The sequence below is a fragment of the Solanum dulcamara genome, chromosome 3 (assembly GCF_947179165.1).
Source record: "Solanum dulcamara chromosome 3, daSolDulc1.2, whole genome shotgun sequence".
NCBI classification, from domain to species: domain Eukaryota; kingdom Viridiplantae; phylum Streptophyta; class Magnoliopsida; order Solanales; family Solanaceae; genus Solanum; species Solanum dulcamara.
Window position 1 is genome coordinate 62,717,258 of NC_077239.1, and position 144,179 is coordinate 62,861,436.

Genomic DNA, 144,179 nt, shown 5'->3' on the forward strand with positions numbered 1-144,179 from the left:
CAACATGCATAGATGTAGACAAAGAAAAGGAAAGAAGAAATATATTCAAGTAACTAAAGGATACGAAATTAATATATATGCTATACTAACTCAAATTTTAAAGAAAGAATTAAATCAATTAGGCCATGAAAGTTCTAATTAAATAATAACTTAAGAATATTTTTGTGATCTAAATCATGTTAAACAAAGAAATTGAAAACACAAAAATCTATATTGTCGAAGAAAACTAATTGAAAAAATAATGAACAAAATTAATAGTTTTCATGAAATAATCATAACATATGCTAGCTAATTAATCATAACATATGCTAACTATAAGAAATTTCTATCATTAATCTAATTATTTTTAATACATGCTAACTAAAAAAAAGATTACAAATCAAATAAATAAAAAAAATATGAAATAATTAAATAAAATAAAGCTAAGAAAATATTTTACCTCTTTTTGGGCAGCGAGACTGAAGACAACGAACATGAGATGACTTCACCACCACCCAAGAGCTCGACGGAACTCCAATCACCAAAAAGAAAAAATTAAAAATTTAGACTCGAACCTTCGTGGGTTCGACGTTATAAGAACTTTGTTCTTAGCTTAAATTTCGATTTCAACCTCCTATTTTCCTCAAAGAAAAATATAGGTTGAAACCTAAAACTTTTCACAACTTTTAGGCTGAGGACAAGAGTCCAAAATTTTAGCCAAGTAAGAAAAATTTCTAACTTTGGGGTGGCCAAAAAACCTCCCATCTCCTACTCTCTTCTTAATGAGAATATGAGTCTTTATATAGGCGCTCCAAAAACCCCAAATCCTTCATGAATTTTCAACGTGGAAGAAGTGCCTTTTTTTAGTCACAAACCAATTAATTTGAAAATACAAACTATAATTAAACTAACCTAATTAACATAACATTTAGTTAAAAATAAAATCTTTTTTTGAGATGATTTTGGAACAATCACATAAGTAGTAATTAAAGATATAGTTATATAAAATATGTATATTATCCTAATATTATATAAAAAGACAAAAATAGTTATGAATAACATGAAAATATTTAATTTTTGTAAACGTTAATTATTTAAAAAAGATTAGAAATTTAAAGAAACTCAATAGGTAATTTACGTTGTGGAGGTTCAAAATTGGGTGTCAACAGTTTTTCCTTTCTTTGGATAGGATCGATAAAAGAGATCTTGGACAAAGAAAATTGAAAAATCCACTTTTGACCGACTCCATCTTCATCTTTCTTAAAAGGGGTCGGTACAAATTTTGAATTATGGTCGGACCCCAAAATACCCATACGCCTTCCGATAGGAATGTGGTTTATTGTGGTGGAAGTCGTTCTCAGCTCGTGTCCTATGAGTTTGATATTCCTCTTCGGACTATTTCCTAGTTCGTTGTTAAAAAAAGGTTCCACATTGTGTTGTATCCTCTTTGATGTCGCTCGTACTTTTTTTCATCCTCTTTGCATGTTGAAAATCTTCATTGATCCATTGGTAGGATAATATTGCTCTATTAGTAGGATGGTGATCCATTGATAGGATACTTGGCAAAATAAATGCATGTCCATCGGTAGGATAAATAAAGATACTCCATCTGTAGGGTAATGTTGCTCTATAGGTAGGATGATGATCCATTGGTAGGATATATGCTGCTCCATCGGTAGGATGATGATCCATTGATAGGATACTTGGCAAAATAAATGCATATCCATCGGTAGGACAAATAAAAATGATTTTCTATCGGAAGGATAATGCTACTCCATTGGTAGGATGGTGATCCATTGGTAGGATATATGCTGCTTCATCGGTAGGATATATGTTGATCTATCGGTAGGATAATGATCCATTGGCAAGTTGCACTTCAAATATTCCCTTCAGGCATTTATAACGTTGAAAAATATTGATGTTTCGCTTCAACGAGATCAACATACAATAGCCCTCTCGGTTAATAAATGTGCAAATATCATCCTCTTGGATGATTTGAATGATGCATGACCTTTTTGGCAATGCAATGTAATGAAATGTCCTTCTTGGAACATAAATATGCAAATTTCATCCTCTTGGATAATTTTGATGATGCACGACCCTCTTGGAAATACAATGTAATGAAATGACCCTCTCGACAAATAAATATGCAAATTTCATCCTTTTGGATGATTTAAATGATGCACGACCCTCTTGGCAATGCAATGTAATGAAATAGCCCTATCGGCAAATAAAAATTCAAATGTCATCTTCTTGGATGATTTGAATGATACACAACTCTCTTGGCAATGCAATGTAATGAAATTGCCCTCTCGGTAAATAAATATGTAAATGTTATCCTCTTTGATGATTTGAATGATGCACGACCCTCTTTGGCAATGCAATGTAATGAAATGGACCTCTTGGCAAATAAATATGCAAATGTCATCCTCTTGAATGATTTATATGATGCACGACCCTCTTGGCAATGCAATATAATAAAATGGCCCTATCGTCAAATAAATATGCAAATTTCATCCTCTTGGATTATTTGAATGATGCACGACCCTCTTGGCAATGCAATGAAATGAAGTGGCCCTCTCGATAAATAAATATGCAAATGTCATTCTCTTGGATGATTTGAATGATGCACGACCCTCTTGGCAATGCAATGTAATGAAATGGCCCTCTCGGCAAATAAATATGCATATGTCACCCTCTTGGATGATTTGAATGATGCATGACCCTCTTGGTAATGCAATGAAAGGAAATGACCCTCTCGGCAAATAAATATGCAAATGTCATTCTCTTGGATGATTTGCATGATGCACGACCCTCTTGGCAATGCAATGTAATGAAATGGCCCTCTCGACAAATAAATATGCATATGTCACCCTCTTGGATGATTTGAATGATGCATGACCCTCTTGGTAATGCAATGAAAATGAAAAGGACCTCTTGGAAAATGAAAATGCAAATGTCATCCTCTTGGATGATTTGAATGATGCACGATCATCTTGGTAATGAAATGAAATGAAATTTCCCTCTTGGCAAATAAATAACTAAATGTCACCCTCTTGGATGATTTGAATGATGCACGACCCTCTTGGCAATGCAATGTAATGAAATGGCCCTCTAGGCAAATAAATATGCATATGTCATCCTCTTAGATGATTTGAATGATGCACGACCCTCTTGGTAATGCAATGATAACAACATGTCCCTCTTGGCAAATGAAAATGCAAATATCATCCTCTTGGATGATTTGAATGATGCGCGACCCTCTTGGCAATGCAACGTAATGAAATGGCCCTCTACGCAAATAAATATGCATATGTCATCCTCTTGGATGATTTGAATGATGCATGACCCTCTTGGTAATGCAATGAAAATGAAATGGACCTCTTGGAAAATGAAAATGCAAATGTCATCCTCTTGGATGATTTGAATGATTATCCATTGTAATAAGGTGGATGGCTCGATGTTTGTCCACTGTAACGAGGTGGATGGCTTGATGATTGTGAAAGTGTCATCCTCTCGATGCTTTCACACGTTCCTTCATTTTTTCTCTTGAACAATTTGTGTTCTTTGGAACTCATATCTTTGATGGAAGTTTATACGAGGCATCAGTGGCTTGTATCTTGAATTTGTGTTCGCTCCATTCTAGCAATGTTGGAGATCATTTGAAGTTGACTTCGAACTTCTGATGATTCTTGATGAAATTTTTGAGATCTTCCTTAAAAATTTTGTCCTAGTTAGATCTCTTGACAAATCTCGAGCTGCTGAAAAATAATTTTGACATTCTTGTGGATTTTTTGAGATCTTCTCAAAAATTCTGTTCCAGGTTCATATACTAACATGATTTCCAATCTTAACTAGATGGAGATAATATTTTCTTGTGAATTTTTGAGATCTTCTCAAAAATTCTGTCCCTATTTTCATTGTAAGGGAGAAACAAAAATCTTATGGGGAACATGACCAAGCCATTGTGGCGCCTACATATCTTGTTAGTGCAGGAATCAGGTCAAATATAGTTCCAATCTTGTGGATGATGAATACTGCAAAATCTGAGACAAGATCATTAGTAGACACATGTGTAATATGAGCATAATGAAATAAAAAAATATATTCCATGCCATCCATTTGATATGAACTATCCAATGAAGTAAAATAGGCATCTCACACCAATGGGATTAGCCTAATGTCACATTCTTTAGAGCAAATCATTCAATTTCAAAGGAAAAATATAATTTTAAAAACAAATGATCCCGAAGTTTCTTAAAATGTATTAAAAAACATGGGTGCTTGTATTTTTTTTTAATGTAAGGAGATAGTCAAATCTTGACTATAATTGGTATCGACAATTAGGATTGCATAGAAATTTCTTTCATTTCCTTTCTTATAGCTTCAAGCGGTACCTCAAATTATTACGGTGGACCTACTAGCAGTGGTTAACTCCTTCTTCTATGGTCATGCTATGCCTAAATTCTTTTCTTGCTTGTTTGGTCTTACTCCCAAAGGTAGACCATCCGATTACACTTTCTGACTGTAGACCCATTAGCCTCAGTAGCTTCACCAACAAGATCATATCAAAGCTTATTTGCCTCAAGTTTGCTCCTATTTTTCTTGGTCTTATTTCTCCTAATCATTCAGGGTTTGTAAAGGAAGAAGCATCTCAGAAAATATCATGCCAGCACAGGAGATTTTACATGATATCAGGAAGCCTACTATTGGAGAGAATGTGGTTATCAAGTTAAATATGGCTAAAACATATGATAGAGTTTTGTGGTCCTATACTTGTCTGGTACTAAGAAGAATGGGGTTCGGTGAGACCATCATTGATATGATTTAGAGAATCATGGCTAATAATTGGTCCTCTGTCATTGTTAATGGGTCTAGACATGACTTTTTTCACTCGACCAAAGGGCTCAAACAGGGTGATCCATTTGCTCCTGCCCTATTTATTTTAGGTGCGGAAGTGCTGTCCCGAATGCTAAATAGTCTTCATAATTTTCATTTCTACCATGGTTTTTATTTGAAGGAAAGAGGCACACAAATTAATCACTTGAGCTTTGTGGATGACATTATTATCTTCTCCCCTGGTAGAAAATGAAATTCTTCAGATTATCATGAAGACCTTTGACTCTATATGAACAGGCTTCGGGGCAACTTATAAACAAGAACAAGAGCCACTTCATAATGATTTCTAATGCACTCCAAGACAATGTGAATATAGTCAAACAGTCCACAGGTTTCACTCAGAAGCATAGTCCCATTACTTACTTAGGATGCCCTCTTTACATTAGCTGATAGAGAGTTATGTATCACACGAACATGGTCTCAAAGGTTGTTAGCAGAATTAGAGGGTGGCATTCTAAAATACTCATTTACGGTGGTAGAGCTACACTTGTGAGATATATTCTTCAGTCGCTACCTATTCATCTTCTATCGGCTATTACTCCCCCCAACACTATTCTTAAACAGATTGAGAGAACTACTACTGATTTTTTCTGGGGTTGGAAGGATAACAAGAAAAAATATCACTGGTCTTCATGGAAAAATCTTTGCTACCCTTATGACGAAGGTAGTATTAGGATGATGCGAATTACAGATGTGTACAAATCTCTCTAAGTCAAGCAATGGTGGATCTTTAGAGCTAAATCGACTTTGTGAGGTGATTTCCTTTGAGCCAAATACTATCAAAGAGCCAACCCCATCATAAAAATATTTCATATCGGACAGTCTCTTGTGTGGAAACACATGATGCACAACAAACATATTGTTGAACCTTATATTCAATGGAGGCTACTCTCGGGTTCCTGTTGTTTTTGGTAGGATGATTGGCTTGGAATTGGCCCCTTAGATAACTATAGACAGGAGTTGGGAAGAGAAAATAATGCGCGAGTGGCTGATTTTCTTATAGATAGGCAATGGAACATTGATATCATTAATCAGTTGGCTCCAGCGCAGCTCATTCCTTTTATAGTTTGTACCAGAATTCAGCTTCAAGAAAACACACCAGCTCAGCCCATTTGGAAGCTGAATACTAATGGAAACTTCACTTGTTCTTCGGCATGGCAGCTTGTGAGAAATCACAGGACCAAGTCTCTTTCCGATCACTACACTTGGCACAAATACATCCCATTTAAATGCTCTTTTTTACTATGGAGAGATTTTAGAGGCAAGCTACTAACGGAGGAAAAAATCACCGCATTCGGCCATAATTCCACTTCTTGTTATTGCCGCCATAGTCCAAGTTCGGACACCATTGAACATATTTTTAGCATGGGGCATTTTGCTAGAAACATTTGGCGCTACTTCTCAGATCCTCTTGGCATAAGGCACGAAACCACACCCCTCAAGCCTCTTATTATGGGTTGGTGGCTATGCAAGTATCTCACAGAAGCTCACAAACTTATTCCTCACTCCACCCCAATATTTATATATTAGAATTTATGGAAGAATAGGTGCGCGAGCAAATATGGAGGAAAGAGCTCCAACTTGACTAGAGTAAAATTTGCAGTGTTCAAGGATATCTCTAATCTTATCAGAGTTGCTTTCCCCTATATTCTTTGGCCTTCAAACTGGACTCACACTATTTCTTGCATTAATAAGTGTACTCATAAGATGAAAATTACCCAAGTCTTGTGGATTAAGCCAAAACTTTGATTTTTAAGCTAAATACTGACGGTAGCGCTTTGGGTAATCCTGATGTCATTGGAGGGGGAGGCATATTAAGAGACTATATTTGTAAATTCATATTCGATTATGCTATACCACTAGGGGATGGAACCAACAATCAAGCGGAACTAGAGGTGGCCATTTATGGACTAAGATGGTGTATTCAGCAGGGCTTCCAACATGTTATTCTAGAAGTTGACTCAAAGTTTCTCACTAAATAGATTAATTAACATACTAAACCTCCATGGACTTTTCACCAGGTAACTCATGACCTTGTTAATATATCTAAATTATTTCACTTATTTTCTTGTAGGCATGACTACAGGGAAGCTAACTACACTACGGATGCTCTTTCCAAGCATAGTTACACCATCACCACTCCAGGTCACTACACTACTCTCCAGCAGCTACCACATGGTGCTCGAGGATACTACATGCTAGATAGATTTGGCCTAGCTAGTTTCAGATAGAGGAAGACCAAATGAAATAAGAAGCCTCCATGATCTGCTATTTGTGTTTCATCCTTAGATTGAACACCCAGTTACAGCGTATGCAGTTCTCATCCAATTTTTGTTTGGGTTACTTGGTACTCCTCATTCTAGCTATTCTTGTTTGTAATTATAGCATTTATGAGATTTACCCCCGGTTTATGAGATTTACCCCCGGTTTTTTGTTTAGATTTTCCTTTATGATATAAAGGGAGAGTCTCCCTTATTTATGCTTTCCAAGTCTCTTTGTATCGAGAGGAGTCCTCTCCTTTAGGTGCATAGTTTCTAGGTTTCATTTGCTAGTATTAGGGATGAGTCGGCTGCCTTTAGTAGGACGGTCGACTTATGAACCACCATAAGATTGGAGGTTATGTTTATGTCCCTCTTCTTGTATTTTTCTATTTTATTTATGATAAGGCTTGGGGGTGTGTGGCTCAACCCCTAACTGTCACGAGGGGTGAGATCCTTGGGTTAGGTCAGTTTATAAAAAAAACATACTTAGGTATCGATAAGATTTATTCATCTTGATTCAAACAAAGGTTATAAATTATGCCAATTATCATGTTTCAAGTACTCTCATAATAAAGAAATTCCTATTTCACACATATTTGAAGTATTTGATTTGAGGACATTTTGCAAAGTGCACTCACACTCTCAAGAATGTTCAATGCATGCAACTGTGATATCATATGCTTGGCCTGCATGTAAGTCTCTACTAATGTGAGAATATTTGAAATGAGATCATGTAGGGCTTGTTATTGTCTTGTGATGTAGGCTTAAGGATGGGTATGATATTTATTTGGGATAAAAATGAATTAATCTCTCGTTGAGCGTCACACTAAATTTGTGCTTTTGATGATTGATACATCTTTTGGTTCCTGATCCTCTTTGTTATTCCCTTCTTTGATTTTGACTTCTTTTTGAGTCTTTATTTTTGGAGCTTTTTCTCTTTTCACCCCTTCCTTTTGAGGTTTCTCTTCTTTTGTTGAAGTATTTTCCTTTTTGTCTTACATCAACCTTGTAGGAGTATTTTTTTTATTTCAACCCCTTTTTTTAAAGTCGTCTTTGCTTTCTTGACTTTAGAGACTTTACATATTTTGTTTTTGGTAATTTCAAAATTGGATCTTCTTTTATAATTTACACATCTTTGGTGCGATCAAGAAGGTTTGGCCAAGAGAGGGATTAATGCATGTAAGCTCTCAGAGGGAAAGGGCTAAGATATGTCCAAGGAAAAGGATTTAGGCTCAAAGTGGGGGAAAATAGGGATTAATGTTATTTGATAGGCTTTGAAAGGCACAATCCGGTCAAAAAAGGCCTACAATCCTTTCTCAAATCAAACATTACTCAGGATTTCGCCTCAACAAACATTCAGGCTAAGTTCTAGATCAACAGTGCGATGCAATTGAATTTTAATCTAAAGCTCACCACACAATGCACATGAATTCATGAGGTTAGTTTTATTCTTACCTTAAAAGCCTGCAAGAGATTTTTCAATCATCACAAAAGTAGAAATGAAAGATACCAACAAAAGCTATGGTTTGCCACAAAGCGAATCATTTTCATCATACTGAATATTTCGCATGCTCCTAACTGTATTCATCCTAATTTTCACGCCCCGAGAGGGTACCCTAGATGTGACCGGCACTCAGGAACCATTTCTAGCTTCCAAGCGAACTACATAGCCTGATCACACATTCGTTCATTCGTTCAATCAGTAGAAGACTTAAAATAAAGAGAATATTGGCTGGACAAATCCCAAATCAACAATCTAACTCAAGAAAGAAAGGCCATGGACCAACAAGTCAAACTTCAATCTTTGTCATTAAAATAGTTTTGACAAGAATAATTCAAGGAGAGAAAATACTCAATCGACCCATCACTATCTAGTCTATGAAGCTTCTATCACTACTATCTAATTGGTGCCAATGACATGCTCATGGCTACCTCAAATAAAAAAATGAAAAGGGCTCACTCGATGCAAGAATAACATAAGCTGTGTCCTTCGAATGTAGGGGAGGACTCACCAATATGCTGAGTGTGAATAAATCCTCAATGGTGCTCCTATTGATGATCTCTTAAACCTGTCGCTGCATCATAAAATGATGCAGGTCCAAATGGGCGTCAGTACATGAAATGTACGAGTATGTAATATGGTAGAATGAAACATACCTCAAGAAAGAGTAACGTTGGTTCAAATACCTCAATTCAGAAAGATAAGAGAGACTCAATCAAAGTGTCATAAGTCTAAAGTAAGGATACAGTTTTAGACGAAGACCAATCATATACCATACAACCCATTCCAATCATGTATAATATAGTTCAATCAAACTATTTACAATTCGATCCCATCCAATCATATACCGCTCTATTCAACCCAATCCAATCGTACACTATCTGATCACATATCATTTAATCCAATCCACCACATATCACCTACTCCAATCCAATCATACACAATCCAATCATATATCATCCAATCCAATTCAATCATATACAATCAACTCAACAAACAACTCAACAATCAAGTCAAAGGACTCAACTCAATAAATATGCAACTTAGAACTTAGAAATGTTATACAATCCAACTCATTCATCAAACAATCTCAATCAAACCAATCATATAATGCACAAACCACTCAATTTGAGAGTTTCTCTAACCAATAACAATCCCACCACCTATATATAGATGATGCACAATGAGTCACATCATTGCCACGTACGTTCATACTTGCCAGGGTATGAACGACTCAAACCGATAATGGATCCGTCAATCAATCAAGACCTATCATTTTAGGATAATGAAATAGGAAAATATCTGACATGGTACAATCCCTTCCTACATTGGTGGCGTAGTTTATGAGATTCGAGTATGGAATATACTCTTACCCAATTCGGTGCTCAATACTCCTCCCAAGACTCAATATGCACATATCTATCAAGTGAGTAAAATATTCAAAATACTCATTTAGTCTCTTAGGACTTAATTTCAAATCAACTCATTTAGTCTCATTGGACTCTTTTCAAAACTCAATCAATCTGGTCTCATTGGACCTTCTTTCAAATCAACTCATCTCAATCATCAAACCCTTCTCTTCAAATTTGATACCATTTCAACTCAATGGATGTAGAAAAATATTAGATGCATTTAGAACATAATTTCAACTCCTCAACTCAAACTCAAAATAAACCTTTTTGTAAAAGAAATACTTAACTCGTTTATACTCAAAATACTCATGTTCAAAAATAATTAAAAGACTTCTCGAACTCAACTAATGCTTAAACTATTTTTAAATCATAGATGAAAAATAATCATTCTTTAATCTCAAAAATAGTGTATAAATAGTTTATGCAAAATGTTCACAAATCATTTATTTAAAACTCCTTCTCAAAAGATCATTTATTTTCAAAATGTTCATAAGACTCCAATCAAATCAATTTATGCAATTCACATGTCACATAATCACATTAGACTCCAATATACTTCATCACACAACATCCTCATCAACAAAACATCTTCATTCACGTCATCGTCAAACATCATCATCGTATCATCATCAAATATCATCATCACATCATAATAATTCCATTTAATTCTTTTTATTCTAATCAATACACATACACAAACCACCCATCTCAAACTCAAGACAAATTATGACCAAAAGAAATCTCACCTTAGGTTCATGTGAATGAGTACATGAATCCACACTCTCAATAAAACTCAACTCAAGAACACCATCAATACATATGAATTTATATACCAAAAATTCATTAGTAGTCAACAATATGAAATATAACTATTTAGTCAATCAAGTCATGAAAATCATCATTCAATTAATAATAAAAAAATATTCTATAGTTTAGGAAGTTCAAGAAAATCTTCATAGAAGTTTCAAACCTTTCACAATCTTCATCCAACACATCTATGGGGCATATGGAAGAACTCAATCCATATTTTAGGTTAGACTTACATACCTTAGAGTAGATTTTGAAGAAACTTTGTTGTTGGGTCTTCAATGGAAAGCTTGAATCTTTGAATTTTTAGGGGCAAATCTTGTTGGAGATGTTTGGAAGAGAAAAGTATGGAGATTAGGATTTTTAGAGGGAGGCACAAGGCTGAAAATATGGTCCAAATCGTCCAAGGCTAGAGTATATATAATTAGGGAAAAAGTCCAGTTTGCCCTTCCTCAAAATCTGGAAAACTGGGCAAAATTTCCTGCTGGCGCTATAGTGGCGCATCGCCAAGCCAAAATAGGCTTAAAACCTGCACATCTGATAGTGGCGTGTCGCACTAAGGACCAAATTACTGAGGCTATTTTATGGCGCTATAGTGGCGCATCGCGCCCTAACAACGCCAAGCCTAAGTTTTCTGGGTTCTGGAAAATAGGCTTAAAAACCCTACAAGCCTAATAGTGGCGCGCCGCGCCAGGGACCAAACTACTGAGGCTTGTTCCCAGTGTGATAGTGGTGCATCGCGCCACTGCGGCGCCAAGCCCAGGCTTCCAGCAGTCACAACCCAGGCCTGAAACTCTGGTAGTACTAGTCCATCTTAGGATAGTTATAACTTTTGACTCCTAACTCCAAAATTTACAATCTTGGCGGCGTTGGAAAGAAGACTCAAAGACCTTTAATTTGATAGGTATGGGTCACCCAATTCATCCTATTGTAGGAGACATAGTCATTAGAAGTCGACCCCTTATATGAACCCATCCGAAAACTTAATCGATTGGGATTCTTTGGACTCGACTAGGTGTTAGAGATCCTTATGACCCCTAAACACATTTATCACACTTCAAATACTTAGGAATTAATCCTAACTCATATATAAAATTACAAGTCGTACGGTTCGAGTCTACACACACGTGGAGAAAACTTTGAGTCTTTGCGAAAAGTTTTCCGGGGTGTTACACTAATCAAAAAGATATGACTCTTAAAATATGTACATAATTTATTATTTTACTTTTTTGTTAAAAAAGAAATACCGAAACCAAGAAGGGCTGCCTACGTATCTCATCGAGATGAGAATTATGCGTGTGTAGTTCCTGTAGATATGATATATAAAATAATTCAACTATTTAAACAAACTCAGAGTGACATTTCCTACGTCTAGTGCTTGTTGACAACTTTAGGTTAAGAGTGTCTTTTCACTATTTGCACCAATATGTTTTGTGTCCTCTCAACTATCGGTGAGGACACCTATCATTGTATTGCTTTTATGATATTCTTCAGACATTATGCATTGATGTGGTCTTCTAATTTTCTGCAGGAATCACTTGTTATTGTGTTCTTCTTGGGGATTGTCTCTTATGACTTGAGTTTTTCTAAATATTCACGAGAACCATACATTGTTATTATTGTTGGGGATGGTTTTCCTACAAAGATATTAGGAAAGTGTAAAAGCGGGGCCATTATAAAATATAAGTAAAAAAATATAAGAGTAAGACTTCATATTCAAAGACTCCACCAATTTATCATTCAGGCTGTGTATTGGTATCTTGTGAAATTTAAGGTCATCGTTATTTCCCATGAACCCTTTGTCCCTGCATGATCCATAAGAGAAAGGGTTATGATTTATCTTAGATTAAAGAATTGAAAGAGATTAGAGTTAAAGTTTGTGGTTGAATGTTGCAGTCGATTTGGGATTGCCGTGATTCTCCCTCTTAAAATAATATCGTCTCTCCTGTGTACAAAGAAAACTTCTTAGTTAGGAAGAGGGTATTGACCTCTCAAAATTGAGATTCAATCATTTATCTCATGATGTCCTTTGATAACAGCCTCTGCAAAGGAAATAAGAATCAATTTTGGTTGAACCCTCAATCTTTGAGAAGCAAGCAAGTTTGATTTCCAACACAAATCAGTCTCTCTCTAAAAAAGAAGAATAACTCAAAAGTCAAAATATAAGTTCGTATTTGTGATAATTAATGCAAAATATCATAGGAAGAACTAAACATATAAATGTTACTTTGTTTGAAGAAAAAGTAATCCATAGGTGAAGAAATACTAAACGGATAGAAATTGACTCATTTTAATTTTAGAATTGATGTGTGAGAAAGGTTGACTTGAGTTGAATCATGGATTTCTTACGCTTTAAATTTTGTACCCTCATTTTTCTTAAATGCACAAGAAGTTCTTGATTTCTTTGAAAGAATGAGGACAAACTAAAAACTTCGAAAATAGGGACCGAGCCTTGAAAGGCTACCTACGTATCTCACAAAGGAGAATTCAGGTCCTACGTAGTTTGATTAGCTTGAATATTTTTTTAATGAAACATCAACCCTTTTTTTGAGATGAGAGAGCAATGTTTATGATTTGAGAGTAAAGTTTGAATTTTTTTGGGAAACTAAAGAGTCATGGAGTACTTTGATGCACTTTCGATAGTGACTCTATATTTATGCCTATGAGGCTCTAGAAAAATTTTGAAAAAGAGTGGACTAGTATGTCTCCAAATGAAGTAACATATTCACAAAAACGGTTATAGCATATAACACATAAACAGTTATTGCGCATCCTAAACAGATATGTGACATTTTTGCCAAGGATAGGCCTAATGATTTGAAGGATGTATAACGTCATTTGAAATATTCCATTTCCCCCCAAAATCATATTTATACAAGATTTATGAATAAACTGAATACGAATACATAATAGGGAAATTGAGATATAAACAATCAGTTCCACGTAGGGGTACAATCCTAAACTAAGGCTTCGTGGAAAATCTTTCATTTTGGACTTCTTGGCATCTCCGAACACTAACAGCTTTTGGATAAATCAACAGCTTATGAAGATCCTTTTTCGTTAAGACTAAGCTATTAAAATCCAACCTCGAGGGACAATGGTTTATCAAACGGCATATACAACCTTCAAATTTAGACACATAGGTATGATCGTCCATTTAGGCCGAGGGCCGTTTTGGACTCAAGGTGGTGTTTCTAATGGACCCAATACGACTTGGGTATTGGGTCGTCTTGGGCCAATGCACTAAATAAGAATTTTGGTAACGCTTTTGGCTTGGTTGACTAAGAGTGGCTTTTTCAAGATTGGTAACCCTGGCGGACACTCAGACTGGAACTTACAACAACAATTGGACGCGTGACATATCAATAAATTATCGATCGCTCCAAAAAAGGGTCAAGTATAAAAAAGCTCGGTTGTGGTTCCGCAAAAACATTCTTTAATATACTATACATTCAATCGAAAGATGCCATAAAATGCAAATAATATTTAAATATATAAATTAAACACACAATTGCACTGTTAAGGAAAGCAAGAGTTACTAATTATTACAAATCCAAACAGTTAGTCAAATAAACAATCAAATCTACTGGTCAAAACCTAATTAAATCCCAACGGAGTCGCCATTTCTGTTATGTTGGAAAAAGATGATTTAAAATTAATTTAAACTTTTAGAGAAAAAAATCAATTTTAGAAAAAAGACTTGACACTTAATCTTTAAGGAAAATAAAGAAACCTTAATTTTAAAGAAACTAACAAATTTTAGTCTTAAAATTAGACTAAATGGATAAGGGTTCAATTTTCCACTTTGAGAAGGTGTTAGCACTCAAAGTGGCCGCTAACATGCGGTTATCTGACGATTTAAAAATTATTTAACTAATTTTTTAAAAATATTAATTTAAAAGGAAATAAAGACTTTAAAACTATTTTTGAAAAAATGATCAAGCTTATACATTGGAAATAATATGAAAAGAAAGTAAAATTTATCAAAATGGCTAAATAAAAGGTAGAAAATTATTTTAAAAGTAAATTAACATGAAATGGTTTAATTTTATGGGAATCTAACTAAATTAAGATAAATTAAAATTAATATCTAAGCAAGCATAAATAACATAAGTAAATAAATTATTACAACTCGAATCAATATAAATAAATAATAAATAACACCTGAAAATATGGCCCGACACTTAGTTTCTGTACGCCTAGACTAAGCTACTGGGTCATCTGCATTTTGGGCCTTAAGCCCAATTCTACTATATATTGCATCTGTATATACACTGTATATCAAACTTTATATACACTGTATATAACATTATATTTGTATACCGAACTGTATACACATTGCATACCACTTGTTTGTTCCCTGAGACTGTATATATACTATATATTAGTGTATACAACATTGTTTTCTTGAGTATCGAACTGTATATACACTGTATATCAGTATATACAAAACTATTTTCTATCTATATTCCATGTATATAGCACAATATCAATGTTCAAACCATGAATATTAGCTTCCTTTCCATGTATCAACTTTCCAACAATTCAAATAAGATGATGGGAGACTCAAAACTCAACGATATGCAAGGATAGAGTCCAAAGATGGACTCAGATTGATATCACATGCACCAAAAAAAATTACGTAAACATCTACTCATTTGAAGCTGAACTAAGAAATATATCATGATATTTTAAGGTAACAAATTGATGAGCATTCTGGAGGTGACTAACAACATGTATATATGTAGACAAAGAAAAGAAAAGAAGAAATATATTCAAGTAACTAAATGATACGAAATTAATATATATATATATATATATATATATATATATATATATATATATATATATATATATGCTATACTAACTCAAATTTTAAAGAAAGAATTAAATCAATTAGGCCATGAAAGTTCTAATTAAATAATAACTTAAGAATATTTTTGTGATCTAAATCATGTTAAACAAAGAAATTGAAAACACAAAAATCTATATTGTCGAAGAAAACTACTTGAAAAAATAATGGACAAAATTAATAGTTTTAATGAAATAATCCTAACATATGCTAGCTAATTAATCATAACATATGCTAACTATAAGAAATTTCTATCATTAATCTAATTATTTTTAATACATGCTAACTAAAAAAAAGATTACGAATCAAATAAATAAAAAATTATGAAATAATTAAATAAAATAAAGCTAAGAAAAGATTTTACTTCATTTTGGGCAGTGATATTGAAGACAACGAGCAGGAGATGACTTCACCACCACCCAAGAGCTTGACGGAACTCAATCACCAAAAAGAAAAAATTAAAATTTTATACGCGAACCTTCGTGGGTTCGACGTTATAAGAACACTGTTCTTAGCCTAAATTTCGATTTCAACCTCCTATTTTCCTCGAAGAAAAATGTAGATTGAAAACTAGAAAATTTTACACCTTTTAGGTTGGGGATAAGAGTCCAAAATCCTACCCAAGTAAGAAAAATTTCTAATTTTGGGTGGCCAAAACCTTCTACATCCTCCTCTCTTGTTAATAAGAATATAAGCATTTATATAGGCTCCAAAACCCCAAATCCTTCATAGATTTTTGATGTGGGAGAAGTACCTTTTTTAGTCATAAACCAATTAATTTGAAAATACAAACTATAACTAAACTAACCTGATTAACATAATATTTAGTTAAAAATAAAATCTTTTTTGAGATAATTTTGGAATAATCACATGAGTAATAATTAAAGATATAGTTATATAAAATATGTATATTATCCTAAAATTATATAAAAAAGACAAAAATTGTTAGGAATAGCATGAAAATATTTAATTTTTATAAAAGTTAACTATTTCAAAAAATTTCTAAATTTAAAGAAACTCGATAGCTAATTTGCATTGTGGAGGGTGAAAATTGGGTGTCAACAACACCGATACATATTATTATTGAAACGGATACTACGCCGATACACTAACAATGGAAACGGGTACCATGCCGATAAACTAACAGTTGTGTATGGTTTCCATGAGAGGATCGGGTTAGTTGGTTGTTATATTGTGATTGTTCATGTTCATTGTATATATCCATTCAGAGTAAGGATGGAAAGTCCAGATTCACACCAATTGTGATGTTAATTGTATATTATATGTTTTACTAAGTTGAGGTTGCTTGTTCATAATTCATATTCTGGAACTAGTTGTATGATCCTACCAGTACACGATGGTTGTGTATTGATACTGCACTTGCTCTTTCTCTGTTGTATATAGGGAATATTCAGACAGCTGCTGAGAGACCTCAACTATGAGACTTGAACTATCTGAATTCAAGAGTGAGCTATTTCGTTCAGGCTACCGTGGATTCCTCGTAGTTTCTTTGTCCATATTTCGGACTTAGACATTCGTAGACTATTTTATTATTTTCTTATTTGGCGTTACATTCCTTTATTTCTAGACTTAGTTAGATTTTGGCTAAAATGACTTTCAGATTTTATAGGTTTATTTCTGCACTACTTTTATAATATTAATTGAGTTTATAGAAACTCAGACTTTTACCTATTTTAAACTGTCTTTATAGTTGTAATGACCCTAAAGGTCATTTTTGAATTTTTTCTAAAATGGCCATTTTATTCCTCCCTATAATTACCCCGTGATCTTTTTTATTGGTACCGGGTGTGGGTTTTGGGGAATCCTATGAAAAGTTGACTCTTTGGAAAATTTGAATTTTCATAAGCTTTAAGTTTTTAAAAGTGGTATTTGGGACCAACCGAAGCTACGGGTCTCGGAACAAAATTTTGTCAATTACAACTGCTTTAAAATGTGGAAATTCATTTGGAAGAGTTTACGAAATCAGTTTTGGAGTTGTAACAAAGATTTGAGGTCTTGAGTTAGGAATTTTAGGCCAAAGTTTGACTTTAGTCAATTTTCAGAGTCCTGATGCTCGAAATTAAATTTCAATGACACTGTTGGATTCAGGGAATGATTTTTTGTCTAGACGAAGCGTTGGTTGAGTTTTTAGAGGTCCCGAGCCCATTTTGGTATTTTGAAGGCCTAAGTTGGTTTAGTTGCGACTTTATGAATTTTGGGTCAAGGACGAATTCTGGTGGTTTCATCAGCTTCGAAATGGCCAAATATGATTAGTAGCATTTTTTGCACTAGTATCGAGGCAATCGCTCCGAATTTGAGGCCATTTGACTCTTTTGACTTTGAAAGTTAACTTATGATTGACTTTGATCAACATTCTTGAAAAACGCATTTAGATAAAAATTCTGATAGCGTGGTTAGTTCTAAAATGTTGAATTTGGTCTAGCACGACCCTTCATTTGCTTCTCGAGGATTTTGGTATAATCTTGAGGCCCGTTATGGAATGTGGCTTAAAATGATACTTGGGTGTGGGACCCACTTTTTTGTTTAAATGACCTCATATGATAATTTTGAATGTGCCATTGAGTTTGAAATGTCGAATTTAGTGGGGTAACATAGCTGGTTTATTTTTATCGGGTTCAGAAGGAATTCTGAGGGTCCGTTCGGACGCCTTAATATAGCCAAAACCCAGAAAAATCTGGTGTAGTGCAGATCTTTTTTCAATTTTTTCTCTCAACTTTGAACCTCGATTTCTTGAGATTTTCAAGTCCAAATCTAGTGAATCAAGAGTCTATCTTGAAGAGAATTTTGCAAGGAATCCGTTGGTGAGCTTATAATCTTGAGGGGAGGGTTTGTTTAAGGTAAAATCTCAAATTTATCCATTGTTCTTCTTATTTTTGAGCAAGATTTCCTACGAAATTTGAAATCCAATTTTATGGTCGTTTTGACTTCATTTTCAGCGATTCTTGGGGATAATTTGTGGGGTTTTTCAGAAGGAGAATCGTGGTGTGATTATTTTTGTCCGTTGAAGTGCCGTTTGAGGTAAATTCTGTCCCTATGGGACTATCCTCTCTCTTGAATTCTCCGTTAATGGTGAAAATTATGCATAGGCTGTTTTCCTTGATTTTGAACATTGAAATGTGTTGTAATTTGGAACACAAGTTTATTAAGCTCAAATGCACCTTTTCACAGAGTCATTTTTGGGATTCCTGTTGTGAGTCCCACAGTTTCGTTTTAGACCCAATTTTGGATCCGTCTCCAAAAAATATAATTTTAGTGTTCAAATGTTCGTATTGACGAGGTGATCAATATTTTGATAGCGTGGAGGAATTTGGAGTCATTTTTTGAGCGAAAAGCTATCGGAAAGTAAACTTAGAGAGCGCGTGTTCGGCTTCGAGGTAGGCTACGGTCTCCCCTTTTTGACTGAACTCTATTAGATATTATGTAGTATATTTTACATGTGACTTAGGTGAGTATTTACCTAGATTAGCATTCTCCTCATCCGATTCCATTTTCTTGTTTCCGGGTGAGCTTTAGGCTAGAATAGTCCTATAATATCCTTAGATTAGATTGTGGATCTTGGTTTTGGTGTTGACTTAGCATTATTATCTTGTTTAAGGATGATATTGATGGTCTTAGGCTAGGTTTGAACCTTAGGTGCTTTATCAGGTGTTTATTTCCCTCTTAGTTAGGCGTAGCTTCATATAGGGCTTATTATGGATAGGATAACCTTTATGCTAGTGTCTAAAACCTCTGGGGCTCGTCATAGCTGTAGGTTTGGATTAGCTATGCTCGTTGGGAGCTGAGGTGGCATATTTTGGGGTAAGGCATCGACCCTAGAGATATTTCTCCCCATGCTGATTTTGAGCTATTTCTCGATTGTTCACTTTTCTTTAGCGGTAGGCTTAGGTTACCTCTTTGTCTATTACCTTTTGATTGGGCCCGAGGCCATGCTCGAGGAGTGACTGGATCCCAGGTTAGTCTTTTTTTGTCCTGACAATGTGGTTTAGCTCTATGTTACTGTTTGTATTGTGTGTTTCTTGTTTGGATGTTGGTGATGTCATGCTTGCATTGATTGAGCATATTCACTCGTTTTGTGGTACGATCCTAGTATTTCATTGGTTTTTAACTACTATTTTTTAGAAAGATTCCTCACACTTTTACTACTTTTAAACTGGTTTTAAAGGGAGTCGTACCACCTAGGATATTGGATACTAGTTTTGAGATCTACGAGGCATCGAAGATGTGCTCCTTTATACTGACAGTTTCAGAGGCATCAAGGATGCGCTCCGTTTTATTGATTATCCGGCACTGCATCGCCCCTTTATACATTGGCTGCATCCAGGATGCCTTAGCCTGTACTTGATTTTTCGTGCGGCGTCACCCTTTCTACATCGGCTTGGCTGCTCGCTCTTTGGTACCACTACAGAGATTCTATATGTCTATGTAAGACCTGGTTGGGGCCCAGGCAGTGTATACGAACTTCCTGTGTCTCCTATGGGCCCCTCTAGCCAGTGCACCACTGAACTAGATGAGGGAGTCGCATGGGTCCTACCTAGCAAGCTGAGGGCAAGGTGGGTCTGTGCACTTGTTGTTGTTGATTAGGAGATTTGGTGAGCTTGTGGCGTTCAGAGTTGCCTATTTCCATTCATGTCAGAGTAGGACTAGTCTTTACTTGCTTTCAAAGACTTTCTGTACTCGTATTGTATTTTCAAAAGCATTATACTCCTATTTTGATTTAGATGCTTAATTACTGACTAATGCTAGTTCTTGGGGTGGTTTCGTGTGTTTGTTCAGTTGTTCTCTTTCTTCTCATTAGTATTTACTTTCTACTTTACTTACTCATCTTCCGCATTGATAGCCCGTTGCCTCTGGTTCCGGACTAAGGGTTAAGGGTTAGGCTTACCTGCCAGTGGGGGTTAGCAGGTGTCATCACGGCCTGAGCAATTGGGTCGTGACAATAGTATTGTATATAAGGTCTTTCATTTCGTGAATGATTTTATGGATTAATAATTGGTTCTCCAATCGGAGGATTAGTGTGGGTGCCACTTGCTGCAGATCAGAGTCATGACAATTTTTCATCGAACTAATCGTAAGACTTTGATCCAAAACAACGACATTTATAGAATCAACGTCCACCATTCTCAAAAACCATAGAACTAAAATATCTTGCAATCAATTCGTACCACATGTGCGGGATTGATGTTATTGAGGAAAAGAGATAGAAGAAGATGTCGACATTTTTAACCAATAAAATAGTGATTGATGTGAAGAAAACTATGAAGAACACCGTTTTTTTAAAATCGCAAAAAACTTACTTTGGAGAAGAAGTGAAGATGAGTGTATTGTGTAAGGAAGGGAGAATTTACTTGGGTTAAATTGTTGAAAACTTTTACGAGTCGATAAAGTTTCTCAAAACAGACTTGCGTGATCGAATGGATAATGACATTTTGAGGCGATTTCATAGTACTTGTATACATAAATAATAAAATGAAAAAGGCAAGTCTATATAAAAATATTTCAAGAGATAAAACCAGTAGAAGATTATTATTTTTTAGAAAAAGGGTCTGATATATTTCTCAATTTTGTGATTTAGAGTTGATTTACCCCTAGTTATAATAGTGACTCATATATACCCTTTCATTCACACAAATGGCCCAAATATACCTTTTTGGTCTAATGAAAGTGAAAAAAATAATAATTTTAAACTTATTTGTTTGATGTTTTAATTTTCAAAAAAATGAATTTATTATTTTGATGATCAAATTATTTTTTCACTCATTTTCCTGTAAATTTTATTATAGATGTCCCAATTATTATTTTTACATGTACAAGAAATAAAATACAATATAGCCACAAAAAAATAGTTTTAAATTATTTTTTAAATTATTTTTGTCTTTTTCCATTCACACTTTTTTCTTTTATTTCTCTTATTTTTACATTACAAATGAAAAAAAAAGAATAATAAACTCAAATAATAATAAGCAAATAGATATTTATAATTCAAATTAACCGGTGAATCAAAAAAGTCAATAAAAAAATTCACAATCAATTGCTAGGAAATCTCTTTTATAAATTGCATCGGCAGCTGGGCGGCCAATTGCAATCGATAAAGAAACTCAAGTTCGATCAAGACCTAGTACAGCAAGAGTAAAAGTTGAACTTGATCCGTTGGACAAGCACCCTAAACGAATTAAACTCTAGTATTTGGATGAGGAATCTGCCAAGATTTTGGAGCACTTTCAAGGGATTGTTTATGATAATCTTCCTCAGTATTCTACTAATTGCAAGCATCAAGGTCATGCAGAAATTAATCGTCGTCTAATCTTGAAAAAGAGCATAGTCCATGATCAAGAAGTGGATGTGAGAGAAGAAGTTGCGCATGGTATCGAGAAATATAAGGGTGACGCAAGGGAAATTTTGAATGAGAAGAGGGGACTAGAAGAAGTTATTCAAAGAGTCGTTGATAAAAATCCCAGTACGTGCACCAAAAACAATGTATTGGCAATAACTGAATCATCAAAATCTGATCCTGCAATGCACAATGATTCCAGTCCTATTTTGGTTCAAAATAATCCTCAAGCTCAAGCAGACTTGAATTATGATTTGTTGGTGGAAAAAACATCTGATAAAGATGCACAAGGTGTTGTTAAGGTCCAAAATAATCTAGTTAATATCAAAACAACGGTTGGAAATCAAATCGTTCATACAGACAATGTTCAAATAGGTAATGCTACTGTAGGATTTGATCCTAATGGCAAGGAGAAATCTTCAGGTGCTATAGGTATTGAACACGGATCTGATGAGGCTTTGGAGGGTGCCAGGGTGTCCGTCGAAAAACAGGGGCATGTCTTAACGTTGGCAACTGTTGAGACATCACAATCGGTGGTCGTTGAGGATAATCAAAATGTGGGAAAAATTGGTTCTTCGACATCTACAACTGCTATTTTGAAAGTACATCATGGTGTATCTCAAAGGTTGGAGAATACAAATTCAAGAGTTGTGACTGATGCATCACTAATTGATTCTCGGCAGCAATTAGGTGATGTTAATGCACATGAAGCAGATGAATACCATAGGCAGCATTTAGTTGTTTGACAGGGTAAACATGCTATAGAGACTGAACATGAGGCAACACAACGAGTTGAAAAATCCAATGGTAAGAACTCTGCTCAACATGGCAGTAAGGATTGGAATGTGGTAGCTTCGAAAAAAGTTGTAGCTACTTTGACAAATAGTTTGCTGACTTCTAGCGGGGGAAAATGTGTTACAAGTGAGAGTCGATGGGCGAATATGGTAGAAGAAGAGGATGAGCATGTCACACTTAATAGCAAATTGAGCCCCGGAGCACCAGCCTTTGTGCCTAAGGGTAGTAGCATTGCCCATGTTTCATCTCCGTTACATCTTGGGCGACAATTAATTTTAATAGGTTCTAATGCTCAAAAAATTTCTGTTAGTGACAAGGAGCTTATTGATGCATTGGGAAGTTCTAATGTTGACAGGTTGAATTCTCTTACACTTATTAACACTAACAATTAACAAATACACGTTGGTGGTAGTAGTACATTCTCCCCAAATCGGTTTTCTAACCTACAAGATGAGGACATATTTGAGGAAGGTGTTATACCCCGTACATTTGTACCTTGGAAGCTTCTTAAGTTCCTTAAGCTTCTTAAGCTTTTTAAGCTTTTTAAGTTTCTTGAAAGGTTCGTAGGCCTCGTAGAAGTCACCATGTGAGCCGGATGATCTATAACGCTACCAAACAACCCTAAGGAAGGGAGAATGTGACACCCCATAGTAGGGAAGATTGGAAATATGGTTATGCGAATCCGGAAGAAGTTGGAGGCCAAGTAATGAGTCGTAGCACTCGACTTAATTACGTAAGCTACCAACTTGAAAATCTTACCTTCTTAAGCTACTTGAGTTCATACCAAGCTTACGTAGAAAGTATTACATAGGTTCATAAAATAAGACGAGATTATGAACCCACGAGGAGGAAAAGAGAGTGAAATGTGGCAGCAGCTGGAAGTGCCATGTGGAAGCAGCTGGAGCAAGGGGTGGACCCCACCTGCCACGTGGCAGCCCATGGTTGGAGTAGGGGGTGCATTGGCCAATGAGGGCTTGACACGTGTCACCATGTTTGATGACTCATTAAAAGTCATTCTTATCCCATAAGATTCATTCTTCATCCAAAGAAAATTCTAGAAAAGAGAAGAGAAGAGAAACCTTAAGCTATAGAGAGAGAGAGATCTACGAATTTGGGAGAAAAAAAAGGTAAGTTCTCCGATTTCATTCCGTGAATTAATTATCTAGGATATAACATGAGGGTATGAAGGTGTTAGTAATGTAAATTTATGGTTTGGAGCAGCACCAAAAGGATAACAAACAACCACGAAGTTTTAGTCGCGCTAAAGGAGCTTCCGAGGCGAGTTTTGGTGAGTTTCGGACAAGGTAAGGCTTTCCCTTTCAAATATAAGTTTATGGTGTTGTTATGAGGTATATTACATGTCTTAAATAAGGTTGGAAGTGGAAAAATTGCATAAGGATGATTGACATTAGAAACAAACTAAATTGAAGTGGTTATAGCTAAATCGAAGTCGAGAAGTGGGTTGTCGTTGTGGTGCTGCGGGTGCAGATGGTTGGGTTGCGTGTTGCAGGGATTTAAAGTGTTCTAAAAAGAGTATGGTTTCTTCTGGTCGCAGCCACATGACCCTCCGTTTCTTATGGTTAAAGGTTTTACGAAACAAAGATTAAAAACTCTATTTTGGTATCGTAGTTTTGGGCGAGTTGTGTAGAATTGTTATTTCATCATATTGGGATGATTTGATTGTGTATAGCTTCTGGTTGTTGTTGGGAATATGGATGCGAAGATTAGAATTTGGATAGGGCAAGTTATAGGGGAGATGCTGCCCGATTTCTGGTAACTTCGGAACTAGTAATAAACTAGTCGAGGGAAATGGATACTTGGTTGTAGATTTGGAAATTGGAAAGTGAAAGGTTATTAACCTTAATATTACTTTCGTGTTAAATAGGTTAAAGGAGTAACAAAGAGATCCTGGATGCAATTAACCCATAACAGGTATGTAAGGTTACTAAAAATATGGATTGAATTCACCATGTGCCCTACATCTTCTTTGAGATTGAATGTTCATAGGAATTGGGTTTTCTTGATAGATTTATGTCCTAATGAGTTTATACATCTATTAACTTGATTTTTTATGTTGATATTGATAAGTTTAGAAATTGATAAATGCTTCATGTTTGATATGATTTGTTATACATATTTTGTTATGTCTAAAAGTTGATTGATATGACTTGTTATACATATTTTGTTATGTCTAAGAGTTGATTGATATGAGTTGTTAAACATATTTTTTTATAAACTTAAATATTTGAGTATCCTAAATTTTTGAGATAGAGTCTTGGTAAGTCATGATTTAGCCCCAAAAGATTGGCTAAATGAATGGAGAAATGATTGGATAGAATTAAATGTTGTCATAAATGCATATCTAAACTACTCTTGGAAAAATATGATTAAGCTCGATTGGATAATATGATTGGTCAAGAGGCTTGATTGTGATAGAATTGATGAATTGATAAGGGTCCAAATGTGACTTGTTGAAATGACTAGATTGAAGGGATTGGATAGAGTTTTATGAGCATTGAGTCTTGGGAGGAGTATCGAGCACCGAATTGGGTAAGAGTAAGTAATAACTCAAATCTAATAACTACGTCTCCAAACGTAGGAGGGGATTGGACCGTTAAAGTCGGATATTTCCCAAATTACTGTCCTGATATGATAGGACTTGATTGGTTATACATCCATGATTTGTTGATTCGTTCTTACCCTGGCAAGGTATGAACGGACGTGGTAACAACGTCAGCTTGTTGTGCTATCACTGATTCATAAGTGATGGTTGTCGGATAAGAAAAACTCCCATATAGGTCTTGATAGTAATCTGAGTCGGACTGGGATGGATTGGGTTGAATTATATGGGATTGGTCTTGTCTAAATCATATATTCTTGCTTAGACTCACGACATCTTGATTGAGTTGTTTCTTCTTCTGAGTTGAGGTTCCAAGTTGATTTGATTCTACCTTGATGTCTGTTTCATTCGGCCATTTTATATGCTCGTACATTCTATGTATTGACGCCATTTGGCCTGCATCATTTTATGATGCAGAGACAGGTACTAGAGATCATCAACAAGCGCACCGTTGAGGATCTATTCACTTCCAGCTAGTTGGTGAGTCCTTATTTTCGGAGGATACTGCAGTTATCTTTTCAGCTTTGAGTTAGTTTTCCTTTATTTTGATTTATGGTAGCCATGAACCTATCATTGGCACCTCTTATATTGTTGATAGAGGCTTTATAGACTAGAGTGTGGATGATGCTGAATTGTTTCGTTGTGACTAGTTTTATTTTTACTAGTTGTTGAATCGAGATGTGGTTGGCCTTTGTCCTTATTATGAATAGTATTCTTATGATTTGAGCCTTCCGCTGATAGAATATAACTGAATGAAAGTGTGATTGGACCAAGAAGTTCGCTTGAAGGCCAAAAATAATATTTGAGTGTCGGCCACGTCTAAGGGTACCCTCCCGGGGCATGACAGAAGGTGACGAAGAGGATTCATTGGATCAATGTTTTGTGAATGCAGCTAGGGATGCAGATATTTCTCCTAGGCAACAACACAATAACAAAAAGAAGCATGAAAGAAAGAATAGTTGGGATGGCAAGGTGACTGGAGAGTTTGTTCCAAAGAATAGTATTCTTATGATTTGAGCCTTCCGCTGATAGAATATAACTGAATGAAAGTGTGATTGGACCAAGAAGTTCGCTTGAAGGCCAAAAATAATATTTGAGTGTCGGCCACGTCTAAGGGTACCCTCCCGGGGCATGACAGAAGGTGACGAAGAGGATTCATTGGATCAATGTTTTGTGAATGCAGCTAGGGATGCAGATATTTCTCCTAGGCAACAACGCAATAACAAAAAGAAGCATGAAAGAAAGAATAGTTGGGATGGCAAGGTGACTGGAGAGTTTGTTCCAAGGAACCTACCGATGCGACTAGCAAATCAGATTCATATGACAAATGTCAACAAATTCAACAAGATCCAATAATTCTAAGAAGTGATGAAATATCAAGTGTTGTTGGAGAGATTTGAAGAAGAAGACAAGAGAAAAATACTTCAGGTTACTTTAGATGGGCAATCAATCTTTTTTAATTTATGCATCTTTAAAAGAAAGTTTGAGGTCGATAACTCAACCTTCTTCTTGGTTGATATAATTTTGGACTATTTAAGCATCTTCATTTGTAATATCATCATAGGGTGTAGTATAAACTCTATGGTGATTACAAGATACCTAATTCTTTCTAGCTCTTATTTTCTTCATGCTTGTTAGTTAATAGAGGTTTGTTACCTCATTAGGATTGATAAGGTAAGGCCTAGCCCCCCTTGCTTGTACTTATCCCTTTTGAGATTTTCTTATTTCTAATAAAAGGCTGCTAGACATCCTATCTAGTGGTAAATTTTCTCCCAATATATATATATATATATATATATATATTAGTTTTAATAGTATTATAAATATTCCTCCATTATAAGTCATATCTAATTCTGTTAGTTTTAATCGATTTAACAGAATTAGATATGACTAATAATGGAGGAATATTTTATAATAGCCCAAATTTCTTAATAAATCTGAAAGAATATTAAAATAGGAATTCAGACTAAGGGCTATGAAGAAATGAATAATGGAAATAATTTATTAATGTGTATAGGTTTTATAGGAAAAATGACTCTAAGTAGTAATACAAAGTTCAAACTCCAAGTAAATGATGTAGTCGAAGTAATGGAAAACAAAGGAATAAAATTAATAAAACCAATAAAAATAAATCCAGAAGAATATGCAGGACTCGAATGGAATCTAGACACACTTAGCAAACCAAAGGTTTTTGCACCTGAAGCTCATTTAATGTATACTAGTTCAAAGGGAGATACATCAATTAGATTTACCGACTATACTTATACCAGACAAAAAGAATTAGATGATAATGAAACAAAAATCACTATAGAAACAAAACAAGAATTAATGAATATAGAAATAATACAAGAAGGCTATGAAGTAGATAATGCCATAGAAGAGGCAAAGAGACTATCTGACAAAACCTGTTATATAGTTTTTAAATGTAAAGGATTTAAACAAGGCAATATGAAAATAACAAAAGCTATAAAACATTTTAAGATATGTAAAGAGAGAAACGACAATTTAGCATATAGAATAGAATGTTCAGAATCTTTATATACAATTTCTGATAACGAAGAAAACAAAGATATAACATCTATAACAAGTTATAAAGAATTGATGAAAGCAACTAGCTCTACTAGTGCAAGTCCTTTCCAAAAGACTGTTTTACAAGGAGGAAGTAAATGAAAAATACTAAATATAGCGGCCCATGATCCATAAATATGGAATACAATCATTGATTTATGAAAAGGAATAGTAGTAGCAGACTTTATAAAAACTTATAGCAAAAAAGATACAGCAACAATGTATAAATACTTAGAAACCTTTTTAGAAGAATCTGCGAAAGCAGTATGGATAGCATTTAAACAGAACTTCCCTCAAGAATTTCAGGTTTTAATAAGCTTAGGGCCAAACCCTTATAATTTTACAAACAAAATACATAGTTTAATTACAGGAGAAGACCCGAACACTGGGTAAGTAGCATTACAAAGAAACGCTCTAATCAAGTTAGAACAGCTAAGTATCTCAAATTGGGTACATACAAAACATTTTCTAAAAGACTATTTTTACTATTGTACCATTAGTGGAAATACTTTTGATGAAGAATTAGGAAAAAAATTATTTAATAAATTACCAGGAGCTTTAGGAAGAGGAATAGAAGATAGATGGTATAAAAGAGAAGGAGTAGTTCAGAACCCCACAACTTTATGGTTTATAGGACAAAAAATACAACATGTAATGGAAGTATTACACAAAAAATTACAAATATACAAATACAAAAACAATTAAAACAAAATGAAATGAATTTATGTAAAATAATGATATATACAATACAAAGTTATGATAAAGAACCACGTAAACCAAAAAGATATAAAAGACGATCTACTTATAATCAGAGACCATATACCCATAAAAAATACTACTTATGTAAATCTTCTGCTAAAAAAATATACTTAAATAAAGACAGGCATGTTACAAAATATAGAAATGATACAAATTATAAGAATAAATTAGAATGTTATACTTGTGGAAGTACAGAACACTTAGAAAACATATGTCCAAAAAGAAATAACACTAGAACTAGAAATTCTCAATTGATAGAAGATTTTCAAGAAACTTTATTAAATGTAGACGAATATATTTCCGATACTAAAAGTATGTATTCTATTATGAGTGTAAAAGTAGAAGACAGAACCCAATCAGATTCATCTGGTTCTGAAAAAGATGAGTTAATAAATGAAATAGGATTTGAAATAAATGAGTTAAACTTAGATAATTTACAAATTAATACTATGATGAATATTACACGGGAATGTAATCATGACTTTGAAAGACACAAAGAAATAGATAGTAATTAATGTAGTATATGTAAATAGTACCCTAGTAAAACGAATAGGGCTTAGTGTTATATGGAATCTTGCATTAGTTGTATAGAAGACAAACTAAAAGTAAACGTAAATAGAAAACAAGAAAATACACAGACATGTAATCAAACTACTAATCTAAGATTACTAACTTTAGAAACAAGGTCAAATGAACTAGAATAAAGTTTGACTTTATTAGAAAAGGAAAAAGACAAGATAGAAATATATAATATATCTACACAAGGAACTGTACATTTAGAACAATTCGAAACAGAACTTATGAATATGGAAGAAACTAACACAAGTTTAATATGTAATGAAGATAAAGTTTGAAACAATAAAAGTACTAGATCGAATAAGAATAAAGGATATAGAAATAGAAACTTTGACTTTAGTAGATATAGGATGTACATGCTTCCTTATAAATAAAAGAGTAGTACCACAAAATTTATTAAAAATTTTAAACAAACCAATTTCAGCAATGCAAATGAATGGGATTTATAATACTTATGATCATTAAATAGCACAAGTAAGTTTTATAAATATCTGCAATGAGTTTTACAAACCAACATACAATATGTATAAAATACTAGTCACAGACTTAGATATAAAAACTGATTTAGTAATAGGATTATAATTTCTTCTACAAAACAATGAAAGTTGCTTATTTTCCAAAGATGGGATAATTCTATTTAAGAAAACAACTTATACTCCAGTACAAACTATACAATTTCAAACGAAAGGAAGATCTTAGATAAAAGACATAGAAGCTCCAAAATCAGCCAAAAGATCGCAACCATGTTGTGACAGCTGTGGAGACAATAGTAAATGTTCTTCGAAGAATCTATATGAAGAAAAAGAAAGTCTAAGAGATTTAGAAAAAAGATGATTATTTAGAAGATATAGCATACCTAGAGAACATAGAAAAAGATTATACATTAATAAATATTGAAACAAAATTTTATAATTTTTCAAAAAGGAATAAATAAGATAGGTATGATAAAAAGTCCAAAAGACTTAGACAATATAGTAGCAATATTAGATGAAATGAAAATAATTGGAGAGAAACCACTTGTACATTGGGGTGCGAAAAAATTATGCATAAATTAGATATTATTAACCCTGAATATACAATAAAAACAGCAGCCATAGAAGCAAATAATGAAGATACGGAAGAGTTTGGTAGACAAATTCAAACTATTAAAATTAGAAGTAATCAGAAGATTCACCTCTAAACATAGATCTGCAGCATTCATGGTAAGAAATCATAGTGAACAAGTAAGAGATAAAGCTCGTACAGTAATAAATTATAAAAGATTAAATGATAATACTAGAATAGATGCATATAAATTACCAGATAAAAATGAATTAACTAATAGGATACAAGGTAAAAAACTATTTAGTAAATTTGATTGTAAATCAGGATATTGGCAAGTTAAAATGCACCTAGAAAGTATAGAATGGACAGCATTCACATGTCCTGAAGGACATTTTGAATGGTTAGCTATGCCTTTTGGTTTAAAAACTGCGCCTCCTATATTTCAGAGAAAAAAGGAAGATATTTCGGAGACTATGAAAACTTTGTATTAGTATACGTAGATGATATTTTAGTATTTAGTCAAAACATTCAAGAACATTTAGGACATTTACAAATAATATTTAGACTATTTGTTAAGTATGGAATAATAATTAGTAAAAAGAAGATGGAAAATATAAAACGTATATAAACTTCTTAGGAGTGACTTTAGGAAATAGAAAGATAAAACTTCAACCACACATAGCAAAAAATGTATTAGATATGCCAGATAAATTAAATAATACAAAAGATTTACAAAAAATTTAGGCCTTGTTAATTATGTAAGAAGTTTTATTCAAGATCTAGGAAAGATAGCATGATCTTTATATGCAAAAATAGAAAGTAAAGGGCAGAAACATTTTAGTATGGAGGATGTCAAAATAATCCAATAAATTAAAGAAAAGGTTAAGAATATACTTGATTTAAAAATACCATTAGAATCAGATTATTTAATTGTCCAAACAAATGGGAGTAAGTTAGGATAGGGAACCATTTTAAAAGCCAGACCTAATAAATATAGCAATAAAAATGAAGAAAATATTTGTGCATACCAAAATGGTCAATACAAAGAAAAAGGAAATATGAGTAGTATAGATGCAGAGGTATTAGCAATTATATACGGACTGAATAGTTTTAAACTATATATTTTGAATAAAAATGAAGTATTCGTTAGAACAGACTGTGAAACTATAATTAAGTTTCACCAAAACATAAATGATAAAGCTAGTAGTAAGAGATGGTGGCTTAATTTTATGGACATTATATCTATATATAATAATATAGTTTTTGAATATGTAAAAGGAAAAGATAATGATCTAGCAGATCAATTAAGTAGATTAAAAATTAAAACTAATTAATATAACATTTGTTTCAGCATGAAACTAACTGGCCAACCACCAGTAGACAAATGTAAGGGCATAGCCCCAGCTCCAGACTCATACGCTCAGACTTTACTAGGTAATATAAACTTTAGACCGCAAATTTTTGTAGAAATGATGGAATGCATTTATTTTGCTAATTACAATTTAATATCTTATACTCAATGTAACCTATAATTAAGAATACTACCAGATTGTACTTTAGATAAACCCCAAAAATGCTTAATAGATAATTTATGGATAGCCTACACCAAAAAAGACACTAAATATTTTATAGCTGCAACAAATGCATTATGCCAATATTTTTCAGACAGAAGTAGAGAAAATAAATTTAAATACTATGTAGTTATACATGGCAAAACTAATGACGTTTTTCAAACATGGATTAAAGTAGTATACTCTAAAAATGAGGTGAAAACCCCACTTTTTAAAGGATTTAATAATTTAATCAAGCTTTAGATTATGCCAGAGTAATCCTTGGGCAAAATTACTATATCTCTCTAGCCCTTAGACAAAGTCCAAATCAAACCCCAATACAATATCCAAGAGGATACAGACAAAATAATTTTCTGTAATCACTGTTCGTCCATTACTGAGGCTTTCAAAAGACTTAATGTTAGAAATAAATTCCTCCTTAAAGAGAATGCCAAGATAATAGAATAGGTAAAGACACTCAAAAGCAAGTTTGCCTCTTCCCAGATGGATGCCAGTACTCTGTCACACCCCGAGAGGGTACCTTAGGCGTGGACGACACTAAAAAGCCATTACTGGCTCCTAAGTGAACCACTTGGCCTGATATCACGTTCATTAATTCAGTGGAAGACTTAGTTTAAGAGAAAAACAAATCTTAGTGGGCTAGCTCAATCATCAATCTCCATCATTCAAATCAAAAACATAGTTTGAAAGAAAACTAATCAAGAGTTAAAGACATCAAAATAAATCCATCACGATCTAATCTGTGAAGCCTCTATCTCTACTACCTCAATGGTACCAACGACAAGTTCATGGCTACCTCAAAAAAACTACTCATAAGTAATGGAAATAATGAGTATGATCCCTCCGAAGGCAAGGAGGTCTCACCACTATCAGGAAAGAAAAAGATCTTCAATGAAACGCATGTTGATGATCTCTAACATCTACCATGCATCATAAAATGATGCAAGCCCAACTGAACATCAGTACGTAGAATGTACGAGTATGTAATATAGAAGAATGAAATAATAATACATCAAAGGAACTCAAGATAGAATGAAAATCACCCAACTCAGTATGATAAAGCAAGTATAAAATATAACAATGCTTTAAGAAGGACTCAGTAATATACAACTTGTACAAAATATGTCATATACTTCCATGTACAATCTGGGAGTCTCTCTTAACCAACAATAATCCAACCACCTATAAGTAGGTGATGTACAACGAACCAACTTCGTTTCCACATCCGTCCAATACTTTTCAAGGTAAAGGATGAATCTACCAATCTGGATCCACCAATCAATTAATTCCTATCTTTTTAGGACAATGAAATAGGGAAATATCCGACTTTAATGGTTTAATTCTCTCATACGCTGGTTATGTAGTTATTGAGTTTTACTCTCACTCAATTCGGTGCTCGATACTACTCTCAAAACTCAATATGCTCATGAAATTTAAACAATTCGGTTCAATCAAAACTTTTGGCTAGTCTCATTGGACTCCCATAGAAACTCAATCTCATCTCAATCATTATGCTTTTTCAAATCAACTCAACCCAATCCACTCATTGGGATTAAATGCTCAACTCTTTTAAATCCTTTTAAAACATGCAATTTTGACTCAAAATAATGCATAGAAAAATCAATATCAAAATGGTTAAAAATCTTAAAGACTCTTTCAATTCAACTCGGTCTCGACTCATGCGCAACTCATCAAGTTCTTTCAGAAATAAATTTTTGAAAATCAATCATAACTCATTAAAACTTTGTCTCAAAATCATCATTTATGCCCAATATATCCATGTTCAAAATAATGAAAAAAAATCAACTTATGTAAGAACTCAAACTCTTGTATAATCAATGCTTAAAATCAAATATAATCTTCAATTAGGGTTCACGTGAATAAAGACATGAACATGCATCCAAATCAAATACTCACCTATGAAAAACATCAATACGTATTTTAAATATGTACAAGGAACCCAAAAGACAATAGATAACTCAAGAATTCAATTTAAGAAACTCGAAAACTCCAACTCAACTCAACTTGAATCAATGAAGATGAAGGGGCGCGTGGATGAACTCGGTCCAATATTGTATTAGCCTTACATACTTGAATCTTAGGAGTTATTGGATAAAAGTGTTGGGTTTGGAACCTTGTAGATTGAAGTTGAGAAACAAATTTATGGATTTGTGAAGGAGATCTTGAATTTGGAGTCTTTAGATCTCCAATATTGGAGAAATCCCTTTCTTGAAGTTCTTGATCTTTGGGAGAAAGAGGACTTGGAATTTTTAGAGTATCTCTATGTATAATAATATTATTAGGTTGAAAGATTGAGAAAAATTACCTTTTAATAAATCCCGTTGGCAATTTCGGTGAGTTGGAGGTCTCCTCGCCGAACCATTCGGCGAGTCACCAAAGGGTGTTTGAGCTCACCTAAAATAACCATTTATGGATGATTTCAGATCCATTCGGTGAGCTAAATCATCTTGTCGCTGAACCATTCAGCGAGTCGCCAAATTGGCAAGTGAGCTCTGACCGAATTATCCTGTCTGGACATGCTTCAGTAAAACGATCATAACTTTCTACTCCAAACTCTAAAAAATTAAATCTTTATTGTGTTGGAAATAAGACTCAAATACCTTTAATTTAATAGGGTTCGTTTGCGCTGCGCATTCCCGCTGGACTGGACACATGTTAGCTATCATTTTCCATCCAATTCATTATATATTCTAGGAGATATGGTCGTTTGAAGTTGACCCTTATACGAACTCATTCAGAAACTTAGACGATAGAAATTCTTTGGTCTTGGCTTGGTTTTAGGAATCCCTTATGACCCTAAATCACATCTAATACACTTTAAATACTTATGAATTGATCGTAGATCATATATGCAATTTGAAGTTTTTCATTTCAAGTCTATACGCATACGAAGAACGGTCCAAATCTTAGTGTAGAAATTTTGAGGTGTAACATAAACCACATCTAATACCCTTCAAATACTTAAGATTTATCCTAACTCATATATAAAATTACAAGTCATTCAGTTCGATTCTACACACATATGAAGAATGGTTCGAGACTTAACAAAAAATATTTGGGGTGTTACATACTCATACTCCACAATCGAGTTTTCCAACTCAAGACAAAATGGATGAGAAGGGTGTGCATTCCTCCTTGAATGCTAAGAAATCTACTACATCGAATGTAGATACTATTAGTCCGGCTCAAATGGTAGCTGGTAAAGACTTATCAAATCCGTTAATGACTGTCACTTTGCCAAAAAGTGAAGATGAAGAAGGGTGTTCTTCACGAAGAAGACTACCCAAATCTTTCCGAAAGGATTTTTCTAGAAAAAGTATAGTTTTAAAAAAGAAAAAAATGATAAAATAGAATCCATAATTAAAAAGACTTTAGTGTAACTTTTTCAGAATCAACGACAAGATAAACATGTTATTAGTAAAGACTGTCCAAGTCCCAGTACAGATACACTAGTTCCAAACACAGACGAAGTTAATAGTCCAAACAGAACCCCAAGTTCGGGAGAAGATGAGCACTATGGAGACAATTCTTATTATCAAGACGCTCAGGATCCTTATGAAAACAATGACTCAAGAATGCGTTTTGATTCCATTGATTTACACAATTTGGATACCTAAAATAGATGGAAAAATAAAAGAACAAAGATATGAAGATGATAAGAAGATAAGATCGAATAATAGGACCAGGAAGATGATAAGAATATGGCAGCAATATTACCAAAGATTATGTAGTGTGTAGTGTGGTATGTGGATATGCCCACAATTGTCCTGTAAGTGTGTGCTTACTTTATCACTATCCTCCAAAGAGGAAAAAATTCTTTAAGCATGCATCTGTCAGTCCGTCTGTCGGTCAAAAAAGACATTTAATAATGCATGTGACGATTAGGTCCCTTGCGCACCCAACTTGCATTATTAAAGAATCTTATCTTAGTTTTTCGGTCATCAACATTTGGGCCACGTTGCTTGTTTTACACCATTCGTTCTTTTCGTTTATGCCTATATAAGAGATAATATTAGAGTAGAGAGAACAACATCTAAGAGAGAACCAACCTAAAACATCCAACAATCCCCTTTCCCTCAATGTTAACCACTCTTACCCAGAAACCAACTACCTTTGGTGTGTAATAAAGCTTGTATAATAGTAAGTGTGTGTTTCATAAATCTCAAGTTTTTGCTAGTTCTTCAGGGGTTCTCGAAAGGAAAACCTCTCTCGGTTATATCATGTAAGTCTTTATGATGTTTTATACCCGAATTTCCCCCAAAAATATATTTTATTGCTTTCATATGTGTAAATTACTAGTTCCATATGTATGTAAATTTCCGTGTGATTCTAATAATTTACCCTTAGTATATGGTTAACCTCTTAATTTCTTAATAACAATGATAGATTAACATGTAAATTCCTAGGACTCCTAACCTTGAAAGTCTGCTTAATGAACAAAGGATGTATTTGTTGCCAGGCACATATCCAGGGTGTGGTTAAAGAAGAAGTTATTAAGAACATAGGTTAAGAGACTAATGAACAGGGTAAGATTAAAAAAAAGAGTATAAAATGGGGAAATTTAGGATTTACATCACGGACAAACATGATAAGACTGAACGAGAGAGGGAGTACTGAGTAAGATTTACAACATATTTGATCAACAATCATATTTTCAGAAAAATTTATCAACATTATCTTAAATCTATCAACATTATCTTTAATTATTTTAAATCATTTTATATTGATATCATATATATATATATATATATATATATATATATATATATATATATATATATATATATATACACACACACACTCCTTAACTTTGCTAGAAGGATCATACACTACATGAATTTTATTTTTTTAAAATAATTTGCATTAATCTTTCACTTCCATTTGCTGAAAAGGGTATATATGAGCCACTTTCGTAACGACAAGGGCATGTGTTAGCCATTTTTGTAACGGTAAGGGTATATGTGAACCAGTTTTGTAGCGAGGTGTATATCAGTTCTAAATCACAAAGTTGAGATCTGGGGCGAATCTACATGGGAGGCAGGAGTTCATCTGAATTCCCTTCACCAAAAAATTACATTGTATATAAAGTCAAATTTTTATTTTGCGAATATATACTATATATTGAACCCTTGATTACAAGCATGGAGCTTGGCCTAGTCATCAAGCGGGGTCAACTTTTTCGAAAGGTTGGTGGTTTGACTGTCAGTTACTGCACGCTAAATTTTTTACACTTGCAAAAATGTTCTTTCAGTCTGTCAATTCAGTTGCATTTCTACGCATAGACAGTTGCAAATTCGAAACTCTGCAAGCGTCTATTATCTCTTATCTTAATAATTAAGAAGTTTAGAGCTTCATCTACTTTTTAATTATCTGTACTACCTTAAAAACATGAATCCCTGAACTAAAATACCCTTCCCAACTTAAAAAACCTAATAAATCTATTTGTTAAAAATGTCGGAGTAAACTACTCCAACCGACGCCCATTGATGTGCTTATATTTATTCAATAGAAACACTACTTTAGACGTATCTTTTCAATCATGCACTGGAGATTGATGCTAACTAGCAGTTTTTGTATATTCCTTTGACTAAAAATGTCAGATAAGTCTTCTTCTCCAATCTCAACTATGATTGTCGTAAGTTGTTCCCATGAGTAACAACTTTTTAAATTCCACAAATCAGTGGATTTTGTGTATTGATGCAAACTAGCAGTTTTTGGTTAAAAACGATTTTCTTGGTTGCTCCAACAATGCTGGCAGATACAAAGAATGTCCACATTAATTTTGTAACCACTGCAAAGTTTGTCTACATAACAATTGTTGGAAAAACTTTATTTGGATAGTAATGGGTTAGGTTTCATTTCTTATGTGTTTTGTTTTATTAATGTTATTTGATCCATATATAGGAATATTTAAGAACATGGGCTATCTCTTGTAAATTTCAGTACCATCTTTATCAAAAATAGATATAACAACATAAACATTTTGGTTTGTGTCTATGTTTACTTATTCATTACTCCTTCGTTTTAATTTGTTTGGCCTACTTTGATTTAATTTAATAAGGAGTTTAAAAAACTAAAGAAGATTTTTGTAATTTGTTGTCTAAAACTAAAGATACACCAAATGTACCCAAATGACTTTAAATCTTGTTGTTTTAAATATGCTACGTGAAAAGTTGAAATTAAAAAGTTGCTAAAAAAGGAAAAGATTATTCTTTTTTAAACAAACTAAAAAAAAGCCGGTTAATAAAATTAAAATGTATGGAGTAATTATCTTTGTCCTTTGATTTCTCCCCTTTTAATTGATAGTTAAATTGATTGCTAATTACTTGCAGATGACGATGAGTGTTGTTTATCAATTTTGGAATAGATATATACTACGTTTCAGTACTGGAATGAAGTGGGTTAAACACTATATATAAGCTATATTTTTTAAAAAAATTATCTAACTACACTTCATTATTTACTATATTTACTATTATTCCCTACCATTCTAAAATATTTCAAAAATTTATATTTTTCTTTCAAACCCACCTTCATCCGGATACATCACTTATGAAACCCCTAAGACACAATTTTCTCTCCCTATTTTCAATATGTATTTTCCTATTTTCACTCTCTCAAATCACAATAGTTAATTAGGATTTTGAATTTCAAAAAATGTTCTCTCTCTCCACTCAATCTCAACTTCCTTTACCTCGAAAGGTAATTTTCGTTCTTCATTTTTATATTCCATTTTTTTTTTATATTCGAACTTCTTATATTTGGGTGGTTAATACATAACTGTGCTCATGAAATTGTTCCAATGATACCCATAAGAGCTAATCAAATTCCAAAAAACGCTTACTTTCATCAAATGTAGCCTCAGATCACAAGGACGAACTTGATTACCAATGCAGGCCATAAGACAAAAATTGAATATTGAAACAACAAATCTGCCGCAACTTGCTTCTTCTAAGATTTTTTTAAAATTTTTTTTAAGTTTTTTTCAATTGGTGATTCTAGTAAGGACTTTGGATTGAGATTCATGGGTGACGTCATTATTGACAATGAAAAGAAGATACTGGAGTTGATATAGAGCAAAGGAGAAAGTGTAGGAGGCTTTCTTCGTCATTTTTATTGCTTTCAGCGGATCAGATTATTGATTTTTTTTATTTTTTGTTATTCATCTTTTTTGATACATATGGTGTCACGATTCAATTTCTCAGACCGTGATGGCAAGGGCGGACCCAAGGCATGTTGAGGGGGTTCATCCGAACCCCCTTCGTTAAAAAATTACACTGTATATATAAAATAAAATTTTTAATTTATGTGTATATATTTAATATTGAACCCCCTGAGCATAAGCCAAAGGACTAGCTCAGTGGCAAATGGGGTTCAATATTTTGCTTTAGCTTGTCTCAGCTCGCGAGTTTGAATCCAAATAAACACTTTTTTTTTCGATTAGCGTGTTTAATTTTTTTGAACCCCTTCATGAAATTTCTGGGTCCGTCACTGCGTGATGGCACCTGCTAACTCCCACCAACAACCTAACTCTTAACCCTAAGCCTGAAACCAGAGGCAACGAGCTATCAAGCAGGAGATTTATAAATAAAGTGGAGAGTGAGTGCTAATGAGAAAAGAAAGAACAACTGAAACAAACATAAGAATTCACCCCAAGACCAAGACCAGGCATCAGTCAGTAATCGAGCATCTAAACCAAAACAGAAGCACAAGGTTGTTACAAATACAATATGAGTACAGAAAGTCTTCGAAAGCAAATAAAGACTAGTCCTAATTTGACATGGATGGAAATCGGCAATTCTAAACGCTAGGAGCTCACCAAATCTCTGAATCTGAAGCTGCTTCGCACTAGTCCAAGTCAATGGCGATAACCTGTACTATGTACTATGATCTGCAGGGGACAGAAGTGTAGTATGAGTACCAAATGAATGGTACACAGTAGGCATAGGCAGACTGAGCTCCATAGATAAAGAAAGTATAATTAACATATAATCAGGTAAATATTAGACAAGTAACTAATCAAGGATTCTCACAATAATGATAGAAAATAAGGCAAGAAGACTGGAAATATAGATAAAGGAACAGAGTCAAAGAATGCACTTGAAACGTAATCCAACAACCTATTAACAGGAAGAAGATATCGTAGGAGTGTACTAATAAAAATATAGTGCTAACTGGCAACTCTAACCACATAATCACCTAGGAACTATTCCGCCTGAGCATAACAGAAAGGACCAACCCATCCAACTCAAATACCACATAGACCTACTACAAATATAACCCAAAGGTACCAATTACAATCATAACAAGAGATAAGAACAAGTATAATCATACAATAACCAACTGGATGCCCATACCCCCAGAAGGTACAAACAAGGACAAGCATACCCCTGACCCCCATAAAATAGGGGGACCACACCATACAAGTATGCTGGTGATAGGCGATTCTAATTAATGCAAGTCTATACTAAAAATCAGTGATATCATCGATGGCTCTAAGAGATCAACAACAACAAGTGTATAGACTCACTCCAGCCCCCGGCCTGCCAGGTGAGGCCCATGTGTCTCCCTCATCCAGTTTAGTGGTGCACTGACCAGAGGGCCCCATAGGAGACACAAAAAATCTGTATACACTGCCTGGGCCTGAACCAGGTCTTACATTGACAAATAGTATCCCCGAAATGGTACTGGAGAGTGAGCAACCAAGGCGATCTAGAAAAGGTGATGTCGTGCCAAATATCAGTAAACCAATAACCACAACCGTGAGCACCCTGAAAAGGGGCCGTCCACCGAGCCAATAAACTCCCAAGAGAATGGCCTAGCTAGCAAGAGTAAACCTGAGGGCATCGGTGGCCAAGAAAGGGTGTCAACACGTCAAACAGCCGAGTAAAACTTAGCACGTCCCCGACCCCTCATAAGTTTCCAAAAATAGTGACTAAGTATCCATGTGGTCGACTCCTATTAAAATCAGTTTAAAATAGTAAAAATGTGAGAAAGACTTCTCCAAAGTAATAGTCAAAATTCCAATGTCAATACCAGGATTGTACCACAAAACGAGTGAATATGCTCAAACAATGCAAGTATGTTATCACTAGCATCCAAACAAGATACATGTATCCATAAGAAAATACCCGATCCTAGCACACAAACAAGTGAAGGGACTAACCTAGGATCCATTTGCTCTTTGGATACGGCCTCGGGCCCAACAATAGATAACTGATGAGATGACATTATAAGCCTACCATTAAACAAAAGAAATGTAATTGAGACGTGGCTCAGAATCGGGTAGGGGGAGAAATATCTCTAGGATGGATGCCTTACCCAAAAATATTCCACCTCATCTCCCAACAAGAACAGCTAATCCAAACCAATGGCTATGACAAGCCCTAGAGGCCATAGGCACTAGCATAAAGAGTATCCTATCCATAATAAGCCCTATCGGAAGCTACGCCTAGCTAAGAGGGAAATAAACACCTGATAAAGCACCTAAGGCTCAAACCTAGCCTAAGTCCATCAATAAAAATACTAAACAAGATAATAATGCTAAGTCAACACCACAACCAAGGCCCATAACCTAATCTAAGGATTTCACGGGGAGCCTAAACCTCACTCGAGAAAACGAAAATGGAATCGGATGAGGAGAATGCTAATCTCGATAATTACTCACCTAGGTCATATGTAAAATATACTACACGATATCTAATAGAGTTCAATCAAAAGGGAAACACCGTAGCCTATCCCAAAGCCAATCACGTGCGCTCCAAATCCACCACGATGAAACTCTCGTCCTCTAAATCATATCCAATTGCCGCCAAGCTAACAAAATGTTAATCACGTCACAAATACGATCATTTTGATACTAAAATTATTGTTTTCGGAGATAAGCTAATTTTAGGTCTAAAATAGAAAATGTGGGACCTGCATCTGGAATCGACCCAAAAATAGGTTTTTAAATAGCACCTCATACTCAAGTATCAAAATTATAACACATTTCAGGGTGGAAAAAGACGCAAAATGATCATGCAACAACATTCCCATAATTTAAGCTAACGAGGATGAAAATGACAGCTTCTTTACACAGCTGTTTCTCACAAACGACACCCTCCCAATCCAAACAAATTATACCATGACGTTCCTTACAAAAAAACACAATCTAACTGAAAAATTACTAAAAATGGAGTTCATATGATCAAGATACAATCACCACAAATTCAACAAAATCCCACTTCGAAAATAACTAGAACAATAGCTAATTATGAGATATTATATCACACAAAACTTCTCCTCAAGATTCTGAACTTAGACCTTTGAATCACCTAATTTGAGCTTGTCATGAAGGAGATATCGAGGTTCAAAATTTGGGAGTGAAGCTGAAAATTCATCCATGGTCTTTTGAAAAAAGATCAGGACTTTGCCTTTGCGAACGCGGCTACAGTGCTCTACGAATGCGGCCAAGGCTTCGTAAATGTAGAGAGAAATTTCCAGGACCTCCACGAACATGGAAAAGTTCTCGCGATCTCGGAGAGTAATTTTGACTGCACCAGATATCAGCTAAAAAGCTGATATTTCTCAAGTTCAAATATTTTGATGGGGTTCTCGAAATTCGTTCGAAATTTTGTGCGTGCAAATGAGATATGCTACCCTACCAAATTCAATATTCTGGACTCAATGGAACAGTCAAAATTTCCATACAGAGTTGTTTTAACTTAAAGTGGGTCCCACACCCAAGTGTCATTTTGAACCAAAATCCACAATGGGCCTTAGAATTTGATCAAAAGCCTTGGGAAGTGAACCAAGGGTCGTTCTAGACCAAAATTGACCTTCTAGAGCTAAACGCACTATTAGAATTTTCATCCAATTATATTTTCCAAGAATGTTGACCAAAGTCAACTATAGGTCAAATTTGAAAGACAAAAACGCCAACTGGTCCTAAGCTCGTATCGATTGATTTGATACTCGTGCCGACTATGCTATTAGCCTAATTTTGTCATTCTGGAGCTGATGGAATCACTGGATTTCCATTGTGAGGTCATTTTCCTGAAGTTATGATCGAAGTCAACTTTTTGAGTTATAAAAGTTGCAAAACAGGGAAAATGGCATAAAACCCAAACGAATGACTAGGCGACCGAACTGTCAGTATCAGCAAGTCATAAATGACTTGGGATCGCTATAGGAAAGTTCTAAATGTTGAAAATATTAGAGAATAAATAAAATCACCTGGAGGATCATTACATATGTGTTCAGATTTTTAATGTATCTAGTTGATTTTTTTCTTAAATTAATGTATAATGTCTTCATTTAAATATTATGATACATTACAATTTTATCATGCACAAGATATCATGTTTAAATATTAGTTTTGATGCTTAACCTTAATTAGTTTTGATACTTGGTACAAAAATTCTACCAAATGTATCATTTATCATGTATCAGGTGTTGATATGTATCTTCTACCTTATTCAAATTTAAAGGATATGTATCCGAACAAAGTACCAAATCATATTCGTGATACATAAATCTTACTATTTTCATATCTAAACATGTATGTCTCATGCCTTTAATTATTTATCTGATAGCTAATTATTATAAATTGTATAATCTACTATGTATCAGTTGTCGTTATGTACTTTAACTTTTGCTCAGACTTATTCAACTTAAAAGATTATGTGTCTATATATACACATTACCCAAGAAATTCTCTTGATACATAAACCCTAATGTTCCATTAGCTAAATCATTGTATATCAAATTAATTGATATATACATAATATATAACAATTTTAAATTTGATTAATTCACTATGTATCAGATATTATATACTACTAATTTAGTTGTCGTTTATATTTTTGTAACAACCTAGACCATCGTTACTTAAAAATATCTGCAGTAAAAGTATATGAATCTCAATCATCATAAGGTTAGGATCAATAACTTGGTACATGAGTGCATAAGTTGTGAATTAAGGTCGATCTATGCTCCTATCTTAAAGTTGAGTTGAAAGTGTCTTTCCGATTTAGTTTTGGACTTGAGTTTAAACTAAGATCTACTTCGAATGACCATATCTCTCAGTCTATAATATATTAGGTGGCCCATCCTATAAATTAAAGGTATATGAGTCTTCTTTCCAACGCCACTAAATTTGTCTCATTTAGAGTTCGGAGTAAGAAGTTATGCCTTTTTAACTAAGCATTATCTGTGCTGAAGCTGCTGTGGCATTAATTAGGCCTCTATGGCGGGAATTAGGCAATTGTGGTGGGATCGCCAGAGTGGAATGGTCCCACTGTGATAGGACAGACAGAATTTAAGGTCAAGAAAAACCCTAGAATGGTATATTTTATTCCCACTTCGTTCTGAAAAGACCAGAAGCGACCTAGGGAGATTTTCTATCGATTTCCACACCAATTTTTGCCAAAGGTAAGTAATTTACTCCATAAACTTATAATTCAAATCCTAGAACCCATAATTATTGGTGGGTGATCATTAAAGGAGGGTTTTGGCTTGAAGATAATGGTAGAAAAACCCTAGTTTGGGTGGGAAAATCATGGGATTGGTCTAGGATTTGGGAGATGCATATAATCTAGAAGTATATAGGCCATTTGTGATTGATTTTATATTATTCTATTATTTTATACCAAGAACAAGCTAAGTTTTACTACAGGAGTCAAGGTTCGCAATCAGACTTTTACAGTAGTTTCTTGGCGCCAAAGTAGGCTAGGTTTCTTAACTGAGTAGTTATAAATCTTCTCCCATTGTATAATATATCATAGGTTGATGGAAGATTTTATGCTTAGACCTTCAGGCATGAAGGCTGAATGGCTGAATGTGTTGTTATTATTATTTATGGTAGAAATGTACTAGGTGGGTTGTGATTATGCTGTGACTAGTGATGATAGTCTAGTTCTTGATTGTTGACCTTAATACTTCTTGTGGATATGGTTGGTGGTTCTTGTAAAGTTAATGTGTAAGGAAATTGCTGGTTTAGAGTGAGATCCTAAGACTTGTGATAATCAAGGAGTGGTCCAGTATGGGGCTATTGATCCATATAGATCTATGAGATATATATATATATATATATATATATATATATGTGTGTGTGTGTTCATAGTGAAAGTTTCATGTGAAATGCTTGAGTAATGCACATTCATGCAATAAATAAAAATAAAACTAATGAAATGATTATTTGTGAAAAATTACATACAATGAGCCTTATTACTTGATTGTACAAGTATGCGAACTATTCATTGTGGACTGTGATTATGCATTGTGATTGTGATATTAGATCAGGTGTTATATTCCGACACATATATTAGATGAGGTATCATATTTCAATATACATATTGGATCGGGTATTATGTTCTGACACATACTAAGTATTGGATCGGGTATCACACCGACACACTAATAGTTTGGGTATTAGTTCCATGAGAGAACCATTGTATCTCTATCATTTGTAAATTGATCTTGACTATATGTGTGAGAATAGAGAAACTGACTTGATAATAATTGAGCATGCCCATTCTATGTAATAAGTGATATGAAAGGACTAAAGGTCCAAGTGTTATCATGTAAGCAATTATAATCTGAGATTTACATGGTGAAACTGTATATTGCTCTTAGAATGGTAAATTGGTAATGTACTTCTATAAATATGCATGTTCAGACTATGTTATGGTGGCTAGATGCATCTGTATCATAGGTGTGAGGTCGTGGTAAATAAGTGAAGAGAAGTTGATGTGTGGTTTAATAAGATTAGTGACTTAGAGTTAGATATTGATGGTGTCCTGTTGGTAGATGTTCAAAAAGGGGATGGGAGCAGAAGTCAGTCTCTGGCCAGGCTGCTCTGGCAAGATGAATCCCGCTGTGGCGTGGCTGCAACAGTGGGCCAGTACGGACCAGAGAGGAGCTTAGGTCCCTTGAATGTTTACCTCCTTCAAGTGAGATGTTCATTATTCTAGGGCCAGTTGTTGGTGTGAAACCTAAAGGTAATAGAATTGTTATACAGAGTTATTAGTGGCCTATAGTTTGGAAACTCCTCTATGTGATAGAAGGGTTAGTCCTTGATTTGTATTAGAGTTGGCAGCGGACCAACTTGAAGGGATAAAAGTTAGGCTTGAACTACTTTAATGAGATTAATGGGAATTATAACTGCTTATGCATAAAGTTTTAGCGAGTATATTTTCTTAAGAGCATGTCTTCTTCTTGTTAATTATTTTATATTATGCTATGGATATCTGGTTGACCGATGATACCTATTAGAAAATGTTATTTGTACTGTAACTACTCTTGTTATTCCACTTGGCATAGTCAGTGATGTTTCTTAGGTAAAGACGAAGATAATTCTCCGACAACTTCTACTTTTCCTTCCTTATGGTGGGAGCTGTGTCATTACTTTATTTATACTATGTATCTTTAGAAGCTCTTGTACCTATTTAGACTAGTATCCTTGGGGGTGTTAGATTGTTCCTTGTAATAAACCAACAGAGTTTTTTTAGTTGATATTTTGAAAGGTTTCTCTTATCTAGGTTTTAGAGTAGGTTCTCGCATGGCCCAGTGGGTTGGATTGTGACAAGTGGGTATCAGAACCGAGATTACCGGTCTCCTAGTACAAGAACACATATGGAATAGAATCTTGTGGATTTGTGTATTGACGTCCACATCTAATCTTCAGGAAGCTATGAAGCATTATAGAAAGTCATTTCATTTCTTCTCTTGTTTCATGCAATTTGTCTCCTGTGGTAGGGGTTGAGTCTAATTGGTATCTTTGGATTTCAAGTGGTATCTTAACAAAGTAAACTTGATGACATTGTTGTGGCTGAAGGGACATAAGCAAGAGAAATTGGAACCAAGAAGGTTCCAATTGGTATCTGGCCTTACAAGCTATGTAAGTGCATCGATGACTAATTAAAGATCATCCATAAAGTGAATTAATTAAATAAAGTGACTTGCTTATGTAAAGTCACCTTGAATTTTGATTATATGCAGAGTGTTGCCTGAATATCTACCAGTATGTGAAGTGTAGTTGCCTGAATGCTTGAAATTATATGAGATATGATTTCTTGGATTTATGTAAACTTATGGTTAGAAAGAGAGTCATAATTTGATTATATGCAATGGTCTAGTGATAAACCAGAATACGATTAATAAATTAATTTCTAACGTGTTTAATAATATACTTATGTGAGGGAATACAACTCTTAATTATAGATGTACTTACCGATCATGAAAATGGTAAGGGAAAAAGAATGATTTATAATTGTGGAGAAACTCTGATTTCAAGATAGTTTGGTTGGGAACCATGAAGAAAGAGGGTTATTGTTGCATAATATCAAAATTGGTGTTATAAAGATTTTCTAAAGGTATTTCATAACTGGTTTTCAATAATATGATACTGAGTTCCTGAATATGCAGTGTTTGGTTAAGTCTTGGAACTATGTTATAGGCTAAGCTTAATGCGATGTCAGGTGCTTATTATGTCAAGACTTCAGATTGAGAGTTTGGGTTATGTTTACTTATGATCATCATTATTCTAACTATTAAATTGAGTTTATGGGGACTCAATGATTTAGTTGTTGCTAAATTATGTGTCTATTTGTCATGATGGTTTTGACTATAGGATTGAGTTTATGGGGACTCAATGCTTTAGTTGTTGTTAAATTGTATCTCTAGCTTACATAATTATTTTGACTAGGTCATTGAGTTTATGGGAACTCAATGGTTTAGTCATTTCTAAAATGGTGTCTAATTATCATGAGGTTATTGGTTTAAAGTGGATGATGAATAGATCTTTCTGGTGTGCATGTTTGTTTATGCTAATATAATGGGGAGAAATTCTTATGTGTATAATGTTGGGTTCGATCTTGGAGTGAATTCTGCCGAACCTATCTAAAAGAGAGTTAATCTCTAGATTAATTGTCACCCCGAAAGTCAACAGTGATCTCAAGAAGCAGGGAAGTAGAGAAGAATGGAAAAAGGCCTTTAGGAAATTATTTCTTAAAGATTGATCTCGTAAGGGCCGCCACAGCGGGATGATCACACCATAATGGGACCGCTATGGTGGGATTTCTCCCGCCATGGCGGGATAGGGTGAGATAGAATCTCAGCCCTATCTCCCTTGTTTTGCCCTATTCTACCTCTCTACTCCGAAATAGATAATGGTTAATTCTCGCTTTCAGACCAGAGCACAGTAATAGAGAACTGGTTGTTGTCAAGTTAGACAGATGACTAGGCGTCTTATGTATGGTTAAATATGTGATTGGTCATGGTTGTCTAATGTTTCTAGAAACTATTTGCCAATGGACATAAAGGTTATTGATTTGACATGGGTAATATTGTTGGGTTGAGGTGATTGGTTAGGTATTTATATGAATTGATCTTAATAAATGAACAGGGAAGAACAAAATGATCTATGTGAAATGACTACTTGTTATCCATGACCTGTGATGAAGTTGTTCTTGGTAGATATATAAATGTGACTATTCATTGTGATTTTTGCTTAATTGTGTGCTTGGATTAGGTGTCACGTTCTAACACATATTTGGATCAGGTGTCACATTCCAACACAAACCTTGAATTGGTTATCACATTTCGACACATACTAAGTACTTGTAGGTCCTATAAGAGGACCCTTATGTAAAAATGCTTGATGTTTGCATTGATGTGAATCTTACTATAAGCCTTGAATGTCCCATTGTGATTGTGAATTGCTTGAATTTGTCATTTCTTCATTATTGTGTGAACATGACAAATTGCATTTTATTCCTAAACACTGTGATGAGATAGAAAGTGTGCTGCCGCGGTCATTATCAGTGAATGTAAATGATGCTTGATTATTGATTTTAAATGAGCATCCTTGCAAACTTTTTTTGGGGAATTTTGATTCTTGTATTTGGTTCAAGGGACTCTTTGTGTTTATTGCTCTTTGAGTGGGGAGGATGTGCTCGTTATAGCATTGGTTAGGGTGTAATTATCCGAGTAAAGTTCCCCCTAGTATGAGAGTTGACAAGATTTCAATGAGAATAGATTCTAATGAAATTTATGAATTGTGGGGTTTAGAAATATTTAGTGTCTCAAGGTATAGTGTTTGAGAAAATTTAAGGTAGTATCATAATATGTGAGGGACATAGTACCCATGGAAACTTCCAGAAGGGATTTCGGGTTAGTAGAACTTTGCATATAACGATTGATGTAAAAAGGGTTAGTTTGGGATGTGATTTTCCCTAAGTTGTAATGTTTTCTCATTTTTCCTTTTGAAAAACTCTTATATCGGCTCGTTCCCTCTACTCTTATCGTTCGAGGATGAACGAGGGGAAAATTGATATCTATTGTAACAACCTAGCCCGTTGTTACCTAAAAATATCTGTGGTAAAGGTATACAAATCTCATTATCATAAGGTTAGGATAAATACCTTGGTATGTGAGTGCATTAGTTGTGAATTAAGGTTTTGCTATGCTCCTATCTCAAAGTTGAGATGAACGTGTCTTTCAAATTTAGTTTTGGATTTGAGTTCAAACTAAGGTCTACTTCAAACGACCATATATCTCAGCCTATAATGAATTCGGTGGCCCATGACCTATCAAATTAAAAGTATATGAGCCTTCTTTCTAATGCCACAAAATTTGTTATTACTAAGAACTGTATGTGCTGAAGCTACTCTGGTGGGAATTAGGCCGCTATGGCGGGACCGCCAGAGTGGAATGGTCCCGCTGTGGTGGGACAGACAGAATTTAAAGTTGGCAAAAATACTAGAATGGTTTATTTCATTCCCACTTCTTTCTTAAAAGATCATAAGCAACCTAGGGAAATTTTCTATTGTTTTCCACTCCAATTTGTGCTTAAAGTAAGTAATTTACTCCCAAAACTTGTAATTCGAATTTTAGAACCCGCAATTATTGGTGGGTGATCATTGAGAGAGGGTTTTGTCTTGAAACTAATGGTAGAAAAACCCTAGTTTGGGTGGGGAAATCATGGGACTAGCCTGAGATTTAGGATTTGCATATAATCTGGAAGTATAGAGGCTATTTGTGATTGATTTTGTATTATGCTATTATTTTAGACCAAGAACAAGCTAAGTTTCGCTAAAGGATTCAAGGTTCACAATTAGACTTCTGCAACAGTTGCTTTGCACCCAAGTAAGCTAGGTTTCTCAATTGAATAGTTATAAATTTATTCCCCTTGCATAATATATCATTGATTGATGGGAGATTTTATGTTTTGGCCTTCAGACACGGAGTCTTAATGGTTGAATATGTTGTTATTATTTTTATGGTAGGAATGTACAAGGTGGGTTATGATTATTCTGTGAGTAATGATAATAGTCTAGTTCTTGACTGTTAACCCTAATCCTTCTTGTTGATATGGTTGATGGTCCTTGTAAAGTTAATGTGTAAGGAAACTGTTGAGTTAGAGTGAGATCCTAAGACTTGTGATAATCAAAGGGTGGTCCAGTATGGGGCTATTGATCCATATAAATATAGGGAATATATATATTTATATGTATGTGTTCATAGTGATAGTTCCATGTGAAATGGTTGAGTAATACGCGTTTATCCAATAAATTAAAATAAAACTAATAAAATGACAATTTGTGAACAATTATATGCAATGAGCCTGATTACTTGATTGTGCAAATATGTGAACTATTCATTGTGGACTGTGATTATGTATTATGATTGTGCTATTGGATCAGGTGTCTTTCTTTCGACACATATATTGGATCGGGTGTCACATTTCAATATATATATTCAAGCGGATATTGCATTTTGATAAATATATTGGATCGGATGTCATGTTCTGACACATACTAAATATTGGATCGGGTGTTACACTGACATACTAATAGTTTAGGTATGGGTTCAATGAGAGAACTATTTAGTGGCTATCACCTGTAAATTGATCTTGACTATATGTGTGATAATAGAGAAACTGACTTGATGATAATTGAGCATGCCCATTCTGTGTAATAAATGATATGAAAGGACCAAAGGTCCAAGTGTTACCATGTTAGCAATTGTAATATGAGATTTACATGGTGAAGTTGTATATTGCTCTTAAAATTATAAATTGGTAATGTGGTTTTATATATGCATGTTCAGATTATGTTACGGTGGCTAGATGCATCTGTATCGTAGGTGTGAGGCCATGGTAAACAAGCGAAAAGAAGTTGATATATGGTTTAATAAGATTAGTGACTTAGAGTCAGATATTGACAGTATCCTATTGGTATATATGAAAAAAAGAGGATGGGGGAGAAGTCAGGGTTACTATCTCCGGCAGGCCACTCTGGCGGGAGGAATCCCATTGTGATGAGGCCTCCACAGCGGGTTTGGTCCCACCACAACGGTCCAGAGAGGAGCTTAGGTCCCTTAATTTTTTATCTATTTCAAGTTAGATGTTAATTATTCTAGGGCTAGGTGTTGGTGTGAAAGCGAAAGATAATAGACTTGTTAGACAGAGTTATTAGTGGCCTGACGAGTATATTTTCTTAAGAGCATGTCTTCTTCTTGTTAATTTTTTTATATTATTCATTGGGTATCGGATTGACCGATCATACCTACTAGTACATGTTATTTGTACTGATACTACTCTTGTTATGCCATTTGGCATAATCTAGTTGCGGGGTTAGTGATGTTTCTTAGGTGAAGACGAAGATAATTCTCCGACAGCTTCTACTCTTCCTTCCTTATGGTTGGAGTTGTGCCATTACTTTATTTATACTCTATATATTTAGAAGCTCTTGTACCTATTTATACTAGTATCCTTGAAGGTTTTATATTTTTCCTTGTAATAAACCAACAGAGTTTTTTAGTTGATATTTTAAAAGGGTTCTCCTATCTAGGTGTTTAAGTAGGTACCCGCACGGTCCGGTGGGTTGGGTCGTGAAAGTATCAAGATTACATAATGTATCAAATTTAGATATGATCAATTTATTTGTATAGATATCTATCTTGTTTTTAAATTTGAATATATTATGCTAGTCACTCCATGATATTGCATGTAATTTTGTCGATACTGTCCTTTTCTATTATAGATAGATGACTAAGAAAATGATACATAACAGTATGTTATGACTACATAACAGTGGTGTTGACACATAACAATTCATTTGATATTTATTAACAATAGGACCCCGTAAGTCAGAAAGATGGAATCAAGGAGAAAAGTTTTAAAATTTCAAACCCATTCATGTGAATGAGTCCCTCTACTGCTCTTAGAGCTTTCCAAAGCTCGTAAGGTTGGGTCGTAGATTAACCCTTCGAGCAAAGTTTGATGTTTCCCTCAGGAGAGGTTCTATGGTTTGATATGACGGGTCATTCTTAAGATGATAGGTCATAGAAAGCCCTCGTAAACCAAGTTCAGAGGCCAAATTTCAAGGATCCCTCGGGCCAAGATGACGACTTGACAAGATGGCTCCTAGAAGTGAGGACGAGTCATAAAGACCACCCGTCAAAAAATTTCAAAGACTTGAATTTTACAGGGTTTTGGGACCTGTAGGACGAGCCCAAAAGATGGGTCGTTTCCTTGACAACAGGTCGTAAACCCTTCCTATTCCCAAACTTTAGGGACTCTATTTTTAGACCTTTTCTTAGACCTGCAGGACGAGTCGTTTAGATGAATCGTCATTGTCAAGATGGCCCGTATAATAGGGTCCGTAAGGTCAAATTTCTAAAATTAATGAAAGGCAACTGTGTCTTTTCTAAAGTCCAGTTCAATGAGCCTAGACACTTTTATGGCCAAGTTCAAAGTCTATAAATACTCTACTCTTCAAAATACCCTCCTATTCAATTCATTCTCTCAAAATTTCCAAAGCAAGAACTCACAAGGTCTCTCAAGGTTTCTCTCTAATTTCCAAGCTAGGGTTTTCAGATTTTTTCAAGGGTTCTTCTCAATTATAAGTGATTTAAGCAAGGCATGTGGGAATTGATTCATTGGTTCCTTTCACCCATGAAGTCCCAAGGTTTTCTCAAAGTTTCATTCAATTTATAATTGATTATGAACTCTAGTTTTGGTGAATTGAATTGGGATGAGTTGATTTTATTTTTAGATGTTATTAATGATCTTTATATGCATGTTTTCATATAAATTTCATGATTTCAAGTTGGATCATAGATTCTCATGCATAAGAGTTATTTTCAAGCTATGATCATGAGTTAAAGATGATTTTTTATGAGTTAATCATGAGTTAAATGATTATAAAGATAGTTTTCAATGAGCTACAACTGAGATTATGATTTTTTAAGTTAAACTTGAGATAATGATCAGAGTTAAGATCATTAGATGTTTAAATATGGTGATAAGGACAATTCTCACCGAAGCTATAGATTCTTATGAATCACTAAGTTAGATGAGTTATTCCTAAATGTTTTAAAGATGGATTGATAGGCAGTTGCTATCTTTCCCTACTATGTTATAAGTATGTTTTATGAATTTTTGTTGGGATATTGACTAAGCACCGAGAAGACTTCTAGGTGGGATTCGGTCGGATAACTCAGTTGGTTATCTAAGGGAATCCTAGTAGCAACCTAAAGTCCCAAACTACGTTGCCCACTTAGGTTTTCTTCATGGCCTAGCTAGTGGATACACATAGCCCAGTTGAGTTGAGTTATCTTTGGAGTATGCCCTGGCAAGGTAGCCTCTCCTGTTTCGATGCAGGAGTCATTGGATTCTATGTAGTAGCTCGCATGGTCTTAGTTGTTGGTTAAAGATCTTATCCCATACAAGTTCAAGTTAAGCTTTAAGTTGAAATTTGAAGTTTTATGACATGCATTGACCAAGAATTTCTATTAAGCTATGATTACTTCCGCTTATCTTTATATTATTCTTTACCTTATGTATGCAATGAATGCTAAGATGGCTTATGGTTGGGGTCCCTCGCATCTCGATCACCGTGTTACGACTAGGCCGTAGGTCGGGTCGTGACATTAACTTACATGATACATTAAAGTGTCACGCAAGTATGTACCAAATTCATAAATGGCATTACATAAATGTTATTATCAGAAGTTTATTTAGTTTAAGATAAAATGTGAAGATCTTACAGTTATGTATATGTCACGACCCAACCCACAGGGCCGTGAAGGCACCTACTCTAACACCTAGATAGGAGAACCCTTAAGAAATAACAAGCGAAATTGTAACAATTACCAAATACCAGCCTAAAAATAGAATACACCATAATTGAATATTCAAAACTCTAAGATTTAATACCTAAGACATACTAACACCCCAAGGATACTAGTCTAAATAGGTACAAAAGTTTCTAAAGATATAGAGTATAAATAAAGTAATGAAATAGCTCCCACCATAAGGAAGGAAGTGTAGAAGTTGTTGGAGAATCATGTTTGTCCTTACCTAAATAACATCACTGACCACACAACAAGACTATGCCAAGTGGAATAGCAAGAGTAGTATCAGTACAAACAACATGTACTGGTAGGCATCATTGGTCAACCTGATACCTACCGCATAATATAAAGAAATGAACAAAAAGAAAACATGCTCTTAAGGAAATACACCACCAAACCTTTGTGCACAACTCTTACCATTCCCGATAACCTTATTAAATTCGTTCAAGCCTAACTCTTATCCCTTCTAGTTGGTCCGCTGCCAACTCTAATACAAATCAAGACCTAGTCCTTCTATCATATAAAGGAGTTTCCAAACTATAGGCCGTTAGAGCGGTCTGGTCGGAGACAATAACTCTGATTTCTCCCCCAATATCCCTTTTTCACATGTACCAACAAGACACCATCAATATCTGACTTTAAGTCACTAATCTTACTAAATCACGTATCAACTGCTCTCAACTTGTTTACCACAACATCATACCTATGATACGGATGCATCTAGCAACCATAACATAATCTTAATAGGCATATATATAGAAGCATATTACCAATTTATAATTTTAAGAGCAATATTTAGTTTCACAGTGTAAATCTGAAATACAAAACTCAACATGATAACACTTAGATCTTCAATCCTTTCATATCAATTATTACACAGGATGGGCATGCTCAATTCTAATCTGGTCAGTTTCTCTATCATCACACATATAGTCAAGATCAATTCACAAATGATAGTCACACAATGGTTCTCTCATGGAACTTATACCCAAAATGCTAGTGTGTTGCCGTGACACCCGATCCAATAGTTAGTATGTGTCAGAATGTAACACCTGATCCACTATATGTGTCAGAACATGACACTCAATTCAATATATGTGTCAGAATGTGACATCCGATCCAAAATATGTGTCAAAACATAATACCCGATTTAATATCACAATCACAAACACAATCATAGTCCACAATGAATAGTTCACATACTTGCACAATTAAGTAACAGGTTCATTGCATGCAATTGTTCATAATTAGTCATTTCATTAGTTTTATTCTACCTTTCCCTTCATTAACAATATTTTATCAAGCCTTTCTTATTCAAGACATCACTTTAGGTAGAAAAAGTTCAAAAATATGGATTTCATGATTTGGGGATTGTAGGCCAATCACACCACATATCAATCACACAACCACAATAATTAAATTCATAGAAAACTTTACAACATTACTGAATCACTATCATGCACTATTAAGAGTCCCTTTATGATATAGACTAAATCATAACCTACAACCACATGTAATCAAATAGGTTCATGGTATGAGATTTATCAACACTATTTCACATTCGCTCTTTATTTCATGATATGCATCGCCCAAGTATTTCACAGGAAATAGCAAGCATAAACACATACCATTATTTGCATAAACGCATCCCTCTATGTACATCAATAGCCATAACCCACAAGTCTGAAGATCTCTTAATAACCCAACAATTGTCTACATTTAATCCAGTAAGGGTCATTGACCTTCTAAACAGTTTTCACCAAGGTTAACATTCAAAGATTGGATCTTTATCGCTAGTTACATAATAATCATGACCCACATCATATATTCCTACTCTAAACAACAATTGGAAATATTTAACCATCTAAACTCCATGCCCGAAGGCCTAGGTATAAAATCTCCCATCAACTCTTATATTATATTAAGCAATGGGAACGAATTTACAACTACTTAATTGAAAAAAACTAGCCTACCTATGGTAGCCCAGCATGGACAATACTCAGTAAAATGGGCATAAACTTTTACTCCGAACTTCAAATGAGGCAAATTATATGGCATTGAAAAGAAGATGCATAGACCTGTAATTTAATAAGTCATGGGCCACCTAATCCATTATAGACTGAGACATATAGTTATTTGAACTTGACCCTAGTTTGAACTCAAATCTAAAATTAAATCGGAAAGAAACCTTCAACTCAACTTTGAGATAGGAGCATAGTACAACCTTAATTCACAACTAATGTACTCTCATACCAAGGAACTGATCCTAGTCTTATGACGAAAGAGATTAGTATAGTTTTACTGTAGATATTTTTAGTAACGATGGCCTAGGTCATTATATTAATTTACCCATTATTTGTCCCCGAACAATAATACAGAGGAAAGGACATGAGCCAGTCTAAGAGTTTTTCGAAACTAATGATAAGACACCATTACAACTTAGGGAAAATCATATCCTGGACTAATTCCTTTTTTTTTGTCAAACTCTATATCTAGAGTTTACTAACCCAAATTCCATTATGAAAGTTTCTATGGGTTGCTATGCCCCTCACATATCATGATACCACCTTAATCTTCCCAAACTCTACAACTCGAGATACCAAATATCTCTAAAACATCTAATTCATAAAGTTCATTGGAATCTATTCTAACTGAAATCTTGTCAACTCTCATACTAGAGGGAATTTACCTGGGCACTTACACCCTTATCAATGCTATAACGAGCACATCATCCTCATTCAAAGAGCAGTAACCACAAAGTATCTCACAAATCAAACACATGAATCAACTCACCACAAATAAGTATGCAAGGATGGTCATTCACAATCAATAATAGAGCATCAGCCACATTGGCCAGAAATGACCTCGACATCATACTCTCCATCTCATCACAGTGTCCAAGCATGTTCACACAATAATGAGAAAATGACAAGTTCAAGCAATTCATAATCACAATCATAGCAACATATTGCCTTTTTATTAACCCCGCTCATCACCTCAACCCGAAAATATTATCCATGTCAAATAAATAACATTATGCTCATTATCAACTAGGTTCTAAAAATACTAGAAAACCATGACCAGTCACACACTTAAGAATATTTTTCATTATCTTAGCATAAACAAACATGCACACTTACAGGTATTTGTTCATCACCCACGTTAAACAAATAACATCATGATAAATAGAAACACCATTTTAAAAAAAATAACTAAAGCATTCAGTTCCCATTAACACAATCCTAAAGTTAAAATAATTATGAAAGATATACACATAATTTAGCAACAACTAAAGCATTGAGTCCCCATAAACTCAATCTAATAGTTAAAACAATTATGAAAGATAAACACACAATTTAGCAAAAACTAAGCATTGAGTCCCCATAAACTCAATCCAATAATTAAAAAAAAATCATGATCACAAGTTCAACATAACCCGAACTCTCAATCCCAAGTATTGATTTAAAAAACACACGACATCGCATTAAGGTCCTTAACATAATTTCAAGATCAACCCAAATAATGCATAGAAAATAATTCAGCATCACATTGTTTAAAATCAATTATGAACCATGTTAAGAAAATATTTCATGACAACAAATTTTGCTATTATGCAACAATAGCCCTTTTCTCACATGGTCCCCAACCAATACTGCCTTTCATGAAGTCAGAGTTTCTCTCAAGTCATCAATCATTTTTTCCGTTACCATCTTTACCAATGGTAAGTCCACGCACTATTAAAAGTTGTATTTCCTCACACAAGTATATAATTTAACACTTCAAAAATTCATTCATTAATTTCGTTACAGTTTATCACTAGATCATTACACATAACCAAGTTATGACCCTTTTTCTGAAAATAAGTTCACAGAAACCCAAGCAATCATATCTCACATAATTTCAACTATTCAGGCAAGTACCTTTTGCACATAGATATTTATCTCTGACAACATAAAATTCACAACACATCGTATTATCCGTGCAAGCACAATTCACACATCATATTATTCATGTAAGCATAATTCACACATCGTCCATCAGGAAGACATCAATATGCATAAAATCACAAAATTTGGAACCACATCACACAAGCAAGTCAAACTCATTAACTTAATTCTCTTCATGGATGACCATTCAACGATCATCCATGCACTTACATAGCCTCTATGGAAAGATACCAATTGGAACCTTCTTGGTTCTAATTTTTCTTGCTTATGTCCCTTCAATCGCGATAACGACATCAAATTTACTTCGTTGAGATACCAATTGGAATCTAGAGATACCAATTGGACTCAACTCATAACACAAGCGACAACCCGCACGAAAGAAGAGAAGAAATGGAACAACTTCCTAAAATACTTCATAGCTTCCAAAAGATTAGACGTGGACGTCAACATACTAACCCGCAAGAGTCTATTCTACACTTGCTCTTGTACTGGGAGACCGATAACTTGGGCTTTGATACCAACTTTTCACGAACCAACCTACTAAGTCATGTGGGCACCTACTCTAAAACCTAGATAGGAGAACTATTACAGAAATAACATGTGAAAGTTTAACAATTACCAAATATCATCCTAAAAAAAGAATACACCATAATTAAATTTTTAAAACTCTAAGATTTAATACCAGAAGCATACTAACACCCCAAGGATACTAGTCTAAACAGGTACAAAAGCTTCTAAATATACAGATGTATAAGTAAAGTAATGACACATCTCCCACCATAAGGAAGAAAGAGTAGAAGCTGTTGGAGAATCATCTCCGTCTTTAACTAAAAAACATCACTGATCCTGCAACCAGACTATGCCAACTGGAATAGAAAAAGTAGTATCAGTACAAATAACATATATTGGTAGGCATCATCGGTCAACCCGATACCTACCGTATAATCTAAATAAATCAACAAGAAGAAAATATGCTCTTAAGAAAATACACCGCCAAACCTTTGTGCATAAATCTTACCATTCTCGATAACCTCATTAAATTCGTTCAAGCCTAACTCTCATCCCTTCTAGTTGGTCCGCTTTCAACTTTAATACAAATCAATACCTAGCCTTTCTATCACATAGAGGAGTTTCCAAACTATGGGCCACTACTAACTTTGTCTAACAAATCTACTACCTTTAGCTTTCACACCAACACCTGACCCTAGAATAATTAACATCTCACTTAAAAAAGGTAAATATTTAATGGAGATAAGCTCCTCTCTGGTCCGTATAGGCCCACTGTGGCGAGACCTAACCTATTTTTGCGGCCTCACTACAGCGAAATTCCTCCCACCAGAGAGGTCTAGCCGGAGACAGTAACTCTAACTTCTCCCACAATCCCTATTTTCTACATGTACCAATAAGACACCATCAATATCTGATTCTAACTCACTAATCTTACTAAACTACACTTCAATTGCTCTCCACTTGTTTACCACAACATCATACCTACGATACAGATGCATCTAGCAACCATAACATAATCTGAATAGACACATATATATAGAAGCACATTACCAATTTACCATTTTAAGAGCAATATATTGTTTCACAATGTAAATCTCAAATACAACAGTCAACATGACCTTCGATCCTTTCATATCAATTATTACACAAGATGGGCATGCTCAATTATAATATGGTAGGTTTTTATCATCACACATATAGTCAATATCAATTTACAAATGATAGTTACACAATGGTTCTCTCATGAAATCTATATCAAAAATGCTAGTGTGTCGGTGTGATACCCGATCCAATAGTTAGTATGTGTCGGAACGTGACAATCAATTCAATATCTATGTCGGAAAGTGAAACCCGATCTAAATATATATTGAAACATGACACCGATTAAAAATATATGTCGAAACGTGACACCCGATCCAATATCACAATCATAAATACAATCACAGTCCACAACAAATAGTTTGCATACTTGCATAATCAAGTAACAGATTCATTACATGCAATTGTTCATAATTATTTATTTCATTAGTTTCATTCAACCATCCCTTTATTAGTAATATTTCATCAAGCCTTCCTTATTTAAGACATCATTTTAGGTAGAGAAAGTTCAAGATTATGGATTTTCCGGTCTTGGGATTGTAGATCAATCACACTACATATCAATCACACAACCACAATAATTAAATGTATAGAAAACTTCGCAACATTACACAATTACTATCATGCACTATTTAGAGTCTCTTTATGATATAAACTAAATCATAACCTATAGCCACATGTAATCAAATAAGTTCATGGCATGAGATTTATCAACACTAGTTCGCATTCGCCCTTTATTTCATGATATGCATCGCTCAAGTATTTCACATGAAATAGCAAGCATAAACACACACAATTATTGGCATAAACACATCCCTCTATATACATCAATAGCCATAACCTACAAGTCTCAAGATCTCTTAATAACCCAACAATTATCTATATTTAATCTTGTAAGGGTCATTGACCTTCTAAACAATTTTCACCAAGGTTAACATTCAAAAATTGGATATTTATCGCTAGTTACATAATAATCATGACCCACATAATGCATTCCATTCTAAACAACAATTAGTAACCATTTAACCATCCAAACTTCGTGCCCGAAGGCCTAAGCATGAAATCTCCCGTCAATCTACACTCTATTAAGCAATGGAAATGAATTTACAACTACTTAATTGAGAAAACTTAGCTTACCTAGGTGCAAGCAATTGTAGAAGGATAATAGCACAATCCTTGACTTTCGAAAGGAGAATCTATGGAGATGGGCCTGAAATCCGTGGGTTGTAGGCTTCCTTATGCTAGGAATCTCTTCCTCCCTAATCTCCAAGCCTAGAGCAGCTTCTTAGGGGTTTCTAGTGTAACCCTCATCTATTTTGACACTTAAGGAAAGAATGAGATAATAAAAAGACACCTTCTTTCCATTCTGTCTCATCAAATCCCACCACAACCGCTTAAATCCCGCTCTGGCAGCCCAATACGAATAGTGCTCAGTAAAATGGGCATAACATTTTACTCCAAACTCTAAGTGAGGCAAATTCAGTGGCGTTGGAAAGAAGAATCATAGGCCTTTAATTTGATAGGTCATGAGCTACCTAATTCATTATAGAATTAGAGATATGGTCATTTAAAGTTGAACCTAGTTTGAATTCAAGTCCAAAATTAAATCGAAAAGACACTTTCAACTCAACTAAGAGATAGGAGCATAGTATGACCTTAATTCACAACTAATGCACTCTCATACCAAGGAATTGATCCTAGTCTTATGACGAAAGAGATTAGTATATCGTTACTACAGATATTTTTAATAACGACGGACTAGGTCGTTACAGTATCTATAATAATAAATATGGAAAATATTCATACATATAAAATCATGTATCATATATATAACATAATGAATCATATACATAACATTTTATCTTTTAAACAGTGCTAATATCAAATACAACTTTTTATCTAAAACAATTGCACAATTGTGTATTTGATACACAATTTTATGGAACACAATAATGCATCTACTAAACCATATAGCTGATACATGAAAAAATATACCGGATACACAAAATTCTATCTTAATGCTATGAACAAATGCATGAACTCATTCTTGCATGGCTTGTGCATCCTTATATATGAATTTGGATACATAATATTTATTATATAGATGTATCTGGGCATCTGTCTATATCCATCTACATGTTTACCCCTTATTATCTCTATTGATCAGTCCTTAGCATGCCACAGTCCTTAACACCCCTTATTATTTCTATTGCACGGTCCTTAGCATGTCATGTATCTGATACACAATCACTGCAATGTATTTAATACATATTAGCTGCAATATTTCACATTAATAGGTACTCTGTATTACATGTATCTGATACACATTACTAGCCATGATACATTCATACAAATTATTGTTGCTTACCCATCCGTTGGTAACATACATCCATACAAAAACAATATTACATATATCTGATACTTAATAATGACCACAAGATAATGTATAGATCTAAAAGAAAATACATTACGGGCAACCTTTACTTCTCTAATGTATCTGATAGTATTACACTACTTAGCAATTTACGACTTATGTTAGGAACGGTAAAGTATCATGTCTTATTTATCCAAATCGAAAACACAAATTTAAAAAATCTTTGGGCATGATATATTCATAAAAGTTACAAATCATGTATCGAATACCTAATAACTATCACTAAGTAATGTATCGACCTAAAATCAAACACCTTACAGACAAGTTGATGTATACATTATCGAAACAGCAATGTATCATGGTTTATGTTTTCATCTCGACATCATAAATAAAAAATTCTACTACACAGTATAATACATGTGTTGTATTGTTGATAACTCACCTCGTTTTTTCAAATTTCTGAATGTCTCAACAAAATTGAGATATTCATGATGTATCTCTACAATTCTCAATGATTTTGAATCGATTTTGAAAGAAATTTTTACAATTTGGGTCAAGTCCTAGTTTGTCCAAAAAATATTCCACCACTTTTGTATCATTCATAATTCACATCGCTTTGTCATATTCCTGAATGTCTCAACAAAATAGATACATTCATGTAATATTGGTGGTCATTATTAAAAAAAACAATTCAAATTGAAAAAACTTAAAATTGGTGAATCTCAGAAGATTTGAGGGAGGAGTGTGAGAGAAGAAAATTTAAAATTTGAATTGTTTGAAGTTGTTATGACTTGGGAGAGATTTACATCAACGTGATTTGTGTGATTTACGTGATTTGTGGATTTCATATTAATGTTGATGATTTATTTCCTTTTTAATCGCAACAGAACAACTAATTAATGTATCAATTGTTATGTATCACGCATATTGGGATGTATCTGGATGGCTCATATTTTAAGGAAGATAGAATGTAATTTGCTCCTTACAGACTTACACCATGAAATTTACGTAAGTTGTACATATTTTTTCCTATCACTAAGAATTTATAAGGATAAAATACACAACGTACTCAAATTTGACTCTTCTTTATTTTCTCAAGTGCATGGACAATAGACACTTGTCCATTTTAAATTTTAAAATCTTAAATTAAATTAACTTAAACAAATATCCTAACCACAATTATAGAGATAAATTTTAGAAAATACTTGCACTTGAGAAAATTGAGTATATTTAATTTGTCCTACTCACTATAATTTTAAAATATGCCGAGTAAAATAATAATAGTTACTGCAAGCATAAGGTGCATGTTAAATTTGTATAAATTATTGTAAAATTTTCTCTATTTTAAACAAGAATGTTGTCATAATGGAAAGTCCATATTGTTGTTGTTGTATCCCATCAAAATACAATTATCAAAATGATGCTTACATATAACAGGATACAAAAACAGTCATTTAAGTGGATGACAAAGTACTAACTATTCAAAAGAATTCATTTAAATCATACAAAAATCTATGACATGAAGGGTTCTCAAACTCATATTTTACTACAATGTTGACTTGTCTTAGTCTTTACTGAGTAGTATAATTTTTGACATGATTAATGACATTGAATGTTGGTTTGATTTTTGACATGGGATGAAGATTCAAACAATGATTTTTACTAATTATATCAAAAAAATAGGAGGAAGTATATAAACTAAATAAGATATATTGTACTTATGTATCTACAAGCACCAAACGAGCAATTCGATGTATTCTGTTTTTTTTAAAGATGTTACTCTCAAGAAAAAAGAATGCACCCAACAACTGATTAAAATTTGTTAAGAGCTAATTATATTTATTTTTTTACTTTTTTTCAAATTACAAAAATTTCTTAAAATTTGTAGATTTCGTATGCATTACTGAACTTGCTAATACATCAGCAGACAACGGAACACATAGGGGAGAAATGTATCAGAGAGGGATAGAGATGTATTAGAGAGGGAATAGGACATTTAAATACATAGGGGAGAGATGTATTCGAGATTGTGGAGGGGGTTGTATTCGAGATGGGGATAGGAATGTATCAACGAGAGGGGCGTGATGTATTCGAGAAGAAATTTTTGAATTTTTTTTAAATGATAGAGAATTTTAAAGATTATGATAAAATAAAATGTGTATTTAGGTAATTTTTCCTTATAATTTTGGACCCTTCGAATGCCTTATACTTACCATTAAGGATTATTTGTTGATAAATTGACAATAATGTCATACATAAAAAAAAAATGCAATTAGTCAATCAGTTGTCAAGTATAATTTAATTATTCTAATATTTATTTTCTCCCACTAAAAGAAGGATGCACTTTATAATTCATTTGAATATGCTTTCAATGGATGCTTATGTTTCCAATGAACGAGGAGTCGTATGTGGTGAAAATCTCATGTATGGTTCTGTAGAGTGACAGTAAAGATGACTTAATGTGAACTTTTTCATTATTACCCTAAAAACAGTGTGAAACACAAGGTCAAATAAACTACTTTCTTGGTCATTACACATTTATACATCATAAAATAAAAGAATCAAATTTTCTGTTGCATGTATCTATTAAATTTTGATTGCTCATCTTCGTAGGTTCACACGATCTCCAATAATCTTAACACTAACAAACAAGTCATCATACAATAATCTTATATTTACCCTTCACATAAACTTGTACAATTTATTCATTTATGTACAAATATTTAATCAATACTTTAATTTTATAATATTAATATTATTTACAAACACATGTAAAAAACTGGCCCAACTGAAAGTCAATAAAAGTTGCTGCAAAAGGAAAATGAAAGTCAATAAAAGTTGCTGCAAAAGGGAGTCAAAAAAAGGGGCCAAGAGGCAGCAACTTTGTTTGACAAAGTTGGCTACAGATTTGGGAAAAGTTGGCTGCAAATTTACACGGTAAGAAAACGCGTATACGCGTTTTCTTTCTCCTATAAATAGGGTCTCTTGCCCTCATTTGAAATCATCCCAAAAAGAGAGAGTAAGAATACAAAGAGAGTTTTACACCAAGATAAATATTGTAGTCCTGAGTGTCCTCTTTAGTAGTTGTTCCTTTTACAAGAGAGAAGTGTTAATTGTTGTTTTCTCCTTGTATTTGAGAGCTGTGTACTCCATATTTTATAGCCATATTTTATAGTGAGTTCCTTCTACCCCGTGGTTTTTTTCTTCTATCATTTAGAGGAGTTTCCACGTAAAATTCTCGTGTCCAATTTATATTTATTATTTTCATCATATCAAACTTTAGTTGTGGTGCTTCCTCCCCCAACAGTGGTATCAGAGCCCTTGGTTATTCTGTCTATTTTATGCGAAGGCACTATCTGTGAATAGTAACTTTTCATGAATAGTAAAATTCAGTGAATAGTAAATTTCAGCAACGGTACAACTTGTCACGATTGTTCGCAAAAATATTCAGAAATGATCTAGAAGGGTGTGAAGCAAATAACAATGTCGAGTACAACAAAGTTTGATGTTGAAAAATTCAATGGAAGTAATTTGTCATTGTGGAAAATGAAAATAAAAGCGATATTGAGAAAAGACAATTGCTTAGCTGCAATTGAAGGCAAGCCCACAGACTTTGTTGATGACAGCACGTGGAACGACATAGACAGCAACGCAGTTGCTGATCTACACTTGGCACTAGCTGATCAAGTGTTGTCAGTGTGGCGGAAAAGCGGACGGCGAAGAAAATATGGAATACTCTTACGGGGTTGTATGAGGCCAAGTTTTTACATAATAAAATCTTCTTAAAAAGAAGATTGTATACTCTTCGAATGGCAGAGTCCATGTCAGTTACTGAACACATCAATACTTTGAATACTCTATTTTCGCAACTTACAACAATGGGTTGTAAAATAGAGGGGATTGAACGTGCGGAGCTTCTACTTCAAAGTCTGCCTGACTCGTATGATCAACTCATCATCAACCTGACGAACAATACAGACAGTTTAGTTTTCGATGAAATTGCAGCCGCTGTCTTGGAAGAAGAAAATCGGCGCAAAAATAAGGAAGACAGACAAACAAGTTCGCAGCAAGCTGAAGCTTTGATGATGGTGAGAGGAAGACCAACGGAAAGTGGCCCCAGTGGGAGTCACAATCATGGCAGATCTCAATGAAGAAGTAAGAAGAATATCAAGTGCTACAACTGTGGCAAGAAAGGGCACTTCAAGAAAGATTGTCGGTTCAAGAAGAAGAGTGAAAACCCTGAGTCATCAAATGCTCAAGGGAATGTTGCATGTACCTCGGATGATGGCGATATTTTATGTAGTGAGGCAATATCAAATAATGAAGGCAGAAAACGTTTCGCTGATGTCTGGATCATGGACACAGGAGCAACATGGCACATGACTTCCAGGAGAGAATGGTTCCATCAATATAATCCAATCTCAGGAGGGTCAGTGTTCATGAGAAACGATCATGCTTTGGATGTTATTGGTATTGGGTCCATCAAAATAAGGATGTATGATGGCACGGTACGCACCATCCAGGAGGTACGACATGTAAAAGACTTGAAGAAGAATCTATTGTCTTTAGGACAACTAGATGATAATGGATGTTCGTATAAGACTCATGGTGGAGTCATGAGAATATCCAAAGGAGCGCTTGTAGTGATGAAAGCAGAAAAACTTGCTGCAAATCTATATGTGCTTAAAGGTGAAACACACCAAGAAGGAGAAGCATCAACCGCGTCAGCAAGTTCATTTGAAGAATCAACGATGATGTGGCATCGTAAACTTGGCCATATGTCGGAACGAGGTTTGAAGATTCTTGCTGAGCAAAAACTTCTTCCAGGGCTCAAAAAGGTTTCGCTACCCTTTTGTGAGCATTGTGTTACCAGCAAGCAAAATAGACTGAAGTTTAGCAGTTCCTCTGCTAAAAGCAAGGAAATACTAGATCTGGTTCACTCTGATGTCTGGCAAGCACCGGTGGAGTCTCTAGGAGGAGCAAAATATTTCGTGTCATTCATCGATAATTACTCCAGGAGAAGTTGGGTGTATCCAATCAAGAGAAAGGCAGATGTTTTTCCAGTTTTCAAAGAATTCAAAGCGCGGGTGGAACTTGAATCTGAGAAAAAGATCAAGTGTTTGAGGACAGATAATGGAGGAGAATACACTGGTGATGAATTTAATAACTTCTGTAAACAAGAAGGTATTAAACGGCAGTTCACGGTGGCATATACTCCACAACAAAATGGAGTAGCAGAGCGGATGAACAGAACTTTGTAGGAACGGACAAGAGCTATGTTGGCAACTGCAGGGTTGGAAAAACCATTCTGGGCAGAAGCAGTCAAAACCGCCTGTTATGTGATCAATCGGTCACCATCAACTGCAATTGATCTGAAAACGTCAATGGAGATGTGGACAGGAAAACCAACTGATTATTCTCGCTTACATATATTCGGAAGTCCTGCTTATGTTATGTACAACACCCAAGAAAAATCAAAGTTGGATCCAAAATCCAGGGAATGCATTTTCTTAGGGTATGCTGATGGAGTCAAGGGGTATCGCTTGTGGGATCCCACAGCCCGCAAGGTGGTAATCAGCAGGGATGTTGTATTTGTTGAAAACAAAATACAAGCAAAAGAAGGTAGCACTTCAAAAGAAAAATCAGAGACTACTACAGTTGAAGTTGAAGAAATAGAAGAAGTTCCAGTTTCTTCTGAAGCAGCACCAGAGCACAAAGAACAAGAGCAAGTTGAGATCGAAACTCCAGAAGTTCGACGGTCAACTAGGGAGAGAAGAGAACCAGCTTGGCACTCAGATTATTCTATAGAGAGTAATATTGCATACTGTCTATTAACAGAAGATGGAGAGCCTTCAACCTTTCAAGAAGCTATGAAAGGCCAAGAATCATCTCTGTGGGTGGCAGCAATGCAAGAAGAAATTGAAGCTCTTCATAAAAATAAAACATGGGATCTTGTTCAATTACCACAAGGAAGGAAGGCCATTGGAAACAAATGGGTCTACAAGATCAAACGCAATGGTAATGATCAAGTGGAGAAGTATCGTGCAAGATTGGTGGTGAAAGAATTCGCTCAGAAAGAAGGTATAGACTTCAATGAGATATTTTCTCCGGTGGTTCGACTCACAACAATTCGAGTGGTCCTGGCGATGTGTGCTACATTTGACTTGTACTTGGAGCAGTTAGATGTCAAAACTGCATTTCTTCATGGAGAGCTTGAAGAAGAAATTTATATGCTCCAACCAGAAGGTTTTGAAGAACAAGGAAAAGAGAACTTGGTTTGCAGGTTGAACAAATCTCTATACGGTCTCAAACAGGCGCCGAGATGTTGGTATAAGAGATTTGATTCCTTCATTATAAGCCTTGGATACAACAGACATAGTTCAGATCCTTGTGTTTATTACAAGAGATTTGATGATGAAGATTTTGTTATTTTGCTGTTGTATGTTGACGACATGTTGGTAGCAGGCCCCAACAAAGATCGTCTCACAAATTTAAAGGCACAGTTGGCTAGGGAGTTTGAAATGAAGGACTTGGGACCAGCAAACAAGATTCTAGGGATGCAAATTCACCGAGACAGAAATAATAGGAAGATTTGGCTTTCTCAAAAGAACTACTTGAAGAAAATCTTGAGACGTTTCAAGATGCAAGACTGTAAGTTAATTTCTACCCCACTTCCTATTAATTTCAAGTTATCCTCAAGTATGTGTCCTAGTAATGAAGCAGAGAGGATGGAGATGTCTAGAGTACCGTATGCATCAGCAGTGGGAAGTTTAATGTTCGCCATGGTATGTACAAGACCTGACATTGCACAAGCAGTGGGAGTGGTTAGTCGGTACATGGCTAATCCTGGTAGAGAGCATTGGAATACTGTTAAGAGGATCCTGAGATACATCAATGGTACCTCAGATGTTACAATGTGTTATGGAGGATCAGACTTTACTGTTAAAGGTTATGTTGATTCAGATTATGCAGGTGATCTTGATAAAAGCAAGTCCACCACAGGTTATGTGTTTACTCTTGCTGGAGGAGCTGTAAGCTGGGTTTCAAAACTGCAGTCTATCGTGGCTACATCTACGACGGAAGCAGAATATGTAGCAGCTACACAAGCTAGCAAAGAGGCAATATGGATGCAGATGTTATTGGAGGAGCTCGGGCACAAACAAGAGAAGATTGTTTTGTTTTGTGACAGTCAGAGCGCTTTGCATCTTGCAAAGAATCCGGCATTTCATTCAAGGACAAAGCACATACGAGTTCAGTATCACTTTGTTCGTGAGAAGGTGGAAGAAGGCAGTGTGGATATTCAGAAAATTCACACTAATGACAACCTGGCAGATATGTTTACGAAGCCGATCAACAGTAACAAGTTCATATGGTGTCGATCTTCTATTGGCCTAGCAGAAACGTAACATCGCAGTAATTGGGTAGAAAGGATGGTGTGAAAACTTAATTGATTCTCAATTAAATCTTCAAGTGGGAGAATGAAAGTCAATAAAAATTGCTGCAAAAGGGAAATGAAAGTCAATAAAAGTTGCTGCAAAAGGGAGTCAAAAAAGGGCCAAGAGGCAGCAACTTTGTTTGACAAAGTTGGCTGCAGATTTGAGAAAAGTTGGCTGCAAATTTACACGGTAAGAAAACGTGTATACGCGTTTTCTTTCTCCTATAAATAGGGTTTCTTGCCCTCATTTGAAATCATCCCAAAAAGAGAGAGTAAGAATACAAAGAGAGTTTTACACCAAGATAAATATTGTAGTCTTGAGTGTCCTCTTTAGTAGTTGTTCCTTTTACAAGAGAGAAGTGTTAATTGTTGTTTTCTCCTTGTATTTGAGAGCTGTGTACTTCATATTTTATAGTAAGTTCCTTCTACCCCGTGGTTTTTTCCTTCTATCATTTAGAGGGGTTTCCACGTAAAATTCTCGTGTCCAATTTATATTTATTATTTTCATCATATCAAACTTTAGTTGTGGTGCTTCCTCCCCCCAACACCAACATCATATATACACGTGTCGGAAAACTAGTTAATTAATAAATAGGAACCTCAAAATTTACTTAGTTTCCTTTTTTTTTTCCTCGTAAAGTAATTTATGTTTATTTTTAGTAGCTTCTGTGATTTCTTTTTATAATCTATTGAATGGAATTGGGAACAAATTTTTTTGCATCTACACAATATTATGAATATGAGTTGCTTAAGAAAGATTAAGAAATACGAACAACACTATGTATACTTTGTAAAATTTTATGCTGATAAGAATTTTAATTTATAATTCAATTAAGAATTTAATTAAGCGATATATCTTTTTATATATATTTCAAACTTGTAAGAGAAAATTTAAAGGCAAAGCCAAAAATTTATATGAAGTATAAAAGAAATATATAAAATACAACTTTTGAACTTCTTTTTTCCTATAATGCTAGAATGTTTTCTAATATCAAGGAGACTCGACAATTTTAAAACTATCACAAAAATTATTTTTGCCTTATTTATATAATATAATTTTTCAATAAAGGAGATTTGGTTGAACCCGATCTCTCTATTTAATTCCACCATTGAACCTTGCTAATGTGATTTGTTTATTGATTCATTTATTAAAATGTCAATGTCGCTTATACAAGATCATGCGTTTATCATCGATTTAACATATTGATGTTGTAGATTACTTTTCCAAAATGCTTTTATTATTGAGTATTGAATATGTATTATAATATTAGAAATTCAGTCTTTACGAATTTTTAAAGAACTCTGCCAATTTTCAAACTAAATATAATTGAAGGACACCAATTCAAAAGAAAAATAAAATAAAATAAAATAAAGTAGAACACTGAAAGTGAAAAGAAAAAAAGACAAGAAACTTTAAGAATGATAGAAATGTACAGACGGATAAAGAATTAATGGAGATCAAGCAAGCCCTGGGGACTGTGAAACAGAGGGACAAGGAGATGGACCAAAATAGAGCTGAATCATCTGTGGGTGGAGACAGAGATCAAGGGTTTTGCAATGCAGCTGGGGGTTTCCAACATTATAATGGTAAATTCCTTACTCGATGTTCTAAACTTGATTTTCCTAGATTTTTTGGGTTGGATTTGAGGACATGGTTATACAAGGTGGATCAATTCTTTGCCATGGATGTTCCATATGGTCAGAGTGTGAGAGTAGCTTCTATCCATTTAGATTGTGAAGCTATTGCTTGACATATATCATACTTGAAGCCTAGAAACTCTGCTATAGACCCTTCTTGGTTTGAGTATGTGTTGGCACTTAATGAAAGATTTGAGGAAGATTTTGAAGATTCCACGGAAGCCATTAAAACTCCACAACAAACTGGTGATGTTAGATCATATCAGGCTTAGTTTGATAGGTTATTGAATGGGGTCGATTTGTCAAAGGAAAATGCCATTAGTTGTTTTCTTGGAGGGTTGAAACTTGAGCTTAACAAGGCTATTAAGATCCAAGCACCCAAAACCTTAATGCAAGCTTACAAGTTAGCTAAGTTGCAGGAACAGGTTTTTGATGCTCAGACTAAGTCTTGGGGGATTACGTAATGCTAGCAGAAATCAGAGTGGTCTTCTCCCATACTCTATCTAGGTTTCAGGGTGTACAAAGACCTAGCATAACTGTCAAAAAACCTTATGAACCAAATGCTAACAGGGTAGTTAATGGTAATGATGGTAGAAGGTTATTGATTGCTGCTGAGATGGATAAGAAAAGGGCCAAAAGATTAGTTTCTTGTGTGATGAGAAGTATACTCCTACAGTTGTATTTGGTTGAAGTTCTGGAAGAAGGGGAGGTAATCATGGAGGAAGAAGTGCTAGAGGTGGATGAATGCATGACAATTTCCTTACAAGCATTTACTGAAAGTACAGGTTATCAAACCATCAGAGTAATAAGATATCATGAAAAACAACCTTTACAGGTGCTCATTGACACTAGTACTCATAATTTCATTGATGAGTCCATAGCAAGGAAGTTAGGATACAAAGATTTTCCTATACATGAGAAATCAGTAAATGTGGCTGATGGTAGTAAGGTTCAAACTGCTGCAGTGTGTAAAAATCTGAAATGGTCATTGCAGGGTACAACTTTTTCTTCTGATTTCCTACTACTACCATTAGGAAATGTTGACATAGTATTGGGTGTGAGTGGTTAAATACTTTGGGTAGGATTTTGTTTGATTTCAGAAATAGAACTATTGAGTTTGTGCATAAGGGGAGAAAACATGTTTTAAGAAGAGCTGGTAGCCAGATCAAGACCACCAAGGCCCAGTCCTTGAACAAGAGTGATGAATTGGTTCAAGTCTTTATGCTTACCTTGGTGACAGATGAAAACTCCGCTTGGCAATGCAACAGTATACAAGTTGCTCAAGGCACTGATATTCATCCTATCTTAATCGTTTTAATGGAACAATACAAGTGCATCTTTGATATGTATACTACATTGCCCCCTTCCCATAGAGGCATTTGATCACAAAATACCACTCATTGACTCAACGACACCTGTTAACAAAAGGCCTTATAGATATCCTAGAATGAAGAAAGATATTTTTGAAAATCTAGTGCAGGAAATGCTAGATCAAGGTGTGATACAACCTAGTTCTAGTCCATATGCCTCACCTGTAGTCCTAGTTAGGAAGAAATATGGGAGTTGGAGGCATTGTGTGGACTATAGAGATCTCAATCAACTGACAGTAAAGGACAAATTCCCTATTTCTATCATTGAGGATATGTTAGATGAATTGGGAGGAGCTGAAGTGTTCTCTAAGATTGATCTTAAAGATGGTTACCACCAATTAAGGATGAAGGAAGAAGATACCCATAAGACAACTTTTAAAACTCATGAAGGACACTATTAATTTCTGGTCATGCCACTTGACCTTACGAATGCACCTTCCTCATTTTAGAGTCTTATGAATGTTGTATTTAAACCACTCCTTAGGAGGTCAGTATTGGTTTTCTTTGATGATAAATTGGTTTACAGCAAGGATATGTCAACTCATGTGTACCATTTACAAGCTGTGCTTGAATTGATGAAGCAACACCAGTTGTTTGCCAAAGGTTCTAAGTGTGTTTTTGGGGTACCTAAGGTAGAGTACCTAGGTCATTTCATCAGTGCTAAAGGGGTAGCTACTAATCCTAAGAAGACTTCTACAGTACAAACTTGGTCTGTCCCTACAAATATCAAACAACTGAGAGGGTTTCTTGGTCTAACAGGGTATTATAGGAGGTTCATTATGAATTTTGCCTCCATTGCTAAACCTCTCACTGAATTATTAAAGAACGATAAGTTTGTGTGGAACGATGGTGCTACTATAGCTTTTCATATTCTCAAGGATGCATTGGTGACTGAACCTGTTTTGCCCTTACCTGACTATGATAAACCCTTCATAATAGAGACTGATACAAGTGGTTCAGGAATTGGTGATGTCGTGATGCAGCAAGGGCATCCAATTGCCTATATCAGTAAGACGTTGGCACCTAGGCATCAGGTCATGTGTGTATATGATAGGGAGTTGTTAGCTATCATATTTGCAGTTACTAAGTGGTCTCATTACCTATTGGAAAGACATTTCACTGTGAGAACTGATCAAAAGGCTCTGAAACACATCCTTGAACAAAGTATTCATACTAATTTTTAGATTGCTGGTATTTCTAAATTGATGGCCTTTGATTTTACTGTTGAGCTCAAGAAAGAGACAATAAGGCTTCTGATGCATTGTCAAGAAATCAAAGTGCTGAGTTGTTGGCTATTTCACTCTTAACTCCTAATGATACGCTTTTGGAGAGAATTAGCCTAACATGGACATTTGATGCTTAGTTGCAAGTTGTTATTCTTAAGTTGCAAGTAGGGCCTTATAAATTCTATACTTGGATTGGTTCTCAACTAAGGTGGTGTAATGTCCCAATTCTTGAAAAATTGCTCTTCTATAAAAAATGACCATTTTACCCATTTTCCGTAGTGATTTCATACTTTGTTGGTGATATGGAGATGTTTAGCACGATTCCCATTGCGATCGGACGGGATTTTGGCGATTTGAGGGCTCGAGTGGGAAGTTTCATTACAGGGTTGACTTTGGTCAACATATTGAGATCCGAGCATAGGATGGGAATTCCGTTAGTTTTGTTGCATCTATAACGTCGAGATTATTCTAATTGAGTATTGACTTAGAACCTCGGGACCTTAGTCTTTGTTTTGGGAAAATAGTCTAAAAGTTGAATTTTAGGTCAAAAAGGGGTCCGGGAGGGTAATTTTGTTATAAAGACTTTTTTTTGGAAATCCAATGATTCCATTGAGTCGGGAGTATCAAATTTTGTGTGGTAGCATATCCGGCTTGTGATTATAAGACCCCAAATGATTTTCGAGGGTCCAACCAGAGGCATTTTCTTAGTGATGATCTGCAGTTTTCTGGTTTTTGGTGCCTGCAACTTTCTCCTTCGCGATTGCGATCCGTCTCTCGCAATAGTGGTGTTATATCTTAAACACTCTTCACGATTGCGATCTGGTTCTCGCATTTGTGATGAATTCCTTGTGCTTCCCGATCGCAGGTTAAGTGGCCCGCGACCGCAATGAAGTAAATCGTGTCCCTGAAACAGTAACTTTGGGAAAAGGCCTAATTTTCTCATTTCCACCATTTTCAATCAATTAGAACTTTGGGAAGACGATTCTTGGAGGAATTTCATAAGGGTTTTCGTTTGAGTAAGTATTTCTTTCACTCCTAAAACATTTAACATCGTTTTTATCTTCTAAAATCATTCAAAAATTGTGTTTTCAAGGTGGGTTTTGGAGGATTTTTTCCCAAAGTTCAAATTCGTATTTTCAATGATTCTTGTTGATTTCTTAAGCAACTTTTATGGGTCTTTCACCCACAAACTCCCCTTGACGTATAGAACTAGTTTTTGAAATAAAATTTCAGATTCTCCCTTATCGAATTTTAAGCAGTTTTTGGACGATTTTGCCCCCGATACCAAAACCTATCAATATGGGTATCAATAGACCCCTTTTTCTAACATTGTCATTCTTGATAGTGGGCGATTGATTCGGAGTCGATATTCGCAGGTTGAGCTCCAGTTAGAGCATTCGTGTGAAGTTTTCAGCATTCAAAGTAGGTTTGGCTATCCTTTTTGAGACTTAGATGGGGTATTTAGTCATTCTTATGTTGTAGACTTTGGAATGGGATTGTAGTATAATTTGGGACTGTTAAACTATTTGAGAGGCCCGTGTGGGAGCTTATTTGTGTTGTGTAGCCCGGTGGGGGCCTTATTTGCTATCTTATCCGTTTTGAGAACATGTAACCCATTATTTTCCTGTGATAGAGGTGTGAGAAGACTAATTGACTTGAATTTCCCGTCTGAGGTGTTGAGCTAGGGGTTTTGAGCGTAATTGAGCACTGAACTATTTCCGAAAGAGGGAGAATATCTATTTTAGTAAAATTCCTTCCTATTGCTATCTATTGAGGTTGAATATCATGTTTAGGTTGAGTTTAGAGAACTTAAATCGTGTATTACATGTTGAGTAGAATATTACCTCCATGCCATATGTATTGTGATGCATTCATCCTTATTCATTTACATCATTGATCTTAGGAAGTTGAGAATTGTGAAAGTCCTTTTGAAAAGGAAAATGTGGCACCTTTTTGACCCTTGACCACGAGCTAGGTGGCAAGTTGATGAGATTTCGAGATGGTGATACAGTATATGGACTCGAGTTCCCCATTGGTCCTTGTCAAGAAGCCTTAGCTCGACAGGTTGTGCGACAGCCTTGATTCCACCGTACCACCACATTATTGCATCATCATATTGCATTGCTATCTTTATTACTTGGCGTATCTAGTTAATTGTGATGATAAATTGTCCTTATGTATTTATTTTACTCGCATCGTACTATATAAATTGGCGGCACCGATGCCGGAATGGGACTTTTTTGTATGCAGGTGAAAGTGTTCCTTAGTTTATTTCATATGTTTGATTAACTCCTTATACTCATTCAGTTAAACCTACTGAGTACATGTGAATCATACTCGCCCCTACTTCCGTGTTCCTTTTTATGCAGATTCTAGTCAGGGCGTTCCGCGTGGTAGTTGATCCTCTAGAGGACTTCTTATCTCCAGATTAGTGGTGAGATCTCGGGATCTGGATCGTCACTATTCTATCTTTTATTTCTCAGTCTTTAGTACTATTTGGAGACTTATGTTGTATTTTCATATTCAGACTTTATATTTGATGATCCTTATTCTTATGGCACCAGGTTTTGGGATAATTACTTCGTTGTCTTTCTTTTTGTTTAAATTGTGGCTTGACACATCATATTGGATTTGGGATATGTGCCATCATGGCCTCGATTTTTGGATCATGACAGGTGGAAAGGAAGGCTGGCAGTAGGATCTGATTTGCAGTTAAGATAGAGTATTATTCAGTGGTGGCATTCAACACCACAAGGTGGTCATGCAGGTATGGATGCAACAATTAAGAGGTTACAATCCCTCTTCTACTGGAAGTCATTGGCAGCTGACATTAGGACTTTTATTCCGAGATGTGATATTTGTCAAAGGCATAAGTATGATGCAACTGCTCACCCTAGACCACTTCAACCATTACCTATTCCTGATAGTGTATGGGTTGATATCAGTCTAAATTTCATTGAAGGTCTTCCTAAGTCAAAGAGGATGTCATTTTGGTGGTGGTGGATAGGTTCAGTAAGTCTGGTCACTTCATTGCTATTGCACATCCTTACACTGCTGAATCTGTAGCTTAGTGTTTCTTGGACAATATTTTCAAATTACATGGTATGTCAGCTTCTATAGTACGTGACAGGTATCCCATTTTCTTGAGTTCTTTTTGGCAAGAGTTATTCACATTGAAGGGGGTCTCCAAACTGATGGTCAAATTGATGTTCTTAACAGGACTTTAGAGACATATTTGAGATGTTTTTGCTCTGATAGTCCTCACACTTGGGCTACTCAACTACCACTTGCTGAATGGTGGTACAACGCTACATACCACTCCGCCTTGAAATGTACACCTGATGAAGTTTTGTATGGTCAAAAACCACCAATACACTTGCCTTACTTAGCTGGTAAATCTTCTATTGACATGGTTGATAGATCTCTGGAGGCTAGAGAGACTATGATAGCACTGCTAAAGTTCCATTTAGTTAAAGCACAGCAAAGCATGAGGGATAAAGCTAACAAACACAGGTCTGATAGGCAATTTAAGAAAGTAGATTGGATTTACTAGAAGTTGCAAACTTACAGGCATATTTCAGTGGCTTCTAGGCCATTCAACAAGCTTGCTGCAAAGTATTTTGGTCCCTTGGTACTTTCTAGAGTTGGTGCAGTAGCTTACAGGTTGCTTTTACCTGCTGATGACCTGAGAGAGACTAGACTTCTAGTAAGAGTAGGTGTGCCTTAAGTTGAGGAGAGTTGTTCACAAGCAATGGTTATGAGGATGTCCTCATTCATCCTGTGTTTCATGTGTCTCAACTAAGAAGGTGTTATGAAGTGCCTATGGTCATTAATCATCCCCCAGTATTACATCTTTCAAGTCCTTATTGTCCTATTCCTAAATCTGTATTGGAGAGAAGGATAATCATCCCCCAGTATTACATCTTTCAAGTCCTTATTGTCCTATTCCTAAATCTGTATTGGAGAGAAGGATAATCATCCCCCAGTATTACATCTTCCAAGTCCTTATTGTCCTATTCCTGAGTCTTTATTGGAGAGAAGGATGGTCAAAAAGGGAAATAAGGTTGTGTGTCAGGTTTTGGTTCAATGGTCTAGCTTGGATGTTTCTCAGGCTACTTGGGAGTTCCTCTCAGAGCTACAGCACAAATTCCCTGCATTTCACCCTTGAGGACAAGGGTGGATTCCATTGGAGGTGTTGATACAATGTTTAGATGGTCAGAATTAAGCTGGAAAGAGAAGGAATATTAAAAGTAGTTATTACTGTTCTTCCGTCATAAAAACAGTTATTACTGTTTACTGTTAGTTAGGGTAGTTATTCTGTTTGTTGTTGGTAATTTGTAGATCTAGCTTCCATTACAATTCTATAAATAGAGATGTAAGACACTTGTTTATTCATTCAATGATATATGATACTTCTCTTCTCTCTCTCTTATTCTTCTTCTTCTTAGCTTCTATCTCGGATTCCTCTGATACAGCTATCTTCTTCTTCGAGGTTTATCCTCCTAGTTGATATTCTTACTTTGATTACTGATCATTGGATCATAGCTTTATTTTCAATTCTCCCATAAAATGCATCTTACATGTCCTTTCATTATATATAAATTTTTCATTATTTCTTCTTTGTATATCAATATATATGGTTGGTCAAGTTTTTAAAAGCCAAAAAGTTTTTTTTTTTTTTTAAAAAGGTGTTTGGTCAATATTTTTGGAGAAAATAAGTTCAACCAGCAAAAACTATCTTTTAGAAGATAAAAAAATAGATTTTCCTAAAAGTATTTTTTTGAAAAGCATTTTTAAGAAAAAAATACACTTAAATATATTTTGGAAAAACTCGATCAGCACAAATTATCTATAAAAGTATTTTTTTTTTTTAAAGTTATTGACCAAACACAAATTACTTCTCACCAAATATATATATATATATATATATATATATATATATATATATATATATATATTTTAAAAACACATTTACCAAAATAAGTTAATTTTATTGAATTAAAATTTCGTACTCAAAATAACTCAATTATTACTTATCATTAAACAAAATGTCCATTGAGTTAAAATTCCGTACTCAAAATAACTCAATTATCACTTATCATATTGAGGTCATTCAGCCATTGTTGTTTCAAGCGAAGTGCATTTTGTTGGGGCACTGGTTAATAAAAAGTGGTTTTTGGTACCAACGGGAGTAACGAGTCTTGAAATGGAATTTCGATAGTTTCATCAGCTCCGTAATGTGGAATCTGGTCTAGAAAATTGTTGGTTTCAGATTCGTAGTCGTATCGTGGATTTGAGGTATTAAGTTGAAAGTTTATGAAATTGCCTTTGAATTGACTTTAGTCAACATTTGGAGTTCGAACGCTTAGAATGAATTTTTGAAAATTCTGTTAGATTCAGGGGAGGCTCTTAGTCCTAGGTGAGGTCTCGATTGAATTTTCAGATGTCCCAAGCTTGATTTGGTATTTTTGAGTGTAAAGTTAGTTTAGTAGTGACTAAATGGGTTTCAGATCGAGGAGACGTAGAATCTGAATTATAACGGTTCCATTGAGTCCTAAACGTCGAACTTAGTAAGGTATAATATATGATTTGTGTGTATAGGGTTCCAAACGAATCCTGAGGGTCCATTCAGTGAAACTTATGTGTTGGATGATTTTCTTTCATCTAATATCTGGTGCCATTGACCTCGCGATCGAGATAGGATGGTCTCTTTCGCGACCTTCGCGTTAGTGAAAGCCCATCACTTTCGCGAGGAGTCATCTTTGGCGGGGATCGCTTTCGCGATCAGGTCTCGAGTTCGCGAGGGCCGCAAAAGCAAACCTGAGCTCGCTAAAGCGAAGTCTGATAGTGTGAATTCCAAATTTCGAGGTTTCAATCTCATTTTCTCCATTTTTGAATTTTACAAGTGTGGTGTAGGCGATTTTGAAGAGAATTTTCAAGAACTTTTGATTGAGTAAGTGATTTTAACTTACATTCTTCACTATTCATTAAATAGTTCATGATTTCGATGATTTAAACACTATTTTGATTTCAAACTTTGTGGATTTTCTCAAGAAATCAAAGTGTAGATAAATTGATGATTATGGACTTATTTCAACTCCATTTTCAAAATGGTTTTAACCATTGATTTTCAAATGCTTTAGGTAACATATTTATGTATTAAATTCCAAATTTACTCTTCATTTTTGAAATTGGGTTTTGGGGTTGATTTAATCCCATTTTCCAAAACTATTGATATGGTTGCTGATAATTCCAAATTCTTGTTTGTGAATTCATATTTGAATAGATTGTGTTGATTTGGAGATCCATCGAAAGGGGAAAACTCAAGTTACAGAGTGATTGTGTGCTTGAATTGAGACAAGTGAACTTTATAACCCTTTGTTAAGTGTATGAACCTCATATGTCATTGTGTGCTTGGGAGTAATGGGGATTGCGGAAGGGATTCATATGTCATGCTTTGATATTTATTGCATGAACTCTAATGATGATGGAGTTGGGTCAAGATTTGACATTTGAGGAGGAGCCTATAGCTATTTTAGATAGGCAGGTTTAAAAGCTCAGGACAAAGGAGATTGTTTTAGTAAAGGTGCAGTAGAAGCATCGTCAGGTCGGGGAGGCTACTTGGGAGACGGAGTTCGACATGCGTGTCAGATATCCTCAACTTTTTGAAGCTTCAGGTATTTTATTTTATTTTATTTTCAAGTACGAACATGGTTTTTAGTGGTGGATGATGTAATAATCCTTAAGGTCTTTTTTGAAAATTTTCAAAATATTACCATTTCACCCCTCCCGATAGTTGCCCCGAATCATATTTGATCAATTTACAAAGTTGGTTTTCGAAATTCTTTAAAAGGTTGTGATTTTTGAAAGTTTTGAATTTTTAAAGCCTTAGGTTGTTAAAAAGTGGTTTTTAGTACCAACCGGAGCTACGAGTATCGAAATAGAATTACGACAGTTTCGTCAGCTCCGGGATGTGGAATTTGGTATAGGAGAGTTTTCAATTTCATATTCGGAGTTGTATCATGGATTTGAGTTATTTAGTTGAAAGTTTATGGAATTTTAGCTTTTAAGTTGACTTTGGTCAACATTTGGAGTTTAGACGCTCGAAATGAATTTTCGACAATCCTATTGGATTTGGGGATGATTTTAGGCCTAGGTGAGGTCCTGGTTGAATTTTCAGAGGTCACGAGCTTGATTTGGTATTTTTGAGCGTAAAGTTAGTTTTTAAAAATTTATTTTAAAGAACCTTGGGGGGTCAGGGGGTCAGCAACACCCCGTGGCCTTAACATTAATAACAAAAACAAAAGTATAGGGAAGGGTACATAAAACCTTACCTCCGATCCTAAGGTGGTTCATAAGTCGACCAACCTCTTAAGGTCGATTAACTTATCCCCAATAATAGAAAAGTAAACCTAGATTTATGCACCTAGAAGAGAGGACTCTTCTCAATACAATGATACTAGAAAACGTAAATAAAGGAGACTCTCCCCTTACATAAAAGCAAGAGCCTAAACAAAATTACACTTCTTCCTAGAAGCTATACCTAATAAAATATATCCTAAAAGAAGAAGAAAATCAAAAGAAATGAACATGTGAGGACCTGCTCCTTGGATCTTGAATCAGCCAGAAACTAAGAAGGTTGTTTTATTCGTTTCAACTTTTTCCTTCTAAAACATGTCATCCCCATTTTGTCCAAATTATAATACCCTCTAGTATCCTTTGGTAAGTGCTAGAAACTGTAGAAATGATGAGTGGTCTCAATCATGTGACTGAACTTAGAGAGTGTATCCGCAGGGAAATTAGCTTCCCTAAACACATGATTACACTGAAAATACTCTAACATTTTGACTAGTTCTTGAAGTTCCATGATATCATTGTTGATGCTCCAAGAGGGGTTGATATCATATCTAAGCCACTTAATTAGTAGCTCTGAATCCACCTCTAATATACCCCTGTTGTAGCCATGTTGTATGCACCATGTAAGACCAAAAACTGCAGCTTGTACTTTTGCCTGGTTGTTAGATCCAAATCCTAAGGGGGTGAGAAAAGCATAGATAAAGTTGCCTTTGTCATTTCACAAAATACCACCTACTCCAATCTTTTCAGGATTGTCCAATGCACTCCCATCAGTATTCAGTTTCACAACCAGGGGGGGAGGGGGGGTTAAACCAATTGGCCTGTATTATTTTTATATCATGATTGCAGTTTTCAACCAATTATCGCTTTATCGCTCTCATTATTTATATCTTTATATTGTCTGTTATATGCCTGGCTTTACTGACCTATGTCTTGTTTTTCCTTGTTTTTCCTTGTTTCTCCTCCCTTGTTCTTCTCTCTTAAGCCGAGGGTCTTTCGGAAACAGCCGCCCTACCTTTTAAGGTGGGGGTTAGGTCTGCGTACACTCTACCCTCCCCAGACCCCACATGGTGGGATCACACTGGGTTCGTTGTTGTTGTTGTTGTTGTATTGCAGTTTTCAACCATATATAAGAGTTCCTTCCAACTGCTAGGAAATGTGATATATGGATATGTTGTAACAATCAGCATGTGTAAGTCCTTGATAATAGAGAACTTAACTCTAGAAGTAATGGATTTTTGATAGCATGACATCATTTGAAGATTGTTTGAAAAGGAAAAAGTCCATTTTAGAGGGTTTGGAGCGTGCGTGTTCGGTATCGAGGTAGGCTACAGCTTACTAATCTTAAAATTGGATCTTTGGTTCTTTTAGAATGATGATTTGCTAGTTTTGGGTTGTGTTAGCTAGTATGATCCTTTTTGTTACCCTTGTTGCTTTCATTTAGCCTTTTTTCGGGTATATTCGGGAAAAGTGTTACATACTCTTACCTTTATTAATATTCTTTATCCCGTGATCCATGTATGGGTTGGAATTTCTTTGTTATGCATATTTCAGGACTTGGCCTAGATTTGGCTAGTGTGTGCTTTAGACTTCAGCCTTGATGGCTCGTGTGGCTTAGACTTGGCTTGGATTAGACTAGGGTTAGATGTGACCCTTCGGGTTGGGCTTTGCCCTCGGGAACCTATTTAGTATCGAACTTGGGATATTGTGGTATGAATAGGTGCTTAGTCTTGTTATGGATTTGGTTCTCCTTGTGTGGTGGGTCTTCCCGACGTAAGATTATAGGAAGGATCAACCTTTCGTTCTAGCTATCCCGATATAAGATTCCGAGAGTGGCTAGCTTTTGTTGTAGCTATCCTAATGTAAGATTTTCGGAGATGCTAGATCTTGTTGTGGCTATCCCAACGTAAAAGCCTAGGAGCGACTAGCTGTTCCGATATAAGATTATGGGAGATGCTAGGTTTCATGTGGCTATGCCGACGTAAGATTCCGGAAAGGCTGGGCGCGTAGCAATCCTGATGTAAGATTGCAGGATGAGCTATAAGTAAAGTATCCTGATGTTAGATTTCGAGAGATTCCATGCTTGAGTTCCAATTGGTATTTCATGGTTGTCCTTGGTATTGTTCATTATTAGTGTTAGTTCTTGGGTGTACTCGTCGGGCTTATAGGGTCCGATAGGATTATTTCTTCTACTTTGTCTTTTGTCTGCACCTTCTGAGCTTGTGGATATCCAGTTAGGTTATAGTTCTTTAGATTCTCCCTATACGATTCATAATTTACTTTACGGTTAGTGTTTCTTTCTACTGCCTTACTTACTCGCATTTTATTGTACTTTTGCAATCTCAAGTTCAGCCACATTTTATTGTGCTTTTACAATCTTCACATCTTTAAAACTATTCATATCTCAAATCTTCATTTCTTCAAATCCTCAAGTCTTCATATCTACAAATCTTTGCCAAAATCAACTCTAATCTTCACCAAACACCCTCAACATTAAGATATAAGTTTCAAACGATATACTCATTTGTTTGCAATAATACTCGATCCAAATAAAATAACAATTTTTAAAAATCAAATTTAAAATCAAAGTAAGCATTTTAATGTTGATTGTGGAGAGTCAATGATTGACATAGAGGAAGAAAAGAGAAAGGAAATGAGAAATAAAAGAGAAGAGTGGCGGACAATAGGGAGAGAGAGAGAGAGAGTTGAGTAAAATACATAGTATTGTTATGTATTCCTATAGATGGTTAAATTTAAAAAGTATGTTTAAGAGCAATAATTATTTATTAATTCCTTCATTATATTGATTTTATTTTAGTTGGACCAAATAAGCTAGTAAATTGATCTATCAAAAGAGAATATCAATGCCGTTGAAAGGTTATGATGTTCCCTTATTATATTGATTATATTTTAGTAAGACCAAACAAGCTAGTAAGCTGACCATCAAAAGAGGACATCAATACAATTAAAAGGCTATACCGTTCCATCATTATAAACTCCACCAAACCTGTGTGGAACATATTTATCTTTTAGATTTCATATTTGAGACTCGATTGTGTAAAAAAAGTATAACTGCCTCCTCTTTGATATAATTTATATGCCTTAGATTGATTAGACATGAAGTTTAAAAAGTAACATTTTGTAATCTTAAATTAACGATGTATATATAATACATCAAAATATTTTTTGAATTTGTGATTTTATATAGGTTTTCCCAGCATATTGGGGCATTAAAAGTAGAAGTGGTAATAAGATTGTATAGAAGATTCCAAGTCTGTGGCAAGAACAAAAAGAAAAAATATTTCCCTTGCGTACATGTCTATATACACCTGCTTTCCAAGAAAAAATCAAGCTCAGTAACCTCATCACACTACTATCACAGTTTACACCTAATTCTAAGGGTTCCATTATAAAGAATGAATAAAATGATAACTTATAATCACATAATACGACAGAGAGAACCAGAGTGCACTCTCTATTAGCGAAATAAAAAAAAACATCTATTTCCAAATGCTGAAAGCATTTCCATATGACTTACACGGGGATGTTTGCATTGGCACGTCCTGCTGAACTGCTATTACCTTTTGCCTGGAGTACATCAGACATAGACCTCAACCTGTTTCTAATATCTGTGAATGATGGCCGAGCTTCAGGATCAGCAGACCAGCACTGTTTCATCAGCTTCCTCCACTCTGGATCACACCGCTCTGGCATTGGAGGCCGAAGAGTATTCTTCAAAATCCCCCCTACAACGACCAACAAATCAAGATCAAATTGGAAAGGGTTGGGAAATCATTAAAGATGCAATTCTTTTCTTTTCATTGCCTCAAAGAAAGGGACCATTAGTTTTTAGTTGCTCTTCATCAATAAAGAAAACTCAACAGAAATAGCAAGTAAGCTGGCCGTTCTTTATATCTTTCTGTCCCAATTAGGTGTGAATTGGCCTACACAGTCAGCATTGTGGAGCATTAAAAATACTGATTAAAAATAGCTCAGTTTGGATGCATGGATATATTTTTTGAACAACCAATATAGAAATCAATTATTAGCACTGACACTTGCAATAACAAGGACAGAAAGTCAATTTGTTAAAATTTTGAAAGACTAAGCTTGGACATGGCCAGACACTTTGGCTTTTGCCTCATATTCCAAGTTTCACATGTATTAAGAGAAAGGAGAATTCTCGAGCATATTAACAGGAGCAATGCATTGTTTATGCCATATAGCACAGAAAAGATCAATGCCATATGGTCTGGTTTCTTAATGTGTTTTCAGCTAGTTTGTACCATAGATTCCTCATGGTTCTCCATACTGATGTTATAAGTGCTAGTGCCTACATTTGTGCACCACTAGTCTGCCTGCCCATATTTGCTTATGACCACCTCTTCTATAAAGCCTACCGTTCCCCATTAAATCTCCACAACCATTTCATAATTAGTGAGTTCTTTTGTCTCCTTAGATCCCTGATTCCCAGTCCTCCAGAGCACTTGCTTAGCTGAACAGTCCACTAGGTGAGAGCCCTAACCCTCATTGTTTCCTAACCACATAAATCTCTCCTAAGTTTGTCTAATTTTTTAACCACTTTAGTTGGAATACAGAAGAGAAACATAACATAGACGGGTAATAGGATGACCCTGCCAACAAGTGAGAGATACTACACCTTCCAGTTTTCTAATTTCGTCTCTATTTTCTCCACAATTCCATCCCATATCTCCAAATCCTTGTGCCCATTTCCTAGTGGCATACCCAGGTATTTAGTTGGTAGGCTTTCTGCCCTGTATCCTAGGATATTGGCAAAGTCTGAATCTGCTCCACTTCCATGACAGGGAAAAGTCAACTCTTTCTTCGGTTAACACAGAGACCAAACACAATAAGGATTACCCTAATATAACTAATTTGCTCTGCCTTTGCTTCACAAAAGATCACAGTGTTATCTGCATAGAGCAGGTGACAGACCTCCATATCTTCTCCTATTCTGTTGCTGATTTTGAATTCCTTAATGTAGTTGCTGCTGATGGCCTTTATCATCATACTGTTAAAGCCTTCCATGGCTACGATGAAAAGGAAGGGGAGAGGGAGTCCCCTTGTCTAAGACCCCTTCTGATGGAAAAAACCCACAGGTTCTCCATTAACAAGTATGGAGAACCTGACAGTTTTAATACAAAAACCAATTGATTTCAGTCACCTTTCACCAAACCCCATCTGTCTGAGAGTGGCCAGTGGATGATCCCAGTTTCTATGATCATATGCCTTCTCTATGTCTAGTTTGCACATGACACCCGGATCATCCCCTTTCAACCTGGTGTCCACACACACACTGGCCATGAGAGCTGCATCCATGATTTGTCTTCCTTATATGAAAGCCACTTGATGATTGTTAACCAGAGAATCAACAACCCTCTTCAGTCTCTCTGTCAAAGTTTTGGCTGTAGTTTTATATACCCCACTAATAAGACTAATTGGTCAGTAATCTCTAAGTTCCACTGCTCCATTCTTCTTAGGTATGAGTGCAACATAAGTAACATTAGAGCTTTTCTCAAATACTCGACGAGAATGGAAGTGATGCATTGTGCTTTGTGCTCACAATGTCATCTTTCAGAAACTCCCAAAAAGATTGGTAAAAGCTCGTAAGAAAGCCATCAGGACCATGAGCCTTATCACTTGCACACAATTTGACTGAGTTAAGGACTTCCTCTTCCTCAAATTCCCTTTGTAGCCACTGTTGATCCTCATTGCTGATGGTTGGAGCCTCCTGCATAGTGTAATCAGGCCTCCAAGCTTCAAGCTCTTTGTACAGCTTGAGGTAGAAATCTTGAATGTGAGATTTTATGGCCACGGGATCAGTGATGGTGTTTCCCTCTGCAAGTAAACTATCAATTGCATTATATCTCTTGTGAGATGTAGCTATTCTGTGGAAGTACTTTGTATTCTCTCCTTTTCAGCCATTGAATTCTGGATCTTTGCCTCCAGGCAATCTCTTATTCTTAGCTACCTCTTCAAATTCCATTGATAGATAAGTTTTCTGTAGCATTTCATCTTCAGTAAGATTCCTTTGATCTTGTAAAGCCTCCAGATCAGATATACCTTTTAGTATCTCCTCCTCCTTTTGTTTCCAATTTCCTTTGTTTTCCTTTCTCTACACTTTCAGTTCTTCTTTCAGAATTTTCAGTTTGGTGGCGAGTTTGTAAGCAGGAGTCCCAATGTCTTGAAAAGAAGTCCACCAGCTTTGAATTTTCCCTCTGAAATCCTCTATGCCCATCCACCATTGTTCAAACTTGAAGATTTTTTGAAGTCCCAATTCCCCACGCATTAACATAATTGGGTTGGGTCTGAACCCACCATGGAGAGTAAGTTCTGTCTGCTTTAGAGGAATTGCTCCTCATATTTGGGAAGAATATAAAAATCTGTCAATCCTAGAGGTAGATCTATGATGGTCTTCCCTCCTCCATGTATATGGCCCTCCAAATAAAGGAGGGTCGACAAGCTCCATGTCCTCAATCCATTCTGAAAAATCAGCCATGGCTCCTGAAATTCTTTAGCATTTTGTCCACTCTATGGGGTACCTAGTGACATTAAAGTCACCAGACACAACCCAAGGGCCCTCACACAGGCTCCTAACAGCAGCTAGTTTCCACCTTAACTCCTTCCTCTCATTCCTCCAGCAATTAGCATACACAACACTCAGACACCACGTTACGTTTTGAGTGATACCAGTACACTTGAAAGTGATCATCCGGTCTCCACTTTCCACCAGTTCTCCCGTACAATTTCTTGTATCACATAACACTAGTATACCCCCACTCCTTCCTATAGCCCCCAGGTGCACCTCTCCTAAACATCTATTATTCCAAAGTTGTCTGAATACATCTGTCTCTACCTCCTTGAGTTTTGTTTACACAAGAACATGAATATCAACCCCTCACTGTTGTATTAGATTTCTTACATGACTTCTCTTGTTCTCCCTAATTAGCCCTCTCACATTCCATGATAGTATTTTAACTTTCATTGATGACATAATAGGTTGTTGCTCCCCCTGATCCTTGCATCCCCTTCTTCTATGTTCATCTGGAGGATCATGTTTCTGGCGTCATTTGAATTCTCTTCTCCATCACCACTTGGTTTGCCCCTCTTTATGAATTTGATTCAAAAGAACCTCTTCTGAACTATCTTCATGAGCATATCCCATGCCAACCTTTCACAGCCTGTGAAGCATTCCCTAGAATGTTGGCTCAATTTGAAAACATTGGAATGGACCCATAGAGTTGCCTTGTCCTCTAATTCATCATACCCACTGTGTACCTCCTCCCCTTCACTGCAATAATTATTCGTTTGCATGTGACAGTTCTGACCATCTTCAAGGATAGGTGATTGCTGTCTGTTGGAATCATCATTTTCCTTCAGTTTCTCCAGTCGCATGATATCTTCCATGTGACAGTTCTGACCGGTATATCAATTAAGACAATTGTATCAACTGTATTTGTTCCTTGTGTATTCACTCTTTATCGAAAAAATTTTGAGTGTATCTGCAACTGGCTATACAAATCTCTCGACTGATAATCAGTATTATCCCCCATTTCTATCAGGTGAGAGGTAGAGAGGGAGGGGATGACAAAGGGAGAGAGGCGAGCAAGAGAGCGGGAGGACAGAGGCGAGAGAGAGTTTGAGAGAGGAGAGACTTGCTATAAAACCCTAAGTATAGTTATGTAATACAACTCTTTTAAACTATAGTTGTGTATAGTAAATACATAGCACATGTTTGCCTTCTATGTAATTTTTCCTATTATTATTAGGTCAAACTTTTTCTTTTAAAAAGAAAAAGTGTGCCCATTTCCACTTGCCTACTCACCCCTCGAGTACTTCACCCCAGACAATTCAAAACTAGTGTTAATTCTCAGCAAAACATTTTTAGTATCTTTGGTCCATCGCATGCATTGTCTCTATCTCCTTTCCTTTTCTTCGTAAGTTATCAGGTTCTATCTCAGGCTCATACTTGTCTCCTCGACTGTCGTAATCACTCATCCCCCTACTTCTATATCTCGCCGGCAATTCACACCGACCGGTAGTTAAAATAATCCATTCTCCATCTGCAACCTCCACTGACGACAAAATCTGTTTCCTTGGCCTTTTGACTCGAATGTGAGCCCATCAGAGGTAGTATTTTAACACCGTTTCCTCCTCATTCTCTAGCCAGCTGCCGCATTTGTTGCTGATATTCTTCATCACCTTAGAAGACCAGAGATGGAGAGGTAGCCCAAGAACTCAAATCCAGAACCAATCTAATTCTTTGTGTTCCGGAACAACTCCAGATTTCGGAGACCACCATTAAAACATCAGCTTCTTCCCTTGTCTACTCTAATCTCCCATAAGAATATGTTCCGCAGCTTTCTTCTTTTGGAACTCGAACAGAAACTGGATCCCATTCAAATCATACACCTGAAGGTTCTGGACTCCTTTCCACATCTATTGACCCATTTTCTTACATCATTGCGAGTAGGGATATCATCACTTTCAGGAAACTGCCCACCAAACATATATCAAGGAGGTCATTTTCCCCTGAAGGCACATATGTATTCATGTGCTTTTCGGGTTCCAGGCTCTCTCAGAGTCCTTTTGTTTCTGCGTAAAGCTTCCTTGTAGCACCCTTCCCCCTTAATGTATTGAAACTTGTCTTCTCCAGTGGAACCAGCTTCCCTTGTACCCCTGGTTCTCTGTGAATGAAATGTTCTATTTTGGCGACAAGTGTTTTCCATCCTTCATTAAACTTGTTCTCTGGTATAATAATAACTGCTCTGTCTTGGCCATTAACTGTGATAATATGTATCTACCATATTTATTGTACTTAAATGCACAACAACTATAAGTCAAGAAATCTCTGCCCTTCCATGATTTAAAGCTTTTTCCTCTTAGCTTTGTAGCCTCCCTTAGCCTTCTGCAGAGCCAGAAAAGTGCCCCCTTGCTTAGTACCATCCTCATATAAAGCTTGGAGCTTTCTACCCAATCATACCATGACTCAGAGGGATTCTTTGACTCTGTTAAATCATAATATTTACCCCCCTTGCCTAAAAAAAATATGATTCTCCATGGAGAAAAGGAGAAAGAGGAAAAAGATGTGAAGACAGAGAAAGTAGTGCAGGATTCCGATGTTCGAGAACCACTGCAAAAACGGATCCTAAAGACCCAGAGAGGTCTTCAGGTGAATACCTTGCGAAAAGTGCTTGGGAGCATTTTCAAATGTTCCTTTGCATACCCTTATAATCAAGTGGAATCCATTCCCTAAGCAATACACTATTCCCTCTCCCTCCCATAACTGTTATGAAGCAAAAATTATTCACTTGGTCTGACAGGTAATCAGAGCCTTACCAATGATTGCCCCGCAATGCATGTTTGCATAGGGTTCTTCCCCAGTCAAGATCTCCCACATTGTTATGCCAAATGAAAAAACATCAACCTGTCAGAAACCAAATCATCTAGTTTATTGCTTTATGTCATACTTTACAACTGGATGTTATTGCTTTATGACATCAAAATATAGTAAATTACAGTAATCAGTCTAACCTTCTCAGATACTCTGTTACTGCTACCATTTAACAGTTCAGGTGCCATCCAGGGAAGAGTACCTCTTACACCTCCAGATACGAGAGTATTGCGTTTAATCCTTGACAGTCCAAAATCTCCAACCTGCATTAGATATCTTACAAATAACTCAACTCACTGTGGCAAGGTCCATTTTTTTACTAAAATTCAAATGGGATTAAATTATCCTATGAAAATGTATCAGTAGATCTAGCTGGATTCACCCTTCAAAATAAGCATACAAGAAAGTGCTGTTTTCTTGTAGTTAGTTGGTCTCCTACACAGTGGTGTGGTAATCTTTGTTTCATCATAAAAAGTCTTCACTGGTCTTAATTGTACTGTAGAAATCTTATTTGGTGTGATAGTACACTCTGCTCCAATATTATTCATCATTTATGCAAATTTGGCTAAACGCTTTTTGGCTTTGTAGATGAAAGTAATGTGGTTCTGGAAACAGAAAGGCTATCTGACCAGAAGTCAGTCCAAATACAATTCCAATATCAATAACAGCTGAATCATAAGAACTTGTGCTTATAAGTCAGACAGGGCTAGCCAAAGGGTGAAGCTGCTAAAGCAGCTGCTTTTCGCCCCCGAGTTTTCCTAATAGGTGTACATATAATTTTTTTTAAAAGAAAAATTATTGTGTTTTAAAGTAGAAAATGCATGTTTTCATGATAAAAATGGAAATATGGAACCGTAGGTGATAAATTAGGAAAAAATAGTCTTTTAAGGAATCGCTCCATAGACTATACGTGCAAGTAATATTTTCTTGCCTCATTTGTTGATACATTCAATATCATCAATTGGCCCACATAGTTTAATTGTTTTTTACCATTCTCTTTAAATTATGCATTACTCTTTTTAATATATTCCATTGGCCATTCTCCAACTCTCAGAAACAAATATGTAAAATAAGAGAGCCCAAAGCAAATGGCCAAATCTTTTTTTGTTTCTTTCTCAAACTTTCAAGCATTGCATCAAGCATATTGAAGCAGTGAAAAGTAATCTGGTTCCATTATTCTATCTTTCTATTATTTTACATCTGAACTTTGTTAATTTTGATATCTTTGCTTCATAGGTTTATAATGTCTTTCTAGATATTTATTAGAATTTAAATATGTCAATTAGGATATACTATATAGGAATTCAGTTATCAAAACTCAAAAATAGAAAAGAGAAGGATTGAAATTTTGACACAATCTCAAAAAGGAGCCCTTGATAATTTTTTTACCAAACAATAAAAATCCTAAATAATAGATTAGATATATTAGGAATTACTAGAAATTGATTATAAGTTTTTTAATAACTTTGCACATCAAAAGCTAGCAAAATAGACTTCAAATAAAATTATATATGAAGTATTTTTGTTTGTTTTAACAAAAAGTTCAAGGCCTCTCATTGAAGCTTTTCTTTGGGTCACCATGTTTATTGAGCCCCTGAAATCGGAATATGCTCTCATGATCCATTCCGGATTTATTCTTGTATATTAAAGAGTGCATATATCCCTGCCGTAATGGTAAAAAGATACCTTGCATATGGGTCGTTGTGGATCCCTCAGACTGACTAACAAATTGTCACATTTTAGATCAAAGTGGACAATGTTTTTTGAGTGCAAATACTCCATCCCAAAAGCTGCATCCATGGCAATTAGAAGTTTCTTATAACTATCAAGTGACCTGCACAAGGAATTTAGCAGATCACATTAAGTTATGAATGAGAGCAGCAAGGAGAACTATTAACATGGCAAAAGCAACTTCACCTGTCCTTCTTAATAAGAACGTTTCGAAGTGATCCATTAGTCATGAACTCAGTCACAGTTGCCAAAGTTCCCCCAGCCCCATCAGGTACCACTCCATAAAATGCAAGCACGTTAGGATGATGAAGGTTTGAAAGGATCTGTGCCTCTCTCCAGAAGTCCTTGATCTGGAAAAAGTACAATTTTATTAAGAACTTCACAATAAGGATCATAAACACTACTGATAATCCAGGAAAAAATTATATGCTTGGAAGATATGTTACAGGAAAACCCACCAGCCTTTCTTCCTGTGATGATCTCCCAGAAAAACATGCCCGCTTAATTCTCTTTATAGCAACATCTGTTCCTCTCCATTTTCCATGGTAAACAGTACCATATGTCCCAGATCCCAACTCCCTCAATTCTTCAAGGTCAGCATTTTTTATGATCTGCGATGTAACATTAGCTGTATAAGTATGAATTAATGAACTCTTAAAAGAAAGCAAACTTAATGGGGATTGAGGCAATTTTTGTTGTTGTTGTTGTTAAAGAAAGCAAACATATTTAAACTCTAAGAAAAAAGGTATAAGTTTGCATCTTCTCTTAAAATGAAAGAAAGAAGGGTAAAGCAAGATCAAGTTACAAAATTAACTTTCCGGGGGGGGTTCTACGGAGATGTTTGAAAGCCAGAGGTGTACCTATAACGTACATTAAGGCGATTAAGAATATCTATGATGGAGCCAAGACCCGGGTGAGGACAATGGGAGAAGACTTGGAATACTGTCCAGTCGTGATGGGGTTGCACCAAGGATAACTTTTTAGCCCATTTTTATTTGTTCTGGTGATGGATGAACTGACGCATCATATCCAAGGGAGGTGTTGTGGTGTATGTTATTTGCAGATGATATAATATTGATTGATGAGACACGCGACAGACCTAACGATAAGTTGGAGGGTTGGAGACGGAACATGGAATCTAAAAGGTTAAGGTTGAGCAGGAGTAAGACAAAGTACATGGAGTGCACTATCAAAGGCGTAATTCACAAGGCAGATTTGGAAGTGAAGATTGATATACAAGTCATCTCAAAGAGAGAAAGTTTCAAATATCTTGGGTGTATAATCCAAGGAAATGAGGAGATTGATAATAATGTTACACATCGTATTGGAGTGGGGAATGAAATAGAGGCTCGCATCCAATATCTTGTGTGATAAGAATGTGTCACCAAGACTTAAAGGTAAGTTTTATAAAGTGATTGTTAGATAGCTATGTTGTATGGGCATGGTGTTGGCCAGTCAAAAGCTCAAGAAGATATTTGAGACAATGTGGGAGAGGCCTCAGTGGTGGACAAGATAAGGGAGGTGAGGTTGGCATGGCTCGGGCACTTGAGAAGGAGATGAATAAGTATCCCAATAAGAAGGTGTGAGAGGGTGACTATGGTGAGTCTAAGGAGAGGTAGAGGTACGCCGAAGTAATATTGGAGAGAGGTGATTAAACAGGACATGGCCCACCTGTAGCTTATGGAAGACATGACCCAAATAGGAGGATATAGAGGTCGCGGATCAGGGAGAAGGTTAGTAGGTAATCGAGTGTTGTCTAGTTCTACTTATCATTATTATTATTATTATTATTCTTTTATAATCTTGTTCTTCGATTTTTATTATTATCTGTAATATCCTTCGTTTTGATTATCATATTATTTGTTGTTGCTACTATTTTTTTCTCCATTATTTTCGGCCCAACTTCTTCACTATTGTATTTCCTTTCCAAACCTATTTTGAAATGCTAAACTTGAGCTGAGGCACAAACAACATCTCTAGCTTCACAAGGTAAAGATAAGGTCTACATACACACCCCCTCCCCAAGCCCCACTTGTGGATTACACTAAATATGTTGTTGTCAAGCAGTAGAGAAACATCGTTGATAAGCAATAAAACCATTACATAACTTTTGAGGCACATTCCAAGACTAAAAATAGCAGACCATTATCATTGCCAAGAATTGAACCACAATCTCTAACAATGACAACAAATCAAAGATATTCATGTAACAACCTATGATAAGAGGATCATGGTATTGCAGGAGGGGGGTATGTAGTGAAGGACAAAGCCTTGTACATTTGAGTCCTCCTTTGGATATATTAGAAGTCTGCTGCTGGTACTATTTGCTGTAAGAAGGCAATGCCCTTTAAGTCTTTCAGACCCATACCCAAGATTAGAGTGTAAGGCGTTATAGTTGAAAAAGGGGAGAAATGAAGATATTATCATGAGCATTTCCAACAAGGTTTAGAATACAAAAGGAAATGATCCTTTACCTGCAAACCATACAAATCAGCTTCCAGTTCAGCTATCATAGCATCAGTGATTAAATTATCCTTATCTCCGTCAACGGGGTTGACATCCTGCGCCAAGCCAGATAAACAACGAAAAACTATATGAGCATAGGAGAGCTTTTAGTAACCTAAATCATACAGCAACCCATCAAAATGAAATAGAAATTCACCTCCAACCCCAAGTCAGGGGCAAATGCCACCCCTTCTGTTGCACTAGGAGATATGACTTCACCACCGAAGGTGTCCAAATCTAGGAGATTTGCAGCATATAAGTCACCACTGGGTGATCTAACATCTCTTCCATTTGCATTCAGAACCTGCTGACTTTCTTTGATACTCCCACTAACTGGAGCATCTTCTATCTTTTGCTTTTCACTGCAAAATTCTCCAATGCCAGAAGTCACAACTTTCTGATCATTGTAATTAGTAAATTCTTCATCAATTAGAGAAATTTCTCTCCTAAAGACAGCATCCTTGATTGGGTTTTGCCTGAAAGCTGAGTAATGCGAGGACATCAACTGGCCTCCATCATCAACAACTGATGATGGTGACAATTCCTCCGAGAATATCAGCAAGGGTTCTTTGGCAAAAGTATCTTGAGGACATGCAAAAACTGCTGGCACGGGGGAATGTTGGGAAATCAGACCATCAGACAACTCAGGCAGTAGATCACTTAGAGTTTCTGCACCATGAGACTGTGTTTCAGAATTTGAAATGCTCCCAGCAACTTCAGAACTCTTGACCCAGGATGTATTGTTCTCAGGTTCAGCCTTTTGTATCCCCCCTGAGGCATACTCAAATTGATTTCTTTGGGACCACTCATTTACTGTATTAATTAAAGGTGCTGATGCAAGGATGTTCATGTCAAAAATTTGTGATTCTTCACCAGGTATATCATCTTCATTATTAGACACCATACCAGAGGTAACATTAGGTAGTTTTTTCTCTGAACCCACAGAAGTTTTGGATGACTTGTTATCAGAAAATTTACCCTCATGACATAGCAGTGTATTATTGATATCACATGCATTCACCATATCACAATTTGAATTTTTCTCCATATAGTTTTTCAAACCGGGATGGTAATTCTCCAAATTTTCTGTAGCTCCATTGCATCTAGTTTCTGTTCCATTAATGTTTTTTTGCACAGGTCCACATTTACTCACTGAATCTGAGTCAAAAGTCAACTTCGGAAAATCCACCAAGTCAGTGGCCACAGTTGATTCCCCATTTAGTACCTTAATATGATGCTGAGAACTGACTGGGTATGTATTCTGATGCAGAGATCCTAGGTTTTCTTGCAGAGCAGCAGACGCGCCGTGTGAAGATAACTGAACTGGTACAAAGTTCAACGAGGAAAATGAGCTTATTACCTCTTGTGAGCAGTAAGCTGATCTTTTTCCATGTTCCTGAAGTTTTGAATCTGAAAAGGCATGCGGAATTCCATTTGGAGCAACAGCAGAAGTGTGTCCCAGTAATACACCCATTTCCTCATTCAGCTTTTCAGAGAAAACAGTCCTTTCCTTGGGTTCTGTTCTTTCAAAAGAGTACTGTTGAAAGCTTCCATCACATTGTTCCAATGTTGGAGCAACAAAGTCTCTGCTGAGACCATGGTGATGTGAAAGCAATTCACTCGATTGGTTTGGCTGTGGCATATCATCTTTTTTGTTTGGACTATGCAAATTCATCAGGTTTATCTGCGGGGCATAATAACCAATATTAGCACATCCACTCGGGTTTTCAGGTAACGACTGGGTGCTGCTAACCGACACTGGACATGCATCACTACCATGTGGCAACTTGTTCTTGTATGCATTCCTTGAGTCGGCCTTGCAATCTCCCTGTTGAACAAGCACAGGAGAAAGAGGAGTACAATGATTGTGAAACACAACCTGATTCTGAGATTCACCAATCAATTGAGCAGGAGGTGGGACATAAATACCATTACTGCGTTCTACTTTAGGTATCACATTGTTGGCCTCATCGCGCACACACTGCTCAAAATAATTCTCCTTGGCAGAAGAATCCACCTGAACAATGCCATTAACAGCAACAACATATTGATAATCAGGGTCACTCGGTTGAACGGTAGCAGCATCTACGGGGCATGAGTTTTCAGATTCAGTCAAAGGAACCAAAAATATTCGGAGCCTTTGGGAGCCCCCAAGCTTCTCGAGTCCATAATATTCCTCTATCATATTCTGAAGGTCTTCGTCAGAAGAGACGGATATAAGGGCGTCAAGATCCTCTCCTGGAAGCTGGTATTTGAAAGTGTGAGGCTGGTTACAGATGGCTAATGTTTTCTTCACAAGTTCTTCCCATGAAATATTCTTCCGTATGGAAATGATACGCGTATCTCCACCAACGTATCTAAGTTTTCCATCACTGGGTCGAGGCAGTATTCTACCACCAAAACTGCATAGGAATTTTATTTTTCCTGTCTGAGAACAGTCTGAGGTTCCTTGTCCAGAAGATTTTAATGATTGTGAAGATTCAGATTTAGTTAAAGGAGGAGCGCTTGAGCCTGAAGTAGCTTGATTATAGAATAACTCTGTAGTAGCCCCCCCAGGGTCATGCCCACAAGATCCAACTTTCTGATTATATGTAAGCTCATTCTCTACATAAATACCATTTTCAATTTCGGTACTAGACCCTCTTGCAGAAGCAATTTCAGTTATGTCAGAAGCACATTCAGAATCCATTCTAGCCAACCCAAGAAGCCTTGTGAGATCTTCATAACCCGGATATAGGCTTTGCTTACTTTGAGGTAAAACTCTCTTATTATGCTTCTCAGTAAAACCAGACAGAGTAGGAACTATTCTTGAAGAAGGATCCTGAAGAAATTCCATAGAAAATACCTCACCAGTCTGTACAGGTACATGGTTATTTACATTATTGTGTAAAGATATGCCATCACTCATGATAACCGGCTGAGATGATTCTTGCTGGATCCATTGACCAGAAGGGTCAGGCACCCCAGTAATCATAGTTTGAGCTAAATCTTTGGATGAATCTAGCTGCATATAACCAATATCTTAGCAGTTCAAGGCCTCAATAAACCATTCAGACGTCACCAGAATATGAAACATGCAAGAACTCCCCTAAAGTCCCTCCGGCGAACTAACAAGATTCCATTTACTTGTTCACTGGACTAAACTAAAATACCAACTACAGATTTTTCACAACAACAATAACTACTACCACCTCATCAAACAAAATAGCAAAACTGGCCTTCCTGCTCCCCTACTTACACTGAGGTCCTTCTATCTCCGTTTTTTTTCCTACTGATAATATGAGATATTTCACACTATATAGACAAAACAAATATATATACAAAAAGGAATATACGTACTTCTCCAACTAGACAATCCCTCTACAGTCTATGCACACAGAAAACGCTTCAAAAATGAAAAAAAAAATATATATATATATAAAAAAAAAATTAACAGTAAAACAATCTGATAATTTTGCCTTGTCCTTCATCAATTCTCCTCCCGATCTGAAAAGTAAATTTCCAACAACATATCAAAACAAACTCAAATATAAAAGATAAAACCTAAACTAACAGACCGATCAGCAAATTGTAAACATCAAAGGAGTGTAATCTAATTATGCGATCGAAATTCAACAATCGAGTTACTATAATGGAAAAAGTCACATACTGAAGAATCACTCTGTTGAAACGGCTGAATTTGTAAAGTCGGAGAAATGAAGAAGGATTTAATAATCAGGTAGATAAATGAATTTAAGAGATCAAATGAAAAAATTTAGGTACGTGTGAGAGAGAGTGGCGTACGCCGGAAGTTGTAAATCTGAGGCGACGGAGGGAGAGAGAAAGAAAGAGCCATTTTTTGTAAAGAAATAAGCGGCATCAACAAAGGGAACTCTACTTATTTGTTGATGTTGTTGAACGTTGATTAACCTGTGATAGTGCTTTTACTGCTCCATTAACTAAGGTTTAAAATGGGAATACATTAATATTATTTCTATTGGTGCGTTTCTTGTCTTATTACGTGCACTTGTATGGTTTGAGGTCACAAGTTGACAGCCATAAGGACCAATCACCAACAATTTTATACATAGTGGACCCCATGTTCTTTACAAGTGAATCAACAATGATCGCTCAAATATAAACTATCTATAAGACTACAACGATCCAAGCGTTTCATTTTTATATTTAAGGTCTAATTGAAAAGTCACCGTAATTATTAGGATTATAGTATAATCTAATAATTATATTCCTTCTATTCCATATTAACTGAATTTCTAAAAAGCTTTTTTTTATTGTTCAAATCAATTGAATTGTTCAAAGTTTAAGAAAAATGCTTCAATCTTTTTTCATGTTTACACTTTCTATTTATAAAGTTTTCTAATTTTCTAAAAGTTAAACTATACTACTTACAAAATTATACTCCAATAAGGGACTTTGTATTTATGATTTCACATTTAATCATTTTTATGAGGCTAATTAAACAAAAGGGTAATAGAGAAAAATATGGTTCAAACTTTGTCCTTAAATTCTTTTTTAATATGTGTGCATTACCTTAGAAATTCAATTAGTATGAAATAGAGGGAGTATTATATTAATAATCGTAAAAAAACGTTTGTTTCCTACAACATAATTACAAATTTAATTTGATTGATAAAGTGTAAATATACTATTAGATCTTTTAAATTATAAAAATAAATGTTACTGTTTGATAAATATATGTCTATACAACAATATGTCTATGTTTATCGGAAAAAAGTACAATTAAATTTATAGTGAGGTCAAGGACATGTATATTGATTTAACTCGTTAGATTCTGTTATTAGTGATAAAATGTATGTATGTTAAAAGAAATAATAAACGAAAATAAGTAAGCAAGTAAATAAAGTCGTACGAAGAGATAGAGCTTTGGAGACAAGTGTTTGCACTAAATCCGGTGATACTAGACTGATATTGGTCGTAGATTCGAGATCATTTCTATAAACAATTGTTATGAAGCAAAGACTTAGTGAAATATGAAAAACTTGGGCACAAGAATAATATTATATTGTTATTATGTTGTTTAGAATGTCATCTCTTACAATCATGTTAAAACTACTATTTATAGGTTACAAATATAATCCCTCCACTAATAGAAAAACTTCATTGAGCCCTAGTACGACCAATGGTTGTTGTCCATGTTGAAATGTTGTTAGTAGTGCCAAGTAATATTTCTTTATTTGGTCACAGTATTGTACGATCATATCTGGCATATACATTCTTTTTTATCTTTTTTACCACATCTTTGAGACACTAGTCCTTTCTTATCTTCGGGCCATGAGTTCTCGCCTTTCTGATGATGATCATAATTATGTGACTTCAAAGACTAATTGAGATTGATCTTTTCCGAAGTCATCTTCGAGACTAGTTTACTTGATCGAACTGGTTTTTTTTAGCATCATGTTGATCCCGTGTGTCCACATTTTTCATTTATTCCATCATATGTACAAGTTATTTTTTGCCTAACACATAGTCCCTCATTTCTCAAATATGATGTCAGGCATGTTCGGAAAGCAAAATTATCTTCGAGATTCTAATGAGAAATTTATCCTAAGAATGCCTTCAGTAATGCAAAAGACATTGGCCCTACTACATTAAATGCACCCTCCACATGTGGAATGACTATTGAATCGAGAATGACTCGTTATTTAAGGAAATAATGACTTATCTCTTTTTGCCTATAAATTATGACTTTCGTGCTCATTGTAGTGTTTCACGATTTCTTCAAAATCTCTTCATTTTTCTTGACTTCCTTCTTCATTCTTTTTCAATCCTTTAATTTTTACATCTCTCGAACTTCATATCTTGATATATATATATTCTTCCCCAAAATTTAATTCACCGTGTCTTCATCTTCTTTCAGTTTTGTCAGATATTCCCTTTTCAGGGGCAGCCTAAAGAAAGGTAAAAAGAGAGATGCATAAAGGTAAAAAGAGAGATGCATAACTTCAGAGCCAAATGTTGATACCACCATCATCGGATCCTTTGTTTCAAGAATGATTTTAAAGTATGCCTATGTCGCCATGTTGGAGCCTGGATAAAGCTTCCAACGAATATTATAAGACCCCAAAAGTTTGAAAAGTCCTAAAACGAGGAACAAATGATGGAATCCCAGAGAAATGCATAAACTGGCAGCAGTGATGAACACGGAAGGCCATCATGGGCCGTGGTGAGCACCACTCCTCATGGTGAACCACCGTGATGGTAATTCAGAGAATAAGACCTGCAGGGAAGGGACCACGATGAGGGACCACAGACTGTGGTGAGAACCACGGACCGTAGTGCCCTCCATGGTGACCCCTTCCCTAAGGCCTCAGAAAACATTCCAAATAAAGTACCATAGACGACCACCACGGGCCGTGGAGCTCTTTCTGTACCGTGTTGTGATCCGTGGTGGTCCCTTCTGTAGGCCCTCTTCTAGGACCTGCACCACGACCGTGGTTTATGGACCGTGATGCCCTCCACGGATTGTGAAGATCTCCGTGGAGGAAGTTCAAAGACTTTAACTGCAACCCTAAGATTTTTTCCTCCTAGTCAATTATCACGGCACAACACTAAAAGCCGTGGTGAGTACTACAGAACATGATGGGTCCTTCGTGAAGTTTGTCCGATCAGAATTAAAAAGGGGTATTTTGGTTTTTTTCTATGTTTTATAATCAAGGTGTTGTCGTTTTGGGGACTGAATTGACCTATCTAAAGGCCCTAACTCTCCCAAACCCCTCATTTCTCACACTTAGACTCAAACACACCAATTCTTTCCTCTCAAGTTCTCCCATGGGTTTCAAGTCAAGTCTAGGGTTTCACTTCAAGTCTCTTAAAGTCTCTATTGTTTCCAAGCTTTAATTAGGGATTTATTTTTCCAAGGTATGTGGGTTCATTCATGGGTTCTTCCACCCATGGAGCTCAAGTATTTTCCAAACCTAGAAATTTAATTCCAAGTATGATTCTTATGGGTTTTTATAGTATGATTACAAATCCATAGGTTATTGTCTATTTAAAGTTTATTTACCTATCTTAGTCTTTTTTGACTCTTAATTGCATGAAATTGATGATTTTATTAAAGGTCCTTAAATGAAGGCATGAAAAGGTTTCAAGGTATTTTGGTGGGTTGTCTAAAAGATATATTAATTGATGCATTTCATTACTCTCATGCATGCTAGCATTATTTTAAATGATTTAATGGTTGAAGGAATAGAACCCACCTAGTTTTACTATGTTCTCAATGAAGTTGAATTGAAAGTTTTGACTCCAAAATGAAAGTTTATGAGAGCAAATATTTATGATTAAAGGGGAGTCTTATGAAATGAAAGAATGATGAAATGATGCATTCCACTTGTGAAAGGTCAATTCTCACTTGTGTGAATCAAATGAAAGGTTTTAATGAGTTATTCTACCGAATGATGTTTTGATGATCTAAAGCTATGTAAATGACTATGTTCTTATTATATGAACTATTCCGTGGGATTGACTTAGCACTGAATGAGGCATTGAGGTGGGATTCGATAAGGAAATCCTAGTAGCAACCCTTTGTCTCATTAACTATGCTCCAACATAGGAGCCTGTAACTCCCCTAATTATTTAAGCTAATTTTCGCATTAAAGTGGTTATTTCTTGATGATATGATCAACTGCTACTGACTCGAATTTTGTTACGGGGAAAAAAAATATTTTTGTTTAGCTATATTTTCGGGTGATCAGACTTAGGGAGGTCATAAACCTATTAGAATTTGGAAATTTGGGAAACCTCATAAAATGAAAGTTGTATATAATTGAAATACCTTTCCAACCATAGGTCGTGGTCTTATAGGAGATATCGGGATAAAAAGTTATGGATATTTTAACGTAGAAGGGTCAAGCAGGGTGATGATTTTAGGCCCAACCCGAATCCAAGTCGGGTCAAGCCCATTTTTTTTGACTTTTAAAGGATAAGTTCAGCTTATCTCTTCCATTTTTAGACCATAAGTTTCTAGAACATCTTAGAGAAAGAGAGAAAGAGAGATCTTCTAGGCTAAGAAGCCATTTTTGACCCAAATCCAAGTCCCGAATTCCGAAACTCGTGAAGAAAAAGGCGTTGCACGTTACATTGTCTTCACTTTGAGCTAAAAATCAGCTAGTAAGGAGTGTGTTGTCGTATTTGCTGCACACCTAAGGTAAGATTGATGTTCTTTTTCTTGTTAACAAGCTTGTTTAGAGATTTAACGGTTTAAAATGGAGGAAGTAAGCGTTGTAAACTTGTTGCTTGCTTTGTTGAGACTTATGGATTTGGGGCTGTTTTGGTTGGATTAAATGGGTGGAATTAGTTAAGTTATGATGTAGAATGATTGTTGATAATGTGGTTGATAAGTTGTTGTTGTCGAAATTGGGGGACTAAACTTTGTTTGCAAACCCGTTTTTGAGATGGTACTGTTGTTAGTGCGTTGATGATATCTTTTTGTACAAAATGAGTTTTGTGTTGATTTTTTTGGATTGGAAACTTAAGACATAGATCTAAATGTTTTGTGAAGGGAATAAAGTCAGTTTTGCCGTTTTCAGGTTGCAAACTTAGATACAACCGGACAAGTGTGGCTGTCCAGATTCTCGTTTTTAAGTAGCTGTTAGTATTTGGATGATATCTTTTTGTACAAAATGAATTTTGAGTTGATTTCTTTTGGGTTGCAAACTTAAGAAGTATATATAAAAGTTTCATGTAGAGTTCAGTTTTGCTGTTTTGAGTTTTGAAATTTAGATTCAAGCTGTGGTACTTGACTTTCCAAATTTACTATTTTAGTAACATAATTCGGGTCGAAACATTCTAGGCTTATTTTTAATAATAAACTTGTTTTATGTCAATATTATGGATATTCTGGAAAGTTAAATAAGTCATTTAATGGTATTTTCAAGGTTGTTTATATCGTGTGCAAGTTGAGGAACTTGAGACATTTGATGGCCTACGGTTTGAACTTTTGAAGTCGTGTTGGATTGTTGTATGCTAAAAGGCTGATGTTTGTGTATAAACTCTTGTTACCTACTAATATATTGAAAGCCTATCTTGGTATGGTTGCTATTGTCTTGAAATATGTCTTGTCATATTGGTATCTTGGGAAATTTGCAGGACACTTGCTTAACTCGCCCACTTGTACGGATTGCTCGATCACTTGATATTCTTGTGGACCTTGTCCTTCTTGTGGCTGTGACTTTGTCACTATTGGCATGCCTCTTGTTTTGGACCCTTTGCCATCTTGATTATGGATTTTTAGTTCGTCTTAAGTATGGAAGTTGTCCATATTAAGTATGAATTTGGAAGTCATTTTTAATATGGTTCTTGGTTCTCTTGATTATTGGGTCTTTACCCTTCTTGATACAGGGCTCCGTTTCTTCTTGATACTTGATCATATTGGTGTGACGGCATGACGTACATATTGGGCGAAACTTGGTGCTAAATCTTGTCAATGTACTTCTACGAATTATTTACACTTAAGCTTTTACATTTAGAACTTGATACTCGTGATATAGTTGTTGCCTTGTTTTAATTATTATTGTACATTGGTGCGGCTCATGACTTGAAAAGAATATGGTGAAAACCCAAAGGCTTCAAACTTGTAGTTTTACACCACTAAGCTTTATGCTTAGCGATAGTTATTTCTATCGTAGGAAATGTCCGAGAAGAGGCTTGAGGTTGGCCATTAGAGATGAAGTTTTGGGGAGCTTAAATGAAGATCACATTTGCATATAGGCATCTATATTTTATAGTATTTTGGGACGTGTATATGATTTATGGGTTGCTTGTATATTTGTATTTATATACGTATTTCTGAGGGTTGTAACTTAAGGATGGTTGCTTGTTTTGTAAACTTTGGGGTATGTACATTTCTAAGTTTTATGAAGCACTAAATTTCCCCTTTAGAGTTGGAATATTCGAATGAAGCATAAATTATCGTAATACATGAAATGTCTCGGAAGCTATATTTTTTAAAAAAACTATTTTGAGAAGTCGCCTGTCTTAATTGGAATTTTTATTCGATTTAATTGAGATGAAAAAAAAATTTAGTTGGCTAACAACTTACACCTTTCACTATTTTTTTAGATTATATAAATGGGCCTTACGGAAAGTTATTTGTTTTTGTGTCACGAATTTAATATACCTTTTTTTTGTAGTAGCATCCTCCCTGGAGGGTCGCTACAGAGCCTTTGTAGGCTTAGGCTAGTGGATCCACAAATAGCCCTTAAAGTTAATGTTAAAGAAATGAATAAAATTGACGGAGCTCTACCCGGCAAGTAGTCTCCTTGTGCCAACGTAGGAGGTTATGTTGGATTCTATATTCATATGGTCTTAAATATTGGTTATCTTCCCACAAAATGAATGTTTCAAATATTATGTACATGATTGGTTATGCATGCATCGCACTATGTTTCATATTACACAAATTTTCTAATGCTTCTTAAATATTCATGCATGCCTACATACTTAGTATATTCAAAGTACTCACATACTCTTTTTCCTACATGATATCACCTTGTAGGAAATGGTGTTGCTCCACATTCACCTCCACTGGTCTAGTTGACTCGTTGAAGGCTACATAATTGGTGAGTTCCCATATTTCGGGGACAACATCCCATTCCCTTTTCTAGCTTATGACACATATAGATTATTGGATTTTCTTTTTGGAAATTTTGACACTTATTGTGAGGTTGAGTTAGAGACATATCTTAGCCCCCGCCAAGTCTATGCTGTAGAGGTATTGTTGGACATGTAAAAGCGAAGTTGGACTATCTTGGTTCTTATTTGAATGTTTTCCTTAGTCCCGTTTTCTCCTTCTTATTTCCATTGTTATTGAATGTCATTACCTATAAAAAGCTAGAAGAATGCTAAGAGGCTTGGGTGAGGTAATTTTGGATGTCTCATTCATCGTGTCATGTCTAAGCCCTAGGCTTAGGTCATGACATATATACACCTATCCATTCTCTCTCAAATTTGGCCAACTTCTCGATTTCCTAAATAAATTTGAGTGCTTGGCCCTAGAAATTTCAAAGGTGTCAACTTCTCAAAATCTAGTTACAAATTTATATACACTTACCCTTTCTCCCTCAAATTTGGTCATCCCATAGTCGATAAAATGATCATCTTGTTTTTCCAGACCTTCGAGCTATGTTTGGGCCAACTCATACCATCTGTTCGAAGGGTAATGGCATTCCTTTGGACTTTAGATACTCAGACTAATCAACTCTGTTACATAAACCACTTGCTACTCTTATACTCCCTCCAAATTATTCGTAGGGAATCGTGACCCTCATAGATCAGTGTAAAAACACCCTCTTCACAACTTTAGATGATGACCATGATTGAATTTGGATCGATCAACTTGTTGTTGTTGCTACCATAGACCTCACCAATCATCCGATCTTAGAATCTTGGAATTTATCACATAAGTTTTATTTCTCTCATGCATTCTTTTCCTTTTTCAGCTTTCTCTGATTTTTCTTATTTTTATTCTTATGTGAAAGTCTGCCATTCAACACCCATTTAGTGTATGAACACAAACTACCTTATTTACTAATGGATCTATAATATTCTGAATATTTCATCATCCAACAATGGAACGTGAAAGTAGATGGTTGATGACTAAAACTAGAGAGTGAGGAACCATAATGTTCATATTTTGCCTTTTTTAGACTTCAGTTACCGTAGTTTTTTGGTTATTCTCACATGTTTCTCATTTTTTCAAGTATCACAAAGTGTTCATCTTTTTTAGGATGACGACGATTATAGTCAACCCATCGAGGTCTAGAAATACATTCACCATTTTATAGAACTTGCCGATCATATGGATTGATTGTTGCTAAGAATGAGGTTGTGGCAGGACTTGAGTCCCAGCTTTTGAAGAAGAGGAAAATTGATTAGATCTCACGTGTTATTCATAGTGGTGTATCAAATGTTCCCTCTTTGGGACAAGTGACTTTATCGTGTTGTCAAGGCACTTCATGATAAGTATTTTAGGGATCCTTGTTACACCCCAGAAAATTTTGTGTTACTAAGGTTACAGATGGATTAATGTGAGCTGAGAAGGAGCAAATATTACAAGTATAAAGAATAAAATTCTACTGTAATAGCATGAGGATAGTATAAATATAATATTTGAAGGTTGAACAATATGATTGGAATGATATATTAAAAGATATATGGCCCTCGTAACCGTAAGCTGAGGTAGGGCCCATATTATGGGATTTTTATGAAAAGGACATATGATAAGTTATATGGATATATGTGAAGTTAAACACAACTCAAGAAGGACCTTTGAGCCAAATCCAAGTGTAAGCCTCCAAAAAGATATTTTTTTTAAGTTACGTTTTCAGGCGATATGACTTAGGGAGACCATAACCCTATCATATTTTGAGAATTTGGAAAAACTCCTAAAACAAAAGTTTTAGATAATTTGATTATCATTTCAATCATAGATGGTGGGAATTTATTCGATATCAGGATCAAGAGATATAATTGTTTTACTAAATAAAGGTTTTGGCCGCAAGTAGAGAGCCTGACACGTGGTGGACACGTGGCGGACATGTGGTAGGGCCACTCCACCGCCCTTTATTACTATACATAGGATCAAACCAGGTCATAAATAGCATGGTAATTATTATATTTTGTATTTTGTGCATTGGACTATTCGTGAGCTAATGGACATAAATTCAAGGATTTTTAATTCTGAATTTTAAAATGGCTCGACTTGTTTGCAAATTTCTATCAGTATAGAAATACTAATCAAGATTAGGGATTAATTAACTATGGTTGGATTATTAAATGAGAATTTGGAATTAATTAAGATGAATTAAGCTAATAATGGGATGAAAAGTGGCCCCCACTGCCACATGGCTAATTCTAATAGGCCCATGTGTTATGTAGGGGACAAGAAGGTCTTGGGCAGCACACTTGTCTACATTTGACCAAAACAAATCTGCATTCAACTTCTTTCCAACTCTAGAGAGTTCTCCAAGATGCAAGAACTCTCATCTTCAACAAATGAAGATAGAGAGAAGTAACGAAAGAGAGAAAGAGAGCTCGCCCAAGCTAGAGAGTGAGGGAGAAATTAAGGGCTTGAGAGTGATGATTCTTCACGTGTATGGCAGCAAGGATGAGGTATTTAGGGCTGTAAAAACATTTTTGATCAAGCCCTCAAGTTCCAAGCAAGATGGGTCACTATAACCTAAGGTAAGACTTCATCTCTTTTCCCTCAATTTCCTCATCTTGAAGGTGATTTAAACTTGTGCGAGTTGATAAATGAGTGATGAATGTATGAAATCATGCGAGTTGATGATTTAACCATGTGGGAGACGTTTGGGGCTGTTTTGGTGCAGAAAATAGAATTAATTTTACTTAGTATTTGATTGTTATTGTTATGGATTTTGTGATGAGAATGAAGGGATTAAATGGTTAAAGTGGAGGTTGAAATTCATTTTGTGGGCTGTTGAAGAACTTGTGATGATATCAACATGGCTTTCTTACATTTAAATGAGTAATGTTGCTATTTTGGGGCTACTGCTATATGTCATTAAATTTGATGAAAAGATAGTATGAAACAAGGAGTAAAAATCGTATGTAATTTTCTTGCTGTGTTCGGAAGTATTCTCAAAGTTTTCGAGCATCTTTATGTTGTAGATAGGGGCTGTTTTGATATGTTGTTTTTGTTCTTATTGAGCTTGAAAGATTAATGGTAATTAAGGTTATATGTTGCATTATATGTTGGTTGGGCTGTTTTGGGATTGTTTCCATAAAACGTTAAGACTTTGTTCATTAAAAATGACTTGAAGATGTAGTAGTTGTATGTGGATTTGGAATTGTTGTTGAATGTTATGAATGTGGACTGCCTTGCTCTAGAAATGATGTTATAATGAAGAGATTTATTGGTATTAAATGGAATTGGAAGTAAGAAAACTCCATGATTAATGTTGTGGTTATTATTATGGCTGATCACGTAATGAAAATGAAAGCATTCAATATGTCAAGTTGGAGTTGTAATTGATTTAAGGGTTGGTTGTAACGTGTGGTTACTTGTGTTGAATTGAAAGATTAAGTGTAGTTATGATTATGCATCGTATGGTTAATTGTGGGCTTCTATAAATTATTTTGATAAGGTGTGATGGTTGCGACCTATTAGAAGTAATTTGATAGCATTATAGTTTTCATGTTGATAATCAACGGAAGTCAAATGTTATGTGGGTTGTTTGGAGTATTTTTGAATATCATGTTGGCTTGTCTTGACATGACATTTGAATGTGTGATTGATGATGTTGCTTGGTGATTGTATGGATGATTTGGAGGTGGGGAAAGTGAGCGGTATAGGAGATGTGCTGTCCAATTTTTTCTAAAAATAACCTATGAATGACGAAGTACCTTTTATGCCTTTCCATAGCCTAACCATAATGCTTAACGTATTAATATAGGTATGGGGCAGCATATACATGTTGTGTGCGGATAAACGTTAAAGATATTTAAAGCCTATCTTTTCTTTCTTTTGGCATGATCCATATGAAACCAGCGGACGACGAATGCATAAATTCTAAAGAAACTCTTATTCTTAGATACACTATGATGGCTAATGTTCTTGATTTCCTTGAACTTATATCATTATGTCTTGATACATGTGTATGATTCCAGCCATCCTAATTTGGTATAATTCATATTTTGGTTTAATTCATGATTCTTATTCACTCCTTAATGTTGAAACTCTTGGAAAACAATTAAGCTACCGCCCTCAAGTCTTCTATATGATTGGATAGTTAATGATACGAAAAAGCTCCTATTTTTTTTAAAGAAGGCTCTATGATGACTAATGTATTTAACTATCATAAGTTGTCACATGTTAACTTGATATATATTTATGATTTCTGAGGCTCCATTTGGTATGGTCCATAGTGACATTCAAAGGGTATTTAATATGACTATCTCCTTTAATACTCAAATGCGAGTTTATTCTACTTATTCTATCGAGTCTCAAATGATGATTTAGTTTGAATATGGTTACTTACTACTCTGCTCGTGCATGCCTCAATATATCTTTCACTGTGTCCCGAGCTGGGTATGTATTCGTGCACAGTTTCATTGTATTATTCATCGAGTCCTTCACTAGAGGGTCGGGTATAGTGTATATATATATATATATATATACATATATATATATATACATATAAATATATATATGATGACATGGTGATGTGATGATGGCGCCGAGCCCCATGATAGGTTGAATATAATATACATGTATATGACAGATTCACCGAGTCCATAAAGGGTCGGATATGATATATGATATAAGCATGCATGATTTTATTTCATAAGGCACATGTACAGTAATTTCTTGAGTATCATACTTGTCTCCTGAATCTTTACTTCAAATGTGATCTCATTTATGATATGCTATGCTTTATATACTCAGTATATATATCGTACTGACCCCCTTTCTTCGGGGGGATGCATTTCATGCCCGCAGGTACAGACGTTCATTTTGGAGATTCGCCAGCTTAGGATTTCCACTCAACAGTTTTGGAAGTGCTCCATTGTTCCAGAGCCTAGACTTTTGGTATAGATATTTTGATGTATATATATGTTTATCTAGGGGTACGGTGGGGCACTGTCCCATCATATGTTATGGTTGATATTCTTAGAGGTCTGTAGACATATGTGTGGGTGTTATGTCGAAAAATAGACGAAGTTTAAAATTAATTTCATCTTTATAAGAAAAAATCAATTTTAGTAAAAGAAGAATCGCCACTTAATTTTTTAAAGAAATTAAGAAAACTTAATTTAAAAGATCCTAACATATTTAAGTCTTAAAAATTTAGAGAAAAGGGTATGGGTTCATATTACTATTTTAAGAAGGTTTTAGCACTTAAAATAGCCGCTAACATGCGGTTGTCCGATGATTTGAAAATTATTTAACTAACTTTGGGAAAATGTGTTTTTTTAATAATAATCAAAGTATTAAAACATTTAGAAAAATTTATAAGAGAAATAAACTTGGTATAAAATAATTTAATGAAGGAGGAATAATTTAAATAAATTATTTAAATGATGCAAAATCGATCATAAATATTATACCCAAGATAATGTTATCTATTTAAATCATATAAGCAAGTTTAATATGTAATAGTAATAATAGTAGTATTAGTAGTAGTAGTAGTAATAATAATAATAACAATAACAATAACAATAACAATAATAATGATAATAATAATAATAATATTAATAATAATAACAGTAAAAGAAAATGCTACAAATAATAATGATAACGAAAATAATAATAATAATAATAATAATAATAATAAGGGTAAATGAAAATACTACCACTAATAATAATAGTAATAATGATAATAAATAAGAATAGTACTACTACTACTAATAATAATAATAACGAAAATAATACTAATAATAATAATGATAATAATAATAATTATAATAATAATAATAACTGTAAAAGTATAATAATAATGATAATAATAATAACAGTAAATAAAGATACTACTACCAATAATAATAATAATAACGAAAATAAATAATAATAATAATAATAATAATAATAATAATATTAACATTAAATAAAAAAACTAATACTAATAATAATAATAATAATAATTTTTTTTTAAAATGATAATATTAATAATGATAATAATAACGATAAATAAAATACACTAATAATAATGATAATAACAACGAACATAATAACAACAACAATAATAGTAATAATAATACTAATAATAACAGTAAAATAAACATACTACTACTTCAATTAATAACATTAATAACAAAATAGCAATAATAATAATAATAAAATAATAATAATAGTAATAACAGTAAATAAAATATACTACTACTACCACTACTACTACTACTACTACTACTAATAATAATAATAATAATAAACGGTAAAAAAATGATAATAATAATAATAACAGCAGTAATAACGATGATAACGATAATAATAATAATAGACAATAAAATGCTGAAAATATAAGTAAGCGGAATTGAATCGGAGTGAGATCATCTTGTTTTGTTTGCTATTCAATGGGTCTAAGATATCGATTTCATATGAGGGGATGATGATTTCATCGATTCTAAAAAAAACTCGAATTTCTTAAAGTCCCAAATCAAGACTCCATTTTTTACTCTCAAAGTGTTCATACAAATAATAAAAAAAGAGTGACAAAATTAGCAAGATAATATTTTAGGACAACATTTTTATCATAATGACAACAAAAAATAAAAGAAAAATGGAGTAAATATTACCCGTTGCTGGGCAGTGAACGGGGTGTTTTGATCACGGATCTACCCTCGTTTTTCAAGTAAAATCAAGTTCAAATGGAGAGAAAATTTTTTTAAAAAATTCTTTTGCACGAAAAGTATTCAAAATCAAAGGGTAAAAGTCTATTTTTGAGTATTCTGTCCGTGTTTTCCCTCCTCTGTCCGCTGCCTTTTTTTCGCCTGAAACCCCTGCTGCTGCTCCCCCCTCTCTATTTTTAGAGTGAGTGCTTAAGATACATATATATAGGGAAATAATTGGGGATGGTGAATGATTAAAAAAAATCCTGAGTGGGCAAATTAATATAATAATACGGAATGGACAAAAATATTAAATAATACGGAATAGGCGGATAAATAAAATAACGCGGAATGGGCGGATAAATAAAATAATGCGGGATGGATAGAAAAATAAAAATAATGCGGAAATATATATATATATATATATATATACACATATATATCAAAGATAAAGGATTATTTATTATTTTATTTTTTATCTTATTATTACTATTATTATTAATTTTTTTTAATCAGATGAATATATTTTAATGGAGACAAAGGGGTGTGGGCGGAGCACGCATATTAGTGTTATATTATTTTATATGGAAGGGGGGGGGGGGACACGCCTGAATATATATATATATATATATATATATATATATATATATATATTTATTTATTATTTTTTTTGAAAGAGGAAATGGGAGGGCACGCGTGAGTAATATATATATATATATATTATTTTATTTTTTTCGGATTCCAGAATATATATATACCTATATTTAATTTTGTTTATTTCTTTTTATTTTAAAGAGAGAGACAAAGGGTGATGGACGGGTATTTTATTTTTGTTATTTTTTTTCGGATAAGGAATATATATTATTTATTTTACTTTATTATTTTCATATTTTATTTTATTTTTATGAAAGGGAACAAATGGTAATGGGCGGTAGCACGCGTGATTATTTTTTAATATGTAGAAGACAAGGGGTTATGGGCGGGTATATTTTATTATTTTTAATTAATTTATTATATATATATTCAGATGAAATAAATATATTATTTTTTATTTTTATGTTTATTATTTTTTAAATATATATGGTGGAAATTATTTATTCATTTTATTATATATATATATATTTATAATTTTTATTTATTTTTAATTTTTAATTTTTAGTTTTTTTGGATTAATTTTTTTTATTTATTTATAATTTTTATTTTTATTTTATTTTTATTTTTATTAAAAGATGCGGTGATATATATATTATTTGCATTATGTAGTATTAATGTTGGAATTAAAATGTTGTTAATATAATATTAATTATATGTCATTTAAGGAAAGAAATAAAACCTTAAAATTAATCAATTAATTTATGAAACAATTATTAGAAAGAAATAAATAAAATCTTTTATGAGTCAATTTTTAATATTACTAAAAGAATAATAATTATATAAATTATGTACATTATCTTAAAAAACAAATAAAGTTGATAAAAAATAACTTGAAAATGTTTCGAGTTTTATAAAATCTAATTATTTTAATTAGCTATTTATACAGATATTTTGGGTGTCAAAATTACATTATGGATGATCAAAATTGGGTGTCAACAGCTGTCCCTTTTTGACCGAAGATAATAAAAGAGTTTTTGGGCAAAGAAGTTGACATAATAGCCAATTTTGTCCCGAACATCAACGTTGAAATGAAGTTTATGAAAATACGGGGATAAAAAAAAATTATGAAAAATTGCGGATGAATTTTTGTTTTTGAGTTGCCTACATATCTCAGATAGCATGAGAATCGAGCTGAGTGCAGCTCTCAAGTTATGCCAGAATAAGGTGGAGTGAGTTGACAACACCATCAATCATAAAATTATATTGGTATTAGCGATTGAGAAAAATGTTGACAGAGGTGGCCAAGGAAAAAGAATGAGATTGATCAAGTGAAAAGTTATTAGAAAATGAGGTGAAGTAAAAGGGTACATAGTGATAATATAAAGAGATATAAGTGAAATTAAAATCCCGAACTCGACAAAGTGTGAGAATATTGGGAAGAACGAAGTAAAGCCTAGCCCAAAAATTATCCCAGTATCGAGTTATGACGAGACTGGATTTTAAAACCCAAATTATGGAACATAGGCTGAGTAGAGTTCGAAAGTAGATTAATGACCATTGTTGGTGAGTTTGACCCTCCAACAAATATCCCAGTTCACTGCTTAGAAACGGTTCTACGTTGTGCTAAAGCTTCTTTTTGTAGGCATCCACACCTATGGTTTATTTGAGAATTCATCCTCTTGGATGCTCTTGACAAACACTGAGACAAAATTCATTAGTACAAAATATAATTCAAATAAAGAGGTAGTTTCGTTACATGTCAGCACGTATTCATCTCTTGGAACATTTGACTTCAATTTCCTTTGATTTTATACTATAGATGATGGATAGATATGATGCAATATAATGATGATGATGTTCCATCAATTGGATGATAATGCTCCATTAATGATGATGATATTCTATTGATAGGAATGATGATGCTTTATCGTAAGGATGAAGACCCCATTGAATTTCCATCGGTAGGATATAAATATGCGTGTTCATCGGTAGGATGAATGGAGATCCATCGGTATGATAATGATATTCCATTGGTAGGATAAAGATATTTCATTGGTAGGATGTATGTTACTCCATTGATAGGATATAACTTAATGTTTCATCGGTAGGATATAAATATGTGCGTCCATCGGTAAGACGAATGAAGATCCATTGGTAGGATGATGATATTCCATCGGTAGGATAATGATATTTCATCGGTAGGATGTATGTTACTCCATTAATAGGATATACATTAATGTTCCATCGATAGGATATAAATATATGTGTCCATCGGTAGGACGAATGAAGATCCATTGGTAGGATAATGATATTCCATCGGTAGGATAATGATATTCTATCGGTAGGATAATGATATTCCATCGGTAGGATGTATGTTACTCCATTGATAGGATATAGATTGATGTTCCATCGATAGGATATAAATATATGTGTCCATCGGTAGGACGAATGAAGATCCATTGGTAGGATGATGATATTCCATCGGTAGGATAATGATATTCCATCGATAGGATAATGATATTCCATTGGTAGGATAAAGATATTTCATTGGTAGGATGTATGTTACTCCATTGATAGGATATAACTTAATGCTCCATCGGTAGGATATAAATATGTGTGTCCATCGGTAGGACGAATGAAGATCCATTGGTAGGATAATGATATTCCATCGGTAGGATAATGATATTCCATCGGTAGGATGTGCGTTACTATATTGGCAGGTCAACCTCCTTCAATTTTGACGTAGAGCAAACAATACGTATTTCCTAAGTTGATGTGATTTGTAATGTATTCCTCGGCTGCAAATTGCTTTCAATTTGATATAATATCCAATGAGTTGATATGATGTGGTATGATGATAAATTAACATGATATGCAGATGGCCTTTCAGCAATGGCATGGTAATGGCCCTCTCGACAATGAAATGATAAATGATGGCCCTCTCGGCAATGATATGATAAATGATGGCCTTCTTGGCAATGATAAATGATGAATGATGGCCCTCTTGGCAATGGTGAATGATGACCCTCTTGGCAATGATATTACCACCTCTAAATAATAAAATATGAATGACACTCTTGGCAAATGATATTACCACCTCTGATAATATAATATGAGTAATATAATATGAATGACCCTTTTAGCAATGATATTACCACCTCCGGTAATATAATATGAATAAAATAATATCATCGTATACGATATCATACCATCATACACGATATCATATCATCATATATGACATTATATCATCGTATACGGCATTGTATCATCTCATACGACATTATATCATTATATACGACATTATATAATATGAGTAATATAATGTGGATGGCCCTCTTGGCGAGTGATATTACCACCTCCAGTAATAATACGAATAATAAAAATATGAATGACCCTCTTGACAATGATATTACCACCTCCGATAATATAATATGAATAATATAATATCATCGTATATGACATTGTATCATCGTATACGGTATTGTATCATTGAATACGACATTATATCATCCTATGCGGCTTATGTATACCCATTAGACATCTTTGAGGATGGAGAATATAATTTGACTTCATTATGGACGTTTGCATTGAAAGTAGCTCCTTTGCATTTTTGAAGTGCATGGTCACTTTAACATTAGTGTGTGAATATCATGCTCATTTTCGAACACTCTATATTCATGGTGGCTCATGGCTTGCTGGAGATTTGAACGAGACATTGTTGTTCATTTTTTGAACGTCTCCTTTTGTCTGATGAATCCTAGTGACAAAATTATCACTTTGAAAACTCTTTGTTCTTTTAACTCCTTTGTATTCGCTGAAAGGAGGGATATGGTGATATTTTATAAATCTGCATCCACAGAAAAATTGTTAGTTTTGAACGAATTGATCTGTGTTGAATTCTCCACTTGTTTCCTACTTGTTTTGCTATCTTCGATCGCTAGCTCTAATTCTCCACTTCTCGGTAGATATAAGACTAAAATATATTCATGCAAAATGTTTAATGTATCAAAATTTTTAAGAAAGATGAGTTTTTGAAAAGCAATTTAGAAAGGGTCACTGTCCGATGTCATGTCACACATAACTTAAATGAACGTCCTTAATTCGAAACTTTGAGCAGACTTGATATTTTGTTCAATTTTTTTTTGAGGATTCTTGGGAAATTCTGACATAGCTAGAAAGTTTTGTAGTTGACTCTGAACTTTGATGGTGCTAGAGATTATTGAGGTTGACATTGACCTTCCAACAATGTCTGGGATCATTTGAGGCCAACGTTAAACTTTGAAGTTGAGTAAAACCTTCTGATGATATTAGATAAAAATTTTGAGGTTATCCTAAAAAATTTCTATCCTAGTTAGATGTCTTGATAAATATCAAACTACCAATACGAGAACTGTAGAATTTTTGAGATCCTATCAAAAATTCTGTCCTAGTTACTTTTTGATGCACTTCAGTCTTGTCTTCTTTTGTAAGAAGATCTTCCTTGAAATTTTTGAGTCCCTCTCAAAAAAATTGTCCCAGTTTCTATTATAAATAGAGAACTTACGGGAGATATGACCGAACCGTTGTAGCGCCTACATATCCCATTGAGGCAGGAATCAGGTCAAACGTAGTTACCCCTCGGGGGATAAATGAGAAATAGGAGATTTTAATAGAAAAATGACCGAGGCCGACATAGGCCGCCTACGTATCTCATTTTTGAGAATTCAAGTCAGACGTAGTTCAAACAAAAAGGGATATTGAAAATAGATAAATGAGCGACCGAAGCTGGCATAGGCCGCCTACGTATCTCATTCTTGAGAATTCAGGTCAAACGTAGTTCATTTAAAAATGGGAGGGTTATTTTAAAACAACAAACATAGAAACAATTACAAGCAAATGATGCAATTACAAGGAAAGAAGCAAAAGAAAATTCTAAGTGATTAAACAAAGTATCTCTTGACAACATTTGAGTAGATCGACAACTTGTAAGAGACAAATCAGTGTGTAACCGTGGTATATCATCACATGAATTAATCAATGTATTATCAAAGAAAATTAATGCATCTTCTGAGTCTTTGTCAAATGGACATGAATTCTGGTTTCTTTGACACATTTGTCATCTGCCAGATTAACGATTTCAGTCTTATTACATTCTTCGAGCTCATCATTCACTTCATTTTGCTCATTCAGCTTGTGACATTACATGATATTGGCAGGTTTTAAATTATTTTCACTGAAATAAATAAATAAAGACCGTTAGATAACACAAGGAAAGTGTTTAAATCAAATTTTCGCAATAAAGAGGTCTTTCATTTGAAATAAAGAAATAAAACTTTAGCCATGGTCATGAACCAATTTGCCTTTTTCAAATTATTACGAAGGGAATTAAAGCATAACAACGCAAAAGTGACATAAAGGGTGGGTATCCAGACTACCACCGACTTTCAAAATAACATAAAATTTATCTTTATCTATCAAGATGAGCGAGGAACCAAGAGCGGATTGTAGGTCCAATTAGGCACTTGCTCTTTTGGCTTAGCATCTCGTATGCCTGACCTCTCGATCATCACTGACTCCTTCTCCCAAACTAATATTATTGGTGGACTTTCGCACCGAAAATGACTGATGCATATGAGGAAAAGGCTTTTCAAGATTGTCAGGTTTGATTAAGACTATTGACTTATCTGTATTTCAATCTTTTCCAACTTCAATCATGTTAATAGTCACCCCTCCATGATTAGACAGGGGGTTATTATTAATATTAGGACCGACAGTTTAGATAGTGACAACTTTTGATCTATTAGATCTTGAATTTTATGCTTCAAGTTGATGCAGTCTTCGGTGATATGCCCAGCACCTCCTGAATGATAAGTACAATAAAGATCTGGTCTGTAAAGTTTGGAATTGACATTGATGTTCTCTGGGTCGATTGTTTGTATCATGCCAACTGATTTTAATCTCTCAAAAAGCTGTGTTCGGGTCTCAATCAAAGGAGTAAAGACTCGAGAGGATTTATTCTCAAGGTTTGGGCGAGAAAAGTTGTAATTATTTTGCGGAGGTGGAGGTACTTGATGGTAGTTCAGAGGATTTCGGAGGAAAGGTGCGGGAGTTTGAAAATTTGGGCATTGTGCAGTTTGATAGTGTGGAGGTAGGTAATTAGGAGGCGGAGTTTGGTAACTCAGTTGGACGTAAAAAATTGGGTAGGGATTTTTTGGAGATGAGGGGTAGATTTTGAAGGGTGAGGTTTTTCTAGAGATAAAATAGGGTGATCTTTGTATCCTTCTATCGGGCACATGAGAAATAAAGGACACATCTTTTTTTTCTTTTTGAACAAAACTGAGGAACTAGTTTGGATAGTCACACGGGTAATCCTTTCGATCTTAAGACCGTCTTCGATGGTCGCACCAATTTCGACTACCTCAGCAAATTTTGCTCCTACAAGCAACAACATCCTGTCATAGTACTCAGGCTCTTGATTGCATACAAAGACTTCAATAATCTCTTTTTCAATCATGGGAGGTCTCACTCTGGCAGCCTCTTTCCTCCAACGATAGGCGTACTCTTGATAATTTTCAGTAGACTTTTGTTTGATTTTCTCCAAAGAATAATGATCGGGAATGATCTCCATATTGTAAGCAAATCTTTCCATGAAATCTTTAGCCAAAGCATTCTAATTTGGCCACTGTTTCATCTCTTGAGAAGTAAACCATTCCAAGGCCTCTCCGCTTAAGCTTCGGCTAAAGAGTCGCATTAATAACGCCTTGTTCTTCCCAACTCCTACGAGTTGATCACAATGTGCTCTCAAATGAGCCAAAGGATTCCCGGTTCCACCGAAAGTATCAAATTTAGGTACTTTAAACCCTTTTAGAAGGTCCAGATCTGGATGGATACACATATCTTCATAATTCAAACCAACAACATCCGGGGTATAGTGAAACTCCTTCATAGCTTTTACAATTTCCTCTTTTATGCTCTGCTTAGTTATTTCCTCTTTGGTTCTCCACTCCCTTTCTTGTTCCTCATAGTGATCAAGTTTGGAACCGTTAGTAGAGGGCTCATTTGGGATTGGGATTTGGAAAGCTATTTTTTGAGGCAAGGGAGGGATAATAGGAGGATTTGGTGTATTTTGAGGGGCTTGATAATTTTGGGGAAGTGTTTGATGGTTAATATGTTGATTTTGGTGATGGGGAAAAATCTGTGGATTGTTAATATTTTATGGGCAAGGACAGGCTTGAGGGTTGGTGTTTTGTAGAGGAGGAAAGTTTTGAGGATTGGTATTTTGAGGGTAAGGTGGTGCTTGGTAGGAAGCGGAAGCATGATGAGGGTTGGAGGCAGTGAGATCAACGATGAAGGCATTTTGAGCGGGGTTTGAGGATGGGTTTTGAACCTATTTCGTACTTGAATTCGGAGAAGGAAAATGAATTTGAGGCCTTCCATCGCCTGGAACAGGCGTGTTGGCGGCTATAGCCAGGTTTGATAATTCTCGATTTTTTTGTATCTCAACTCTTATCTCGGCGATTTATTGCACCAACTGTGCAATCAGCTCATTTTGTTAAGCGATAACAGGGTTTGTCACAACAATATCAGTCAACCCAGTGTCCTCATTATTTCCAGTCATTTTTGTTTTTCCTATTATCAAATTTTGATCGAAAAAGGAGTCTTTAGGCACTTTAGATCTCGTGAAGTATGGATGCTCGGCCATATTATCAACACATATCAATTCTAAATACCTGCACAGAAAATAACTCAAAAGGAAAATATGTCAGTCTATATTCATAACAGATAATGCAAAACATCATACCGAAAAAAGATAAACACATAAGAGTTTCTTTGTTTGAAGACAAGATAACCCACGAGTATTGAAAAATGACAAAATTGACAGGAATTTGCCTATTGAATTTTGGATTTAACGTATCAAGAAATATGACTTGCGTTGAATTAAGATCTTCTTGCCTCCTTTGCGGTTGTATTTTGATATCTATTGATGTTGGTATCTCTTTGTAAAATACGAAGGGAGAAAGCAAGCTTTCAAAAGATAGAGGTCAAACCTTGAAAGGTTGCCTACATATCCCACGAAGGAGATGTCAGGCCCTATGTGATTTGACTAGCTCCGACAAATAAACCATTTTTGAGAGGAGAGAGTAAGTTTAAGACTTGAAAATGAAATTCGAATTTTGTAGAGAAACTAAAGATTCTAAGATCATTTGGCCACACTTTCGATAGTGACTTGATATTTGAGCTTTGGGAATATATATATATATATATATAAAGAGTGGGCTAGAGTGTCTTCAAGTAAAACAACACATTCATTCAAACAGTTATAACATATAATAGATAAATAATTATTGCGTGTCCTAAACAGATATGTGACCCTTTTGTGCCAAAGGTAGGCCTAACGATTTGAAGGATGTATAACATCATTTGAAACATTCCATTGCCCCAAAACTTATATTTATACAAATATTATGAATAAACTGAATAGGGATACATAATGAAAAAGAGGGATACAAATAATCAGTCCCACGCAGGGGTACGATCCTAACTAAGCCTTCGTAAAAAATCTTTCGTTCTTGACCTCTTGACATCCCCGAACATCAACCTCTTTTTTTTGACTTTTTTTTGACTAAGCTACTAAAATAAACTTCCAACCCCGAGGAACAATGGTTTGCCAAACGACGTATACAACCTTCAAATTTCAACACTTAGGTATGATCGTCCATGTAGGTCGAGGGCCGTTTTGAACTTAAGGCGGTCTTTCTAATGGGCCCAATACACCTTGGGTATTGGGTTATCTTAGGCAAATGCACTAAATTAGGATTTGGTTTCGCTCTATGCTAGGTAGACTAAGAGTGGGATTTATTTCAGTATACTGGTGACCCAAGCGTACAACTCGGGTTGGAGAAAGTTAGCGACCGTTGACCATCCAGTGGCCAACTCATTTCGCCAGGGTACCCCGTAAGAACATTTGGATTCAATGGTTATGACCCCCATAACCATCGTTTAAGTAAAAAATAAAAAATGCCAAGTGGCAAAATTATGCTATGTATGCGATGACAATTCAATATTCATAATTATAAACATATAAGGTGCAAATAAAGAAAGCAAATTATGATTTAATCATTTAAAGAGCAAAATAGAGAAAGTAGATTACTAATTATTACATTCTCGAATAGTTAGTCAAGTAAATTAGTCAAATTTAATGATTAGAACCTAATTACTCCCCAGTGGAGTCGCTATTTCAGTTATGTCGAAAAATAGACGAAGTTTAAAATTAATTTCATCTTTATAAGAAAAAATCAATTTTAGTAAAAGAAGAGTCGCCACTTAATTTTTTAAAGAAATTAAGAAAACTTAATTTAAAAGACCCTAACAGATTTAAGTCTTAAAAATTTAGAGAAAAGGGTACGAGATTCATATTACTATTTTAAGAAGGTTTTAACACTTAAAATAACCGCTAACATGCGGTTGTCCGACGATTTGAAAATTATTTAACTAACTTTGAGAAAATGTATTTTTTTAACAATAATCAAAGTATTAAAACATTTAAAAAAATTTATAAGAGAAATAAATTTGGTATTAAATGATTTAATGAAGGAGGAATAATTTAAATAAATCATTTAAATGATACAAAATCGATCATAAATATTATACCCAAGATAATTAGCTATTTAAATCATATAAGCAAGTTTAATATGTAATAGTAATAATAGTAGTAGTAGTAGTAGTAGTAGTAGTAGTAGTAGTAGTAATAATAATAATAACAATAACAATAACAATAATAACGATAATAATAATAATAAAGATAATGATAATAATATTAATAATAATAACAGTAAAAGAAAATGCTACAAATAATAATGATAACGATAATAATAATAATAATAAGGGTAAATGAAAATACTACCACTAATAATAATAGTAATAATGATAGTAAATAAGAATACTACTACTACTAATAATAATAACGAAAATAATACTAATAATAATAATAACTGTAAAAGTATAATAATAATGATAATAATAATAACAGTAAATAAAGATACTACTACCAATAATAATAATAATAACGAAAATAATAATAATAATAATAATAATAATAATAATATTAACAGTAAATAAAAATACTAATACTAATAATAATAATAATAATTTTAAAAAATGATAATATTAATAATGATAATAATAACGATAAATAAAATACACTAATAATAATGATAATAACAACGAACATAATAACAAAAACAACAACAACAACAACAACAACAACAACAATAATAATAATAATAATAATAATAATAATAATAATAATAATAATAATAATAATAATAATAATAATAACAACAACAACAACAACAGTAAAATAAACATACTACTACTTCAATTAGTAATATTAATAACAAAATAACAATAATAATAATAAAAATAATAGTAATAACAGTAAATAAAATATACCACTACTACCACTACTACTACTACTACTACTAATAATAATAAACGGTAAAAAAAATGATAATAATAATAATAACAACAGTAATAACGATGATAATAATAATAATAGACAATAAAATGCTGAAAATATAAGTAAGCGGAATTGAGTCAGAGTGAGATCATCTTGTTTTGTTTGCTATTCAATGGGTCCAAGATATCAATTCCATATGAGGGGATGATGATTTCATCGAGTCTAAAAAAAACTCGAATTTCTTAAAGTTCCAAATCAAGACTCCATTTTTTGCTCCCAAAGTGTTCATGCAAATAAAAAAAAAGAGTGACGAAATTAGCAAGATGATATTTTAGGAAAACATTTTTATCATAATGACAATGGAAAATAAAAGAAAAATTGAGTAAATATTACCTGTTGCTGGGCAGTGAATGTGGTGTTTTGATCACAAATCTACCCTCGCCTTTTCAAGTAAAATCAAATTCAAATGGAGAGAAAAAAATTTTAAAAAATTCTTTTGCAAGAAAAGTATTCAAAATCAAAGGGTAAAAGTCTATTTTTGAGTATTTTGTCCGTGTTTTTCCTCCTCTATCCGCTGCCCTTTTTTCGCCTGAAACCCCTGCTGCTGCTCCCCCCTCTCTTTTTTTTAGAGTGAGTGCTTAAGATATATATATATATATAGGGAAATAATAGGGGATGGTGAATGATTAAAAAAAAATTCTGAGTGGGCAAATTAATAAAATAATACAGAATGGACAAAAATATTAAATAATACGGAATAGGCGGATAAATAAAATAACGCAGAATGAGCGGATAAATAAAATAATGTGGGATGGATAGAAAAATAAAAATAGTGCGGAATATATATATATATATATATATATATATATATATATATATATATATATATATATATATATATATACATATATATCAAAGACAAAGGATTATTTATTATTATTTTTTTATCTTATTATTACTATTATTATTAATTTTTTTTAATTGGATGAATATATTTTAGTTGAGACAAAGGGGTGTGGGCGGGGCACGCATATCAGTGTTATATTATTTTATATGGAAGGGGGGGGGGCACGCCTGAATATATATATATATATATTATTTTTATTTATTTATTTATTAATTATTTTTTTTTATTTTTTTTCGGATTCCAGAATATATATATATACCTATATTTAATTTTATTTATTTCTTTTTATTTTAAAGAGAGAGACAAAGGGTGATGGGCGGGTATTTTATTTTTGTTATTTTTTTCCGGATAAGGAATATATATTATTTATTTTACTTTATTATTTTTATATTTTATTTATTTATTTTATTTTTTTGAAGGGGAACAAATGGTAATGGGCAGTAGCATGCGTGAGTATTTTTTAATATGTAGAAGACAAGGGGTTATGGGCGGGTATATTTTATTATTTTTAATTAATTTATTATATATATATATATATATATATATATATTCAGATGAAATAAATATATTATTTTTTATTTTTATGTTTATTATTTTTTATATATATATGACGGAAATTATTTATTCATTCATTTATTCATTTTATTATATATATAAATATATATATATTTTTTATTTTTAATTTTTAATTATTTTTTTCGATTGAATAAAAATTATTTATTTATAATTTTTATTTTATTTTATTATTTTTTTAAAAGAGGCGGTGGTATATATATTATTTGCATTATGTAGTATTAATGTTGGAATTAAAATGTTGTTAATATAATATTAATTATGTGTTATTTAAGGAAAGAAATGAAACCTTAAAATTAATCAATTAATTTATGAAACAATTATTAGAAAGAAATAAATAAAATCTTTTATGAGTCAATTTTACATATTACTAAAAGAATAATAATTATATAAATTATGTACATCTTAAAAAACAAATAAAGATGATAAAAAATAACTTGAAAATGTTTCGAGTTTTATAAAATCTAATTATTTCAATTAGCTATTTATACCAATATTTTGTGTGTCAAAATTATATTGTGGATGGTCAAAATTGGGTGTCAACAGTGAGTTGTATATAGATGTGGTCGAGCTATGCTAGTATGACTTATGTTTCAGAACGTTCCCATTCATAGTGGCAGCCTTGCCGACTTGCGTATGTACATGTATATTTTAGAATGTGATGTGTAGTGGCATCCTTGTCGGCTTGCGTATATGTATATGATATATAGCGGGATGTTTTAACATATAATGACAGCCTTGTTGGCTTACTTACTATGCTATCTTTGACATTGCAACTCCTCAGGAGACAGGTTGTAACATATATAAATATGAGACAGTTTTGAGATGACATTATATTTCCTTAAATCCCATATCATGTTTAGTTGTGAATTGATTAAAGATAACAAGTGTGTATACGAGTGCCTAATTCGGACACTAGTCACGGCCCAGGGGTTGGGTCGTGACAATCCTGACATCGAGGAGTCCTCTGAGAAAAAAGTCTCACTAGTGGGGAAGAGAGGTAGGGTGGTTATCCCGCCTTCAATTTCCAACGAGGCCAAAATCAATTGGTTTTTGAGTCTGATCATGTGGTTATGGTTGATTCCCTCTATTGACCTTCTTTTATCCTAGTTCGCACAAGTTTGTTTGCATCAAAGATTCACTCTCTACCTTTATCGTTTATAATGCCCAAATTGGTGTCTCTAGACAAATCTTCTAAAAACCCAACTTTACCTAAAGCTCCCAAAATAATGACTTATATTGAAATACCAAAAAGAACTTCTCCCTTTAAGATTTCTCAGAGTTGGGGTCCTACTAAATCCTCTATCTTGTGAGCTCATCGACTCCTCCGGATCAGAGCATCATTACTTTGACGGTCAAGCATCATATTCGTACTATGAGTCCATCGGTCCAGAAACCCCTGAAATCCTTTGATTCTCTCTAAGCAACAATTTTCTTACCCGGCACATGTGCATCATCCTAATAAAACAAATATTTTGTGAACATATCAATTTTAGAGGAAGTCGACCTTCTATCCAAATCGATTATCGTGGCCACCTACGTGAAGCCTTTGGTCACTCCTAAAGCAGCAGAGAAAGTATGTCATTTCATCCGCTTGCCTTCATAACGAAAGTGCCCATAATGGTGCTCGAGTAAGTGAATTACCTTCTCCAATAATCCTTTATTTTTGATTTTTTTGCCCTAATCTTGAAGCTTGACTTCTTCTATTTACACTAGCATTTTGACTGCGGAAAGGCTCTAACAGGTACTCAAGAAAAGTGTGAAAATCTTAAGAAGGCACTCTAGTCTGAACCTTCTCAACCTGCCGTTGTGGAAGCCTTGATTATACATGCTTCAAAGGTCAAGGCCATAAAGGATAAGCTTTCCTTAGTTGAGGAAGGGATGTGCTTATAGTCAAGAGGTTAGTCATCTGACCTCGTTAGTGGCCTATTTGAAAAAGGACCGATCTGACACTTCTAAACTACTTATGGCCAAAATCCATAGAGAGTCTGAATTAAATGAAGAAGTTCGAACACTAAAAAGAGATCTTGAGGAAAAAATCATTGAAGTTCCTAAAGAAACATCCAGGTTCGATTATATTAGAAATAGGCTAGATTCACAGCAAAATTTTAGTACTGATTTCTTAAGAAAGAGTATGGGATATATGCTATGATTTACAATGTGAATAACTGTAAGACCCCGGAAGTTGGAAAGCCAAAAAATGAAGAACAAAATATGAAAATCCTAGAAAATGTAGATTTTGGCACCAGGTGATGACCACGAAGGCCATCACGGGTAGTGGTATGCACCACACCTCATGGTGATCCATCGTGGTGGTGGTTCTGAAACTTAGTCCTGCAATGAATGGACCACAGCAAGGGATCACAGGCTGTGGTGAGCAACAAAAGTTTTTCCAAGAAAAGGACCATGCCTCTCCACCACGGGTCGTGTAGCCCTTCATGGACCGTGGTGGGTTCCATGGTGGTCGATCCTACAGACCCTTATGTAGGCCCTGCACCACGTTCATATTTCACGAACCGTGATGATCTCCACAGACCCTGAAGGTCTCCGTGGAGAAAGTCCTGAAACTCTTCACCTGCAACCCTTAAGACTCAAGATCAAGTCTAACTTCACGGACACCACCACAGGCCGTGGTGAGGATCACAGATCGGGATGGGTCCTCCGTAAAGACCTAAGTTTCAGTTAAATAAAGGGTAATTTGGTTGTTTTCCTATTCTCTCATTAATGTATGTGGACTTTTTGGGACAAGATTCATTATGTAATTGCCCTAAATACTGCTAAGTCAATTCTTTTCCCTCATTAACTCCCAAACAACTTTAATACTTCTCTTTCAAGGTTCCTTCAAGAGTTCATCTTCTTCATCAAGTTGTGTCTAGGGTTTCTTCAAGAACAAGTCTCCTTTTTCAATTCCAAATTCAAATTCATTCAAGGTATATGGGGATTCATCCATGGATTCCTTTCACCCATGGAGTCCCAAGATTTCATTCAAAAATATCATCAAATTTCAATGGGTTGTAACCCTAATTTTGATGAATTGCATTGGGCTATTTCTAATTTCATTTTAGTTGTTATCAATGATTATTATAAGCATATTTCTATATAAATTGCATGATTTCAAGTTGAATTATGAATGATCATGCATAAAACTACTTTCAATTATGATTATGAGGTTCAATGATGATTTACATGAGTTTTTATTATGAATTCAATGAACTATAAGAGGAAGCTTTTTTAAATGAAGTTGAGATTGATGATTGAATGATGGAAGTTATAGTGTTAATCAATTATTACCCAAGAAAGTTATTATGGTGTGATAGGTACAATTCTCACAATCATGTTAAAGATAGTGACAAGAACAATTCTCACCGAAGTGTCCTAGGCATAGAGGAACCACACCACATGAAATTGGAATCTTTTTCATTTTATTTCGTCAATTTTGGCTAAGATGAAAACCTTTTTCGCTCCTCTTAGCCTTATCCCCCAAATGAATTTCTACTAAGGTTGTATTCTATGGTTACGATTCTACCATATATGATACCGAAAATTAGTTTGCGTCAGAATGGACGTATTGCTTCTATGCCGTGGGAGGGTTACAATTCTTAAGTGGATTCTAAATGAATCACTAAAGTTAATGAGCTACTCTTATTATATTTTATGAAGATGGATCGATAGGTAGTTACTTTCCCTATGATGTTTATGATCATATTTTATGGGTTTTCGTTGGGATATTGACTAAGCAACGAGGACTTTAAGGTGAGGTTCGATCCGGTAACATAGTTAGTTACCCAAAGGAATTTAGCAACCTAAAATTCCAAACTACGTTGCCTCCGTAAGTTTCCATATGGCTTAGCTTGTAGATCTACATATAACTCACAAAGTTAAATATGTTCTCACGAAGTCTACCTTGGCAAGTAGCCTCTCCCTTCTCTATGTGGGAGTTACATCAGATTCCATGTTATTGCTCGTATGGTCTCATATATCTGTTAAAGGTCTTATCCCACACAGTTTCAGTTGAGTTATGAGTTTTTATGATGATTATGAGATTCTTTTGATGCATTGACTAATGAGATGAAGGTTTTTAATATTTTCATGACTTTATTCATATTTTAAAGATATTGGTCTTGCACCCATGATTCATATTGATTATGTCCTATGTTTATTGTTCACACATATCTCATATACTAAGTACCTTTTATGTACTAACACATATTTTACCTACATTGTCTCATAATGTAGGGACAAACGATATTCATGCTCCTCATATTTGTGGCTAAAGTTGATTTAGCATTCTCAAGTTGTCATTGGTGATTCCTCGTTTATCAAGGATGAAACTTTCTTTTATGTGAATTACTTAGACTTTCTTCCATTTAGGGTGAGTTAAGAGCTTGTCCTAATCCCCCATCACATATAGATTTAGAGGCAAGTTTAGACAATTTAAGAGGTGTAGTCCGCTTTGGACATTGAGTTGAGTTTACTTCTTAGTGACATCTATATTGAGTTGTTTATTCCTCTTCATTTCATTATGTTTTATTGCCTTATGTATGCTCTATATGCTAAGATGGCATGGATGGGATCCTCAGGGTTTTCAATCGCCGTGTTATGGCTAGGCCCTAGGACGGGTCGTGACAAACTTGGTATCAGAGTCAAGTTCAAGTGTTCTAGAGAGTCTAACATGCCGTGTCAAGTAGAGTATTATTTATTGGTGTGAAGCGTCCCGCATCTTTAATAGAAGGATATAAGGCGTCCTAGGAAACACTTCACTTTTTTCATAATCTTATTGTGCTATAGAGTTAAACTCTAATTTTTCCTCCTCTAACAGTTTCTCATTGCGATTATAGAATCATGCCTCCTCAAAGAGCTCCTGTTAGAAGAAATGTTAAAGAGGAGCCACAAGCTTCGAATGATCCCTCGAATGACCAAGCGACAAATGTGGAATTTTGAGCAGCCTTTCAAGTACTTACTCAATCTATGACAGCCCAAGTAAATCGTGAGGTGGTATCTCCTTTCAACCCAAATATGGGTACGACAGCAATAAGGGTTCATGACTTCATGAGGATGAATACTCTGGAGTTTTGGGTTCTAAGGTGGAAGAGGATCCATAAGATTTACTGATAGCATTCACAAAATTGTGGAGATTATGGGGATTATCCCAGTTGAGAGTGCAGAGTTGACTACATATCAATTGAAATGTGTTGCTCAAATTTAGTTTAATTAATGGAAGAGTGAAAAGCCTAGGGAAGCAAATCTCATGACTTGGGAAGAATTCAAACGAGTGTTTCTTGATCGCTTTTTCCTATTAGAGTTTATACAGGCCAAGATACAAGAATTTATCAATCTTAAATAAGGAAATGTGAGTGTGAGGGAGTATTCTCTTAAGTACACCTAATTTTCAAAGTATGCTCTATTCATGGTTTCCGACCCAAGAGCTCATATGAGTAAGTTCATGTCGAGTGTATAGGATTTGGTTTCTTAGGAATGCAAATGGTCATGTTGATTTAGGAAATGAACATGTCTAGACTTATGACCTTTTCGGAGCAAATAAAGGATGAGAAACTAAGAGAGAAAACTAGAGAGTCAAAAAGGGCAAAAACCGATAGTGGTAATTTCTCTCATGCTAGGTCCGTAAGTGGTGGGCATCCTCATTTTCATCAAAGGTATTCCGATCAAAGTTATTTAAATGCTACTACTCCAAGGTTTGACAAAGATAAAGTGTCTAACCCTAAGCCTCAAGGAGATGCTCCTATTGGCCAAGCTACCCCACATGCAAAAAATATGAGAAGAACCATAAGGGAGAATGTCTAGCGGGTTTGAATGTGTGCTATCGACGTGGCAAGCCGGGTCATCATGATAAGGAGTGTAGGGTTAAGGATGGTCATCCTCAAGAACAAGTTGCTCGTGAAGTATAAGTTCAACAAGGTGCCCAATCTCAACCAAAGGGTGGTCAATGCAATAACTGGTTCTATGCTCTTCATGGTAGGTAAGAGGTAGAGAAGACTCCCGATATTAATACCAGTATGTTATGGGTCTTTCGCTATGATGTTTATGCCTTGCTTGATCCATGTGCAAATTTGTCTTTTATTACTCTTTATGTGGATATGAGATTTGAAATTAGCCCCAAAATATTGATGGAGCCTTTTTTCATCTATAATCTTATAGGCGAGTCAGTTATGGCTAAAAGAGTCTATAGAAATTATCTAGCTTTAGTTTTTCATATGGTACCTCCATTGATCTTGTAGAACTTGATATGACCGATTTTGATATTATTCTTGGTATGGATTGACTTCATGCATGTTATGCCTTCATATGTTATCGAACCTCTTTGGTTAAGTTTTAATTTCTGCATGAACCAGTCCTAGAATGGAAGGATAGTAATTCTGTGATTAAGGGTCAATTCATCTCATACCTTAAAGCTCAAAAAATGATTTCCAAAGGTTGTATATATCATCTAGTTTGGGTTAGAGATACTAACTTTGAAACTCCTACTCTTGAGTTAGTTCTTGTTATTTATGACTTTTCGGAAGTTTTTCTCGAAGATCTTCTTGGTATTCCTCCCAAAAGAAAAATAGACTACGGTATCGATCTTTTCCCACCCATATCTATTCCTCCTTACCGAATGGCTCTAGCAGAATTGGAAGAGTTAAAGGATCAGTTGAATGATTTGCTAGATAAGGGTTTCATTAGATTGAATATCTCTCTATGGGGTGCTTTGATTCTCTTAGTCAGAAAGAAAGAATGATAGTTCTATTCGAATGTGAATTGATTATTGGTAGTTGAATAAGGTCACAATTAATAATAAGTATCTCATTCCAAGAATTGATGACTTATTCGATCAACATCAAGGAGCAAGCTACTTTTTAAAGATTGATCTTCGATCGAGTTATCATCAACTCCGAGTGAGGGAATGTGACATTCTGAAGAAGTCCTTTAAAACTTGGTATGGTCACTTTAAATTCTTGGTTATGTCTTTTGGACTAACGACTACCCCTGCAGTTTTTATGGATTTGATGAACAGGGTGTTCAAGCAAAATTTGGATATATTTGTAATTATCTTCATTGATGATATTTTGATATATTCTTGAAGTGGGGAAGAGCATGCCGATCATTTGAGGATTGTATTGCAAATCCTCAAGGACCGATAGTTGTGTGCAAAGTTTAGTAAGTGTGAATTTTAGTTGAGGTCATTCCTTGGTCATATTATTTTTGAAGAAGGAATTATGGTCGATCCAAAGAAGATCGAGGCGGTTAAGAATTGACCTAGACCATTGATACCTTTTGATATTCAAAGTTTCTTGGGCTTAGTAGGTTGTTACAGATGGTTTGTGGAATATTTCTCTTCCATTGCATCGCCCTTGACTACTCCGACCCAAAAAAAGGTGAAATTCCAATGGTCTGAGGCATGTGAGAAGAGCTTCTAAGAGTTGAAAGATAGGATTACTTCTACTCCGGTGTTGACTTTGTCAGAAGGTTCTGATGGGTTTGTTATGTATTGTGATGCTTCAAGAGTTGGTCTAGATTGTGTGCTAATGCAAAATGGTAAAGTGATAGCCTATGATTCAAGACAACTCAAGACACATGAGAAGAATTACTTGACTCATGACTTGGAATTGGCAGCGGTGGTATTTGCTCTAAAGTTCTGGAGACAGTCTCACAAGAGTTTGCAATATGTTTCACTCAAAAGGACTTGAACCTTTGACAAAGGAGATGACTTGAACTGTTGAAAGACTATGATATGAGTGTACTATACCATCCGAATAAGGAAAATATAGTTTCTAATGCTCCTAGTATATTGTTAATGAACAGTGTTTCCCATTATGATGATGAGAAAAAAGAGTTAGTTCAATATGTGCATAGATTTGCTCGTTTAGAAGTATGATTGGTTGATTCAGAAGATGGTGGTGTTATTATGCAAAATAGTTCCGAATCATCTTTTGTGGTGGATGTAATGAAAAAACAAGATAGTGATCCCTCTTTGGTTGAACTGAAGAAAGTCGCTGCAAATAAAGCCATTAAGGATTTCTCCCAAGGGGGAGATGGTGTTTTGAGATATCAAGGTCGATTGTGTGTTTCAAATATGGATGGATTGAAAGATATGATATTTTTTGAAGCTCATATCTCACGATATTCTATTCATCCTAATTCCATAAAAATGTATCAAGATTTGAGGAAAGTGTATTAGTGGAATGACATGAAAAGAAATATTGCAGAATTTATGGCTAAGTGTCCTAACTGTCAACAAGTGAAAGTTGAGCATCAAAAGCCAGGAGGTTTGGCTCAAGAAATTGAGATTCCTACTTGGAAGTAGGAAGCATTAAATATGGACTTTGTAATAGGATTGCCTCGTACACATAGGCAACATGATTCTATTTGGGTGGGTGTTGATTGACTAACTAAATCAGCTTATTTTCTCCCATCTAAGATTCATATTTAGCCGAGGACTATGCTAGATTGTATATCCGAGAGTTGGTTAAGCTTTATGGTGTTCCTTTATCTATCATTTTAGATCGAGGTACTTAGTTTACATATCAGTTTTGGAGATTTTTCCAAAAGGGTCTTGGTACCCAAGTGTAACGCCTTGAAAACTTCCATGTCATGACCCGAACCATCCTTCATAGGCGTATAGGCTTGAACCCGACGACTTCTAATTTCATATATGAGTTAGGATCAATTTCTAAGTATTTGAAGTATGTTGGATGTGTTTAGGGGTCATAAGGGATCTCTAACACTAAGCCAAGTCCAAAGAATTCCCATTGACTAAGTTTCTGGAATGAGTTCGTGTAAGGGTCAACTTCATATGACCATATCTCCTGGAATATAATGATTTGGGTGGACCACGACCTACCAAATTAAAGTTCTTTGAGTCGTCTTTCCAACTCCACCAAGATCACAATTTTTGGAGTTCGGAGTCAAAAGTTATGACCATTTTACTACATACTAGTACTGCAGGAATTTCAGGCCTGGGCGACCATTGCAGGATTTTTAGGCCTGGCGCTCCAGTGGCGCGACGCGCCACTATAGCGCCAGAAAATAGCCTCAGTAGTTTGGTCTATGGCGCGATGCGCCACTATTAGGTTGTAGGGTTTTTAAGCCCATTTTTGCTTGGCGCTGCAGTGGCGCGACGCGCCACTATAGCGCCAGCTGGGTCTTAGCCCATTTTCCAGATTTTTAAGGGGCATTTCGGCCTTTCCTTGTGTGTTACCCAAAGTGAGGTCGTTTTGAGAGGAAAATTCACCTAGTAAGAGACTCCTAAGCCTCCATTCCTCATTCACTCTCACTCACACTCTAAGAACAAAAAGCCCTAACCTCCGAAGTGCTCTCAAGCCTTCTTCCTCCATCTCCAAGAAGATCAAGCCTCCATTCCTTTTCAAGTTTTTCATTCAAGAGTTGACTCCTCAAGGTATGTGAGCTTCCATCCATGGGTCCTTCCACCCATGGAGTCCAAAAGTTCTTTTCAAAATTTATATTGAAATTTTAAAGGTGAATCTTTATGGGCTTTTATATGATGACTTTAAATGCATAGATTATGACGTATTTGAGTTTATTTACCTATATTGATGTATTTTGACTCTCAATTGCATGAATTGAATGATTTGCTAATGTGCCTCTATGAAGGCTTGAAGGAGGGTTTTAAATATGAATGGTGGATTATTTTGAGATGTTTAAAATTGATGCATTTCATCATTCTCTTGCTTGCAATAATTCTTCAAAATACATTTAAAGGTTTTATGAAGAAATTCCACCTAGTTTTCCTCATGATTAAAGTAAAGTGAAATGGAGTTGAATTGGAAGTTTATGAAGCAAATGCCCATGATTAAGGGAGTCTTGAGAAATGATTAAATGATGATGAATAGGCTTTTAGCCAAAGAAGGGATTCAACGTGAAGGGATAATTCTCATATAGTTGAATCAAATGAAATGTTTAATGAGCTATTCCACCGGAAATGATTTGATGTCTAAAGTTATACAATGCTTATGTTATTATGATATATATATATATATATATATATATATAAATGTTATTCCGTGGGATTTGACCTAGCACCGAATGTAGCATGTAGATGGGGACTCGACCTAAGGGGTCCTTAAGTAAAGTCTCATGTTGCATTAACTATGTGCTACCATAGGAGCCCTTGTCGGCTAGGCCCTTGTAGCCACCAAATGTTAAATAAATAAATGTAAATTGAATGGAGTTCTACCCGGCAAGTAGACTCCCTGTGCCAACGTAGGGGGTTATATTGGATTCCATGTAATAGCTCGCATGGTCTTAAATGTCGGTTATGGTCACTCCCCCACAAAAATGAATATTTTAAGGTTTCCTATGATGATGTTCAATGCATGCATTCACTCATGCATATTGATTTCTCATGTCCCTCTTATGTTCTTCATTTCATAACATACTCACATACTTAGTACATTCAAAGTACTAATGCATACTTTTGCCTACATAATATCACCATATAGGAACCGACGCCGCTCCTCGATCTCCTCCACGTGGCTAACTCGTATTAGTTGAAGATTTGCTAGTGGTGAGTTCCCATGTTTAGGGAACAACATCCCTTTTATTCTAAGCTTTGGTTATGTAGAATAGTAAGACTTTATTTAAAGTATTTCGTGACACTTATATTGAGGGTGAGCTTGGGACATATCTTAGCCCCCGCAAGTCTATTAGTAGAGGTATGTTTGGACATAAATGGATAAATGTTTTTATTTCTGCTTATTATTATTTATCATTACTAATGAAATGCTTAATGAATGCTAAGAGGCTCGAGTGAGGTACCTTTGGGTGTCTCATTCGCCGTGTCGTATCTAGGCCCTAGGCTTGGGTTGTGACACCAAGTGAAACTTAGTACCATTTTTCACCCACAAACGAATGGTTAGGCTGAGCATACCATTCAGACATTAGAGGATATATTAAGAGCATGCATGATCAATTTTAAAGGACATTGGGATGATCATTTTTGATTGATAGAGTTTTCTTATAATAATAGTTATTACTCAAGCATTGAAATGACCCCATTTGAGGCATTGTATAGTAGATGGTATAGATCTCTATCGGTTGGTTAGAGGTTGGTAAAGTTTCTTTGATATGGTCTGAGTTGGTATTTCAGACTATAGAGAAAGTTAGACTAATTAGAGAGATATTGAAGATGACCTAAAGCCGACAAAAGTCTTATTCAGATGTGAGGAGAATGGAACTTGGATTTAAAGTTAATGATTGGGTTTACTTGAAAATTTTACCCATGAAGGGTGTAATGCATTTTGGTAAGAAAGGTAAGCTAAGCCTCCGCTATGTTGGCCAATATCAAATTTTGAGGCGAATTAGTAAGGTGGCTTATCAGTTGGATTTGCCTTCAGATTTGGCATTGGTATATGCGGTGTTTTATGTGTCTTTATTGAGGAAGTGTATTAGTGATCCTAGCTCCATTATGCAAATTGACAGCATTGAGGTTAGAGAGAGTCTCTCCTATGAGGAGGTTTGGGTTGAGATCTTAGATCGGCAAGTTATAAAGTTGAGAAATAAAGAATTATCTTCAGTAAATCATTATGGAGAAAATAAGAGGTTGAGGGTGCTATATGGAAAGCCTAATTCGATATGATGTCTCGATATCCTCATCTCTTTCCTTTTGTGCCTAGTTGAGGTATTTAGTTCCTTCATGATCCAACTAGGCCAAATCATGTGTTTCCGTTGTTCTTATGATTTCATATGTATTTATGTTCATGAAATGAGTTTTAAAAACATGTTTTAGCTTGAGGTTAAGGATTTCATATTTTATGTATTATCGAGATGTTTTGCATTCATGTTGGGCTATTATGTTACTTTTCTATTTCGTTCATGCTAGTTTGAGTCCCATTTGAGGATGAATGTTCCAAAAAAGGAGATATTATAAGACCTCAAAAGTTGAAAAGTCGAAAAACGAGGAATAAAAGATGAAATCTCAGAAAAATACAGTTTTTAACATTAGGTGATGACCACGAAGGCCATCACGAGCCGTGGTATGCACCACTCCTCGTGGGGAGCCACCATGGTGGTGGTTATGAAACTTATTCCTCCAAGGAAGGAACCACAAGCCATGGTGAGCACCACGGACAGTAGTGCCCTCCGTGGTGAGCCCTCCCCTAAGTCCCTCAGAAGTTTTCCTAAGGTAGGGACCAGGCCTCACATCCATGGGCTGTATAGACTTACATGGATCGTGGTGAGTTCTATGATGGTCGATCCTGTAGACCTTCCTGCAGGTTTTGCACTACGTCTGCAATTCACGAATCGTGATGACCTCCATGGACCGTGAAGATCTCCGTAGAGGAAGTCCTGAAACTCTTCATCTGTAACCCCTAAGATTCAAGATCAAGTCTAACTTCATGGACACCACATGGTGAGGATCACAGATTGTGATGGGTCTTCCATGAAATCCTAGGTTTCAGTAAAATAAAGGGTAATTCGATCATTTCCCTATTCTCTTATTAATGTATGTGGATGTTTTTGGACTAGATTCATTATGTAATTATCCTAAATACTCCTAAGTCTATTATTTTCCCTCATTAACTCCCAAACAACTTTAAGACTTCTTTCTCAAGGTTCCTTTAAGAGTTCATCTTCTTCATCAAGTTGTGGCTAGGGTTTTTCACGAACAAGTCTCCTTTTTCAATTACAAATTCAAGTTCAATCAAGGAATGTAGGGATTGATCCATGAGTTCCTTTCACCCATAGAGTCCCAAGATTTCCTTCAAAAATCTCATTAAATTTCAATAGGTTGTATCCCTAATTTTGATGAATTGCATTGGGCTATTTCCAATTTCATTTTGGTTATTATAAATGATTATTATAAGCATGTTTCTACAAAAATTATATGATTTCAAGTTGAATTATGAATGTTAGTGCATAAAACTACTTTCAATTATGATTATGAGGTTCAATGATGATTTACATGAGATTTGATTATGAATTCAATGAACTTCAAGAAGAAGCTTTTTTAAATGAAATTGAGATTGATGATTTAATGATGAAAGTTATGGTGATGATCAATTATGATCCAAGAAAGTTATTATCGCGTGATAAGTATAATTCTCACACAATCATGTTAAAGATGATAAGGACAATTCTCACCGAAGTTATGGATTTTAAATGAATCACTAAAGTTAATAAGCTACTTTTATTATATTTTATGAAGATGGATCGATAGGTAGTTACTATCTTTCCCTATGATTTTTATGATTATATTTTATGAATTTTCATTGGGATATTGACTAAGAATCGAGAGGACTTTTAGGTGGGGTTCCATCTGGTAACGTATTTAGTTACCCAAGGGAATCCTAGTACCAACCCAAACTTTGAAACTATGTTTTCCCCATAAGTTGCCTTATGGCTTAGCTAGTGGATCCACGTATAGCTCACAAAGTTAAAGATGTTCTCACGGAGTCTACCATGGCAAGTAGCCTCTCTTTTCTTAATGTAGGAGTCTACCACGCAGTTTTATTTTAGTTATGAGTTTTTATGATGATTATGAGATTCTTTTGATGCATTGACCAATGAGATTAAGGGTTTTAATGTTTTCATGACTTTATTCATATTTTAAAGATATTGGTCTTGCATCCCATGATTCATATTGATTATGATTCTTTTGATACATTGACCAATGAGATTAAGGGTTTTAATGTTTTCATGACTTTATTCATATTTTAAAGATATTAGTCTTGCATCCCATGATTCATATTGATTATGTCCTATATTTGTTGTTCATTCATATCTCACACACTCAGTACCTTTTATGTACTAACACATATTTTACCTACATTATCTCATAATGTAGGGACGGACGATATTCACGCTCCTCATATTTGTGGCTAGAGTTGATTTAACATTCTCATGTTGTCATTGGTGAGTCCTCACTTATCGACTATGGTACTTTCTTTTATATGAATTACTTAGACTTTCTTCCATTTCGGGTGAACTAGGAGCTTGTCCTAAGCCCCCATCACATATAGATTTAGAGATATGTTTAGACGATTTAAGAGGTATAGTCCACTTTGGACATTGAGTTGAGTTTACTACTTAGTGACATCTATATTGAGTTTTTTTCTTCTGCTTCATTTCATTATGTTTTATTGCCTTATGTATGCTAATATGACTTGGTTGGAATCCTTCGGATTTTTGATCGCCATTTTACGGCTAGGCCGTAGGATGAGTCGTGACAATAACAAGCTTGTAATTAAAAACTAAAGCAAGATCTCTTCAAGATTTGTTCAGGCTCAAAAGAGTCCAGGATGTCTGGATCTTTAGGCTAAAAAATTTGGATGAATTCAAGCCAATTTAATAAATATTAATGAGAAGATAAATGAAACCAAAGCCTTGATAGATTAGATCGGACTTTCCAAACTGACAACAAAGCAACTTGCCTTTTCTTCTGAAAAAAGAACTTCCAAACAATAGGGAGGACGATGAATATGATGAAGAAGGTAACAGTGAGAATGATAATGGAGAAAATATCACCTATAACCTACCTCTCTGATTTCCCAAAAACCAAATGGGCCCTTCATCGTCTAGTCCTTTCCCACTCAGAGATCATTTGTCATCGGAGTCTGCTCTTGAGATCCCTTAAGGGTATTTGTGTCACGACCCAAGATATCTCCTAAATGCGACATAGTGAATAGGATTCCTAAAGACTCTAAACAAGTATCTTGACGTAAGAATGACACTAAATAAACCAATATAAACAAATGAATTAAAAATGAAAGATAAGTCTCAATATAGAAATCTCAATATAAAGAGAATTTGAGTATAACAACTAATAATAAGGAAATCATAATAAGTCTGACATAGCCTCTGTAGCATCCCTTTTGGGAGGATGCCACTTACGAAACAAAATATAGTTTTTTTATAATCTCAAATAGTCACCACATTTAGAAAACTTATTTTGAAATTCTATTTCCAATTCAACACCATTGCGGATCATGGCATGATTTGTGCATAATGACTAGTCAAAGTATATACCCAATACATGGCATGACTTGAGTTAAAAGCACACTCCAAAAATAGCAAAACTAGTCACCAGTTCAAGTTACAAGCATATGGTTTTGTTTTCACAAGCCTTCAAAATTTCATACATAAGTGTCACATGTATTCTGTACAAGTCCCCAAAATATTTACAAAACTAGATGCATATGCAGATGTGATCTTCATAAGGGCTCTAAAAAGTCTACTCCAAATGGCCATCTTCATATCTCGTCCCGCACATTACCTACAATAGAAAATAACTATCGCTAAGCATAAAGCTTAGTGGTGTAGAAACTTTGGGCTTGGAGCCATTAAATTCTTCAATTCCCTTATTCATCGCAGGTGGATCAATAAGGTACCAGTAAGTCCAAGTGAACAAGTATAACAAAGTATCGAATATAAACCTTGGATAGTTTCAAAATATCAACACTACTATTCGAAAGCTCAAGTATCAAGAAAGCTTATAATTCAATTCAAAAGAGTTGTCAAATAATCAATGTCACCCAATATGTAGTCATGCCATCACACTACACACAATCATTATCAAGACGGATCAAAACCCTGAAATCAAGAAGGACCGAATCCCATATCAAGAAGGGTCGTCACCCAATATCAAGAGGATCAAGAACCATGTTGAAAGTGGCTTTCCACTCGTACTCGAAAATAGACGAAAATTCATCGTCAAGATGAAATATAAATTCAAAGTCAAGATGGGAAAGATCCGAATTGAGAGGCATGACAATATCGATGACAAGTCATCATAACAAGAAGGACAAAGTCCCAACAAGAATGCAAAATGATCAAACAATCCATACAAGTCGGTGATTTAGCAAAAGTTTGGCAATACTTGAGATAATAAACATACCATGATATAAGACAAAGAGTAAGGAAAGAACCCATAAAGATACTTCATATTTCAGAAAATAAAATATTTCAAGTTCAAGTTTATACACAAACCTTGGCATTTTAGCACATAACAAGTTCTACCACAACTCAAAGAGTTCAATTCATCTACGTCATAGACCAACCAAAGTCGACTTCATCAAACAATTTCTCTTAGCTTGTATAAGAGAATATACACCTTAAATACATAATACAATATCTACTTAAGTTAAAAGTCTCAGCATATCAAAACTCAATATGAAATCAATAAAAATCAGTCCAAACTATCAAAACAGAAATTTCAGACAACACTACTGTCTTGTATTGTTGCTCAATTTCGAAGGGATAAATGGGAGAAATAGGATTTGTGGCCTCAATGAAAGTTATAGACATATGTATTAGGGTCTCATAAAATTTGAATCATCCCTGCAACAGTTCTATACAAAAGGAAATGCTCAAAATAGCAACAGAAGTCCATGTAGGATTTTCAAAACAAAAATATGGGCAACACCTCCCATGTACTTCATCACCCTTTTTCAAGTAGATAAAAGCAAAACTGAGTTTTAGAGCCTAAATAAAAGTTTTATATCTATGAAATTGCTTTCCAAACCATCTTGAAGCACTCGAAACTAATCTATATGCAAGGAGTTATACTAAAATTACTAACAGCGGTTCCATCCAAAAATGGGTTTGTAGAACAAGAGTTTATTCTCTCAATTTCAAAAACAACAACTTATCAACAACATCAACAATCATTATACATCATAATTTAACTAACTCCACCAATTTAATCCAACCAAAACAGTCACTAATCCATAAATCTCAACAAGGCACAAACAAGTTTATAACGCTACTTCCTCTGTTTTTAATATGTTAAATCCCTAAACAAGCTTGTTAACAAGGAAACCTCAATCTTACCTTAAGTGTGCAGCAACCACGTCAACACACTCTTTCTTAGCTGATTTTTAGCTCAAACTGTAGGCAACACAATGTGCAACACCTTTCTCTTCACGAGCTTAGGAATTCGAGACTCGGATTTGAGTCAAAAATGACTTCTCTTAGCCTAGGAGTTCTCTCTCTCACTCTCTAAAATGTTCTAAAAATTTCTGGTTTGAAAATAAGGAAATAAGGCTGAAAATATCTCTTAAATGTTAGGGAAAATGGGTCTGACCCAACTTGGAATTGGGTTGGGCCAAAATCACTACCCAACTTGACCTTTTTGCCTTAAAACATCTATAATGTTTTATCTCGATGTCAGATATAAGTCCACGACTATGATTGAAAATGTATTTCAATTATCTAACAACTTTTATTTTAGGAGTTTTCCCAAATTTCCAAATGCTAATGGGTTTATGGCCTCCCAAAAATGTAGCTGAAAAAAACATTCTTTTTTTTCTTCTTAAAAGAAAATTTGGGTGTTACAGCCTCTACTATTATAAATGTGGCATAGGACAAACCCTAACTCATAAGATAAATTATGTCACATCCCGGGAGGGTACTCTAGACATGGTCGGCACTCGAAGACCATTGCTGGTCCCAAGTGAAATACTTGATCCAATCACACATCCATTCATATCAATAAATCAGCGGAAAGTTTAAAATAAAAAAATAATTTAGTGGGCAACTCAAATCATCAATCTAACTCAAATAATAAAGGCCATGAGCCAATAAATCGAACTCCAATCTATGTCGTTAAATACTTTGACAAGAATAATTCAAGAAATAAAATACTCTATCGACCCATCACTATTTAGTCTATGAAACCTCTATCACTACTATCTAATTGGTGACAATTACAGGTTTGTAGATACCTCAAATCAGAATAAAAAGACTAACTCGATGCAAGAATAACTTAAGTGGTATCCTCCGAATGTAGGGGGGACTCACCAATAAGCTGAGTGTGAACAGATCCTCAACGGTACGCCTATTGATAATCTCTTAAACCTGTCTCTGCATCATAAAATGATGCAGGTCCAAATGAACATCAGTAAGTGGAATATACGAGTATGTAATATGGCAGAATGAAACAATACCGGTTCAAATATCTCAAGTCATAAAGATAAGAGATACTCAATCAAGGTGTCATAAGTCTAAGATAAAAATATAGTTTAGACAGAGACCAATCATATACCATCCAATCAAATCCAATCATGTACAATATAGTTCAATCAAATCATATATAATCCGATCCAATCCAATCATATACAATCGGTTCAATCTAATCATATACAATTCGATCCAATTCAATCATATACCATACGATCCAATCCAATCATATACCATCTAATCCAATCTAATCACATATCATCTAGTCCAATCCAATCACATATCGTCTAATCCAATCCAATCATATATAATCAAGTCAAAGGACTCAACTCAATAGATATGCAAATTAGAATTTAACAACTTTTACCATTCAACTCAACCAATCACATCATACATAATTCACTCAATTTGGGAGTTTCTCTAATCAACAAATATCACCTATGAGCCAGTGATGTACAACAAGCCGACATTGTTGCCACGTCCATTCATACTTTGCCAGGGTATGAACGAATCAACCAATCATGAATCCATCAATTAATCAAGTCCTATCATTTTAGGACAATGAAATGGGAAACATTCGACTTTAATGTTCCAATCCCTTCCTACGTTGGCTACGTAGTTCATGAGATTCGAGTATGGACTATACTCTTACCCAATTCAGTGCTCAATACTCCTCCCAAAACTCAATATGCTAATATCTATCAAGTGAGTAAAATACTCAAAATACTCATTTAGTCTCATTGGACTCTTTCAAATCAACTCATCTCAATCATCAAACTTTTCTCTTTAAATTTGATACCATCTCAACTCAATGAATGCAGAAAATATTAGATGCATTTAAAACATAATTTCAATTCCTCAACTCAAACTCAAAATAGATATTTTTATGTAAAAATGCTCAACTCATTTATATTCAAAATACTCATGTTTAAAATGATAATTAAGAGACTTCTCAAACTCAATTCATGCTTAAACTCTTTTTAAATCAAGATGAAAATAATCATTTTTAAACTCAAAATAGTGTATAAATAGTTTATGCAAAAATGTTCACAAATCATTTATTTAAAACTCCTTCTCAAACAATAATTTATACTCATATGACTCTAATCAAATCAAATTATGCAAATCACATATCATGTAGTCACATTAGATTCTAATCTATTTCACCTCAAACATCATCATCAACATACCTCTTCATCAATCATTCTACCCATGTTAAATAACCACCATTCACATCATCATCAAACATCATCATTCACATCATCATCAAACATCATCATTTACATCATTATCAAACATCTTGCTCCAAAATTCTTATTTAATTCTATATTCCATTTATAGAAACAAAAATGACATTCTAGCTCTACCAATGTTTTTTTTATGTCATTCACATTCATAATTATCCCAATTCATTCTTTTCATTCCAATCAATATATATACATAAAAACCATCAATCTAAACCTCAAGACAATTATGACAAAAAGAAATCTCATCTTGGGTTCATGTGAATGAATACATGAATCCATACTCTCAACAAAACTCAACTCAAGAACACCATCAATACATATGAATATATAGACAAAAATTCATTTGTGGTCAATATGTAGCTACAGTTTATGAAAGATAATTATTCAATAATTCAAATCATGAAAATCATCAATCAATTACTAGTATATAAAAATATTCTAAAGTTTAGGAAAATTTCA

General features: G+C 34.8%; 1 protein-coding gene across 4 annotated transcripts; it reads right to left on the minus strand.

The window, feature by feature from the left end:
• Nucleotides 1–39,656: 39,656 nt before the first annotated feature.
• Nucleotides 39,657–98,642, minus strand: LOC129882677 (uncharacterized). Of its 4 annotated transcripts, none has more exons than XM_055957081.1 (10): nucleotides 98,391–98,642; nucleotides 94,899–98,227; nucleotides 94,711–94,797; nucleotides 92,695–92,847; nucleotides 92,423–92,586; nucleotides 92,192–92,339; nucleotides 90,646–90,768; nucleotides 90,451–90,538; nucleotides 84,629–84,836; nucleotides 39,657–39,905 (listed from the first exon to the last, which is right to left on the minus strand). In XM_055957081.1, the coding sequence occupies exons 2-10, from the start codon at nucleotides 97,749–97,751 to the stop codon at nucleotides 39,899–39,901; spliced, it is 3,831 nt and encodes a 1,276-aa protein (XP_055813056.1). In that variant the 5' UTR covers nucleotides 97,752–98,227; nucleotides 98,391–98,642; the 3' UTR covers nucleotides 39,657–39,898. The 4 variants fall into 4 exon arrangements, with proteins under 4 accessions (XP_055813056.1, XP_055813052.1, XP_055813053.1 ...); XM_055957077.1 differs by lacking the exon at nucleotides 39,657–39,905 and adding an exon at nucleotides 58,892–58,949; XM_055957078.1 differs by lacking the exon at nucleotides 39,657–39,905 and adding an exon at nucleotides 61,808–61,941.
• Nucleotides 98,643–144,179: the final 45,537 nt, after the last annotated feature.

What these genes read in the sequence shown, in the direction of transcription:
- LOC129882677 (XM_055957077.1), bottom strand. Translation starts at nt 97,751, where the DNA reads ATGCAGCTAGATTCATCCAAAGATTTAGCTCAAACTATGATTACTGGG. An exon ending in CATCACAGGAAGAAAGGCTG is followed by an intron (nt 92,587 to 92,694) that starts GTGGGTTTTCCT and finishes TACTTTTTCCAG; the next exon opens with ATCAAGGACTTCTGGAGAGA. An exon ending in GTTCTTATTAAGAAGGACAG is followed by an intron (nt 92,340 to 92,422) that starts GTGAAGTTGCTT and finishes TTCCTTGTGCAG; the next exon opens with GTCACTTGATAGTTATAAGA.